Source organism: Rhinolophus ferrumequinum, chromosome 14 (genome assembly GCF_004115265.2).
Source record: "Rhinolophus ferrumequinum isolate MPI-CBG mRhiFer1 chromosome 14, mRhiFer1_v1.p, whole genome shotgun sequence".
Taxonomy (NCBI): domain Eukaryota; kingdom Metazoa; phylum Chordata; class Mammalia; order Chiroptera; family Rhinolophidae; genus Rhinolophus; species Rhinolophus ferrumequinum.
The window spans coordinates 7695727-7839905 of NC_046297.1; the positions used below are offsets into that span (position 1 = coordinate 7695727).

General features: G+C 35.9%; 1 protein-coding gene across 2 annotated transcripts; it reads right to left on the minus strand.

Moving 5' to 3' along the window:
* Window positions 1-48294: 48294 nt before the first annotated feature.
* On the minus strand, window positions 48295-93937 carry HNF4G (hepatocyte nuclear factor 4 gamma). Of its 2 annotated transcripts, none has more exons than XM_033126836.1 (10): window positions 93812-93937; window positions 68469-68640; window positions 64687-64781; window positions 61898-62004; window positions 60197-60352; window positions 57161-57248; window positions 54774-54926; window positions 54405-54641; window positions 53364-53486; window positions 48295-49942 (listed from the first exon to the last, which is right to left on the minus strand). In XM_033126836.1, the coding sequence occupies exons 2-10, from the start codon at window positions 68612-68614 to the stop codon at window positions 49821-49823; spliced, it is 1227 nt and encodes a 408-aa protein (XP_032982727.1). In that variant the 5' UTR covers window positions 68615-68640; window positions 93812-93937; the 3' UTR covers window positions 48295-49820. The 2 variants fall into 2 exon arrangements, with proteins under 2 accessions (XP_032982727.1, XP_032982726.1); XM_033126835.1 differs by lacking the exon at window positions 93812-93937 and adding an exon at window positions 71556-71742 and having other exon boundaries at window positions 68469-68643.
* Between the last annotated feature and the right edge of the window lie 50242 nt (window positions 93938-144179).

The following is a 144179-nucleotide window of genomic DNA, read 5'->3' on the forward strand; positions in this document are numbered from 1 at the left end:
CTATTCACTTAGCAGAGGCTTTCTTCTTGGTTCTCACTCCCTCGTTCTGGCTGAAACTCCATTAGGCAAAAGTGTCCCTGGTATTAATCTAAGATGATTAACTGTGAAGTGGAACAGAGGGTGAGCCTGGGGTGGAGTCATGTGAGGGTGGGAAGATACTAGAGAGCAAAAGGATCAAGAAGAACATGAGTTTAAGAGGCAAACTTTCCAATAATACTCGGCACAGGAAATAATGTTAGCAGCAGCTGCAAACCAAATGGGGAAATATATTCACCAGCATAGAGCTCTGCATTAGCTGTGCGGACAGCCCAGCGAGCAATGTCAGTGTAGTTCAGCTGTTTTCTTCTTTCTCTTTCTCTGCTCTTTTTACAATTTTTATCACCAGACTTCTTTTCTCCTGCACAACCTCCACATCTTATCCCTCTAACTTGCCTAACTGGACATTAATGTTCCGATCACCCAATATATCGTGTGCACCCCTAAATAATTCAGCCTCTCGTGCAATTATATTTGGCCATGAGGCTAATTCCAGACAATACCAATTTATCACAGGTGACTTGTTTCACTTCTAAGTCCAACATTTAGAGCTAGTGTGCCCCCTCCCTGGGGAGAAGGTACCATCACAACGTGTAGAGAACCTGGATGCCTGAGTCACCTGATGGAAAAGCAGCTCCACTGACTGGTATCGGACTTCCCATGCATAATCATTAAATAATTACTATCCTATTATTAAATAATTATCATCTTATCATTACATAATTATTAATTATTATCCTATAGCATAATTTAGTTTATACATCAAATGACATTTTAAACTAATATATACATTAGTAATATATATTATTACTAATATACCAATGAAGGGGAAAGAATACACAAGCCATGCAGCAGGAACTAGGATTTTACTGCTATCTGTCCTATATTCCCTCAAATAATATGTTTAGAGTTTCTACAGTATTTGAATCATTGTTTCAGATAGAAATAGTGTAAGACAGATAAGATCCCTGTTTTCAAAAAAGGGGGTCAGACAAAAATTAAGTACACAAATTAATTAGGTACATTCAGAGATGAATAAGCACTGTTAAAGACAAAACCAGTATCGGGTGAGAGGGGTGGGTGACTGGGGAGCCTGTTCAACTGAATAGTTAGGGAAGACGTGTTTGCCTTGCAGTTAGGACATGAATGGAATAACGGAGCTGGTTCAGATATTCCCGAGAGATGTCCTTGGGTACAAATGACCTTAATGCATTAAGGAAAAAGAAGGACATGTAAGGTGACTGAAGCATCAGAGCACAGTGAACCTGGAGAGACTGGATGAGGACACAGAACCATATTCAACCCATTGAGCCCATGGTAAGAATTTGCAATTTCTTTCTAAATCCTATGAGACTACACTGGAGAAATTTAAGTAGGCAAATATTTGAATCGTGTTTTCACAGGTTCATTCTGGGCATGGCGCAGGGAATGGATATATTTTTTTAATGCAGAGCTGACCAGACTCCCTAATAAATTAGATGTTCAAGGTGAAGAAAAAAAGGAAACCATGGCTCCTGGGATCTAGACTTGTGCAACTGGCCGCGTAGTCATACCTTTTGCTGGGATGAAGGATGCTGGGAGAAGAACTTGCTATGAGATGGGATTTATGATGCCTATTACACATCCAAAAGAGCTGCTTAATCGGAAATTAAATATAAAATACTAGATAGAGCACAGTGGAAAAGTTAGTGTGAGATAACATTTGGAAATATTTTTTATGCAAATTTCATTTAATGGCACTGAATTGGTTAAGATCACTTTAGGGAAAGAGTTAGAGAAGAGGAGTCATCTGAGGGTACAGTCCTGATGATTTCAGCATTTGGTAATTCAGAGTCTTAATTTCTCAATCTCTTACTCCCCTTCAAAGCAGACGACTCTAACTTGCTAAAAGCTTTGTCTTCAGGAGATCCCTAAGCACTGATTCTAGTGAAAATTTCCAGTATGGTGGTAAGCCACTGGGGGAAATAAAGTCAGTAAGGGAGCACTTTTGAAAAATCTATAAATCACACTGTTTAGGTGGTTGCTTACTCTATCTGCAGCCCTAACTTAATTATGAAAGTCACCTAACTCAGAGAATCCTCGTCATAAGGCTCTACATAGGAAAAATAAGGGCAAACTACTTCCTTTAATATATACTGGGAATACCATCATAAATTTGAAATAAATTATCACCCTGCCACAAATCATGATTGGGTCTCCATGAAAAGCCCACTAGTGAAATATTCACTTGGCTGGTGAAGGAAATGAGAAGGGGACCACAGAAATGAGTAATGGGTCTGAGAGTGATCTGACCTAATTTGTGATGTGGCCCAGGGACATCACTCAAAATTTCTGTGTATGTGTTTGGAAGCAAATGTTTTCAAATGACCAGCAACAGAAGTTCCATTTTCCATCTCTGTGGCCTCTTTTCACAAGCAAACCCCAACCACTGCTCACCAGGTAGCAGAAATACAGTTTTTATGGGTAACAAAAGAGACATCAAGGACAGCGGCAAAAGATGTCTCAATAATGATGCACAGGCCTTGACACACCACTGATGACTGTCACAATGCCAGTGACATGCCTTTTCTGCTGTAAACACTGTATCCGGGCAAACCAGAGGATGACGTTACATAATATGCCTGCATCACAGTCTTAATTAGCAATCTCATGAAAGATCTTAACAAGAAGGAATTGTTTGGGGAGGAGAACACTTGTTCACTCCACCTGTTTTGGTAACTCTCTGGGTATAACTATTAAAACTCTTAGTGACAGTAGAACAACAGAAGGGGCATGAACTGATTGGATTTAGTGTGAGCTGCCTTAGTGCCACAGACGAAGCATCGCTTGCCTTGGATTGCTATGTAATATGTATTAATAGCTGCTGTTATAAATGTGAGGAGGAATAAAATCAAAGAGAGAAGGGAAAAATGGAAGGTTACCAAGGGAGAGATGAATCTCAGCCTTACATGAAGCTTTGGCCCTCGTGACCCAGCAGTCCTCAGGTCCATATAAAACCTAGGATCTCAGTATGCACTGTCCCTTCTTCACCACTCTTCCCATCCCAACACAAGCCAGATTTACTTAATGATTAACTTTCCATGAGATCTACCGTGTTGCATCTTCATTTTCCAGTTATACATGTATCCCCTGGAAGTCTTCACCCCCCTCTGCTTTTCCAGCATGAATTAAACTGCTTAAGAATTGGGTGATTTTGAGTACACCAAAGTTTATACCTGCTACCAGTGGAACTTTTGAGAAGCCAAGAGAATACCTCGATGTAACTTGATGAATATGGTATATCCAGTCATCTTATCCTGCATTTACATGTTTTTTTTACTTACCCTGAAAATTCATATATTAAGCATCTTCAGAGAGTCATCCAATTAACTTATTAATTTATTCAATATTTAGTGAGCATTCATGCTATGCCAGGGGTCCCCTTATGATAGACTAGATACAAAGCAGTGAGCAAGACGGACAAGTTCTGTGCCCTCAGACAACATGTGGTCGGTCTTAAGCAGAAGCAGGCATTATATAAAGGAACGACCATGAAATTTGATAACTGCGATGTACAGAATGATTCTGAAGATCATTATAACTATCATCAGGAGTATCAAACAAATCCTGCCCTGTTTAGAGGTGTGGAACCTGTGAGAGAACTAACCCCAGACGCTCTCCTGAATTCCGAGTCTCACGGGGCTCTTTCCTTACATTCAGATACGTCAGCATGATCCAACACTTTGTCTTCAAGGCAATCTACTATGGCATTGTCCTACCATATCTAACAGGTGCAGTCTTTGCTCCCATCCCCCAAATCCTTAATACCTAACCTTGGGCATGGTAGAAATATCACAGAATGAGGACCATTCACTGAATCAGAGACAGAGAAGTAGTTTCAACTCAAATAGCTAATCTGGACTTTGTGGAGAAAGATTCTGGAGTCACATCTAAGATCAGCGAGACAAGGGGCCAGTGAAAATATCGGTGACATGAATATACAATGAGGAAGGACTCCTCTCTACCACCCTGTGCTAGGTTGAGCATAACCTCTTTGACAGGATGGTGGGGACAGCATCTCTAAGACGCAATTCCTCTCTAAGACGCAATTCCCTGAAGACTAGACAGTGTCTATCCATTTCTGTACCTACTTAGGAGCTTAGTCATCTTAAATGAGAGTGCACCTTTCTATAGCCTCCCTCCACTGAGAACAATCACCAGGGGATTTCACTGTCATTTAACTGTACCCCACATTTCTGAAACAAGTGGAAGGGAATTTGTTGAAACTTTTTGGAAAATGACCTATCACTTCACTGGTCATTACCATATGATCAAACTCCGCTTTACTAATTCATATGATGTTTTTCACATTCATATGTTGATCTATTATTTTCTAAATTCATACCCCACCCAGAAAAGATGGAACTGATCGTTGCAAGAAAATTAAGTTATATTAAGTTGGCAAGATACGGCACACATGCAATAAAAACGGGACTTTTTTCCAGTATTTTTCTCTGTTTTTCAAAAATCAAAGTATATGTAGTATAAAAATTCAGCATAGAGAGAAAGAAGAAAAAATATGCATTTGTACACTAATACACCATGTGCAACTCCTTATAAAACCCCCAAATTGTGATATTTTTCTCACTAGTAAAAACATTTTATTGGTATAAATGTATAATAATTGAATTTTTCATCTGAACAAAATGGCAAATTGTTGTGATGACTGTTCTAATAAGATTTTTCTTGGTATCTTAAGGAAAAGGTGTTTCTACAATTTTCTTTTTACCATTACATTTCTTTGGTCTCTCTCCCCCAGCGCACTGCTTGTTTTGAGCAACTTGTCATTTCACTTGCTTATTTTGCACTTCCTAAGTGCTTATAAAAAGGCTTTCAAATAATCATTCAACCAGATTAAAATTTTAGAAGAGAATGCAATTGGTACTTTCGTCAGGGAGAGGGTGGGCAACATTAAAAGAAAATTGTTGATGCTGTCTATACCACTTACATTGATTCATGGTGAAAAATGTTTCTTAGTTTATTGCCTCTATCTGAACAGCAAATCTATGTAGAAAATCTGATCAAAGCATACTCTTTAATAATGCATCATGTCTCACTATTGACATTCGTAAGTTGTGTTGACTTTTACAACACTGGTAATGGTAAGAGAAGCCAAACATTAATAGGTGAACTGATATTTAAAATATATATGCTTCACCTGAGCATTTGGAAAGTCATGGAATGCTGTCTGAGGTCAAACATACTGTAAAGAGAGAAAAAAAAAAAAATCTCTCTCCCAATGGCTGGTAGAACCAGGTACACCAGTGTTTGCCTCTGTGCGTTTTCTTCTCGTCTAGTAGCAACACGCTGCTGTGTATCAAGGTTGTACTTTAGCTACTGGGTACTCAGCGGATTGTTCATGAAGTAGCTGATTTGTTAGTGGTGAGTTTTCTGATTTCAACGCTTGCAAAGGTGTTCCAAGAGTGTTGTCTCCTCAGTTGCTATTCTAATGACCTTTCAGCACTGAATTGAGATAAAGCAATGGACGCTGCTAATAGAATTTGCTGCAGGGAGGCCTATGGTGAATTGCTGACTTCACCACAAACTCTAGTGCTACAGGACACTAAAACAAAGGCATAGTGAAGGAAAGGAAAGTGAATAGAACATACAGAGGAAACACATTTTTAAAAAAAATTGATCTGAATATTCGGAGGGTGTGTAAAACATTATGTGATTTAACATACAACAATTGTGTTCATTAAATCTGAAACCAGGCCGGTGTCACCCTAGGTTAAAAAAGCACTATGGCGATAGACGTGGTTTCACGCTGCTTTGCAGGACTTAGGATGGCATTATACATTATAATAAACAAAATGCAGGAATGTCACAGCTGGCTAAATTCCTATCAATTATGAACTTAATTTTTACACACATTTAATATGTATCTCATTTCAGACTTTGCTATACTGAGGAATTTTCTTTTAAGAAAAATGGTTTATACAGTTCACTTCCTGCCATAATCAAGGTCTTTCTAACCTGATATCTGAAGGTTATGCTTCAGTGAATAATTCAGTAGGTTAGTGAAACTCTGGCAGCAAAGAAAGTGCTAATCTTAGATGGAAGCTGTGAGGGATATTAAGAAACAATTGCAAAAAGTGACATATTTAATAGAGAAAGATTACGCTGTGCTACATCCATTTAATTTGAATTGAATAAATTTTGCCAGTATTTTATGAGATGCAGACTGGAAATTATGTGAAACTCCAGTGTCACTTTAGCCTAGGAAAGAGAGTCAAGTCCTTAAAAATATTTTATTGTGATTTGGAAAACTTCTCTGTCATTGAAGAGAACCGTGAAGAAATTGAAGAAGATTCACTGTCGGTCTTTATTAATTTGAATTAAAAAATAAAGGCGAGTGGGAGATGATTTATCAAAAGATACATAAAGTGTAGAACTGAAAGGAACTAGTGTCATGTGTGAGTCCCTGGAGTCAGGGAATGCCTCCTGGATTGTGACGGAGTGAGACTGTTTTCCTTCTCCATTTGTCAAGGGAAAGTTAGTTGATCTGGCTGAGACAAGCCTGAAATTATGAATAATGGCAAGTGTGAAAATGATGGGGGAAGGGGGTGGCTTTAATCACCGCACAGATCTTCATACGAACTCATCTCTGACATTTGTCATTAACTTTTGCAACGTGCTCACCTGACACAAGTTCTAAGATGAAAACATAAATACTTCTGATGCTTAACCTAGCACGACTTAATTGTGGATCTTTAACATGGCACACTGATTAACAAAACAGTATTTATCTGTGGGGAAGATATCTGGTACAAAATATCTCAGAATCTAGTCTCTCTAACCGGAATGTGTCCCAAGGAAAGGAAGAGTCCACATCAAATAATCTTGGGGAAAATATTTACTTTACCTTCTTGGTGACCCACAATAGAATTGAACATATTAAAAAGCATAAAAATGTCCTGCAGATAAAAAAAAAAAAAAAAAACAATTAAAATTTTAAAACTACGTATATGTCAACCAAAATAGCACTGCTGAATCTCACAGTTCCGTGATGGATCTGACTTCCATAGTCGAGCCTCTTCCATAGAATACCTATGAACATTCTGTAAAATATGTTTTTTGGAAAGTGCTCTTTATATTGCTGTTATGGTCTCATGGTTGTGTCCTTCCAAAATCCATATGCTGAAGCCCTTCCCCATGGTGTGATGGTGTTTAGAAGTGAGACCCCTGGGAGGTGATTAGGTTTAAATGAGATCCTGAGAGTGGGGCCCCCATGATGTGATAAGTGCCCTAATGAGAAGAGACCCCAGAGCTGTCTCTCTACAGCTACACGCATCCAGGAAAAGCCACATGAGCCCACAGTGAGAAGGTGGCCACCTGAAAGCCAGGAACAGTGACCTCACCAGAACCCAAACACGCTGGCACCCTGTTCTTGGACTTCCAGCCTCCAAAACTGCGAGAAAATAAATGTTTCTTGTTTAAGCCATCGAGTCTATGTTATGTTGTTACAGTAGCCCAAACAGACTAAGATGATTGCCTTACCATTTCTCATTTTGCATCATATTTTACCCATAGCCAGAGACTTTGGATCACCAAAGTGTTTTCTGTCCTTTACCCACATAGGGACATGCATCTCAATTGTTTAAAAGGTCATTGCCTTTGAAAAAGTGGAAAAAACAAAGACCTGGCCAGATCTGTCTTCAAACCCAGGTTTTGCTACTATGAATCCTGGAGTAATTTCCATACTGAGCATTAGTCTTCTCACCTAAAACTGGGTATAGTAATAGGACATTGCTAAAGTGATGTAAAAATTAAATAAGTCACCTTACGCAAGAATTTAGAATAGCTCCTATACTTGGCAGACATTACTGTATGGCAGGATATTATTATGATCATTATTAAAGAAAGTGTAAAAACCAAATAAACTAGACTATTATTAGTATGTGCATACGCACATACTAATTATTAGTATACTACAGCGATACCACAAAAACTTCGCAGCCCTGTGTTAGAGTAAGCAGCCTTAGGAAAGAAGAATACTGGGTTTTTCATCCCTTTTCTCCTTAGCCCTCCAGCAGACGGAGAGACAAAACCTTGTCTGTTTAGTTACTGTGGCAGATGTTGCCAGTTCCTTTGCCCATACCCTGTGGACCTCACTCTTTCAGTTATACCCTGTGGACCTCACTCTTTCAGTATACTCTTGTCAACTTCTTCCGGTGCCAGCCTCCTGCCTGGCGTCTCTGTATGCCTGAGAGGACTCTAAACCTGGCCACTGGGCACACATGAAGCAGGGTGGACGTACTGGGGAAATAGACATCACTCGCCTCCCCCAATCCATCCTTCAAGAAATGACTCTTGAGAGTTGGGTGTAAACCCCCAGCTCATTGAGTGGGATAATTCTGAGATGACAGCATTTCTCAAAGTTTCCTTGAGGGATTAAACTCACTTCCTGACTTTCCTTGTGATGTCTCCCGCACATTCCAAATAAACCACATGCACTTGATGCTTTGTCCCACTTCTAGGAGAACCCAACCGAAGACAACCGTGACCTCTTAAGAGTGGCTAGGACGACATTCATGAGGTCGCGATACACCCACACACAAACAGCTACTTCGAGAATGCTAAGTTTTCGGCCAACCTACTCTGAGATCTAGGCTTCTGACTGCAATGGTTATGAGGTCCAGTTAATTCCATTGCCTTTTCCTAAAAACCTCAAAGATATATTTTCTGGGAACATTACAAAAACTAACAAAAACAAAAGTGAACTAGCTGAGAACTGGATCCACACTTATGTAACAGAAGCACACTAACTGTAATAAGATTGACCCTGGAGTCTGAAATGCTCCCACATTCTGAATTCCACACTGAGAGTCCTAAGCTCTACTCAAATTACCTGAAATTCCCAAGGGTAATGCAAATTCTCATGATCACCTTTGCCTCAGGGACCACGCTTCCAGGCCAACCTCTTCAGTGTACAAAATTCCCACTCACGCCAATGAGCAGTAAGTATTGCGACTTTACTCAAAACTGGGGAGGGTGGGAAGTAGAAATAGCTTGTCCTGTAACGCTGAGGACAGCTCCTGTGTTCCCAAAGAGCATCAGGCAACCCACTGTGAAAATAATATATAGACCATAGTCTCTGCACTATTCAAATAGATTCTACCTGAAGCCATCCTGGAAGCACACTGATTTTTAGGCCCCAATCCATCTTCCTTTCTCCTCTTTTTACCTCTCCACTTTGAGATCCAAATTGTTTGTTGCCTCGACCCTCAGAGTTTCACAATCTCCCCTAAAGTCACTGGAGGTATTTTCTTCTCTAAGAATTCTGTTTCTACTTCTCTACATATATATGAGGTGTGATCAAAAACTACAGTGAATGTTTAAACTAAAAAAAAAAAAAATTATTACAGTAAAAGACACATTGCTATTAATCCCCCTCAAAAGACTGCCTCTCACTTCAAACACACTTATCCCATGGTTCTTGCCACTTTCTGAAGCAGTTCTGGAAGTCATCTCTTTCGTGAGTGTCTTTAGTTGCGCTGTCGTGGCTGCCTCGATGTCCTGAATTGAGTCAAAACATTTACCTTTCATGGTCATTTTGACTTTGGGGAAGATCCAGAAGTCGCACGGTGCCAGATCCAGTGAATAAGGTGGATGAGGACACACTGTAATGTTTTTATTTGACAGAAATTGCCGTGTACCAGAAGCAATGGGTGACACGTAGTGTTGTCATGACGGAGGATGATTTACGGCACACTTTAAAACAGACCTTGTCTCAAGGTAGCTCACACCCAACTGATTGCCCCAAACAAGTTGGAACTTGTCACACACTGTTACTAAAGGTGCGACGTGCCACTTCCCATATTAAAAAATCCTTGCCTTTCCATTGGATGGCACTTGGCAGTAGCATTCACCATATGTTTTGATCTCACTTCATACTGTTTACATATATAATGTTTATTGTTTATCTTAATAGATTATTAACAGCCAAAGTAATTTTTTTGTTGTAATTGCTTGTCCTTGTTCACCATGCCAGAGTTAATGAATGTGGTTAAATTATAGTGTTGAGTACAATTTTAGGAGATAAATGGGTGAATGTTGTTTATTAGTTATACATTTATTTTACCTGTATTAGGAGCAACATAACTATAATACCAAACTCAGCGTTTCACAGAAATGGTTGTGTAGAAAGAGACTACTCTCAAAAATTCTAATTCAAATCAAAGTTGATATAAATAAAAAATATCATACAGAAGTCAGTAATACTTCTGAAATGGCCAACCAACATGACAAGAATTATGAGGGTGGTACTTGACTGACTGAATAAAAAATTTTGAAATATTTCCCTGGAGTAATGGTAAAGTATTTAATCAAAAATGTTTGGGAGAATGTTTTGTCATGACTCAGGTTCTGTTTTATTTGTCTCGACTTTTTATACTATATTTCTTGAAAATACATGCTCTCAACTGTACTGTAAAATTTATTTTCTCAGAGCTGATATACTAATTTCAATTAGTTGTGACTCTCCGCTTAATCAATTATACAAGGTTTAAAACTGATATGTGGGATATGAAACTGAAAACAACAAAGGAACAAGACAAACAAATAAAGAAACAAAAACTCATAGACACAGACAACAGTTTAGTGCTTATCAGAGGGTGAGGGGGTCGGGGGGTGGGAGACGAGGGTAAAAGGAATCAAATATATGGTGATGGAAGGAGAACTGACTCTGGGTGGTAAACACACAATGTGATATATAGATGATGTGTTACAGAATTGTATATCTGAAATCTATGTAACTTCACTAACCATTGTCACCCCAATAAACTTTTTAATTAAAAAAAAATAAAAACAAAACTGACCCTACTAGGCAAAGTTATATTGCTCTAGTTATTTTTCTTATTCAATAGCTCATATACACATACACACGTGCCTAGATAGATGAAAAATACATTGATAGTTAGATGATAGATACTAGATAGATCGAAGACAGAAGTAGAGATAGTGGTATCTTCAATTATGCTTCTCTTTCAATGCATTTTCTTCAATACTCCCACTTTCAAAATGTTGTCTTCTATGATCTTTAATCCAAGATTCGTATTCCCTGCTCCGCCTCCCCCGCCCCCAAATTTCAAAAACCGTGACTAAAAGTGCACTTCATGCCACTGTACTGGGATTTCATTATTTTAACAGTTTTTGGATACCATTTCAGTTACATTTAGGTTGATCCCAAAATTTGGGGACAGGAGAGAGAGGGTGAAAATCATAGCAACCATGAGAATGGCTCTGATCGTCAGCTATCATTCCTTCACCAAATACGTACCAAACAATATGCTATGATTAATGTAAATTAACACAAAGTGGATTCTGACATACAGAGAAATTATCTTTTATTTTTTACTTGCCCATCTTCAGAGTGAGTGCAGTAAAGTACCCACATTTATACTAAATATTAAACTATCTTATATTAACCAAATAGGCCACGGCCTAATTTCAAACTTTGCCATCTGTATAACTTATTTCAAAGAAGAGACTAAAATAATTAACCAAAATAGTCTTCATCTGTATTCCGTTTTTACCTTGTCTTTGAGTAATATTTTACACTCTTTTCCAAGATGTTGTCTACATACTAGCTAATTTTATCCTCACAACAAACAAATCAACTGGATAGGTTATGTTGTTGTCGCAATTCATCAATGAGGTAATAGAGAGATGAGAAAAACCTGTGGCCCTTACCAATAGCAAACATGCTTAGTTCTAAGCCTCCATCCCAATCCTTCTAGCTTTGATTATGTCCCCCATCTCCTGCTTGGCCATGGACAAGTGGTTCTAGAAAAAAAAAATAGTGGCTAGGGAAGCAGTTACTCAATTACAGAGCTCAATCAGCGAAGCATTACCTTATAGCAACTGTTCCTTTACCTTTGCACCAGGTAAAGCACTCAGCCCACACAGTTTTCCAATCACTGCTATTGATACAAAAACAAACAAAAAGAATAACCCCTCAGCTTTTGTCCAAAAGATGTGATTCAGTGTCTCTGTTTAGACATCTCATAGAAAGGACATTTGTCTTCTAAGCTACCAGCGTTTCCACTTCTGCCCTAAATCCTATAATTTTCACTTACTTTCTATTTCATTTCCTTCCCATCCATCCATCTCCTCACTTCTGCCTTGGAGCACACCCCGGACGTTTACTATTAAAAGGAGGAAAAAAAAAATAAAACAACACTGTAGCTTCCAACTAGTTTGTATTTTATTTTTACCTCCTAATGTGTTTTCAAAAACATAACTTTCCCAATCTGTCTCTAGGTAAACTTTAAACCATATGTTATAAATACTTGAATATCTATAAAAATTGAAATGTATTAAACGGTGCTCAGTGAAAAATACCTCTTCCTTCCCAGCTGCCAGGAGCAGCCCTGCTCCTTTTCCCACAGGCAATCATGTTGATCACTGTGTACTCTTCCAGAGGTAGTCTTAATATCTCTAACCACATATGTTTATATCCTGCTTGTTGTTCACGCAATTGGTTACATGCCATTCACGTTGCTCCGTGTGATGGGTTTTTTCTCACCTGATACTAATATATCTTGGCGTCTGCTGCTAGCACTACATATGAAAAGGCCTAGGTTTATATTTTTTGTTTCTTTGGTTTGCGTGCTTGTTTTCATAGCTGCTCGGTCGCCACGACATGGCAGGACCATGATGTGTTTGCCTGTTGACGAGCACTTGGGTGTCGCAAACAATTGATACTTCAATAAGCTTGCAATGGATACCCTCTACATAGGTCACTGTGCACATGGGAGAGTATAAGCCAAACTTCCACACCTTACCTTGCTCAATTAAAAAAAAAAAAAAAAAAAAAAAAAAATTACAAAACATACTTTCTCATCTTTCCTCTCAATGTATGAATTACTCTATGCTCCAGTCAAAATAAACGAGTCTAATACTCACCATCCACTCGCTGACCTGATGACTTTCTGCTGTTCTTTTTGTGCCTTTCTCTTCAGATGCCCACACCACCTCCAAAACTCAAGCTACCTTCTCTTCAGTTAACCAAAAGCCTCCTTCATGAACCATTCCCTGATGTGTCCTTCTGCGAGGACACATCGTGTTTCTTACGACCTTTGTTAAATCTACTTTACAAAGGATTCTCAAGACACTTACCTCTCTCAACTGTGTGAGTCCAATGAGCCTTGAGCAACACGGCTTTGAACTGCGCAGGTCAACTTATACCCGGAAGCTTCAACACCGTTGGCCCTTCCTATGCGTGGGTTTCGCATCTGCAGATTCAACACACTGCAGATTGAAAACAGTATCTTCGCATCCCCAATAGCAGTTTCCCCACCGCATCAAAAATATTGTTTTGGGGTCCGCGGTGGGTTGAATCCACAGATTCCATGGGCCTACTGTGGTTAAGGTTTGGGGGAGTCAAAGGTTATAAGCGGATTTTCAACTGTGCAGGGGTCAGCGTCCCTAACCCCTGTGTTGTTCAAGGTTCAACTGTATTTGTATTAATATTTTAGTTCCTGCCTAATTTCTTAGAGAACAGAGTATACCTTTTTTGTGTGTGCTCATTGGTTGCTCATTAGTATATTGAGTAGACTCAATAAACGTTTGTTGCATGAATAAATTGTTAATTGGAAGAATGAAAATGAATGAATGAGCAAATGAGAGAAATCTAAGGTTTGCAGAGAACCACAGTTATTTCAGTCTCTGAGGTCTATGTGCATCCTCTGGACTTTTCTGTTTGTATCTACTTGATAATTTTTATCTTCAAGACCTTTGTTAAATGAATAAAGTCTTAGGGTGCTTCACGTGCCGAAAATTGAGATAAATTGTAATCCCTTTAAGTTCAGTGTTCTCCATATCCATTTGACAACAAAATGAAGATGCTGTTATAATAGAAAAATGTGATTCTACTCTCATCACATATACAGACATTAATCCCTGTGGAATAATTGAGAACAATGCATGGTTCATGGAGAAGCGTCATCTGTCCTGTTCATCGCTGCTTGAGGAAGTTTGGCCTTCTCTGCATTCCCTATATTGTTTTCTTTTCAATTCTATGGGGTTTGGCAACAAACCCGGGTGCTATATAAAGTAAACTCCAGTTCTGTGAGAGACACACAATTGAGAGAACTGCTCTCATGAAGCACTGCTAACCACATTTGCTACGCCCACTATGCAAATAACAGAATTTGGGACCTTAGGTGATAAGCTCTGTCCTTCTTATGAAGGCAGACGATGCAAAATATTTCCTTGTCTCTGAATCAGAGATTGGGTCAATTGTGTAATAATTATAAGTCTTAAAAGAACTATATAAAAATCATAGGATATTGTATAGAAAGAAAACACCAATAGATTAGAAATTATCATTAAGGGATCTTATCTTAACTCTGCCTCTCTGTCACATTGTCCAGGTCTTTTTTCTCTCTGTTCTCCATCTTCTCATTGAATAAATAACGATTTAGACTAGAAAATTTGAAGGTCCATTTAAGTCCTAATGATCTATTTAGGAGTGGGAGCCCTGGAGATAGAAAACCTGCCTCCCAGATACAGTTCCACTATTTTGTGCTAACTGAGTCTTGCCAAGTTATTTAAGTCTCTGAGCCTCCATTGTCTTGTTTTTCTTTTTTTTTTTTTTGGTTGTTTGTTTTTTATTTGAAACTAATGACACCTTGTTTACACAGTTATCGTAGGATTCAAATAAAACAAAGTAAGGAAAAATAATTGTAAATTCAAGGCCACTCCGTATAAATAGTAGATATAACAGTATTCTTGTTTCTTTCTTAATTATGAATAGAGACAGTTCTCATTCTCGTTTTAGGTGACAGTGTTTTAGGTGACACATGTGGTGAATAAGGGTGGTGTAGCATACACTGATCTCCACAACCTAAAATCTATTTTATGTATAAATTTCAAAACTTTTGGAAACTCACATTATGTCTTTTAGCTGCAAGCTTTCAATACCGCTAAGAAACAAACAAATCTTTGTTTTTTAGAGAAAAGAAATACCACTAAAAAAAAAAAAATAAATGCCAAAGACCATTCAGGAATATTAGAAAATAAGTCAATAGCAAGAAATGTTTAAACATATCTAGACTACATATATTGCTAAAAAAATAGTAGGTAACATTTTATATTTGAGTCTCAGACATTTTTCTAAGGCCTTTGCATGCATTCACTCAATTAGTATTAAAATCAGGTATATATCATTTTCATTTTACAGGTGAGATTTAGAAATAGTTTAAACAATTTGATCAAAGTCAGATTAGTAAGTAATGTAGTCATCATTTCCATTCACACTTTCCAGTTCATAATCAGAGATTATGAATGTAAAGTACCTAGCTCATAAAAGGTGTTTAATAACAAAAAAAAATGTAACTTAATAGAAAGAATTATTCCTGGCTCAGGTTTCCTAAAGAGTTACAGAAATAAATTTAGCATTGAAACTTTTTCATTACTCCCGTGTTTTTAAATACAATATGGAAGAAAAAAAAAAATGGAGAGTCCATATGAGATGAGAGGTCGGCATGCAGCAGAAGTAAGAGTTGGGAAAAAATTATTTGAAAGTTCATGATGACTTTTGTAAGTTGGGGGCTATTATCACTAACAGCACTAGTGGCCTCAGTGTTAAAAAAGTAGTTAGTATTAGCATATTAAAGGTACTTTGAAGCATCAAAAGTGTAAACAAACATGCACTATTCAGTTATTCTTTGTGCTTTTTTTATTTTTTTTTTCCTTTTATAATTTGCATGTCTTAAAAAGATTGCCAAAAACTAGAGGGGAGAAATGGTAAAGAAATGCTTATTATCAAATCCATGTGCCAGCCCTTTGAAACAGCATTAGTATGTTGTTATTGGTTTTTTATTTCTTTACACAAGTGTTAATATATTGACTCTCTGTGTCTTTTTGATTATTTATTTTGTTAGGTTATAGAATGCAGCATTTTCATAATCAGTAACATTTGTCTCTATTGCAATTAAGAACTAAATGGAAAGTCTAAAACCATCAAATGTTATCATTGCAATAACGCTACCAACTGGAAATTTTGAGACAAACTTGCCTTAAACACTTTAGGCTCAAAAAGCTTTCAGAATCTAAGGGCAATTAAATTACTGATTTTAACAACATAGATTGGTCAGACACGCCAATTGGAAAGGTTGTGTTTCACTGAGCATGATGTATTTACTTTCTGTATACAAAATGCTATTTTATTTTAAAAATAACAGGCTGCTTGAAATATGGCTGGCTAAAGTTACTCTGAGCATAGCGACACAGAATTCAAGGGCCACACTCACAGACAACCACAGAGAATGACAGGAGAATAATGTTTCCTGAGACCTTAAACATCACGTGCATTTTCATAGAATGACTAAATGTAGTTAAGGGGCTTAAACAATGTACCAAAGCAAAGCAATCCAAAGCAAAGCAATCCAGAATTTCCTTTCCGTGTGTGTGTGTGTGTGTGTGTGTGTGTGTGTGTGTGTGTGTGTGTGTTTAAACACACTTTTGGTGCAGTTGCTGGTTCACCTTCAAATGTACCTTTGTGTTCATGTGTTGCAGCTGATGGGACATGGTATTGTCAAAAGATCCTTGAACGTTTGGATTGTATTTCTTGGGAAGAGAGTGAGAGATGCTGTCCTCCAAGCTTTAGTCTCCATGCCTGGTAACTCAAAACTTCGCACTAAAACTAGCACTTGAAATTTTGCCACTCCTAGGTGTTAAGACAGTCACTATAGGTCCTTTGTTTTCAGTCTAGTTTGCCCTTAAGTAAGGTAGACCATCCTTTGCCTTCCGCCTGAAGAGTTTAAAGTCCCTGATTTCCAGGAAGGCACTTAGGCAAGGAAACATTTTGTCTCCTTGCACAGCAAGAAAGAGGAGGAAATATAATGCTTAAATTGCTAGTAATATGTAATTAGCAAGTAGGTTTCCATAAAACAAGCATCCCTAGGAAATACAGAAACAAATGGAGTCCTCTTAAAAGTGAATACTTTTATTTCTTGCTTTTTGAAATAAAGTCCTTAAATGTGTGTTTATAGTGTATGCGACATCAATTGCATTTTATATATATATATGTATATATACACACACATATATGTCTATACACACATGTCTATACACACATATATATGTATACATATGTATATATATGTATATATATATGTCTATATAGACACACACATATATATAGACACGTATATATTAATGTCTATCCCTCTGGATGGATATAGATTAAAGAAAGAGAGCGAGAGAGAAAAGAGAAAGAAAGAGAGAAGAAAGAGGGGATAAAAAGTGAAGAAAGAGGCAGATTTTTAAGAAGAGGGGATCTTGCATGGCCTGGGAACCACTTCCTTTGCTTTCACACCCTCTGCTTCCTGTCAGCTATAGAGCTGAGTGGAGTGTTCCTACCTACCTGGCTTAGAGAAAAAGGAAAATCTCTTTACCTCTTCCTCTCTAACCCTTCCAATGAAATCCCTTCCAACAACTTGAACTTAGTCTCCAAGCATCGCTACATAATGCTGAGGATTACATTTAACTATACTCTGGAATGGAGACTACTCGTTCAATTGTATGTCCGCATATATAGAAGGAAATTATAAAAATGAAACTAATCAATAGTCTGTATTTTAGAATCTATAATAAAACACAGAAACAAAAACGGAAATGTAGACTGATAAAAAGCAACATGCAGACAAAATATAGACTCAAATTAGAGTATTTATCAAACATCAATTAAAAAGCTGTATGTTCAAATTGTCAAGATGAATATCCCTTTCATACAGCATCAAAAATGTTCAGTTGTCCTAAACCTTAGAAAAATATTATTATATCTCCACCTAGTGGACACTTGTGGCAAAGCAGGTGTAAGAAGTAAAATCTAAGAAATTCCCACCATCTAATAAAAAGCAGTAAAGCAGGCTTGCCATAGAAATCTTGGAAATAAATGCCAAATTGGTTTATGATGTCTTGAGGGTTTCTAAGGAATTCTAGTGTACTCCTGTTTTCAATTTTTTTTTTTAAATCTGAGACCAGATTATTCTCTCTCTAGATGTTAGAAAATGGTCCCTGCCCCTTCTTTGTGGCCGAGGTAGCTTCACTGTCGAACAGTATTTATCCAACTTTATATTTATACCTTTGAACTGTGCATTGCAGAGGGTCTTGAAGAAAAAAACGTGAATTTTAAATGAAATTGGGGAATTGACTTATTTGATTTGGTGGACATTTGGATAGATATTCACTCTTAAATTTTTGTTTAAAAAAAATAGCAGGCTTGATGATTATCACTGGAGGCCAAAGGGAATGCCAGATAAAAGAGAAATAAAAGCTATAAAGAGATCTTTGTAGTGTATTAAGGACCTGCCTCAATATCAATTATTTTGATGCTACTGAGGGAAAAGCTAGACATCCAGGTAATTTAATTTCTTAAAGCAAACTAGTTTTTGTTTTCTTTTCTTTTTTTTTTAAATCAGTACAACTGTTTTCACTCTATGAGCAAATGAAACATTTTATTTTGGCTTTCTCCTTTAAGTGTTCAAGGGAATGCTATAAATATTTAAAAGCTGTGATTTACGGCTATAAGATCTAGAAGCAGTGGACTGAGGTAATCTGCAGCATGTAATATATTTAGCACAATAGTGTTCATCACAAAGACGTCTATCTGGGGTGTGTGTTGGGGGAAGGGTGAAAACGCACTTCCTGGAAAGCCAAAGAATATATGGCCTTAAAATACCACGATTTCTCAAAACCAAAAAAAAAGTACGTTCAAATAAATCCTTGCTAGAAAAACAAGATCATTGATATATATATTTTTTCTTTAATTGTTAGACACAAACTTAGGGTGACTAAAAAATCATAAATTTGGTTTTTTTCAACAATTTAATTTTTTTAGACTACATTTATTGGGGTGACAATGGTTCATAAAATTATATAGGTTTCAAGTTAATTCTATAATATATCAGCTGTATAGTATATTGTGTGTTCACCACCCAAAGTAAATTTGTTTTTAAAAAGGAATATAGAAAAAAGAATAAAAAAGAAATTGTAGAATTAAACAATGAAAAGTAGTAGAATCTATAATGTCTCCATGGTAGACAGGTGAAAATTTACAATTTATGAACTAAATAGTTACCTATCTAGAAAGGTATATTAATACTGGTCAAAAAAAAATCATTCAAATAAGAAAATTATACCACTAATAATTGTAGTAGCAAGTAAAAAGTAAAATAAAAGAGCAGCAGAAAAATAAAATTCCAAAATAGTCCATCGATTTTGTTTAGATTTGTTTTCTTTATGCTTTTGTTGTTTGTTTCTCTGCATTTCTCTTTTGTTTTTGTTTTTCATTCCTTGGATTTCAAAAATATGACAGTTTCCCAATCTTTCCATATAGAAATTTTGTGATATATTAGTTATTTTACAGATCAAGTTTTCTAAATCACAATTTAAATTGATAGTTTCAAATACAATTTAAATAAAATGCCCCATCCAATGTTATTTTCTCTTAGAAATTTGAAAGTGAATTTATAGCTCTACTGTCCACCATCCTGTTTATTTTTTATTATTTCTCACAATTCTTACCAGCCTTATACTTGGAAAAGGTTTTGGATGATAATTTCATAATGTTAGCATATTTACTTTCCTATCTAATTCTATCTAATTCTACCATTTTTAAAATTAGCATTTAAAACAATATTCTGCTTTAGTAACTTGCTTTTAAAAAAACACAAACTTGTAAAAACGTTCATAAAGATTTCTCTTTTAAAACATTGTGATTAACAAATCCAAACATCAAAAAATTGAATTTTGCCTATCAGTATTTAGTATAAGTTTTCAGGCCTGTGTCACATAACAGAGAAAGCTAATTTAGTCACATAGTTGCTTCTAATATTTAAAACAGCAATGAAACTCTTTTCTACAGATCCTTGCAAGTGTTTTTAAATTTTTTTTCCCCTAGGCCTTCTTCTCATTTCTTGTGAAACTAAACACAAATACTCTGCCTGCTGTTGTCCTTCTCCTAAAGATTTAAATTTAAGAAATAATAGATGCCTGTCTAGACAACCCTAAAATTGTTTTAGTTACTGATGTATGGATGACTGATAAATGTCATCTTTTCTGCCTGCAGTGCATTTGGAATCTAGTCTACTGACATTTGTCTATAGCTGACCTGTGTCTGCATTTTAGATTTACATGAAACACTTAGGTTTTACAACTATAAACCTTTCGATTTCATTGTTCTTACTCTACATCCAATACAATAAAACAATTAGATCCTCTACCATGTTTCTTCTTCCTCACATGGATGTTTTTAATTAAACCAGCAGGGAAGATTGTAATCAAAGGAAAGGCAATGGAATTTACTTCATCCCTTACCTAGTGAAACAATTATTAAATTCCCAAGCTTCATATTTCTCATACCGATAAAATTAAATCTGCAGCTCTGCTAGGAAGGGTGAAAAAAAGCAGTCCCAAGTTATCAAAGCCTATAGGTTTTCAGAACAATAATGCAAAATATATAACTCTGTTGTCTGGAAAATTGTTAGCTTATTCGCGTAGATTTCATATCAGTTTCCCTCATTTTCACTTTATTGGGAAGTGTTCCTATATTTTACACATAATAACAGAACAGTAGCCCTTAGAAATGTGGTTATAAGACCTAATTAGGTTATTTCGAACAATGTTTTATAGAATAATGGCTTACCTTGAGTTGACCCAGGATTCTACTGAAAGAATAGTTTTCTTCGCTTATGTTATATTATAAATGTGAAATTATCAAGAACATGAATACGAAGAAGTGCTTTTCAGACCGTATTTCCGTGAGTCTTTGTTAGACATCTCATTACCCTGATACGCTGTGACATGTGACATTCTCACTTTTCACCTTTTACACTATTTACAATGCTTGGACAAGTTTAAAAATGTATATAAAAATAATCATCCTCACATTTTAAACATATGGAGAAAACAATTTACATAACTCCTAGCCAATAAAGAAACAAAGAATCTGAGCAGTTATAGAAGCAATAACTTCAGTAATATGAACAATGATTCCTGACAGCCCCTCATCTGATTTCGGTTTGCTCTGGACGTTTAACGGGCAATGGGCAGGGAAGACGTTCTTCCTGTGTACATACTTCGTTTACAGCACTTTTTTCAAAGATATCAGTATTTGTTGCCATCACTTCACTGTGAGATGAAGAGCAGAAAACTTAGCATTTGTCACCATCAAACACTTGACTCATGGTAGGCAGTCAGTGAATATTTAATGAGTTAATATTAAAAGAATGAATAAATATGGTCACAGTTGAAATGTTGATATTACGTTATCAACTCCAGATTCCATCCTCTTTGACATCAAAATATCAAACACACTTGTTAACTTTCTGCGGGATTCCATAAAAGAAACCTGCAAGTCACAAGTGAAATGGAGCCGCAGATAAAGGCCAAAAGACTGTGAAAAGAAAAGTAGAAACAGCTTCTGAGTGAACAGTATATTTGGATAAGATGGGAGGAAGAAAAAAATAAAACAATTGAGATCTACATAATTTTACAATATTTCGATGAAGCAGTTGAAGCTTTAAACTACATGAATTGAAGGAACTTACTGAAAATTAGACTGCAATCGTAACTTCATGACTCTTCTTTATGATTTATTTTGTCTGGATTCTAAAATAAATCCATGTTCTGCATGGAATGCAGACTCTAACTTCTGAAGTGATTTATATGGGCAGATGCAGACGACTTGGGCTGAAACGGGTGTTTGCTCAGGGATCCAGGAAATGGAGTTATATCTGTGCTAAATGTAACCATAGTCAATGCAAATTTTGCAGACAATACAATTAGTAAAATGATAATGATTTTTGAAAGCAATTTACAAAGATAAATTATGCTATCTGCACTGTTGTGGACATGGGTATGGATATAGGAAATCAAGAATAGAGTACAGGAAAAGTAAAAGGAAATTCTCTCAGGAAAAAAAAAAAAAGATAATTCCCCAAAGGGGAGATAATGAATGAAATGAAACAAAAGATAGGTGAATCCATTATTACTCTCCTTAAAAGGATTATTATCTTCGTTCATTTCCTTAGTTTATCATATTTCATCAATTTCTTATTTATTCTCAACTAGTTAACATAAATGGAAAGTGGAAAAAAAAAATCCCTTTAACTTGCGACCAGAATAGATCATTAATAAATGAGAAGATGGATTCAGTAAATTTACCCAGCATGCACTACAGAGAGAAAAAAAACAAGAAACATGAACAGGACTTTGAGATCAAGGCTAGACTGCGAAGATACTAATATATCTAATAGATGTTATAAGTTTCATTTTTAATCTGGTAGAATAAGTTTTCAGTGGACTAACCATCCCACAGGTATTTATTGTTATAAATTCTGGGCAAAAAGACCATAGCACAGCTACCTTGTGGATTGGAAGGGTGAACAAAAGTGAGTAGATTTGGGAGGAGACCAGAAGTCTGTAGATATAAACTGTCATGGGGCGACTGCTCTGTCTTTGTGGCTTTGGCTGAGGTTGCCACATGGCACAAGTTGACCCAAACTCCTACAGAAAACCTCCTATTTTTCTGGCCTAAGAAAATGGAAGTCAGGACAACCAGAGAAGCCATAAAGTGAGGGAAGAATTTGCACAAGATGCAGATAGGGGGAGGTATGGTCGATGTGTAAAACCTGTCTGGGTCCTGGGCACTGGACCCCACATGGGAGAAGCTTCCTATAAACAACCCAGCTCATGAAAACCCTCCCACTGAGCTGCCCGCAGCAGGCCAGACAGAGTTCGTCGTGTGATTCTAACTATATTAATTCGGCGCTGGATCAAAAGCATCCCAATTTTGGGAGAAAGCTAACAGAATCCAGAGACTCCGCAACCTCATAGTCAAAATGCAAAGAATACAATCGAAAATTGTTCACTATACAAAGAATTCAGAATACGTCACCCATTCCCAAGGGAAAAGATGATAAACATTGGTGCCTGTGAAATGCTACAGCTGATGGTATGACACAAGGATTTCAAAGCAGCTTTATGACTATGCTCGGTGGTAAAAGAAAAAAACACGTTGGTCATGAGAGAAAAGGGAGTAACCTTTCAGGCCCAGATAGAAAATATGAAAAGGAACTGCCGATGGCATTGTGTCTCCCCACAAGTGTATGGAAGTCCTGGCTGCCAGTACCTGTGAATGCGATCGCCTTTGGAAATAGGACATTGCAGATGTAGTCAGTTAAGATGAAGCCATACTAGATTAGGGTGAGTGCCACATCCAATAATTCGTGTCTTTATAAGAAAAGACTGGGACTCAGAAAAGACAGAGGGAAGAACGCCATCAGCAGGTGGAGGCAGAGTACAGGAATGTTAAGGATTGCCCAAACCACTGGAAGCTATTAGGTTGGTGCAAAAGTAATTGCGGGTTTAAAAGGTTAAAAATAAATGCAAAAACCGCAATTACTTTTGCACCAACCTAATAGAAGTAGCAAGGAAGCATTCTTCCCCAGGGTCTTCAGACAGAGCGTGGGCCTGCTGACGCCTTGATTTCCTTCGGACTTCCGGTGTCTAGAACCAGGAGAGAAGAAATTTCTGTTGTTTTAGGTCACCCAGTGCGTGACAATTCGTTACAGCAGCCCTAGGACGCTACTACAACAATCAAGCAGAAATTTTAAAACTGCAAAATACAACACAGAAAGTTTTAAAAATTCACTGTATGAGCGTAATAGTGGAATGGAGATGACAGAGGAGAAAGAAAGTCAGGAAATTTGAAACAAATCGATAGAAAGTATCCAACTTGAAGAGTACATACGGACTTGCAAGAAAAGTGTAACTATTGTGAAAATAAAAGTTTTGAGTCATAAGACACTGTAATCAAAATGAATAAATTTTATTCCACCAACATTTGTTGCTTTTAAAGAGATGGCAACGATTATAAATTAAGGGAAAATATGAGAACTTCCTTATAAACTTTTTTATTGGGACCAAGCAATCAATGATCAAAAGATGAATGAGAAATTATATGTATATATGCTCACACACACACACACACACACACACACGCACACGAGGTCAGGCAATTAAGTTTGCAAGCTAATCCTTGAAAAAGTGCTACATACCTCATTGCTGAATATCACTGCGGTCACCTTCGAAGTATTCCCTTTGGGAAGCTATGACCGACACCAGCGCCTAGTCCACCCTTCAAAGCAATTTTGGAACTCTTTTTCTGGAATGGCCATCAGAGCTGTCGTCATATTACCCTTGATGTCCTGAATGCCATCAAAATGTCTTCCTCTCAATATTTCCTGTATCTTTGGATAAAGAAAGAAGTCATTGAGGGCCAGATCAGGTGAATAGGAAGGGTGTTCCAATACATTTATTTGTTTACTGGCTAAAAACTCCCTCACAGACAGTGCCGTGTGAGCTGGTGCATTGTCGTGATGCAAGAGCCATGAATTGTTGGCAAAAAGTTCAGGTCGTCTAACTTTTTCATGCAGCCTTTTCAGCACTTCCAAATAGTAAACTTGGTTAACTGTTTGTCCAGTTGGTACAAACTCATAATGAATAATTCCTCTAATATCAAAAAAAGATTAGCAACATCGTTGCAACAAGTTTGCAAAGTTAATTGTCAGACCGTGTGTGTGTGTGTGTGTGTGTGTGTGTGTGTGTGTGTGTGTGTGTGTGATGTGGGAAAAGTAACAGTAAAAGTTATGTAGGAGATGACCCATTCTGAATGATAAGGTTTCGGTTCTATCTGTACTAGGTACCCATTGGGTACAATACTGCAAAAATAAACAGGTGATCTCTTTCACAAAGTACCAATGACATAGTAGGAAGTTGAGAGAGGGTCTGAGGTTTTAAGAGTAACTGGCTATGAGTATATGTGTTAAACCGATGGCACAAGTGTCAACAGTTAAGTTGTTGCCACGTGGTACAGCCGAAGGTGTGAAAGTGGGGAGTGACATGTGTTCTCCTTCTGACCCTGAGGATTGGGGGAGTGAGGGGAAATACTGAAGAAGGACGAAGAATTGCAAATTAACAATAAGGGATAAAAAAGATGGCAGAATCACATAATCACATAATTTCAGAGGAATCAAGCGAGATTGACAGCAGTCTGTTAAAGAACCCAGAGGGTAGAAGAAAAAATGGTTGTAAGGAGTAGTTTACAGGTAGATTTAGTAAAAGACAAGATTGAGATGAATAGAGACAGAGAGAAGTAGAAAGAGATTTTTTTCAAATGGTGAGTGAATTACCCAATGGGGTGTAAATGTGGACAAGCTGATGAAAGGGGTTTTATTGTAGGTGAGTGTGCTTGTGACTGTGCACCTGTGTATATTGTGTGTGTGTGTCCATCATGTATGTGCAAGAGTGTATGATGAGAAAAAGTGAGGTGAAGAACTATAAAGACTGGAGAGTTAGTGTGGACAGTAAGGATATTTTGCTTCTAAAAACTGCTTGGATTAATTTAATAAAATCTGGTTAGAGTAGAGTGAGGTCTATTTCCTAAAAACTAAAAATGGCTTCATGTTGATATATGAGCGCAGGTAGTCTTAAAAGCAATTTAATTTTAGGAAGTTTTTATTTTCAACAATCAGCCAATTGTGTCATCTAGTTATTTAGAGTCAATGCTTGAACCAACATAACACTGCATTCTTTTTTTTATAAACACAATATCTGACTTAGATAAATTATTGTCTCCATCTTTGGCAAGTGCAAATTTACAGGCTCCTGAGACTTGAAAGTGGATGCCCATGAAGCAGGATGTAGGAGGAAAGGATAAAGGGAATTTTATAATTTAGCAAGCAATCACTATCAGCATCAATTTTGTTCTGTGACCATAGAACAAAAGCACATTGCATTGAAATATAACAAAACTCGTTGCTCTTACTGTCTTTGTAGTTTTGAAACTGAAGACTAAGTACACCCAACATGAAACACGCCTTTTTGTCACCTTTCTGCCAATGGTGGTGCTGTTGACCTGGCTTACCACCTGTCACTGGAATGGGGACAGTTGTTTGTAACACTCACTTTTAATAACGTAATATCTAAACTGGTTCCTCAAGGAAATGGAAACTTTTAAAAAGTTTTAAATAATGCATATGCATCTAAAACCTGAAAAACGTAATGAAATTACTTATAACCTCGTTCCAAAATAAGCAGCACTACAAAATCTTCTTATGTTTTAGACGTATTTAACAATTTCTACCTTTCCACATAGAGGATATGCATGCAACCCAATTCTTTTTCACTTCAAATTATATTGAAAAGCATTTCCTATGTTTATACAATAATTTTAAATAATTGTTTTAAATGTCTAAATATTCCATCGCTTATTTGCATAAAGTTTTTTTGTTTTTTTCAATTCAGGTCCTTAATGAAAAAGTTATTACAACACACAACACTCTTAATATATTACTCAACTGGAGTACAAGTATAGGAAATAATTGGGATGTACGCAACACACACACACACACACACACACACACACACACACACACACACTGTTATATGTGATCTGTGGAATGGATCTGGTGCTCTGGTATTAACTGCTAACTCTTTCTGTGAAAATTGCTAAGATCGTCAGTCAGTTGTGGCTGGGTGATGTCTCTGTTCTGAGACACCTACTGCCTGGAAACTTACCTTTTGATTGCCACGTCCTCATCGTCTGTGACTCTGGCTTTGTGTCACCTACTGTGTGAGTCTGTCTGCCTCAGCTGTAACAGTGCCAGTAAAACACATTTTCAGAGGATTATTTTCTAAGTTTATAAATGTTTAAAGATAATATCGTTTAAAGTGAAACATTTATTATAAGCAGTGTTTTCAAAGCGTTCGCTGTTTCTGTTTCTACTTGTCTCTGTACACATCTGAGAGGTTCAAAGCCCCAGTGTGGGTATTGCAGGTGAAGAGGAATTCTGGGGACAGCCTTCCAGGAGGTGCTGTTACTGGGACAGGATTTTACAGTCCTCCAATGCCACTTGGTATTTTGTAAACAACTTCTACTGCTGTCAGTTAGAAAAACCTTTTTTTCAAATTTTCGAAATTTTATAGTTACATTTTTTTATTGTATCACCAGCATTCCTTTTGGTGACTATAATGGTTCTTAAAAGTAGTCCAACTATTATTTGGGGGTTTGTGTTCTACCGATTTAACACTGAATACATAAATTAAACCAATCTTTATAATGCATAGCACAAATATAAATACAATTTTCCCCAGAGTGCACAAATATCCCCCACCATCATCCAGACAGAACTGGAAGTAGTCCTATATGAATGGAACAGCATTATTCTTTCAGTTCACTATATTTAGTTCACTATGAAAAGATGACCAACTTTTTTATAGATTTAGCCTGCAGCGTCAAAGTTATGGCTTATTTAGAGACTACATATCCGATACGGAAGGATGGAAGGGATGAGGCGTATATAGAGACAAGGAGAAATATGGCATTAACGTTTCTTGCTGATTTCTTATTGTTGGTTTCATCATTTGCTTGGTTATAACTAATTATCTAAAGCAGTGGCATAATCTTTCAAAGTCTCCAGCTCTTCAGTAATCAGGGCTGGTCTCAGACACATGGCACCCCAAGAAGGGTCATCTTATGATACATCTGCAAACAAATATTGTCAAACTACTGTTGACCATTTTTGTAGAGGAGATGCTGGGATCTACAAAAGGGAGAAGGGGAAAAAAAAGTTGCTGGTGGTAATAGTATATTGTCTTGAGGAATTCACCTCCAAACCCCAAGCTCCCGACTTGCATTTTCCATTTAGCAGAAGACTGGAATTTCCTGAGATAAGCGTTTAACGTGACAGCTAAGGTTGCAGAACCAAAGCTTACCGCGAGGATTCTGTCTTCCAACTATTCAGAATTCTTTTCCTGGTTTTATTTCCACAAGCTGGTTCTTTCAGCTAAAATTTGTCACAGCCTCACCTACTGCCTGGAAACTTACCTTTTGATTGCCACGTGCCTTCAGAATAATAACCTTGGATCTGATGAATCACGACATAATAGCATGCAGGTGAGTTCCTCGGTAATTTGTATTATTGAATTAATCAATATAAATGTTAGAGAAGGCCAGCAGTGACTTTTCTAATGGGTTGGCCATTTCAAATCCCTTAAATAACATAAGGTAGAAAACTTACAAATGCTTTTTTTAGGTAATTATTTAGGTAATGAAATTAAGCACCCGCCCAAACATCTCCATGTAAAACCAGGTAGACCATGATTCAGAATCCTTATCATTACCATTTACTGACTGTACTCTGGGAAAATAATGAAGCATCTCTAAGCTTCAATCTCCTCACTGTAAAATGGAGATATTAATCGTACCTACTTCACATAGGGTTTGAGAGTCAAATGAAAAGAAATGTACGTACTTAGTACAATGTGTGGGAAATAGAAGGCATGTACTAAATATTGCCTATTATTGTTGGTGTTATTTGTCCCAGATAACCATTAAAACAATTTGCATCCTGTTGGTTTAATGGTTTGATGTAACATATTCTGTATTTAATATTACAGAACACAGAAAGAGTGGAATTTAAAATTACATATTCTTTAAAGTGTCTTCAAGCTTTGGAGTGTCATGACTCGATGATTCATGCAACTATGAATTATACCTTGGAATAGGTGCCCAGTCAAATATAATCCGAAATAATACAATATTATGGTTGTATTTTCCAGTGTTCCCTTTTTTGAGTAGATTTTTAATAGCAACCTGGTGGAACTCAAAAGCAATGAGATTCCAGTGTCAATTTCCTTAGTTTCACTTGAGTATCCAATAACATAAATGTGGGGAGGGTGACTGTTTTATTGATGTTGAGAAAGTGAAACTAAAATCACCATTGAAACAAATGGAGGTTGATGATTCCCCCATCACTTCAGATGACATAATTGGGAAAATCATTTCTTTGGGGATGTGTTTGCTGTCCAGTCTTATTGACATCAGTGAGGACGCCTTCATTACCGGTTGCCCTGACTGGATGTTCATGCAGTGAAACTTAGAAAATACTCCTGCCAGAACACAACAATTTGATGACTTTAATGTTTTTGCTCTTTCAAAACTCAGATTTTTCTCTGTTTTGCTTTTTTTTTTTTCCTCCCTAAATGGCCAAAGGCAGCAATGCCAGCCAGGCTGTCTGATTATTTGGTTTAAAAATCAAACTAAACTCTTAAGTCCAGTTATCATCTTTTTGACAGATTTTGAAACAGACCACCAGAGCTATACTACAAACTGTCAAAAAAAAAAAAAAAAGTTGTGTTTCAATTCTATAGCTTCCCCAAGGCCTGGTTACCATTTGGTATTCTTAACTTACTTATTGAATTTTCACTCAAGTAGTCTGGGTTTCTGAGATTGCCAAGCTCTTCTATTAGAAAAAAAAAAAAGCTCGTGTGTAGAATGGCAATATGTATAAAAATGGGCCAACCAGAATTATGTCAATCCACTAATTTTCACCTCTCCCATGAACATATGCCATGTTTGAACACGATTGTCACTTGCTCAGAATGGTCAATTTCTGGAGAGTTCTTGGTGCAATGGGCACAGATAAAAGAGGGCTGGGGTTTAACTTTATGTCAAATTTAAATATTTTGTTTCAAATCAACATGTATATTGCAAAGTGTTTTTACAGATTACATTAATAGAATGTGGTCATTTTCTAAACAGAGGAACTTTCTGGAATGAATCTTTTTCTTAAAGGAAATGAATGACAGCAGTAATTTTATTTCACCCATTCTTAACATAGTTCATTTTCAGGGCATTATTTGTACTTTCTTATATTCCTTTCAAAAGAGAAACATTACGGAACTACGAATTATTAATGGTCCTAGAAATTCAAGCTATTTATCGATTGTGAAAAATCTAGATATAAAAGAAAGAAAGGAAGCCAAGCTTCCATGTACGTGGTTAAATCTTTGTTTGAAAACGAATAAGGTTTAAAAAAACGCAGGGAATCGGGTAGATTTTTAGCAGTGCATTTTAGCGAATATATAGAGTAATTCTTCCATTTTACAGATAAGAGGAAACTGCACCAAAGAAGCTGATTAACTTACTCATAGCCATATCTTAGCATTAAAGCTACAGCTCTCCTGACCCCTACTTCTGTTTGATTGTCATGGGCTCATGCTACCAGCATATAGTCATTTATTAATTCTAACTTTGCTCACCCACGCTGATGTGTGCAACAATGTTCTGATAGCCATTCACCAATCGCAACTTTTCCAAGACGCTCCCTTTTGAAATTTCTTACCAAAAAAATGGAAAGGCAAGGTAAAACAGATCTACATTCTGAAACTTTGCTTCCAATGAGATGGAAAGATTGCTGTAGAAACAAGCTAATGCTCAAGGATGCTTTTCTTTGGTTTGAAGTAAACTTGGTGATAAATGAGGTGAGCAAGACAAAACTGGAAAGGGAAATATTTTGCACTTTATGAAGGGGAAGGTGGATTTCTGTAGACATAACTTACTCTTCCTCTTTACCTCAAATACACATCCCACCGGCAGCAGCTTCGTAGCATTACGGTTTTAGTATGTTTGCCTCTGTGGAGCTACACATAGAGGTACATCTACAAAAATAAGTTTGAAAAAAAATTGAAAGGAGAAAAAGATTGATCATAGGAAGTTTCATCTTTGTTCTGTATGTAATTTATTTCCTCATAGCACTTCTTTGTTAATTCTGGACTTTAGAGTTGTTTTTTTAAAAAATCATGAGCTCAATACCTATATTACACTCTCCTTCTTTAAGTAGACTGTGGCCCCTGGCAATAAATGCAGTGATAGAAAAAACCAATTATCTGGAGTGCTGTGTGGTTAGGATATTAATATTCCCTGTCATTTTTATTCAGGTGCATGAATGATGTACTATGTAGCTTGTTTGATATTCAATGATAATCTTGACTATTTGAATTAAAATGTGGCAGTCCAAACAAACATCATGGAACATATAGTAATTTTAAATGCAAATGCAATAAGATGATTTGCTTTTATACCATTTGCTGAGATATATTTTATTATTTGGAGTTAGAAAAAAAAAGCTTCTGCTATATTATGATGATCTGGCTGAATTAGTTATAGCAGGAGCCCTTTGAAGAAATTCCCCAGAACCTTTTTGACTAGGCTTGACCATTCTATCAGAAAAGGAATGGAAAAGACAGATCAGGGGAAGAATATTTGCTTGATATTTTATTCCATGTCCCACAGGCTAATTTGAAATTTTCAGTCTGTAGCTCAACATTTACTCTCTGACACATACTAATAGAAATATGGTATATAATGCATATATTCTAATTCCTGAAATTCGGGAGTAAAATGAATTTTCTTTAACTGGTCTTTCTTAAAAGATGGCAATAAAGTATATCAATACCACAGTGTCATGCATTTTTTTAACTTATAACAAAAATCTGTTTTTATCAGCTTCCCCTCATTTGTCTTGATTTCCCCAGTCAGATTATTGGAGGATGTCACGACATCATTAAGGCATTTAATTTTGTTTGCCACAGAAAACAAATATGCATAATAGCCAGGAACTCAAACACCGATGATATGCATTGGTTTCAAAGAGCTTTACTAGTTTTTTTTAATTTATTGGGGTGACAATTGTCAGTAAAATTACATAGATTTCAGGGGTACAATTCTGTATTACATCATCTATAAATCCCATTGTGTGTTCACCACCCAGAGTCAGTTCTCCTTCCATCACCATATATTTGATCCCCCTTACCCTCATCTCCCACCCCCCACCCCCTTACCCTCTGGTAACCACTAAACTATTGTCTGTGTCTATGAGTTTTTGTTTCTCATTTGTTTGTCTTGGTCTTTTGTTGTTTTTGGTTTATATACCACATGTCAGAGCTTTACTATTTAAAATGTGCTTTCTCCTTTCAGAGGCGCTCAGCCTGGCTCTCTCTGTCTTCTCCCTTCTCTTTTTGGATCAGCAGCATGGACGCTGTCTTAAAAAGTAAACTATTGAGTTTTTATTTGTCTTGTGTGGTTGTTCTTTCACTCATAGACACAGACAACAGTTTAGGAAGGGGGGAGGTAGAAAAGGGTAAAGGAAGCCTAATATATAATAACAAGCATAAATGACCCTGGGTGGTGAACACACAATGCAATACGCAGGTGATGGATTATAGAAACGTACACTTGAAACCTATGTAATTTTACTAACCAGTGTCACCCCAATAAATTTAATAAAAATTGAAAACAGTAAAATACTCTATGTTTTTCAAAGAGTGTTCTGCAAATAAAGTTCTAAATACTTATAACATTTCTTTGGTGAGTGTTGACCAGGCATGACGTATTATGCTGGTGCAAAAGTAATCGCGGTTTTTGCAATTATTATTAACCTTTTAAACCGCCATTACTTTTGCACCAACCTAAAGGGTCTTCAAGGCTGTTTAAAGATCTAAAGATCATGAACAGACACAGATCCTTGCAATGGAAAATTAGAATCAGATACCGTAACATTCACCCACTCAGATTTAAGACAGTTAACACCTGAGATGTTTTTTCTCTCCTATTCTTAGGTTTGAATTGTTGCCATACTTAATTGTTTTCATTGATATGCTCATTAATTTACCTAATTGCTTTTGAAGACTCTGTAACAATGTGAGGAAGTCATTGACTCCTGCTGATAGACTATTTAAAGAGGTGATTCATATCTCATCAAGTACCCAAACAAATAATGTATGAAGTAGAATTGAAAATAATTTTCTTCTAATTTGTAATTTTCTATTGTCTGTCTTCTTATTAGGCCTTTTAATACGACTCTCTCTTGCTTCCCTTCCCTCTGTTAAGGTCTGCTCTCTCTCCCTCCCCGTCTCCTCTCCTTCTCCCTCACCCTCTCTCTTGCCAAATAATCACAATTACCATGTATACATTGACAAAACTTAATGCATTTTCAAATATTAGCCTGTTATTATACCAGATCCCTTTTGAATCCTCATACTTTTTTCTGTGCCAGGATTAATTGTCGTGCTTAAGGTATTTTCTCTTCGCATTTTGATGGAAATAAACTTTCAACTCTACCTTTCATTCTATTGTTATCCTTCCATCTAGTGACTTAGTACTTTATAGTTTAAATCAAGGGTTTTGCAAATGTCCTTATATCACCTAAATGACATACACAATTCTGGGTTATGGTCATATGTATATCTATGGGTCCCTCAATTTCATAGGATTTTCAGAGTTTTTAGTTGCTTGATCGTTTAGGAATATCTGACATGACAATCACGGACAGCTAACAAGATTATTAACCATTTGATCACATACTGAATCTAACAATTTTTATCATATACACATTCCCCAAAACCCAAATTGTTATTCTAACATGCAAATTGTCATGTTTCTTCCTATTGGCATTTTTTGGTTTGTTTTAAAAAGTTGAAAACCACAGGTTAATACTCAGTGCACCTAATATTACTAAAAATGATATTGAGTATATTAGAAATAACAGGGTATGAATAATGAAGACAATAAACAAAAGGCAACAGAAATATTTCTCTACTTGATTTTGCTGCAAACTTTTTAATGATTTATATACCACCATATACACTTTTTCGGGGGACCATGTATGAACTATTAATGTAGCCACATTTTTTAAAAATACAACAATCTCATGGAGAATTTTTTTTCCATTAGAACTCAAGCCATTAAATCCATTATCCATTTTTGTTTCCTTGTCGATGCAATCTGTCTCTTGGTTTTGCCCCTATTAACGCCACATTGAAAAATGGAATCTGTTCCCTAAGTTAGTCTCTAACCTCTTTTATTATTTGAAAGAGAGTTTAGTGCTTGGAAACATGCTCAGGGAAATAGAATTCCCTTCCTAAAATTTTCCACAGCACAAACATCAGGATTGCGAGCGTGTTCACCCATGAGCCCCTGGTCTGCTTTTGAAGAATGGCTGAACAAAGTGGCTAAGGTCAATAAGAGGTCTCTCAGATGGTCTGCTAATTCATATGTTACAGATGATGTTGATCCCTTCAGACGAAAAGAAAAAGCCACCACTTTCTAAGGCCCCCTGAATGGAGGGGTACGCGAGTTGGAAGGTTGTTTGTCTGGTCTACCTGCTTTCTGGACCTAAAGAGAAAAACCTTAATAAACTCAATGCCGGTTTCAGACACCATAAAACACATTCCTTTTTCAGTCCAAGATGGATTCTATGTTCCCATAGTAAGTTATTTTGTTTATTGCTTGACAAAACTATTGATCATGACTATACATAATGTTCAGATGTCTGATAAACTAGAATAATTTGAGTGCTGAATATTGAACAGGTATTGTGGATGAGGTAATCTAAAAAACAAATCAAGTTCTTTTTCTCAGCTGGATGGGAAAACAGGACAGACTAATTAGCAGATTTCAACCACCTCCGCCCCCCTGAACTCTGAGCTATCTCCTGAACTCCATCCATCCCAGGGGCTACTCCGCTTGCCTTGGAGTCCTCAGACCCCGTCACTGTCTACTAAATTAGACTGTTCCTCCAGGGAGAGAGTGGAGGTGATCGTAGGACGCACATCAATAAGTCCAGTCTCACTGACCCCTTCATGACAAGATGCAGAAAGCCCGACATTCATTTTCAAATTACAGCAGGTCCTCAAATAAAGTTGTTTCACTGTCATGTCAATGAGATGCCTAGGAACTGAACTCTTACTTATATAAATTAGCTACGGTGAGATGGGTTTTGTCATTTCGCTGAAACGTGCGGAACCTATCAACGACATTAAGTGAGGACATTTAGTATAAACTTTTTAATTGACGTGTAGCCCACATACAGAAAAGTGCACAAATCATAAACACAAAACTAATTTTCATATATATATATATATATATATATATATATATATATATATATATATGACCTGGTATTATATTATATTATATTATATAGACCTGGTCTTATACTGTATCATATAAGACCAGGTCTTATATTATATTAAAATAAGACCAGGTCTTATATTAATTTTTGCTCCAAAAGATGCATTAGAGCTGATGGTATGGCTAGGTCTTATTTTCAGGGAAATACGTATTCTTGTTAGGTATCTACCAAGAAATTAAATTATTAGGTCATAAGGTATAGGTTTATTTAATACAAGTATATAAGGAAAACTAATTTTACAAAGTATACTGTTTACAAATTCAATAACAGTGTATAGTATGTATTTCCATTTGGTCCTCATCCTCAAGAATACAAGGTATTTTCAGTCTGTTTCATTTAGGTACTTGGGTCAGCGCATTCCTGTATTGTATGGTTTGAAATTCCATTTTCCGGATGACTATTCAATTTGAGCACCTTTTCACATTTCACTGCCCATGTGGGTAGCCCACTTTGGTGAGTACCTGTATAAGTCTTTTGCATGTTTCATATTGGCTTGATTCTTTTTTTTCTTTTATAATTGATTTGTTGGAATTCCTTATATATTCTGCTATGAATCATTTGTCAGGTATGTGAATTGCAAACATGTTCTATTCTATGGCATGTTTTTGCACTATTTTAATGTTCTTCTGAAGAAAATAATTCTTTAAATTTTAATTCAGCATATGTTGCTATTTTCCCCCACCCCCACCCCCACTCCCACGGGTTGAATTTTGTAACTTTTTTTTAAACCTTTGCTTAAACCAAGTCAATGTTGAAACTCTCTCTTTTTTTTTTTCTAACAAAAAGTTTTGTTGCTTTACCTTGCACATTCTGAATTTGATTTTCCATATGGGTGAAGCAAGTTTCTGATTCATTTTGTTCATATGAATATCCAATTATTCAACACAATTTGTTGAAAAGATCATCTTTTCCCACCATCCTGAAGTGTCACCTTGTGATAATATAGTTGTTAATCTGTTTGTGGACTCTTGTTTACCGTTGTTATGTTTTCTGTCTTTTCGGCCATTTCTGCACTCTTTTTTTTTTTTTTTTTTTACCTTTAATATGGGTTGGTTATATGTTGGTATGAGTCCTCAAAAGTCAGAAGCTAAGCTCTACCAAATTCAAACAAATTAAACTTGAAGACAATGAGCGTTAATGGAGGTAAAAGATTTAGACAAAAAATTTGCAGGCATTCAGCAAGTTCTCTCATTTTGCACTTTATGATTGTCTTGCTTATTCCTTATTGTTTGCATTTTTATATACATTTCAGATTCATTTTATCCACTGTCACAAAAATATTATACAGGGATTTTGATTGAAATTGAATTGAGTCTAAAAATATTTAGGGGGAAATTAATTTCAATGATTTACAATACTGTATCTTCTAATCTGTGAATTCAGTATATTTAGATCTTTCCATCAATGTTTTATACTTTTCTATATGTGAGTACAAATTAACTCCTGTGTGGGAAAGCACTTTGAAATCTTGAATAATACTATAACATAATTGATAGTTTTACAATGACTTGCTTCAACAAGTCAACTGTTAATTTGAAAAAAAAATGGATTGTGTTTGGAAAGTTTCATCTTCTGTGAACTTGGAGACAGTTTTAAGTTTTGAAATTTATAATACAACATGAAACTCCATTTATTCATTTGTGTGGTTTCAAGCTGACGGCTTAACTTCTACCAACCCTTGCATGAAGGATGCAGAATTAAAAGCTTGTTGAAGTTCATTGTTCGGAGGCCAGGAACAGGGCAGGTAGGTTAGCGTGAGAATGAAGAATCTCACGAAGTTGTAAAAGCGTATCTTGACACGCAAAAATAAAAAAAAGGTTTTATCACACAGTGATTTGGAAGGTGTGATTAACATACAGCTGTTTTTGCATATGCTGCTTTCAGTCATCGTCTCCCTTACCTAACTCAAGGGCACAGAAGTATGCAGGGAACTGGTACAGAGCTTAAAGATTAACTACACTGCAGGACTTTTGTAGTGGATCTAAATGCCTAACATGGGTTATGGAAGAAAATGTTCAGAAAGTTGCATTTGATAAATTCAGGTCTGTACTTGGAGACCACTTCTACTCCTTAAACTCTTTTCTTTGTTCCATACTATCCAATACCTGGCTAGAATTCTCTCTTTTACTTTACATTTTGTGTATACGTCTTACCTCAGTGTTTGCGTCTTACCATAGTGTTTACGTCTTACCATAGTGTTTCCCATCTATGCAGTTATTATGCAAACAATACTATATGGCTAGAGAAATAATTATATTTATAACATTATATAAATAAAAATCATATAAATATAAAGTTATGCACATAACCATATATGGCTTATAGATAGCTCTGATATTATGTGTCATAAATAAAACCTTAACTTAATTGAACACTATCTAACACAAAGGTTCCTGATTGCATGCTCCCAAGCTCAAAGTCCCCTGTGACAACTGACTCGAGAATAACTACCAAGTAATATTCTTGGAAGGTTCTATACAAACAAATTAGTGCCCCTATTTTTATTCTAAAACAGCAATTTCACCACTAAAGATGATTATGTCTATACATTAAATAAGCTAAGGCAAATACCTGATTGATAAAGGAAAAAAATACTTTTCATTTATGTGTGTAAGTATTTTCAATAAAGTCATTTACGAGGTTGAATTGCTACCATGCTTATCTAGGTTGTCTAGTTGGTTTACCTAATTAGTATTCAGGTCCTGCTCTGGGGCGCCTCTCACCATCTCCAATCACTTGCCATCCCGTTCTTGGTTCCTAATATACTTAAATTTTTACTCCTCAGCTTGGGAAATCTCCTCTTAGGAATTAGATTCTAATGGGAATTCTTTCAGCATGATGTATTATAAGAACAAACACCAATAACTCTCTTGATCAGACTATTGCTCTGAAAGGTTTTGCCTCAAGCACAAATAAATAGATGATTAAAAGTACGTGTACCTTGAAGTTACAAGAAGGTTCTCATTTAAGAGTTTGAAAACATTTCATTGCGGCTATGGACGATCTAGATTGTAGGTTAACAGTCAGGAAGATCCCATGTAAGACTCCACCTCATTCATGGAAGAAAATACGAAATGGACCTGAAAGCGAAACATCCATAAAAGAGAGAAAATTGTAGATTTTAAAAACAGCATAGGGAATAGAGTCAATTGAATTGTAACAGCTATATAAGATGTCAGATGGGTAGTAGATTGGGGAAAGGGGTTATCACTTTGTGAGGGATGTAAAATGCTTATTACATTGTTTTGTAAACCTGAAACTAATTAAAAAAATAGTCATGAAAAAAACAAAAGAACAATGTTAAGCAAATTCTTAATTAGCTGAAGAAACCTACTGGCTAATAATTGCAGGAATTATAGAGTAGAGTTTTAAGAATAAATTATTTCTAATTTTCTTTTTTCTTTTTTTTTTTTAAATATAAGTAGAGTTGGTATACAATCTTCTATTAGTTATATTAGTTTCAGGTGTACAATATAGTGATTTGACATTTTTATACCTTACAATGTGATCACCCCACTAATTCTACTAACTGTCATCATGTGAACTTACCACAGTATTAGTGACACTATATTCCCTTTCACCTTTTTCACCCATCCCCAGAGTCCCTCCCTTCTGTGAACCATCGCTTTCATCTCCGTTTCTATGAGACTGTTTTTGTTTTGTTTGTTCGTTTTGTTTTTTTCTTTATTTTCCACAAAACGTGAAACCACTTATTTGTCTGTCTCTGCCTGACTTATTTCATTAGTATAACACACTCTAGGTCTATCCATGTTGTTGCACATGCAAGATTTCATTCTTTTTTATGGTTGAATAGTATTCCATTATATATATATGTCTCACACGTCTTCTTCATCCATCCATCGATGGACACTTAGGTTGCTTTCGTATCTGAGCTATTGTAAATAATGTTGCAGTGAACATTGGGGTGCGTATATCTTTTTGAATTATTGTTTTGGATTTCTTCGGATAAATACCCAGAAGTGGAATTGCTGGGTCGTATGGTAGATCTATTTTTAGTTTATTGAGGAACCTCCATAGTGTTTTCTGTAGTGGCTGCACCAATTTGCAGTCCACCAACTGTGCACAAAAATCAAATGAATACCATCCTTTCACTGGGAGAAATGTTAGACAATTTGTGATTATGTTTTAAAACTATCACATGGATTGCCATTTTAAACACACTGCATGTATTAAATATATATTTTAGTATAGTGCTTTTATATTTTCCAATAGACTCAATCAGTCTGAGACATATTTCCCTAGTTATAATCACAATTTATTTTTATGTCACTAATATTCCACAACTATATTATTACTATAAATAAATAAATAATAAATATAACCCTGATTGTCTCACCACAATACATCATTTTGAGGGGTGCTTTCTTGATCTGAATCACAAGCATACTTATATTTACATAAGAAAAAATCAGGTTAGATAGAATTTTTTTCCTTTTTTATTTACATATCAGAAACCATTAGCATATGAAAAACCATTTCTACATAGCTACATTGTCCATAGTCAAAACTTTCTTGGCTTCATTTTTGTTCTTTGATTTGCTTTGCCATACCTATATTTTTCTTGATTGCAATTTTCATGAATGATACACATCTTTGTCTTTACCACTATTGTCTTCTCTTCCTCCTCCTCCCCCAAGCTTCTTCTCTCTCCTCCTTCTCCTCCTTCTTGTCTTTCTCCTCTTTCTCGTCCTTTCACTTTTGATTCGTACTAAATTAAATCTATATAAGTTCTATGGGGAGAATTAAAATACTAACAACACCTTTGGGTCTTTCAATCTTCAACTTGGTGTGTCTTTCAACTCTACTTTTTCTCAGAAATATTTTGTAGGACTCATTATAGAGGTCTTGCGTGTTTTTTGTTTAATTTATGTTTAAGTTTTGATGCTGTTGTAATGACATTTTTATTGTATTTCCCGATTGTTACTTGATATTATAGAGAAATATTTTTTGTTTATACGTTTTGTACACTGGTATTTTGCTAAATTCACTTATTAGTTCTAGTAGTTTCAGTAATTTCTATGTATATAATCAAGGCGTCTGTAAATAATGACAGTTGTTTTCTTTCTTTAAAATATTTATGTTGTTTATTTTTTTTGCTTACTTTAATGCACTGGATTTAACTTTCAGTACAATTGTAAACAGAAGTGGTGAGAGTGGATATTTTTGACTAGATCCTCATTTTAAGAGGAAAGTGGCTGACATTTTACCATGGTTTTCAGATTGAAGTTTACTCTAGTTCTAATTTTCTGAGAACTTTTAATAATAAATTATATCAGTTTTTTTCTGCATCTATTAAGATTATCAGAGGAATTCCTCCTTTATTTTGTTAATGTGCTGAATTACATTTATTGAATGTCGAAACAACGTTACATTCCTTGGATAAATTCCTCTTCATCATGATATATTAATATATCATGCTGCTTAACTTTAAATATTTGTGATTTCCTAGAGATGTTAATTGCATTGATTTCTAATGTAATTCTGTTGCAGTCACAAATCATATTCTATATGATTTCAGAAATTTGAAAATTATCAAGACGTGTTTATGGTACCATATATTGTTTATCTTTCTAATCATCCTTCTGTTTTCGAAAAGAGTGTCTATTCCACAGTTATTAGCTCTACTATGCCTTAATTTGATAAAATTACATGATGATTTTGTTTAGATCTATATGCTGACTGATTTTTGCCTAAATCTCAAGAGATTTTTGTCTCTATCTCTAGCTCTGATTGTGAATTTGTCTATTTTCCCTTTTAGTTATCAATTTATTTCTTATAGTTTTTAGAGTGATTATTAATACACACATCATTATGTGTTCTTGACTGAGTCTCTAATATTATGAAATGGCCCTTATATTAATATAGCCACTAATATTTTGTTACCAAATGTTTTCTAGTCTTTACTTTTAGCACATTTATGGTTTTGTTTTTAAAGTATAAACAACATGTAGTTGGATCTTGCTTTACATACAGACTGAGTATCTCTGATTTTAAATGTTTGGTTAACTTATATTGATGCTATTAACAATAGTTTTGTGTGTAAATTTACTAACTTGTGTTTTTCTCTATATATCCCACATGTTCTCTGCCCTGTTTTTCTCATTTCTACTTTCTTATAGATTAGTTTAATATTTTTAAGTATTACAATTTATCTTTATTATCAATTTTATAGCTCTTCATGATTTGTGTGTGTGTGTGTGTTTGCCTAGGGATAAGCAAGTACTGGCTGTGTAGGATACCTCTGTTGAATGTCTCTCTTTTAATCAATTAATTTAACAAATATTTGTTTATGTAAGCAACAATCTATGTAACTCTACAAAGAGTACTTTAATGAACAAATAAAGCCATGGTTTCTTGTCCCAGATAGCTTAAATTCTAAACAGAGGGGATGGGGGAGAAAGAAGAGATGCAAGTGAACAAATAAAATAATAATTGCTGGTTGAGATACCTTTTTGAAGGCACTCATTACAGTGATGAGAGAAAAAATAACTCAAAGAACAGAGTCAAGGAAAGTCTCTCAGAGGAGATGACATAAGAACTGAATTGTGAGCTATTAACAGCGTGTGAATCACATGAAGAGTATTCTAAACAGAGAAAACCGCATGGTCAAGAGCTCTAAGTTCCATGAACCAAAATGATGATGATGATGACGATGACGACGACGACAGTAGGCCACCACAGTAAGTGAAAAGGGTCTAATGGTAAATGATTAAGTTGGAGATAGGATGTATATACTACATCGGGCTTGGTTGGCATGACAAGGGCTATATATTTTACTCAAAGAGTAATGGTAGGCCATTAAAGAGCTTTAAAAGAGTGGGTGGGTGTGTGGGTGTGCCATGATTATTTATGTTTAATTATGACATACAAATCCAAATTTTCAACAGAACTCCTTTTCTCATTCTACCTTAACATTGTAGTCCAGTTTTAGAGTTTATCAACGCATCTTTCTGTGCCAAAAGAGCAAAGGAAAAAAAAAACAACTACCTCTTCCAAAGATATTCTAAACAAGCCAAAATATTTTCATTTGCATGAATAAATGAAATAATTTCATTTATTAAAATGTAAATTTAAGTAAATAGCTTCCTTTTAATACTTACTGCTACTAAAAGTTCATGACTTTTTTAGCTGGTAAAATGGCGTAAGTTGGAGAATCATTTGCATTTTTTCCAGTGGTTTCCTAGAAAAGGCTATTCTGTGCATCTGGTTTTTATCTGAATCCACTTGGGAGTCAGGAGACCGTCATGGCCCCTGAACGCATTGCTGTAAATACTTGGCCAGATCTCAAAAGCTATGTGTGACTAGCACTTTGACCTTTCTGTAATTATAGAAATTTCTCAACCTATAGGAATTAAGTTAGAGTGATTCTCATTTACAGCACTCTTGCAATTGCACCTGTGTAATGATTTACGGGACACAGAGCGGCAAGAGCACAGACTGTCATTTAGACAGTCTGGATCTTAAGACTCGCCATATAAAACTTGAATCCCTGAGCTGTGTCCTCAGGGTTTTTCTAGCTACCTGCCTGTTTCAGGTGTGTTATCCATTCTGGGACAAGAATGAACCATTTCCTTGTATGGCTACCATTCCCTTTTCAGCCAGACATTTCTTATATATCAATAGTAATAAAAATATGTATTAAAGCAGATGTTGCATGTCCATTTAAAATTACTATTTATAAATTCAAAAAGCTTTCTGCTACACATTATACAGATATTTATTTGTCATTTTATAATTCAATAATTATGTTTCTAGTTATGTTTATAAAATGTCGGTCAGTAGGTTTTTGGGTAGTATATGCAGCTCTCCATTGTAATGTTTCAAAAAGAATATAAATATAGCAGCGTCATATTAGAGTCTCATATAATAGAAGTAATAAGAATTCTGTTTAAGAATTCCTTGTATATATTCAAGTTATGATCAATACCAGATTATGTCCATCAGTCATTAAAGGAGGACATAACCTGATAACTTATTTAAGTGGTTAAAAAATATATATTCATTTAAGCTCTGAAAATTCACTTCACCACATTAAGATGATTTATTATAAAGAGCCTGAAAAAGAACCTCATTATTTTTCAAAATGATATTTTTAAAGAGAAATTCCTCCAAAATATGTTCTAAGAAATTAAGGGAAGGGAAACATATATAAATGCTTAACCACTGTGCTACACCTGAAACTAATATAAAATAATATTGAACGTCTACTACAATTTTATATATATATATATGTGAATATATATATATATATATAATCACGATGTAAAGTACAACATAGGGGATATAATCAATGGTATTTGTAATAGTTACGTATAATGTCAGAGGGGCCGTGGACTTGGGGGGGGTTATCACTTTGTGAGGGGTGTAAATGTCTAATCATTATGTTGTTTTGTACACCTGAAACTAACATGCAGAAAAAAGAAGTTTAACAATAAAAAGAGGCTGAAAATATAAGAGCGACAGCAGAATCAAAGTATGGATTTCTTAAAAATTGGGGCAATCCTTCTCTTCTTAAAAGAAGCAATGAAATCCATGCACAAAGAGCCAGAGAATGTATTTAAAAGAATATGAGATCCTTTAGAGCCAGGAAGATATTGAACCTGAGTACAAGTGAATAACTGGTTCTAGAGAAGAGGAAATACCTCTTCTTCAAATCAGAGAGTGAGACAGAAATCGCTATGAAGACAGAAATGTAATTTTGATGGATGTCCTTGTTTTGCTAAGTAAATGAGGTCATCTTCTTAGAGACCTTGAAAAGGGTATTCTGGGAGAAAATGGACAATTAATAAATGTAATTCATTTTGGAACTAGTGAATAAACTTTTAATATCTTGAAAAAATAGATATATTCATTTAAGCTGTTAAAATTCACTTGACAACATTAACGTGATTTATTATAAATAGCTTGGAAAAGAACCTCATTATTTTCAAAATGATAGTTTAAAGAGAAATTCTTCCAAAATATGTTCTAAGAAATTAAGGGAAGGGAAACATATGTGTTAAATTAAAATATACATAAGACAAAGATCTACTATCTGCATTGTTTATTCCTTTAATAATAGCTGCTAATTTTTTGTAATGTTTACTAAGCCTCAGATTCCAATATAAGTATGTTTTATCAACTTTCCCAATTCCCTCTTATAATAGCCTCCCTGATTTTACTCCTATAATTATTATTTTGTTAGGGAATTTTTTTGTTTGTTTGTTTTGATCAAAGACAGGGAAATTGATACTAAAAAAGAACGTGCAAATAATTGTACAGCTATTATAAACATGCTTATATTAGAATCCCCCTTAATTTTGTTTTCATTCTAGAATTGCCAAGATATTTTTATTATAAAAACCTTTTCGGTATATTGGTAAAGAAATGATGAGGTGATTCCATGGTACTTCCATAGCGTAACACTTTAATTATGCTGCTGAAATACAGTCAAGTTGTATGTCTTGTGATGACATTAGAGTTCATTTCAGATTTTTTCTTCTTTAGATAAAGCAGTCCAATTCTAGATGAAGATCATTGTATTTCTACAACAAACACCACTACATGTTTTGATTTGTGCTTCTGATCTTATTTATCTGTCAGATAACTGCTCATTAGATCTGTACAATTATATTTAAATTGAATTATTATACAGTGCAAGGGCACCAATGATTTATAAACAAAAAAATCAATAATAAAACATAATTTTATTTCTGTGTTTTGCTGTCATTATCTTAGGGTGAATGGGCTTTACTCTTCTGTCTATCAGTGTATTAAATCCATGTTATTCTGTAGCTTAAAAAAATAATAAACAGGCAATATTGTAACTGTATCTACTAACCTGACTCTGACCTTAATGTTTAATATATGGAGAATGACTTGTGTGAATTACATTCAGATTAAATGAACACAAAAGGCCTAATACAAGAAACAAACCTTTATGTTTTGACGCTGTTTTTGCCATATAAAAATATAATCCATTTTGTGCTGCAAAATATCTGTTGAACAAAGTTTATATTTTAAAATATGAAAAATAAGTTGATGAAATCTGTCTTAAAAGCATCTATGAGAAAAAAATTATGTTAATAAGAGAGAACAGGATTAAATGATAATATTTCACTTACTAAAAATAAGTTATTTTTCTTTACTATTATTATTTTTTAAATTACGATTAACTGATTTTCTTGTTAAAATAGTTACGATTATCTAAAAATTATCTATTGAATAATAAGTAAATATATTATTTTTATCTTCAGCACATTTCTTTCTTGAGCTTTATTAACAGAAAAACAATTCATAGCTGTGACCAGTCTCTTGTCTAATTTAGAAATGACAACTGATCACCTATTAATTGCTAAGAATTCTTTGAATCCTGTACCCAACATGGTACCTGCTCTCCCGTGGTTCACTCTCATTGGCAGTAAGCAATAATAAAATAATAGAAGTAAATTCTATAAATAGCAGTATATACAACCAACAGTGAGACACATGGGGAAGTCTTTAATTTTACCTGAGAAGGTTGTAAAAGTGTTCACGGAAGAGTGAGGTGATATGTTAACTCCAGCAGGAGCACGCTAGGAGACTGAAGAAAAGAAGAAAACGCCCACCAGGAGAAATAGCCTGTGAAAAAGGGGAAGCTAGAAATTTGTCAACTGGTCTCTTACTTCACAAAATCCTTAATTACAATACCATTTTTCTAACTAAAAATCAGATCTGGCCAGCTTTGCCATTTAATTACTTGTTTCCATGCATCTGCAATTCAACCCATCCACATACTTAATGCCTTTTTCTCCTAATCCATCAGGCTTTAATGCCTTCATTTACCTGAATATGAATTAAACTCTCAGAAACGTTTCACATTTTCAGTGTAAACATTTTTCATTCGATTTAACAAATTTGACTTCTGATGATATTGTAATTCAATACGTGATCTGATTTTTACAAATTTTATTTTTATTGATATTGTAATCTATGGCGCCAGTTAACTTTATTTTACAGTTGCCTATGACAGTATATAAATATAAGTGATTTTTGTGTGTGTTGTTTCGGGCTGGTATACCTAGAAATCAGACTCTGAGATGACCATGTGAGACATTTATTACGGGACGCTCGAAGGATCCCCACCCTAAAGAGAAGATGGAGGCAGACCTTGGTAGAGGAAGAAGCTGGATGCAGACTCAGCCCATCCCATCCTGAGCTCTGCAAGCGGGAAGGCTCTTGAGGGCCGTCCTGAGTTGGGGGAAGAGGGCCAGACCTCTCTATGCTCCTGCGTCAACCAATCCTTGGACGCAGGCTGCATCCAGGAAGGGGCATGGCGATGGATGAGGTGGCTTTCGAATGAAGGTCATTCCCAGAGGTATCTACCAGCTGAAGGCTCGTAGCCAGCTGCATTCCAGTAAGTCCTTCAGCCTAGATCGTTAACTACAATATAAGCCTTGTGCCTCTCGGATGCACATCTTCCCGTCATTTTAGGTAGCAGCCTCTTCACGAGTCTGGGGAGCCCCTTTTCTGGGAGAAAATTAAAAGAGGAAGAAGGCAAGTGGAACAGACTAGAGGGCCCGGCAACAAAGCTGTTCCTAAGGCTGGAACGGATAATTACCTCATTCTTCTAGTGTCTAACCCAAAGTCTCCTCACCTTCTGCTGAACCCTCCGCGTCTCGGTGGCGTACACGATGGGTGGCGTATCCAGAACTTCATCCCAAGCTCTGAGCCTTTAATCATCACACTCTTTGCGGTTATGTAAATAATAACTACTAAGTAAACATATCGATTAATTAAGAAATTGGGAGACTGTGGTGGGAGTTGAGTGTTTGTATACAGGCAAGGTCTAAAACTGAAAAAAAAATTTTTTTTTTAAATGTGATGTAAACATATACGTTCAAACTACGGAGAAAAATACCAGATAAAACAGCTTCAGAATCTGAGTGTTGTTGCTGGAGAGCAGAAGTTGGGGGAGAAGGGAACGGTGGGATGGAGGAACGCGGGTTTTCACTATCAATGTGAAGCACAATTATGTTTTTAATTGATATAGATATATTATCCTGGTAAAGGTAAAAATAAAATAAAAATCAGTAGAATTCTACAAAAGTAAGACGTAGTAGTCCTTATAATTTAAAAAGTTTTACAAAGAGGCTTCAAATATGAACAGATACCAGCAATTAAAACGTCTAGGTTAAAAATTTATGTGCCAAGTGTATCTACACAATGTTGAAGCCAGCTGGGGTCATAGAATTTCATCAATGTGACAAAACCCAAAAGCAAGCAAAACTACATAATTAAAGTACAAATGTGAGGATTCTCCCTTCAGTAAGTGTCCAACTCTATGATGATGTGAAGGTGTGCTAATTAATTTTGCTCTGGCCTCTACAAACCAAAGTACCAAACTCTACGTAAATTTTACTAAATGATCATACAAAAGATACTATCAATATCTGTAAAATTATAAAATCATTTTGGACAATAATGAAGCACCCCGTTTCAGTTTTTTTCCTTCAATTTTTATTTAGAAAGTTCAGTGAAACAACAAGTTATCACAGTTTAGAAATATTTTAATCTCACTATAATTTAACATTTAAAAAAATCTAGTAATTTTTGATTTTCAACAATAAAATTTATAAAAATAATTTTACATTTATAAAATGAATCATTATTTCACAATAAATTATTCATTTTTATTACCTGAAAAAAGTTTTGTGCTATATAAAAGCAATAACTTTCTGTATCAAAATTTTTAAAATATCAGTTCCTCTCATCCAGCATTTTTGGCAGTAAAGTATACAAAAATATTATATTACAAATTCCCTGACCACAGTTATTAAAATAAAATCGTTAGTATAAATTTCTAAACCATAACTGTTTAGTAAATATATGCAGATAAGTTAAAGGGCTAACTAATAATGATTTGTTTCGTGTTGTAAAGTTTTTTTTTTTATGATCATCTAAGAGGACACAAAAAAGTAAGCAGGAATCTACAAATGACATTTGTATTTATAAAAATCAAAAACATTCTTATTCAGAAACAGAGACACCAAATTTTCAACAACAAAAAAAAAGTTTTAAAAACTTTCCTTTTTTCTCTCTCAAAGACATATTTTCTGGTTGCACAAAGGTACCAGCTCTTGAAAGAATTTATTGATTCTATTAAATCAATGATAGCTTCTAACTAAGTAATCATTTTCCACTTTAAGGGTTCAATTTCACTTTAAGAGCCAATAAGCTAGTTAACATTTACTGAACCTTTTTATTTGTGTGGTAAGTGGGGATTATGAAATCATGATCTTAGAAATTTTGAAAGGTCTTTAAAAAATCAAGTAAATCAGTCTCCTTATGGCTTGCGATATTTTTTATATCATTGGTAATTAATTACTCAACGAATTGTTCCCTGCTTCAGCTAATAAATGACATGTGTAAGGGGTGGGGGGGTGTGTGTCACTGGTTCATGAAGCAACCCATCATTAATTGTTTTTAAATAAGCTCCAGCTTTAGAGGATATCGAATACTTTGAAGGTCCAATGAACTGTACTCCTCAGTCTGGAATTAGACATTCCGCATACCCCTGGGTTGCTGGATTTTTAAAAATCTGATTAATTAGTGATTCGCATTTGTTTTTGTTTTCATCATAATCTAGCTGGTGTATTTATTTTCTTAATATATTTAAAATATACTTTTTAGGGGTAAGACTCTTCTTAAAAGTAAAAAATGGTTTCAAATCATGCTGCAACCCTATGACGTTCCCTGCTTACATGTAAACATGTGTGATATAGGTAAATGACAGCTAGTGTTCAATCAGCCCTCAACTGCATATATTTAAAAACCACAGTCAGAAACTCCCATTTTTCATCCTACACCAAAGCTTTAATGATCCTCATAAAAGTCAGCCAGACCTGGGCTTAAATGTGGTTCTCCTACACTTCAGGTTTATAAACTTTGGTTATGTTACTTAAACACTCTAAGGAAGGTTTCTTTATTTATAAAAGAAAGATACTAACACCCCTCTTACATGGTTGTTGTGAAGATTAAATGAAGCAACACATGGGGGACACATGGCTGATGTGTCTCCCAATATTCGTCTCCTACATGCCCAGCTTCAGTGGGCACAGGCTTTCCGCCCACTCTCCCAGCCTCCCTGGGCAGGTGCCAAGTTCTAGTCAATGGATGATAACTTCTCGGTTGTTTTTGGAGAGAGAAATTAACTTCTCTCTTGGTTGAGCCACTGTTTTAGGGGGTTCAATTTACAGTTTAGCCTGGAACCTATCTGCTGAAACTAACATCTTTTATCTTAACATACATCTTCAAATACAGTCAGATTTGAAAGAATATTCAGTCACCTTTGGAATGGCTGTGGAGATTTTTCTAAACTTAAAACAAGCAGATTTAACTGTAGGCCAAAAAGGTCCTTTTTAGCCACAGGATATCCATAAGTGATTCTTCTTCACAGATCTATGCCCTATTCTACAGAAACTTATTTTTCTAATTCGCAAATTTAAAATCTGTTAAAAACTTGGTTCATTTTCTATTAATCTGGGATTTCTGATCTACTGTTCTCAGTCAAAAGAGAAGAGTTAGTTCTACATCACATCACGAGAAAGCAGCTATTTACAGATTTAAATTAATATTAAGGCAACAAATGAAGGTCGTACAGAAGATTCAACTGCTTTAGGCACAGTGCCAGGGAAGCGGGCAAAACACATACGATATAAACACACCAAAACTCACATGTACAGTGGTTGCCACTGAAGGTTTTAAACAATAGCAACAACAAACAAATGAGCATATAAACAAGAAAATAGGTTACCATCTTATAACAGCACCATGGAGAATTCTTGGCTAAGAGTTTGCCAGAAGCACTATCCTGAGATATGCCACGACCAGTAATTTTTCACATTTATGCAGTGCCGTTCAGAAGTAAACGCGTCCTCACAATGGCTTTTGTTTGGAGAGAGGCTGGTGTGAAATGACGGAGGCTTGGTTTGCAGCTGTTTTGTACTGTTCCTGACCAGAGCCTTGCGGCGGGGAAGGGAGTGGGGTTTCAGGAGTTGCTAAAAAAGAATCAGAGAGTCGTATGTGATGTGACCGTCACCCTGACCCATCCATAAAATCTCACATGGGAGGCGTTGCTTCATTTTGGAGGTTTTTAAACGATCATATGTAAAGTAGTGATTTATATAATGCACTGCCAGTTCACGGACACACTGTTTCAGATGCACCCCCAGCCTATCTCTCCAAATAGATTTAACCTGAACTAGATCATGCTTAAAAATCTTACGAGTGTCTTGAAGGTGTTTCCTGCCTTTCTTAATAGTGTGTATGAGCAGCTGCTTCTCTCACACACTCGGCAGAAAAAAAAGGTAATGAAAAGAATTAACAGGATGCCAGTGTTTTTTGAAATCTTAGGAAACACATGGTGCAATTTTGCAATAAAAATGTGCATAAAATAAAATGTATTTGGTTTAGATTCCATGAACTCAAATGTATTTGAGGACATAAAAAATGAAGGCAAGGTGTTTTTCAAGCGCTTTAAAATCTATGTTGTAGTTAAACACATCTGAAAACTACTGGCTTTGTCACTGCAAAATTATTCTGTTATAACAGCGTGTCTGTCCTTTTCCCATCAATGCAAAGAGCAAGCCTAAGTAATTGAAAAAAAGTTACAGTTTGAATATTTCATTGTCTAGCATACTAGTTCTTCCTATTGCAAACTTTTACCATATTATAAAATCATATAAGAGCTATTCTATAATTATTTTAAAACTGGAAATATTTCAGTACTCACATTTATTACTATTCCATATAGTTAACAGAACAAGTAGAAAATGATTGATAATCAGACTGAAGCATTGCAAACTTCATAGATATTTTTCCTCCAAAACAATTTTTTTTTTTTAATTCGAGAAAAAAATTCTGTACAAAGATGAGAACAGTCCCTTTTTGCCCGGTTTTCTTTACTAGAATAACTTTAGTATTATTAAGTACGGATTAGCAATTGCTTCGAAACTTAACAGTTTTAGATAGTTGAATTGGCAAAAGAATAAACATATTGCTTTAAAAATTATTTCTGGGGTTTTAGGATGGATCTGAAACTGCAGAGGCCAGCTCTAAAAGACCAAGAAAGTGATGCAGGAACTTACATTTTTATGTGCGTATGTGTCTAATGTTTTGTTTCGGATAAAATGTAAACATTCTACATGAGCACGAGCAAAGCAAATGATTTTTGCTTTACAAATGACTCTTATAAATATTATGTTACAAGAGGAAAATAACAATGAAAAGTGTGATGATATGATGCTAACAACATGCTTTTTAAACTACCAGAAAACTAGCATTTAAAAAGTAAAGGGCTCAACCACCAGCAGAATTGTAAAACTTTCTTGCCAGTTGGCGCCTACAATGCTTAATGTGTTGTTAATGTGTTTTATTGTCTGAGTTTATGAACAACTGATCTCTAAGAGACACAGCGCCATGGCTTTTAGTATCGGCTTTTAGTATCTATTGGGCTTGCATCTCTCTGCTCTGGTCCACCTATTAAATGAAAATGGTAACATCTGCTTTGCAAGGATGGTCCCCAAACAATGTCTTTCAAGTACGCTGGGACCCACAGGTTAAATGTGTCACACTGTTTCCACAATTTGAACTTTTTTTCTAACAACTTCATTTCTGCCTCTGTCATATGCTCAAAGAATTTTGTGTTTTGGACAAAATGTACACATAGGTCTACCAATGCTTGTAACTAAAGTATAGATGTGAGAAAATGTATTTTTGTGGCCTCTGCTTTCCCCACCAGGAGGTAGTAGTCAGGTGGTACTCAGGAAATTGTTACATTACATTGGACATTTGGGTAAAACAACATTGTAACTAGTTATTAAGGGCTATTGTCAATTCAGTAGGTAATACCTGTATGCATACTAATTATGTCCTGATGACTGAAGGTATCTCAGTGAGGTTGCTTGGGATTAATTAATATAAATTCAGAGGCAATTAATTCTAGGTGTTTGGTCAAATAGAGATTTTTATCTCCAGGAGAGAGCATATAGAAATAGAGTTTGTGTGAACTCTGTAATCATTTCAGATTAACTTAACTGCTAACAACCCCTAATATTTATATAATCATTTTAGTTCCAAAGAGTTTTCCCAAGTAGCCATCGCTGGCCACAATTCTGATATGCATGGGTTTCATTTATCAGGTAATAATAGCATCAGTCCTGCAAAAACACGTTCTGAGTTTCAGTTAGCGTGGTAACTCCCAATTAGCTGTGAGCTCTGCATAAACACAGACTGTACTGTTAACTCTTCAGCCTACAAATAATTCCCTAAATGACGGATGTCTTGTGATCGGTGATCAATCACATCTCATCTGTCAGTCTGTCCATGACTGGTCCTGAACATATTTTATTCCACTCACGAAGTGTGTAGCTGTGTTATCTCCTGCCTCCTAGTGATAAATCCATGTGACATTTTTCAAAAATGGACAACTGAAAGGGAATTGGCTTTACAAAAAAGAGATTAAAGTGCGGCAAAGAAACAAAAAATGATAATGCTGGAAGTGTAATTCCAATCAAACAAAGTGGAGTTATAGAAGGAAGAGCTGACCATGGGACTGGGGACACTGCTGTTGTTTGAGTTTCTAAATATGCCTCCAGGAGCTTGGGGAAGGAACCCTTGTCAGCGTACGTGAGAAAATGGGCTGTTTTGTAAAGGACAGAGATGCCACAGAGGACATGAAACTGGCAGAGAACTTCACAGGAAATGGGTTCTCGGAGATATTTCAGGGCACTGAAAATGCAGAGGATAAAATGTTGGTAGCTGATCCAAACTTCCAAAAACGTAAGTCATCAAGGCAAAGAAAAGATATTCATTACCTCTTACAGGCATAGGAAGGGGAGATGGAAGCGCTATTCAAACTACTTCTCTTCATATTTTTACAAAGAAATAAAACTTCACTTCTCAGCGTTTTTCTAATGTTTTTAAATTACAGTGTGAAAAATAAATATTGGGATTATGATATTTTTCAATGTATGGTTAAGGGAGTTCTTCATGTTTTGGCAAACATCTTCATTTTTGAGTGAGGTATAACTGACATACAACACTACATGATAAACATTTCTAAAGGTCACATGCAACCATAATTTCCCCATGGATTATTAAGATTTCTTTGCATGGTTTCAGCATGCATAACCATGTCCAGGGTCCTCCATTACCAGGCAAAGCTAGAACTGCCTTGTATTTTATTTTGTGCTCCAAACCTATGAAGTAGAAAGGTTTAGGTGTTCACATCTCTCTTTTAGGGAGCAAATTCGTGTCTTACTGAATATCACAGTCTCCCACAGTTGAGTCCTGGAGAGAAAAACGTATCCAAATTTTGCAGTTTCTGAGTACTAGTAGATTATGTCCTTCTAATCCCCCTTTTTCTCAGGTAATGAAGTTTTAGACATATTACGGTTAAAAAGTAGCCCAGATACTTACAGATCTGGTCTGTATGAACCAGGGTCGACATGGGACCTAGAAGTATAGTTTGTCCAGTTAATGGATCTTGAGACAAATGTGGATGCATTGGATGATGGAGATGGCTAACGTCATTGGAAGCACCTACAGAAGATAAAAAGATGCTTGCATTAGTGACATGTAATCAGGAACGGCAATTTTACCTTGGAACAAATGTTTTGATTGACAGCTTGAATATTGCTATTTTTGCAAAGTGCTTTTTGGGAATTCAAAAATAAATTAATAGAACCGCTGCCATATTAAGGACAATGTCAGCTTTCACTGCACATTGGCTAGATAAATGTTGCCTCATATTATGCTGTATATTAATAATGGACCTTGTGTGCTGTTTCCTGGAATCATTAGGTTTGCTGCCTGTTGTTAAGGCAATTCCAAGAATCACTTACCTCAAGTTTATAGTATTTGGGATCACCCTAACAGCATAAACAACTTTTATTTCAGGAAGATATCATTAGGAACACATTAAGCACCAGAAAACTAAAAAGAAAATAAAGTGATTTCATAAGGAAATTTAATCTAGATCAGAACACAGAATAAATGCTTTCTTAACTTATCCCCGACATTTATTGCAGTAATGAAATCTCATTTTTCCCCTCTCATTGTGTTGTGTCCATTAATTATTTCAGGAGCAAAGTGTTCACTTTTAAGATATTTTATATATATTTTTAGGTTATGTTGCAATTCTGATATCCTTGAGCTTTTAAAGGAGTAAAGGCATAGGAAACTATAGTTCAAGGAGTACTAAAAATAGGAAATAGATTTCTATTTATCATATTTGAAGAGCCTGAAAATTGAGGTTAGACGGACCAGGTGGAACTGGTGGCGATGGTGGAGGCTAGTAAGGATGGGGATTTGAATATGTTCATGGTATTTTGTCCCCATCCAATGGGCTTTGCAGACTTTCTCCATGTAAACGACTGAGTTCACTGTAAGGGTCAAACTTATTCTAAAGCACGCAGTGTGGCTCTCATGAATATAACAGAGATTCCCAAGCACACTTACCACCCAGTAACATCTCCTGAAGCAAGTTGTCGATTTTCACCATCCCGAAAAGCTTGACGAACTGTATCTGCTCGATCATTTGCCAGGTGATGCTTTGCAGCGTGGGCAGGAGCAGAAGCAGCTCCCCAAACCGCCCGCGAGAGTCGTACTGCCGGTCGTTGATGTAGTCCTCCAGGCTGAGCTGCACTTGGAACCGCATGTTCTTAATCTTGACCGGGTCACTTAGCCCTTTCGCATCTAATAAAGGAGCGAAAAGGGCAGTCTCAACATTTATGCTTGCGAGAGTGTGACAGTAAGTATTCTCAGGTTAACACAACAACAGTTCGATGTTCATTCAAACTATTGTTCCGTGGGACTGCGGACACCAACCTGGATCAAAAAATACAATGGCCTTCAAGCAGGCATATTCATTGTCATCGATCTGGATTTCCTGAAATGGTCGGACCAGCTCGTCTAGCACCCGGTTGGCCACACGGCTGATCTCAACTTCACAGCTGTTGCGGTGAATAATGTAGTTGTTTCCTAGGGAGAAAGAAAATAAAAATAATCACACCACACCCCCCCCCCCCCAAGAAAGTGTCAGACAGTATTTAAGTTTTGACAAAGCAATGCTTTGAATGGCCTTCCCTTGCAGAAATAAGAATAGCACTTCCTCTCTTGGTGGTGTTAAGTTAGAAAAACTCCAGCACACTTAAAGGATCAACAGTGATAGCACGATCGCATGCATTTTAACAGCCTCAGTCACCGGCGATAACACTGAAGTACAGGCTAATAACAAGCTAATATTGACAAGGGAGAAACAAAGTGTAATGATTAGCTTTCTGCTGCCAGTTATCTTTTCGTGTCTTACTCATTAATGAGCACAATATAGAAACCCAAGGAATCTTTCTGTTTTACAGTGGATTAAAAACAGCCCTCTTTTAGTGTCCAGGTACATGCAGGTTTACAACTACCGAGATAATTTCAATAAGCCCAAGTAGACCAGGCTGACTTTTTGAAAATGAACATGTGTATTCTCACAAGTTGCCTCATTAAATAGTAAATTCTCTCTTCCTGGCTTCAAGTACAGATGGCATGATCACTTTACAGGGAAGGATTTAAGGGATTTCAGAAATTGGATAGAGAGTGGACCACCTCATCCCGAAAGACCATTCTAAATTAAAAAGTCTCTGGATAGTATATGACCAGTATTTATTAGAGCTTCTAAAATATTAGAAAATTAGAAACTTATCGTACTCCTAAAATAGCATCTAAATTGTTATTTTATGGTTTCATAAAAAGCAGAATATTCTGGGAGCGGCCGATGGCTTAGTTGGTTAGAGTGTGAGGTCTCAGCAACAAGGTTGCTGGTTCAATTGAAAACGGCAACTGGACTTGGAGCTGAGCTGCGCCCTCCACAACTAGATTGAAGAACAATGACTTGGAGCTGATGGGCTCCGGAGAAACACACTGTTCCCCAATTTAAAAAAAAAAAAAAACAGAATATTCTGATTTCGTTCATTGCAGGCAAAGACACTGATTAGTGTAACAATATGTGCAAAAGTATTAAAAAAATGTATCATTGCTCATCTTAGTTTACCTAATTTTTTCACGATAAAACAATCTAGAACTAATAGTAAAACCATTTTGTTTGCTAGGTGTCTTGTATTCACATTTGTAATGAGAAGGGGTTTCTCTAAAGGCAAGAGAATGTTTAATAGAATCTGAGAGAATAGTCTCTGGAGTCACATTATGTGGTTTAGAATTCTGGCTCTGGCCTTTGTGGCCTTACTAGCTTTGTGACCTTAGGTAAACTTTCTCTGCCTCCATTTCTTCACCTGAAAAATGGGCCGGAAATAATAGTACCTATCCCTTAGGGTTATTGTGAGGATTGATTATACGAGAGAGTGTTGATATATGTGTAAAGCACTTTGAGCAATGCCGGTTACATAGCATGTCCTCAATAAACATCCGCTCTCACTACATTGTGCTCAATTTATTTATATTTGAGCATGAAATATCTATCACATAAAGAGAATCAACAATTTAGTGCATGATTTCGCACACGCCATGGAGAGGTGGAGCTAATAAGCATCGGGGAATCTTAACTCTTTCAACAGGAAACCTAATTTTGTAAGTTAAGTAGGGTGGGGGGATTGGAAACTGCCTTAGTGAAGACAAAAGCTTTTCCTTTGTCTCTCCCCCACCTTCCGTTCCACCTGCCATCCTACTTTTGCCTCTTCTAGCACTGTTATTTCACTATTAGAATTTTCTAGACACTGTCACCATTTTGTGTTTTTTTAAGTCTTGGGATTTTGTAGCGTATCATGGGCAATGAGATCATGGGAGATACAGGTGTTCCTTAAAAAAGTATAAAACAACATACTGCAATTATTAAGTAGGCACAGAGGGAGTATGAAACAACATTGGGACCTCATAGGACAGTCACAGAAATCATGAATTCTCTGTCCTGTGATTTAAATATACCTCACAGTTATGTTTACTGAGCAACATCTTCCTTTTATTTTTAAATCTTAATTCACCCTGAATATCCAATGCACTCTGCATTCCGTTGCAATCAAAGCAAAGCAAAAAAAACAAACAACAAACAAACCAAAACAAAAAAAAAACCTGGGGCCTGAGTGAGGACATGATCAGTTAAATCCAATCTGTGAAGCGAGAGCACCATTTGACAGTGTCTGTGAATGGTTGGTACATTGGCATCTGTGTCAGAAGGAAGCGTGCATAATTTCTTCATAAATTAAGACAAAACTTACCCAAAAGCAAAATATCTTTATACAGCATGGATCTCTTTGTGGCTCCTAGCAGCAAATGTTCCCCGGCATGAGCTCTCAACAGTGCCACCTTAATGAAAAAGTCCAGGTTCAACAATTAATTATAAAACTGGGTGATTAGAAGATGGTATGAGTCTGATGAACTTAGTGTTCTTTAAGCCTGGGACATTTTTTATGTTTAACCAACTATAATATTCATAAGTAGTTGCCATCAATAAGCTTTCTATTTTGGAATGTCAATAGAGTTTCATTTTTTTCAAAATTTCTGAAACTAACAAGTCAATACAACGTCAGCAAAAATAAACAAAACAAACAACAGAACAATTAAATGAAATGAATGAAATGAAATACTCTGGAATGAAATGAAATGAAACAAAGCAGAGTTCAATTCCACTTACTACCTGTTTAATTTTGGGTGAACCATTCATGTTTGAGACTCATTTGTTTTCAAGTGGAGATGGAGGGAAACATTTCAAAGAGCAGACCAAAGGATTAAATGAGAAAATATATGTAAAACACAATGTCTTCCACATAATAAACTGAATAAACAAAAGCAAAGTGAGGACTCGTGACAGTGAAAGGAGGATGGGGGGATCTGGATTCTAATACATTCTGGATCGATCTTCTGACTCTGCACAAGTTCTCAACTGAGCTCGGTGCATACACTCAGGTGCCTGCTGAACATCACCACTAGAAATAATAGGAAGCATTTCAAATTTAGCACATCAAAGGAATGCTCCTCCACGTCTTCAGCATCTTAGTAAACGGCACCACCATGCGAAATGCTTGTTCATTTCACAAACGAGACTCCATTTTGATTCTTCTCTAATCGTCCAGCCTTTGTCCTTCATCCCCTGGGTTCCACAATATACTCTGACAAGTATTCCCACTCCCTTCCTGGTTCCTCGATCCTCAATCTTTCTTGATAGAGCTTCCAAGATAATATTCATAAAATAATCACTTACTACCACTTCTCTGCTGAAAACTCTTCACTGGCTTCCTATTGACCTGAGCATAAAATCCAAACTCCTTAACCAAGGATGGCTCAGTGCTTTGCCCCCTCCCGCGCCTCTGGCTTCACCTTGCAAACTCCTTTGCTGACTCTTCTGCAGGTACATGTTTCTGCTTGCCTCAGGGCCTTTGAATATGCTGGTTGTGAACTCAGAAGCTTTCTCCTCACATCTTGGTATGCTTAGTCCCTTGTCATTCAGGTTTCAGGAAAAAATCTTCTCTGACCCCCAATTTAAAGTATCTGTTACCACTCCAACCCCTGTCATTCTCCAACAACTCATCCCATTTTATTTTATAGAACTTATCCCCACCTCGCAGCAACTTACTCATAATCTGTATATTTTTTATGGTCCGTCTCTCCCAAATAGAATGCAAACTTTATGAGAATAGTGGTGTAATCTATATTTTTACTGCTGAATACTTACAGCTCCTAAAACTGAACAGTAGTTCTAATAAATGTTTGTTTGATGGATTTACTGAGTGAATTTAACTGATCTAGAGTTTAGTTTTAAAAAATTATTAAGTGGAGATTATAAAACATATGCCTCAGAGTTCCTGAGAGCATTAAATAAAATAATCTAATATATAAGACAACTGAAAGCTAATTTCCCAGTGCCTTACCCAAAATAGACAGTTGTCAATCCATTGCTGTTAATGCTATATTGTTCATATTAAAATCTGATTAGTAAATAAAAAACCATTTTTGACAGGTCACTGGATTTCAGGTTTCCAATTTTTAAATTATTGTCTTCATTCATAAGTCAGCAGCTTTTAAAGAGGAGTGACAATAAAAATATAAAACTGATAAATAGCATAACCTTACTTATATGGCTTGGGGTGAGACAAGTATGTTTTAGCAATTTAGCATTATTCACTCTGAAATAACCTTCTGAGCCAAGTTATCTTTATGATACGTCAATAACCATGACTCATACCAGGAAGGCAGTTACAGAACATTTTAAGAATGATTTCAGATTTCACAGATTTTTTTTTTTCACCAAGTGAAATACTCCCCTAGAAATGTAACTCACTTATGATCACTTTTTTTTCTGGTTGTGTAAATAGTTTGTCCTTCTTTGATTTTCAAACAATCTTGCACCTTTCCCTTTGACAGTTTGTTTGTGTCTATCCATGATAACACTGGTCAAAGAAGGTAACGATGGACACTGGGTGTAATACGTAGAGAGCATGGTTTATTCAATGTGGGGGGAATAGGAAAATATCAAAATATTTGCATCTACAAAATATTGTATACTGCTTAGATGGAAGAGTTTGAAACAAATTTAAAACTAATGATCTAACCTTCATAGACTAATTAGAAATTAAAGTTCTTAACTATTAATTAAAATGTCTTAATGTATATATGACAAAGTATGAAAATATATTTATTAGGAAAGATCATTATTCATGAATTCTCTTTTTCTCTCCATAGATCTCAAAGCATGATTCTACAGTCTTTTATTGCCAGACCTATAATTTTCATACAGTAATGCTAGAATAAAATTGACAATAGGAGGAGCAAAATTTTATATGTTAATTGCACAAAGTGCTCAAAAGACCGACGCCACCTGTGTGGTTTCTGTTGAGAAGGGGCCCGGCATTTGTGAGGAATTTTACACGGCACCTTCAGTTAATACCAAGACAAAACAGTGTACCATTTGCCTCCCAGACTTTTGCCCTGACAATCCTTTATTTCACAGTGGCAGTTACTTATCTGTCTTTCACCATCAGTTACTCTTTTCAAACTCCAAGAGGGAAGAACAGTGTCTTGCTCAACTTCACCCAATCAATAAATTTTCAAGACCCCTAAAATAGAAGTTAAACGCCTGTGCCTCTTGATAGAACAAGAAGGCGAATGAGCAAGAAAATCAATCTTTTTCTCGCATAAGATCATTTAACCTTTGTCAAATATAGTGAATCTATTGTAAACATAATTAAAAGAACACAAAAACTTGGCAAAGTTGAAAAAACGTTTTCGAAAGCATTCATCACTTCTTTAAGTTATACCTGATCGTCCAGTGGTAACTCACAGAAGGCAGGGATATATTTCGCCCATTCCACCAAGACTAAGAGTTGCTGTTTCATAGATTCACAGACATCACCGATACTCGCAATTTTCTTAACATTTATGTCAGTGCTTGCACCAGGGCTGGAGGCTGAGATCTGGCGTGAAAAACATTCTATTAATTCATCATTCAACAGAAGACATAACAATATTCTTTTTTCTATGACTGCAATAAACACCACTAAAGCAGTGGTGAAACATCACAATATCTTGAAATACACTAAATATTTTTAGATTGAGAAATAAAATACTCATCAGTTCTAATTAAATTGAAAACATTCACTGCATAGCACGTGCTCTGGGAGCAGTTTCTTATTTTACTGGCTAAATCTGTAAAATAAGTTACCCAACTTTTGGGGTGTTTCATAATTCAAAATGACTCTACCAAGAGACAATGGAGTATTTACATGAAACATGCTCTGTGATTTTATTTTTAATTAAAAAATGACATTTTCATTATGAAAACCCATCTTTAATTTGCTGACAATGTTTCCAGTGGATGAAGTTTACCAAACTAGGGAGAAAAGATTTAGACAAGAAGCCGGAATGATTTCTGTTATGCACTGAATGGAAGCCCCTCAAAATAAAATGAAGATGCTAACTTTTGACTCAGCCACATAGAAAAGCCTAACATATAATGATGCTTTCAAAAATGATATACAATTCTGAACTATGTAAAAATAGAAATGGTGTTAAAATGTCTTTCTGCCAAAGAAATCACTTTCCAAACATTCTTACAAACTTTGTTTTTGAAATTTTTGAACATGCGTGTGTACGTGTCATTCTTGGGTAGTGAATATGTACTTCCTCACAGCTCCCCTTTAAGTCATGCTCTAAATGCTTTATAGGACCATCAAGTAATCTCCAGGTAACAATGATGATAACGGTGACGTTAACCTCCTCATATGACCCTTGTGTTATCAAAAGCGAAAGTTGTACTCCCTCATTATAGGATCGGATTAATAGTTAGCTATTTCATAATTTGCCTTATAATAGAAAAATACCATTAACATTTCTAATAGGAGCAATGCTAAAATAAACTGTCTTTAAAGAGTTTATTTTATTCCTGATTTATTTTTTTTATGCATCAACATGACCTACATTTTTAAACTCGAGAACTCATATTCTCATTCTAGAAACTTAAACTATTTTTCCTGTGTGTGTGTTTTTTGTTTTGTTTTAAATTCTGCCTCTTCCCTTAAAGACCGGCTTCCAAAGCAGGTGCCAAGGTCAGTTCTTGAGTCCAGACATCATGTTCAGGGAAGCTCTGATGATAGGTTTCAACCAAACTCCCCAGAAGTTGTGGTAACTGATTTTACAGATTCAGTCAAGAAAACAAGATAGTGCCCCCAGAGAGCGGTGCTATGCATCAAGCATATTTTAAACCAATTTTGTAAACAAACGGCTTCTTTTTATAATCTTCGATTGAAATGCGCTTCATTTTCCCATTTAATAAATAGGAACGTGTCCAAGAAAAGTCAAAATTAAGTCTAAAGTCCAACTAATATTTTTCAAAGTAAAGCTCAAATGACACGCACACACATTCGAGAGTTTGACTTTGAAAATATTAGATTATGTCAGCATTCCGCCTAAATAGACACTGGATTCTCTTAGGCGGGCAGGAGGCTGGGGGTGGCAGGTACCTGGCGAGACCGATGTTCTGCCTGAGCCAGTGTGTTAATGGAAGGGATGTTGCTGCCATCAAATGTGCTTCTTCTGGTGCTTATTCTATCGCGCTCGTTTTGCACAGCTAGGGGAGAAAAAGGCACAGTTTTTAATTGGTCGGTTCCCTTTCGTCGATATCAAGATACACACTTTGGATTAAAAAAAAAAACGAGTATAAAAAGTGAGAAGGGATATGTCTTAAAAACCCGGGGTTGGGAGGAGTATGACTGAAGATGTTTATCATTCTCTAGCACTTTTAAAAGTAGAAGGAGCCAGGCTTGTCGCTTGAGCTCATAAAATCTTGCCATTTGGGACTTGGTGATAGCATACATGTTAGAAAGTGTTGGGTCAGCCAGTTCAGCCATGCTGTATTTTAATAAGATGGTTTTCCAGTTTCTTAAAGTTAATAAATCCGTACGATAACTAGAGGGAGAGTATCGCTTCTGAGATTGACCAGGTCAAAGATAAGAGAGTAGTCACTGTCAGAAGATGTGAGTCATAGATTCTTGGAACTTCCATTTTCTTTTCCTTCTAAAACACTAGCAAAAATGGAAAGTTAATTTATTTTAGTTATGGCGATTTTAACATTGCAATCTGATGAAACAATGTCTTGGGAGAGTACAACATTAATAAAGCAAAAGTTGCAGTAGGTAGGAAGTGTCTCCTGAGAAGCCTGACGTTTGACTATCAGCATTTGGGAAAGGTGAAGAAATCTCACGGATGATATAAAAAGCTTCTAAGGGAACTACAACTACTTGTTTCAGAAAGAAAAGAAAGAATACCATGTCTCCCCAAATTCCTGATTAAAAACTAAGTATTAAAGATAAGGAAGAGTGAAGGGGCCGGGTATTAACCTATGTTTGTCACACGAAGAATAATATAAATCAGATGTCAAAGTTGGATTTCAAAACTTAGAAGATAAAATTAACTGTTTCCCAAAAATAATAAAAACAAGGCCTATGACATTTAAATTAATTAACTTAAGGCCGTACTCTGTTCTGCTGGAAAGCTAAATCATTAAACTATCAGATTATTTTTAATGCATTTCTTTTTTTTATTGTAAAAATCCACTAATTTCTATGCCAAAATCGACAGTATGCCCCAAAGTTATTATTAACTATCAATTCATTAATTTGGAAGAGAAAATACTGAACTTTTTGACTTTAAGAGTGAGTGTAGTCTTTAAGTTGGAATGAATCATTAATATTTTATTTTAAAATTATATTTACTGGTAGCTTGCTCTCCCCCTCTTTTTTTTTTTTTTTTTTTTACAGAAATTGTCATTGATTTTCAGCCTAAACTGATGAAATACATTTGTGGAGATAAAAAATTAAAATGTAAGCCATGGTTTTATAAATTTAATTTACATGATCAATCTCTAGAAAAATGATAAAAGATATTGTGAACATTTGTAACCTTCTTGCTGTCATAGGTTTTGACATAAAACTATGCTTATATACGTTTCCATCTTAAACTAACCTTGACATTATGCTATTATTGTAAATAAGAAATACATCACTACTCTTAAACCCAAAAGTTACTTCCTACTCTATTTAGAAAAACTAATGTATTATTCTATGAATAGTAGAAGACACATTTTCACTATTTTTGAAAACAATTCTTTATTTCTCAAACTGTAAAACTCTTAAAGGAAATATAGGATGGTGATTTGCTTATACTTTTGTAGGAGTAAAGCTGAAGCTCAATTAGAAATGAATGAAGGTGATTGACAAAGTACACAATTAATCCCATAAACTACCCAATATGTCATTGCAAATAAGTCATTTTAAAATAGGAAAGGTGCTTCTCCTCTAATTTTGTGAACTTACACTTGCCTTCTTTTTTGAGACTAGCAACCTGAATGAAACTAATGGAATATTTGTCTATTAAAAATAGTGAGTGACAAAGAAAAAAACTAGTTATCTCCAAGACAGGTTTGAAACACCTCACATTTCTGTAGTACAGTGATTTAACTTAAGTTTTGGATAGTCTGTGAAATAGTTCTGAAAAGTATCTCTTTGTATATGACAGGCATAAACATGTGGCAAAAGTGATAAGTGTAAGTCTTGTCGTGGCTATTCTTGTAGTGTCAAGCATGTAAATGTGTTCAGCACATTTGTTTCTAAGTTAAGCATATTCAGAATGTAGGGTAATATAATCAGATTACTTAATATGTTCAAAATGAAAGTCGAGTATCTAGTCTATGTCTCTGTCCCTTAACAGAATATAAGCTCCCTAAGAGGATTATTCTAGTACATTAACTACTGAAAACTGAGCACCCAGAACCGTGTTTGGAGAGTAGCAGTGCTCAATGAATATTTGTTAAATAAATAAATGAAATCATGAAATGTCAATGTTCTGTTAATGTTTATCAAATAAATAAAGACATTCAATTGTTATTGACAATAAAAATGTGTTTCAAAATGCATTCACAATTTCAACCTATTAATAGAGTCTGCCATTTATCATTTGAACAGGATATTGGAATGTTATTTAGACAACAATTTTGTTGCCAGGTGTAACACAGTAGTGGAAAGAATGGTGTCTGGATTCAAACAGTCATTAGATAAAGACTGGTTGCACCGCTTACGAGCTGGGTGTCAGTGTCTTTGAATAAATTTTTAAGCTCAAAAAACCATAGATGCTTCATTGAGAAAAATTGAGGAAAATCAGAACTCATGTGAAAATGTTTTGATCAAATGAGAATGTGTATATAACATTTTTAATCAGTAATGTTAAGTATCACTATTGCGTTATATATTATTACCTTCTTTTTTCATTCCTGCTCTAAAACACTTTCTTAATCGACAATATCTACATTGATTCCTTTTGTCTTTGTCAACAACACATTGCCGACTGAACCTATAACATAAAAAGAATAAAAGATGTATTAGTTTGCAGAAAGTTATTTATGAAATAAAGCAAATAAAGAGACAAATCGACTTTAAATAAGTATGGTCAAATTTGGCCCAATAGAAAGAATGTATAAGAACAATTATGACTATTCCAGTCTCACAATCAGCATGTACATGGAAATACCAGCCTCACCTCTCATGCAGTCTTTATAATGAAATAAAACTGAATGATATGTCACTTTTGGCCAGTGAGCATGGTCATTTCTTTCATGAGTCACGAAAGCCAAACCTAGTTTTAAACCTTTGGCACATACATTTTAACTGTATCAGAACTCCATTCTGCTGTACGTCCATGCTTTGCTCATTCTAAATATTCTTTGATTAATTTTAAATGTCCCTCACATCCAATTAAAGTTTAACGCCAAACTACTTATCGAGAGGCAGCTGAGAACAGCATTGAGTGTACAGTCTCTGAACAATTAGGTACCACCTCAAACCAACTGAAACGGCTATAATCAAAAAAAAAAAAAAACAACACAAAAAACAGACAATAACAAGTATTGATAGGATGCAGAAAAACTGGAACTGTCACACATTGCTGGTTGTAATACACAATGCTGCAGCTGCTTAGGAAAAAAGTTGGGCAGTTTTGTAAAAAGTTAAACATAGCATTACCATATGAGCCAGCAATTCCGCTCCCAGCTATGTACCCAAGAGGAATGAAAACATAAGTTCACACAAATACTTGTTCACAAATGTCCAGAGCAGCATTATTCATACTAGCTGAAAGGTGGGGACAACCCAAATGTCTATTAGCTGATGAATAAACAAACAGTAGTACACCCACATGATGGATATTATTTTGGGGCAATTAACAAGAATGGAGCACTGATACATGCTACAACATGGATGAACCTTGAAAACACTATTCCAAGTGAAAGAAGTCAGACACAAAAGGCTGCGTATTGTATAATTTAATTTATATCAAATGTCCAGAAGAGGCAGATCTATAGAAACAAAATGTTGCCTCACACCGGTAGGGAGGATACCTGCTAAAGGATAACAGGTTTCTTTATAGGGTGGTGAAAATGTTCTAAGTTGATCGTAGTTATGGTTGCACAATACTGTGGACATACTAAAAAACTGAATTGTACACGTAAAGAAAAAGAGTACAGTCTCTGCAATTAGATCTGAGCTTGATGCCTAGGTCCACCATTCACTCTCCATAGAACTCGAGAATGCTATTTAAGACCCCCAGTTAATTTACAATTGTACGATAAGGAGGACCTACCATAAAAGGTTGTTATGTTAATGTACTTCAAAAACTTTGGGGCAAATGTTAATCATATAGGAAGCAATAACATTTTTTCACAACTCTGGTCTAAAATTACCCATGTGTATTGATGTATCCCTGTTTACTTGTAGTTGATTATTAATGACGAGAATAAAAGAAAATATTTTGTGATCTCTAAAAGAAGATATTTCTTCAAAAAATATGGGTGGCCACGTAAAATTGAATGAATATATAACCTGTGGTAAATGAACTGAGCTAGAAGAGAGATATACTTTCAGGATGAGGAAAAAAGCATTGTTCATTCGGGAATGCATGGCTGAGGTGACTCAGGAGAGGGGACCAAATCAATAAAAACAACAGGAGGGCACACCCTGTTAACATTAAATTAACGCAAAACTGGAATAAACATACTATTAAGCAACTACTGGGTCTAAGATGCAGGTACAGGGGTTAAACAGAGGAATATAACCTACCTCCTCCATTCAAGGAAACTACCATTTAATAGAGTACACATATGGGTTTACAAATAGCCATAATAAATAACATAATGTCAGAAGTAGTGAGACAGTAACTTCAAGTGCTTTGGGAGGGACAGCCCAACTTCAGTGTGATGGAACAGTTAGTATGGACATGGCATTTGTAAATCTAAAGAAATGGATAAATGTGAGACCAGGAACACGTGATCTTAAGAAACCTTTATACCTCTGAACTTGCATCACTATAGCAACTATTTTCCAAATGGAACATCATAACATTTGCTTAATAGCAAAATATGTAAAGAAGGCGAAGGTGGCAGCAATACTCGTGATGGGAAGGTTTGAGGAGTTCAACTGTATACGCTGTTGGAATATTCTTTAAACTTCCAAAAGTGGCTATGGGAACACTCTTTTCCCTCTTTTCCCAGACAGGAAGGGGGGAATCTTGATTTCACAATGCTTTGTGCTGATATGCTATTGATTCTTAAACTTTTTTGGTGGATTTAGTTGTTCGGATCAGCATTTTTCATATATATGTATTTCTCTTTTTACAGAACACAAGGGTCAAGGGTTGTTTACATGTTACTTTATATATATTTTAGTTGATAATTTTGGAAATATACTTGGTCTACTTTTTACCTTTAGAGTTTTGATATATAGAGAGGGTGACAACAAAAATGTATACACATTTTCAGAAAGGAAAAAAACTGCATTAAAATTGTAATAATATATACCAATAACAAAAGATGACTACAAATCATATTTGACTTCTGCAATTACAAGAGGTGCTCATCAGCAGAGGTTACCATCAGCATAATTTTAATACAGATTTTTCTTTTCTTAAAACGTGCATACATTTTTTTGGCACCCTCTGTATAAATGCAAGACCCATCTAAATATTATTTTTCATTTACCAAATAGGTTTCAAAATGAATGATTTACATTTTTTTGACCTACTAAGCTGCCCAGTAAAAATTATTACAGAACACTAGTTATATATTTGAGAAGTTATATATTAACTTTTTCATACTCCTAGAAATCAAATGACATCATATTGTGAAAGAATTAACTTCTTTCCAAATATCCAACTTTTTCCTAAAACAACATAACATTGATAGAAAAAACGCAGATATTTTTCTCTTATAATCAGTCATTATTAATAGCCCATATTTAGCATAGATATAATCTGCATTTGAGAACTTTCATTCTGAACACTCAGTGTGGAAGTATCTAACCCTAAATTGTGCTATAGTGTTGACTAGATAATTTTAAAAAATACAAAAGAACATCCTACTAGAAATAAGTTAAATAAGTTTTACATAAAACATTAAATTCAAAGGCAAAAGAATGGTGGCATGCAAATACATATAAAATTTCAGGACTGAAAATTTACTTTCATTCATTATCAGGAACAAGCTACCAAAATCATCTACACTTTTATAATTTCAGGATGTAACAATGCTAAAAATATAAAATCAATATGCAGAAAAATAAACACATTGTGAAACCATTTAAATACAGATTTAAATATGTCTATTGGTATATGAACATGTGGTAAAACAATAAAAAAACACAAGGAAAAGACTGTAATAGTAATTGCCTCTGGGAAAGAGGGGAGAAAGAAAGCGACAAGGGAGGTGTCCAGTAGGCTCCAACTATATTGGTCTAAGTTGGGGTGGTGAGAATGTGGATTTCTTTATATACGTTTTATAAGTCTGAATGTTTCATAAAATAAAAAAGAAGAACCACCGGTGTGAATGCACCCTGCACACACACCCACACATCCTCACTCTTACTGTAGCTCGTAGATTGTGTGCTTAGAGTTACAGAAACACAGAAGCTCTGAATTTCATTCCCTGACTTCTGGCACGCCATTCTGGAACACCTCTAAAGAGCACTTTCCCAAGAGGAGCGTTTCAGGTACCTGCAGGAATAGACGTGACTCTTGCGGATACTGCGCCGGAAGAAGCCCTTGCAGCCATCACAGCTGGAGGCTCCATAGTGTTTTCCCGTCGCTCTGTCCCCACAGATAGCACACAGACAGTTGAGACCGTTGTCTGTGGTATTCATACTTGTTGTCTCTGGGGCAGAACTATCTCCTAAAGTTAAGGGAAAAAAAAAAAAGAAAAAGAAGAAGAAGGAAGAGTAGAGTTTGAGTTACTACTGAATCTTTCTAGTTGAAATCGCCCTATTAAATATTCATAGGCTTGAGATAGTCCATTCCTTGGCTTCTTGGAGGCTCCACGCCACTGCTCTCCTTTTAACCCCCAGCTGCTTCTGCCAGTCTCCATTCCAATTCCCCCTCTCCTATTTCTGACGATTAAACTTTGGGACACTGTAGGGATCCATCCTCCAACTACACTCTTTCCCAAGGGAAGCTCATCCAGTCCCATTGCAGTAAATGGTAACTGTATGGTGAAAATCCCCCAGTTTTATCTGTAACTCTGATGTCTCCCACGGGTATCAGTCTGAAATGCCCAAACACATATTTAACAACTTCACTTTGAAGTTTAATAGGAATTGCAAATTCATGTATAAAAATAGAACTCTGATTTTTCCCCTGGAACATTTTTCCTTCAGTCTTCCTTACATCAGTCAGTGGTACCATCTAATTCTGAGGGCCAGTAACCTGCGAGCATTCACTAAATACATCCCATCGCTCATATGCAACCCAACAGTGAATATGTTTTAAATATATATCAAATCCGTAACTTTTCACCCTTTCACTACGACCACCCTTATCTAACTGCCCATCTTTCCATTGGATCATTACAGTAGCCTCATATCTAATCTCTCTCCTTTCACCCTCGGTCTCCTATAGCTTATGAGCCCAAAGCCCCCAAAGTGCTCCTGGTATAAGAAAGTCACATCTGTCAGCCTTCTGCATCCAACCCTTAGGTGCAGATCCGTCTTACCTTGGCCACTGAAGCTGTGCATGATAAATGCCCCCCTCTCACCTCTCTGATCCCATTACCTGGTACCGTTTTTCACCCTGTTCATTATTCTCCAGCAATGTTGTTCCCCACCCGCCCTTAAAATTTGTTCCCATCTCAGAATCTCAAGAAAGTCTTCAAGAATTTCTTCCAGCTGGCTCTCTAGCTTCTGTTCACATCTGACATTTTCTATGAGACCTTCTCTGAACACACTTCTAAAAGAGTCACTTCCATCTGCCCTACAAATAGAACCTAGAACCCTGCTTACATGTTTTTAAATAACTGCTTCATTGTCTAAAATTATATTCTGTATCGGTCTGCTCATGTAGCCATCTATGTCCATGAATACAAACTTCATGACGTAAGAGAAGTTATTTGTCTCCTGCACCCCTCTCTGCCTTCTCGCTCTTAGAACTAAAGTGGGCATCTAATACATCGTTTTGAAGGAAGAGGCTTAAAAGAATCCACAAAAATATTTTAACTTCAATATTTCTTAAATGAGTCACTGTGGTTGATTACACCTTTAAAAATCTGTATGTACTCAAAAGACATTGACTATATAAGGTAATGTATTTTTCAATTTTAATTTATCACAAATTGTCTAATATAGTAACAATTCATTATTATATCTTCAATATGACAAAAACTAAAATTAAAGATTGCCAAGTCTCAATTATATTCTGTGACAGCACATGTATTCTACTTACTAATACTTCTGAGTAGACAAATGTTATCACGTATAATTTCATAAGGTAAAAAAAAAAAACTTAATGAGAATATGTTTAAGGTTAACCATGTGACATAAAATTTAAAGCTGGGGATTTCTCTTTTGGTACATAAACAAAATAGATATTAGAAATACAGTAGTTACAAGTGCTAAGTATTGACTGCATTCTGGAGATTATACGGAAATAGGAAAAAAATGAATTCTTGCTTTAAGTTAATGTCATGCTTATATATTATTAACAACATTATTACAAGAAAACTAGTTAAACATCACTTTGAAAAGTCAGCTGCTTTAGTGAATATTTATGATAAACCTGTCGCTACTATTGAACAATCTACAGTCTTTAAGATAATCATGATTCTATTGAGATAAATATTCTATGAAATATCTCTAATCAAACCTAAATACAAAGAATCAAGAGTGACTTGCTATAATTTGCACTATTGGTTGATTTTAACTGTCTCTGTGCTCAATTTCCGAATTCATCTTCTGACAATTAAAAAACAAATCATCCCATTAATAATATAGCAGAGTACAACATTAAGATATTCTGTGTACAAGATACATTTTCAAGCCTGAATTAAACACACACACACACACACAATCCTCCAATGTATACATAATTAGTAGATTTTAGGAGTTCTCTCAACTACAACTAATCTTGGGCGATATTTTTACCTAAAGAAGAAATTTAAAGTCAATAGTAAACTGTGTTATATAAAGACATGAACCCTAAACAATTCATGTCTTATTCAAAGTTAAAATGTTACAGTAGATAAATACCAAGAGCTTTGTGAGGCTAAACATTAGCTTGTCAAGTGGGGTTACAATATAAACCTTTTATTTCCTTTCATATTTGTGTTCAGTGGAAAAACTTGATCGTAATTTTTAATGCAGTTTCTCATCAGCAGCAATTGAAAGTCGAAGTAATTGAAAGGAGGAGGCAACCAGTAAAACTCTCCAGTGTTCTATGAAAACTTCGTTCCATATGTCATTTTAAATACTACATAGAAAACATACTTTATAGTCATTCTGTCGATATCACTTATTACCATGATTTACAGTAAATAAAATAACTGCTGAAACTATTCTTTTTACCTAACTGGCCCATGACAGAATTCTGAGGTTACTTTATTAGACGTAACGAGGCTTTTTCTATCTCTAACATAAAATAGGTATAGCATGATTCATTCAAATTTTGTGACAAAGTACAAAAGCTCAGATTTGTGGCCTTAAAAAGCAAGCCCTGAAGTTTCCAGCAATGAAACCCGGGGCTACCACCTGGAAAGCTCAGTTTTTCTTCTCCCACTATACTTAATTTATATATCTTTACAAGCAGATGAGAACTCACCATTTGAATTATATAGAATCTGCATAGTTTCAAACTCCAAAGTTGTATACGTTGGGTCCAAAACTTCACTGTAATTCGCCATATCCATGTCCAGGACCGGTTCCGATACCCTCATCATTGATTGAGAAACACACATACAAGTGCCAGCACAGGCCCAGCGTGTGTGATGGCTGTTGGGCTTTCAATCTGTGAGTGATAACCCAAAGTTAACTGTAACTGAGTGACTTATGTGCTGCAGTGGGAGGAGCTACAAAACTGGAACGCCTTCAGCAGGCCATATTCTGCTTCTTATTCTTTTATGGCATAGAAAGCAATTCCTTATGATAATATTGGAATGCTTCGTGGAAACACCTTATCTGAAATGCTTACTGGACTAACGTGATTTCCTAAATTGATTGCCACGAGGCAATAAATGATGTCATTCAGAGGCTTAAAAATAGAAAAGAGAATCTCTCAGGTTTTAAACTGTAATTATTACTTGATTTAGCCCACGCAAACCACTGAAATCACACACCACATGTTCTGAAAGATGGGACTTTACAGTTATAAATTTGATAAGTCAAGACTGTAAGGTAACCCTTAACACTTAACATAAGCCCTTCACAATTTCAAGGTTTTTTTTTTTTTTTACCTGTATAGTAAAACTAACTTTGTTTATGTTGGAATGAAACGAATTTGTAATTTGAAATGACAGGGATTTATGACATATTCCAGTCGCAGCCTGGGCATAACCTAATAAGGTCTTTAACATATTATCTTTAACTATCAATTTATGAGCCTGTGTCCCTTGCATATGTACAAACTTCCCAAGGGCAGAAGTATAATTGATAGTCTACTGCAGGCATTCAATAAATAATTGTGACATGAATAAAGTTTCATTTCTTTTGACTCCTGATGCTTTATTACATCCTAGGCATGAACCTGAAATAAAATGATCCCTAACGTGTGACTCTACACAATCCCATCACCAACTTTCTCACACCTAACATCCATACAGCCCATGATATCTTTTACGTCTACATGTAACAAAGAGCATTGAGAAAATAATACTCAATGGTTATATTTTACTTCTGAGAATATGCTTATTGATTTTATCTTCCAAGAAAGAACTCCACTCACATTTACATTATAATGTCAATTTCATTTTCCACATTTGTTAAAGATTAGTACAAAGAAATATTTCTTATTCCATTTCTTAAAACCATAAAAATGTAGTATCGAAATTATTTTATTTTTCATCTGGCCAGGCTGGTCTCTTAAAATAAACTCAAAACCACGTGAAGAATGGGGAAGAAATTAGCAGAGTCAAGTGAGTAGTCAGACTCACTCAATGAGTGATCCCTGGAACCCCTACCGTTGCCCTCACATTCTGTAGCACTCGTAATTGTGACGATAGTATTTGGGGGATAAATTTTAGGGACTGATTTTTCTTTAGTGAAGCCTAATTAGAATCTGACTAAGGGAGACGCTGGGCACAGAGATAGTGCAGAAAGGCAGATTTCATCACGCTACTCAAAATGGCGTGATTTAAAATATAAACTTTTTTATTTCAGGAATTTTCTATTTAGTATTTTTGGACCATGTCTAACTGAAACTGTAGAAAGCAAAACCAGGGATTGGGGAGTGAGGGGCTACTTGTTAGCTCAGGAGAACAGCAGTGTCACAGTTTTATTGTTCTACTCCCATCCCTTGCACGGGGGTGGCATTCTCTGGGGTTAGGGCATCCTATTCCAAGGTGGAAGGGGCTAGATTCGTCTCAGCACACATCCCAATGTTGCCACCAGCAATTCATCAGAGCTAGCTTTCAAGATGAAACCTGTTTCCCATCCATGATACTGTCAATTATTTTCTCCATTTTATAGAGTAAAAGCTTGAGAATTTCCAGAAGATATAGCAGATCCAAATAGCAGGCCTATCTCCTCAAGTGGGCAGTTTGTCTTTCTAATGATATTTGCTGTGGAAGCACACAGAGAATGCAGTCAGCCTCAGTCTAGTAAATGGAAGATTCTCTTTAGTTTTTTGTTTTTATATTTTTTCTCAAAGAAATTGCAAAGTAGAGTAGAAGTCCTCTTTACTTAAATTCTTGGATTGATAATTTACTGAACTGGTTAAGTAAATAAAATAATTAAAATAGAGAAACATAAATATGGCATATTCATACTTAATAGTGCATGTGACATAAATATGTATAATTGTCACTCTTTTATTGGAAAACAAAGACCTTTTTTGAATAAGAATCCACTGCTTGAGATTATTAATTTTTAAAAATAAATCCCATACACTGCCTTTGATTTCTCGTATGTTTTTAATGGAGAACAAAGTAAAAGCTCTCTGTAAAGCCACTTGAATGCAGACGCCTACTAGAATTGTACACTTTTTTCAAAATATTTTAATGAACTTGCTTTTATCGACTTCCAAAGTATTTCCCTTCGTTTTTATAGGGAAAAAAATATCTTTTAACACTCATATTTCATCAGATTATGCAATGTTTAACTAAATTATGACATGAACGAACACGAACAAATGGCATGAACGTCATAGGTAACAAATACAAGTGACCCTTGATAACTATGTAAAGTTGGTGAGAGGCTCAGGGGACATGGCAGCACTATTCTCAATAGCGAAGATGGAAACAATATAAATGTCCATCAATGGATGAATGAACAAGAAAATTCCGGTATACAATGGAATACTATGCAGCCTTAAAAAGGAGTGAACTGCTGAAACATATCTGGGTGTGGGTGAACCTTAAAAAAATTCTGCGACGGAAACTAAGCCACTCACAGGAAGTCAGAACTGCATTAAGTCTACAGTAGTCAAACTCATGAATTCAGAGAGGAATAAAGGTTGCCAGGCTACAGGGGGAGGGAGAAATGGGAGTTACTAATCAAAGGGTAGAAAATTTCAGTTAAGCAAGATGACTAAGCTCTAGAGACTTGCTGTATGACATTGTACCAGTCAAAAAGAATGTATTGGACACTTAAAAATTTGTTAAAAGGGCAGATCTCATGTAAAATGCTCTTACTAAAATAAAATATAAAATAAATAAAATAAAATGAAATAGAAAGATTTATGAAGAACCAAACTGCATCATGGGAAATGTCATCAGAGAAATGTAACATAAAACAATTAATACTCTTAATAAAAAATGGTGACTGCTACTGAAGGAAGTTAGTCTATCCTGGAAACTAATTATTATGTTCCACAAAGGAAGTTGAGAGCCTGAATTAAACGGGGAACTTGGCTAAGTGGAGAGTGTGAGCTTCTCATGTATTGATTTTAAATGAGATAACTGTATTCATAAATTAATTTATATTCCTCCTTAGGACCAAACACTGCTCCCTACCTCTAAAATTAATCAAGCTAAATTCAGGATATTTTTATTATATTTGCTTAAAGAGGAGTAGGAAGGTCAACGAGGAGGATGAGAATGATAAGAAAGAAGGACCAAAAGAAGAAAATGTCGCAGAGAAACAATTTTAGTCATGGTGACTTTTGAATTTTTAATTATGCATCATAACACAAACAAGTGTGACACACTAGTATTTTTGGTGTTTTCCATTCAATAGTGATTGTGGAATTTTCATAAGCAAATTTGATTTTTGGAAACATGTTCATGGTACAATAATTGAACAAAATAAAATTACACAATTTAATTGTATAAATCTTAGATATATGAAATAGTGAAGGTACTTTTTTATATATTTTTCACATTAAAATTTAGTTATTTTAAGGAAAGGAACAAAGGGATACTACTCAGTAGTTTTTCATTATTACTTCATCAGGTACTTCTTATGAGTAAATTCATTAAGGCAACATTAGATCAGAAAATTAAGTAGTTACAAGAAAAACTTTATTAATTTTCTTAGGTGATATACAACCAATTATCCTTAAATAAATGCAACCTAATATTACTACACCCTACATTCAACATAAATTTATGAGTACTTTCAAGTTTACTTCTAAAGGTTTAATTGGGAAAAACATCAAATATCCATGCTAATTATTAAGACAGTCATTTAAAATAATAAGTAGCAAAAAATATCCTAAAATGAAATACATAAACTTAATTTATGTCCAAAAATATAAAAATACAGAGGGTGCCAACAAAAAATGTAAACATATTTTAAGAAAGGACAAAACTGTTTTAAAATTACACTGATGGTAACCACTTTGAGCACCTTTCGTAATTGCAGAAGTCAAATGTGACTTGTGTTCATCTTTTGTTATCGGTATATATTGAGTATTATAATTTTAATACAGCTTTTCCTCTCTTAAAATGTGTGTATATTTTTTTGGCATCCCTCTGTACATGATAAACTCTACTGAAAATCTCTTGTAATGGAGGTCACTTTGCAGTATCTGTTCTGTAAGCTTACCAAAATATTACTGTTCTTAGTGTGATCTTGTGGTTTGCAGGCTAAGATGGACCTTCTTAGTGCTCGTCACGTCAAATACCCCAGAAAGACAGTATTATTTACAGATAAAAGGTTGATTTTAAATAGTATAGCTAACGTTCCTGAAAAAATGTTTCTCTCAGAGCAATGGTTCTCTAAACTGGTTAGTGAAATATGATATTTAAATTCCTTTAGAGCAACATAACAAAAAATGAAAACAACAGTGTTTTTAAAAAAAACAACTCATTCACTATTGACTATTCTAGATAATAGCAGAAACATTTCTATCTTATCTGCAAGACTATTAAGTCTGTTAAATTGTTCTATACTTTATATTTGATTTAATCATTCCTACATAGCGTGATTTAAAATAGAAAACAGGCTAATAAAAATCAAGGTTATTTTCATAAAAGATTTTTCATGAAAATAATTTGGAATGTTAATATCAATATTAAAAGATTTTATTTTAAAGTGACAGTTAATAAAGTTTGTTCTGTAAACTTATCCCTTGAAGATTACTTTTCATCATCCAAAATGTATGTACTAATCCCAAAAGCACATTAGTAGTTTCTCTGGTTTCCATATTTCACTTTTTCAAGTATGAAGATTACACACAAAGTTACACTAAAAGTTAGATGAAGAAAAATGACAATCCAAATCTACCCAGTGTATTTATCAGTGTAAACAGGAAACCAGTAAGTGGAAAACTCTATGCAATAACATGGTTTATTAATTCAAAGCAAAACCACCTTTCATTTCTTAAAAAAAAAAAACAACCGAAAACACCTCAATTAAAAACAAAAACACATTATTTCCTTGCTGTCACTGCCTTAATCTAACCATTATTCCTCTTTTGAAATAGAAATCTTGTCTTTCCTCCATCGTACTTTTGATGAGGGAAAATAAGCATATTAAAAAATTCAGACAAACAAATATAGGCATTTTAACCTTCAAAGCATGTTGTTATCACTGACAAGCAAAGAAGGAAGTTTGAAATTGGCTGTAATAATGGGATTCTATTTTCTAAGAGCTTCACGGGTCCTTTCTTAAAGTCCAAGTTATATATCATTTTTAGATAAACAAAAACAATTTTTCCTTGTCTTTTTTTTTTCCCCCTCCTTCGATCGAGCCGATTGGTCATGTAGTAACTAGCAAAACCATATAACTCATCCTGTCATTGAAACAAAAGTGATTCCGAAATACCAAAAGATGTCCAGTATTATTTTTGAAACATACTTCTATCCTAGAATTGCTGAAAATTTTTAAAATTTAAACTGAATGTACAAAGATTTTGTTTACATATTTTTATAATTCTCCCTACATGATAATCATTCTATAGCTTATTGTTCATTCCTACCGTTTTTTCATCCACGACTATAGTTCATGAAAACAATTTTATATTCTTATTTTAGATCCATCTTTAATCTGATCGATGCAAACAACTCATACCATTACTAAAAAATGCTGTTTTATAGTAAAATCTAAATAAATTGGAGAGAGATACACAGCATCTTATGAAAGAGCTGAATTAGTTCAGAAATATGTTACTAGTCTTTACAATATTTATGATTTACCTCAACTATTCATATTTTTATTTCCTCACTAAGACATCAGATTATTGCAAAAACTAGATATACAAATAAATGTAAAACCCAAAACTAAAGGGTGGAAACTGTACTATAATTCAATCAGTGGTTCTCAGGATAGACAAAAGGCGGACTGCACGGCAGAGACCTAAATATAACCAAGAAAATACTCTGAAGAAAAGCTTAGAGGTGATATGAGAAATCTGCATTTATTAAATTCACCCCCAAGGTCAGTTGCCTTGTGATTCCAAACAGACTCTCCTTTTCAGAAGATAAGGAGCTGATTAGCACTAAATTATTAACTGGAATATAGATATACTGGTAGGGAAAAGAAAAAAAAAAGTCTGCATATAAGAAACATGTTAGGATTTGACAGTCACCATTTCTGCATTTCCTTTTACAATGGGTATTATCATCGTTGCTGCTGCACAGTCAGCAAGGTTAGAATATTTCAGATTGTGGTGGCATTCTGATACCAAAGTTGCTGCATTATGCAAAATGACGGAAAGGAAATTATCAGGTTGGGCCAGTAGCTATTTCAAATAGGTTCTGAAGAGGGATAATTTTTAATAAAAATAGGGGCTGTTTTACTCTGCTGAGTGCATAGTTAGATTCGAACATTTTGAACAAATGTATTATAGTGACGGTTTAAACTTTAGCATCTAGGAGCCAAATACACACACACTCATACATACATATATTCATAAGAGTTACTATTTCTTCATTTCAAAGATGTAGTAATAGATTATATACAGTCATACACTCAAGAACTGTTCAACATCCCTCTTTAAAGCTTTCTTATATACATAGGGAGAATACATTTTAATGTGTTATTTAGTTTAGTTAAAACTAAATAATATTTGCATTTCCATTTAATAAAGTTAGGTACATGATGACCTCAATTGAAATGTTAAATATTTCACCTCCTCTTAGGTAAATTTTTATTTGAAAAAGCAATATTGATTAGTTTTTCAAATATACCACAATAAAGTGCTTCTTTTGGAAAATATAAGACAAAATTTGAATGATGTTAATAGCAAACAAATGTTAATTTAATTTGAACTAAACATCATAAAGTCAGGGCTTTTGGCAATGTGCTAAATTTCAAAACTAAAGTAACACAAGCTATCATCACTCTCCAGTATTTTGGAATTGCTTAATGTCTAACTTACTCAATCCACACATTCAGCTGCACGTTAGAATTGTCTGGGGGACTTTCAAAGACCCCAAGGCCCAAGTTGCTTCAGATACCAAATAAATTAGAATGTCTGGGGGTGAGAGTCAGGTATAATTGTCTTAAAAACCTTAAAGCAACAAACAAACAAGACACAGAAACAAAAACTCAAAGACATAGATAACAGTCTAGTAGTTACCAGAAAGTAAACGGGGAGAGGGCTGGTAGAAGTGGGTAAACGGGGTCAAATATATAGTGATAGAAGGAGAACTGACTCTGGGTGCGATCACACAATGCGATATACAGATGATGTATTATAGAATTGTATACTTGAAACCCGTATAATTTTATTAACCAATGTTACCCCAATAAATTCAATTTTAAAAATCTTTAGGTGATTCCAGCGTGCAGGCAAGTCTGGAGACCACTGCTTTAAGCTGTAAGTTACGAAGTCAAAGAACTTATCCTCTCTATTCATTATTATCTCTCTAGGGCCCAGAATATTGTCTGCCTCATGGTCAACACTCCACAAATACTTATTGAATGGGTGAGCAAAACACACACGTGAATACTTAAGTTTGACAGAATATAGCATTTATATTGAGCACGTAAGTACATTTTGTGTGTCAAACACTTTCCTCGTCGCAAAGTATTTCTACAAGAACAAATAGAGAAAACCCTGCCCTCGTGAACTTACAATCTAATAATAATAATAACAATAATAATAATAATTTATATTTTTATAAAGAGATGGATAATTGAAACACTGTCTTTCCACTGAATGCACAAAACTGGACTGAGAAATATAATGTGTCTTATATATATTTAGACCTTGAAACAGCAAACTTACTGGTTTGTAGGTAGATAAAAAGAGATATAAACCCTCAGACTCTCTGATTCCTCAATGCTTGTCTTAATTTACATTATTGTTTTTTCTTAGGTATTTCAGTGGGAAGTTGCTGCAAACACTGAATTAGCAAATACTGAACCATTTGTCCTCAGGGGAAATACATAGTTAGGTGCCTGTGAGAGCCTGGGCCCAACATTTTCATCAACCAAAGAATTCATAACCTTGTTTAAAGACCCCTTGTTTAATATACACATTGTTGATTCATTAACATCGAACCCACAGCCAACAGCACAACTCATACCGTGGGAAACTGATGTAACATGAATATTTTCTGCCTTCTTACAATTAAGAATACTTGACAGTACTTCAGTACTGCAGTTGGGGGTTGATTTCAACAGCAAAATCACTAACAAAAAACACAAAAATGAGGAAAATATGGCACTAAATATGTTGTGAAACGACACGTGTCTACAAGGGAAAACAAGAAGGCAGAGTGTTGCCCTGTTTGACCTCAACTCATTGAGCAACCAGAACTTTCCACCAGTCAGCAGGTCCATGAATGACTGCAAATCACCTCGAGTATTGATTCTGGGGTTAGAAGTAAACTGGAGTAGGTGAGCAAATTCGCAACCATGCACACCTGCAGAGCATGAGGATGCACTGCAGATATGAATACATTGCATTCATGTATATTGCATACATTACATATGCGCCATATGCATTACTACTCAATTTCGATATGCAATAAAAAGAAGTGTTCATTGGCTGTGTAACATTCACTGTATTTTGAGGCAAAGGAAACTTCCTGAGAATTCAGGGCCTTTCATAGTCTTTCAAATATATACACACTTTTTAAATCCCTATTTTAGTTTGTTAAGGCACCACCAAATTTTTAAAAAAAACTATGTGAGTATATTTTTGTGACTAGTATTTGGGTTTTAAATATAAAGAAAAAATGATATATATTAATAAATCCATTCCCTTTGAGGCTTGTCCATATTTGTTGAACCATCCTCCAAATGTTTACAAGTCATTTTATTTGACACAGGAAACCAAACAATAACTTTTCAGTTCCAGGCCCCTAAAAGTAAAAACCCTATTTCTAAATCTTCAATTAAAAAACAAAAGAAAACAAAAAAATCTTCAGTGAGTAATTTCACTGTGATATTGGGTTATGATATTAAATGGGATGTTTGTTCAGGCAAACACTGCTACACTCACATAATTAGGACAATTTAATTTTTCAATGATAAATATGTATGATAGAAGATATGTTCTTCCCACTGTTTTCCCTTTCATGGTTATAAAATGAAATGAAATGAAATGAAGTAAAGTGAAATAAATAAAATAAAATGAAATAATGGAGGAGAAGAGAGAAGAGGAGAGAAAGAGAGGAGAGGAGAGGAAAAACGAAAAAAAAAAGAACAAACAACTTAGGTTAGATATATGGACTTCTGAAAAGCTTACGGAAGCCATGAATACAAACATTTAAATAAATTCAATATTTATTTGTAACAAAATGCTAGGGGTAAAAAATTGTTTTCCTTAAGTGTTAAGAGCATATCGGAATAATTTTTACAGTATTACTACTATATCTGAAAATGACGAAAAGTTAATACCAAGTAGAAAAGACTACACAGTAAAACTATACGCTAGCTGATTTATTTTCCATAGAGCTGAAGCTTACACAATTTGGAGAGGCCTCTCGAAGAGGAATGAATTACTAGAAACACATTGCCAAGGCCCCACCTGGGGCGGAGAAGGGTCTCACACAACTGATATGCCATGAACTTTACGTGTCATGAGCTTTAAGTGAAATCTGCCTCTGACTCACCAAATACAATAACTGTTTTGATTTAAAATGATATTATCCTGGTTCTTCCTTTACCTGTGTGGCAACACCCTTTTTTAACTCTTCCTTACCCATCTCATAAATGTTCATTCTTTAACTTGCTGCTTTTCTTTTTTTTTCCCCTTTGGAATCTCATGTGTTTAAAATTACCATCACTATTTAGAAACACAACTCCAAATTTTTATTATTACGGTGATTACTCCACTGCAAAATTTAATTTTATATTCCCAATTTTGATTAATCCTTTTCCCCCTAGAATGCTTTTCTGTCACATCAAGTAAAACTTTTCTGCGGTAATGTAAGTGGGGACCAAAAAATTCAATCTCATTACTGTGAGGTTAATAAAATGACCCAGGTGCGCCTATAGAACTAGTTGGCTTAAAGATGAATTTCTGGGTTTTATACATAAAGTGAAACTCATTTACCCACAGAAAACCAAAAGCTTTCTTTCTGATTTCCCTAAATTTACCTTGGTATAATTATTCTTCTAGGGGAAGGAAATATATGTGTATGAATCATATATATATGAATCAGTATGGCTTTGTCAAATTGATAAAAGTAGATTGGATATAATTGTTAAGAATATATCCATATTCTTACCTATTCATTTTATCCCTACCTGTTCATTCCCACCATTTTCCTAATTCAAGATGAAATCACTTCCTGTGTGGGCTACTGCAACAGCCTCCAAAGCTTTTCACTTCCTCCTTCCTCATCCCCATCCATCTCATCATGTGTACTCTACTCGGCATACAGGCTACTGTTCCTAAAATACTTATTTTCTAATGCTATCATTCTGATAAAGCAATTTAATGACCCCAACTACAGAAAATGCATGTAGCATGTGGACATAAATACATAAAGTAGGTTTTCAAAACTACTCATGGGACAAAATGATCAAAAATGTCTCAAGACAACCATTTTAATCAGAGAGACTAATCTTGTAATTTCTTGAGTCTTTGCTCCCACTGAGGAAGAAGAGGTTGGGCATGGAAGTATATAGCATGTTTTAAATTGTTGACTTAAGTTTCCTTTTACTGTGTCTTCCAAATTCACAGCAGTTCTTTCCAGAGCAATAATTTTACCAAGTTATTCATATTCTTATAGTACCTCGTTTTTTTATGGTGTATTTACCACGCATGCACTATGTACACCATACATTTCTATTTACTAAATATAGTACTACAAAGATAACCCATGTGAAACGTGTGTCCACCATAGGTCTTTAAAAGGTACTCAGATCTCTGTGTTCAAATTGTAATCTGTGGACACATGGGAGTGTATAGTTATGAAACTTTATCAAGCTATACTCTTATGTGTACTTTTCTTTATCTATATTATACTTCAATAAAGAGTCTAAAAAATTAATCTGCTGTAAGATTATATCTTAAGGAAGTATCACTATTTCTAGCAATTCAAAGTAGCCCCTATAAAGTGTCTTCTATTAAATGTTTTCATTATATACACACATCAGTACACTGAGACTATTCTTAGAGAAGTGACAGTTATTGATATTTCTATGAAAAATAGAGAAGAGCAAATGCACAGAATTTTTTTTTTCTGGCCAGTTATAATAAATGTAAGTGTTAATGAAATGTCGTGGTAACCTTTTTACTAAATTTAATAACTCTCTTCAGCATTATGGATTTTGGTGAATTTTTTAAAAAATTCATTGAATCTCTTTACTTACAAAAAGGTTCAATAGTTCACTACTTACATCTGTGTGCTTACATACCACGATGCACATACCAGCTCCCTCATACATTCAACATATTCAAAGAAACACCACATTCATATCCATTTCTTCAGTTCTCATTCATCAGTGGGGTCCAAAAGTTTGGAACCATCAGTTTATTACATATCTAGCAGTGGCATCCATGTGCTTTGTTTATATAATTGAGGAAAGAAGAAAATACAAGAAAGGATTTGAATTTTTTCTGCAAGAAACCATTGCAACAATGGGATTCACGGGCTGCTTTGAGAGCCTATCAGATAATGATAGAAATATAAGTGTTCAAATTCCTTGATTCTAGAGGCTGACCTGGCATCTAGGAAAAGCCTGAGGGAGAAGGAACTGATCATTCTGTGGATTCATGGAGACTACTATTCCTTTCCGTCATTCACAGAGAGCTGGGATTCAAAACAGTTCTTTCTGCTTCCAAAAGTTTTGCGTTGGCTTTCATGCCATCTGTTTTGCGGTATGCTTCAATTCACTTTCTCTAGCTATTTAAAGACAAGTAACCAAACTCGAGTGAAAGCATTTCCATTCTGTAAGCACGGCGTAATTCCAGCTTAATATGAACTTATATGAAATATCATTCTTGGAATGTCACTTCACCAAAGTTAGGTGGCGTATTAGGAAAATCACCCACCGATAGCAGTGGTTCTCAATGAGGGGTGATTTTGCCTCCCGGGGGACATCTGAAAATGTCTGGAGACATTTTTGGTTGTAACAAGAGAGAGAGAAGGCTGCTACTGGTATCAGACCAGGGATACTGCCAACATTTCACAGTGACAGAGCTCTCACTAAGAGCAAGTCATCGAGGTCAGATGTCAATACTGCTGAGGTTGACCTATAGTACAGCAAAGCTAGGTCAGGTGTCATCATTTAAAATTCAACATATTTTAAATGAGAATCAACAGTGATAATGTGTTTAAGTGTTTTGAAAATTATAAGGATCATCTTTGATAATATGCTTGCGCCTTTTGGAAATGATACAGAAGTGTTTAATCATTATGTATTTAAACATGTATTTATTTAAGTTATTATAGAATAAATGTTCATATAAATATATTCTGGTGGACTTTAAGCTATGTAGATACAACACTTATAACCCCAGTATCTCCCCAGGCAGGCAGTAACAGGCACATAAAATTTTGTTTAATTAATAAATTAATGTAGCAACATAATAATTGTAATCCCTGGGAAGACTCTTTTACATAGACATTTAACAAATAGAGCTATTTTTTTTAACTGAAAAGAGCTTTATAAGGCTCCAAATTTAATTTTAATAATTAAGTATTGGCAAGGGAGACATTTGAGTACAACAGCATAAGATGTAGAGTGAACTTGAACTTTACAATAGATATGCAACAGACGTTTTAAAAGACAATATTCATCAAAAAGATAATGACTATTTTTTAATATTATTAAAAATATACTCTTCAAATTTTCTGTTTGTGTGTCTCTTCAACTGGACTTTCAGCCCTATAGTCACTTCTACTCAGTTCTTTTCGGGATCTTTACTGTTTTAGCTGTAAGTTCTTATCCTGTTAAGTTTGGCAATCTCCTCTTCTCTCATGGTTGCAATTATGTATACATAAATAAAATTCATACATATATATAATATATGTATCTATATATATAATATATATACACACATATATACAAAGGTAGATAGATAGATAGATAATAATAGCAATAGGAAAAGAGACAGAGACACAGAGACAGAGACCTGTATATTGAAAACTACAAGACATTTATGAAAGAAATTGAAGAAGACACAAATAAGTGAAAAGATATCCCATTCACATGGATTGGAACTGTTAATATTGTTAAAATGTCCATACTCTCCAATGCAATATGCAGATTCAATGCAATACTTATTATGGCATTTTTTACAGGAATAAAACAAACAATTCTAAAATTTGCATGGAACCATAAAAGACACGAAGCAGCCAAAGCAATCCTCAGAAAGAAGAACAAAGCTGGATACATCATGCTCCCTGATTTCAAACTATATTACAAAGCTGTAGTAATCAGAACAGTATGGTTTGGGCATAAAAACAGTCACATACATAGATCAATGGAACCGAATAGAGAGCTCCAAAATAATCACACACATAAATGTATGGTCAATTAACGTATGACAAAGTAGCCAAGGATATACAATGGAGAAAGAACAGTCTCTTAGTGAGCCAGTTCAATCATGAAATCTCAGCTTTCAATTAGAAAGGAGGTCAAAGGGAATGATAATCTAGTAATCAAGATCCACGCTACCTTGTAGGAATTGTGGAACAAGAAAATGAGGTGGCTTGTTAATTATTCTCTCTGATTAGGTTACCTATTTCTACCCATGTACATTTAAATATTAATCAGAGATTCACTTCAGTGCAGTATTATTCAAAAGGATAAAATTAGAGAAGAGTTCAAGTATAAGATAAACAGCCACTAAAAATGGAAGATAAGAGTTCCCTGCTTACTAAACATAGTATTTAATAATTACCAAAGCTGCTTGTAAATTTTATGATAGATTTTATTCTTGCTAGCTTATAAACTGAACTTTTAAGTTTATGAAATTAGTATCTCTTTGACTGAAGTTTCAAAGTCAGATTCTTATAAAAAGCCTATATTTTCAGACCTATTATTATTTAACCTTTAGACGATGTGGTTTCTAATAGGCCAGAATATTGGTATGCTGTGATAGGGAAAAAAACAAAACAAAACTAGAATTGTCTATATTATATGCCTGATCTTAAATTGCATACGTAATCATTTTTAGAAGCACACCCAGGTTTTCAAAACGCAAAACACTTTCATTTTCATTAAGAGAGAAAAGCCACTACATTAACCAATTTTAGAAAGGCAATTTTACCTCCAAGAATGTTAAACTCTGGGGATGTCTTTTCCTAATTAAAAAAAAATAATTAAAATGCACTGTGTTAGTTATTACAAACAGACTGTCAAGGGTCATTCCACTTAAATCACTGAGTAGTAAGCAGAGTTAATTATTCAGAGTCCATGTATCTACAAAATATTTAAAATGTAACTAGGAGTGAAACCTGGATTCATCATATTCTTCTTGAGACGATTTTTAAACTAGATGAAAAAGTGGCAAGAATCCTCAAATATGTATATTTGCAACTTGTGTATCATTACTTTTCGCAACTCTTGTCTTCTAGAGATTGCAATAGAACTCTCGCTAACATAAGGCACTTTTGTATTTGTTTATAAGAGACAGGACAGTGAAACTTACTCAAACCCACTGCAAGATAAAACGACGTTCTTACATGGTTCCCTTTAACTCTGCACATTTTGGTGAATGAATACAATTTCAAAACACTGTGGTTTGGGGGTTCCAAACCTTTGAGACTTTGTACTGTTGACCTGGGAAAAGGTTAAAGAATGAGATAAAAAAGCCAGTTCATGGTAGACCATGGACAACCCCAAAATCACATGGAAATTCCACAGGTGTATTTGGAAGCAAGAATGTATAGTATAAATCAGAAAGTCACAGCTGGCACGGAGCTTAGCGACATCGCAGGCTAATGCTTCATTTGCGGTTGAAGAAACAAATTGGTTAAGAGACTTGTCAAAAGTTCACCAACAAGTTAGCAGAAGAACGGGGTTTAGAAATCAGTAACCACATGTTATATTTAGCGGTAAAATCGGCACCTGCACTCAGAAACTAAGCTATTTTCAGAAAATATCAGCACAGGAAAATAGAGATCTTCTCTCTAAATCCTAATAAACTATTGATAAAATCCCCTTAAAAGAAAATACCTAAGGGATGGTCATTGTAAGTGTTACGAGTTGAGTATATTCCAGATACGAGCAGAAATTTCTAAAACCACCTATGTTAGTGGGTGGAATCATGAAATATCTACCCTCCTTTCTACTCATGAACTACCAAATATGATCAGCATGATTCAAAATCGCAACATGATAGAAGTCAGAGTCTCAAACTAGCCTCCACCATTCCTAACTTACACATAGTGAGACCATTTTAATTTGTAATAAAAACATCAAAAACATAATAAACAAATCATAATCAGCAGAACATACATACACAATTTAAACAAAGGGAAATATAAAGAAAACTAACATATGGGAAAATGTCCAAATTTGGTAATAATCAAAGGACATTAATCTCAGGATATAATTTTATGCCTAGTTTATTTTGTTTATTTTTTAAATAATGCTATATGTTGTAGTTCATTGATATCATTCAAAGCTGCCCTCCCCCAATGTAGACGTATATGTACATACATGTATGTGCATATGTATATATCAAGAGCTATTAAAATACTTATAATACCAATAAAATGCTAGTAATACCAGTTCTAAGAATATGTCTTTCTTGAGATTTGATAACCCGAACTACACTTGGTATTTTAAACTATTGTTTAATATAAAGGGTAAGGCTATATTTTCCTTTTTCTTTCCTGATCATGCCAAGAATTGTATTGGCTTTTAGGATTATGGAGGCACCTCAGGCTCATGTGTTCTGAAAACAGTCTACAACCATTCTGATGTCCTTACATCATCTGGAACTTTGTGCTTGCTGACTTTAAACTAGTTCCCATCCATCAAAGAGGATTACAGCTGGTGATGGTGTGATTTTCCCCTGTGGGCACACTCCCGGGAGCACACCCAGACTTGTCAGCAATTCCCTGCGCTGTGGTATAAGGAACTCCACCCTTTTCTGTCCCATTGGAGAACTCATTTCATAATTCAAGACAATGTAAGAGTTTCCGCAGGCACAGCACTGACTCAGTTGTAACATAAAAGAAACAATCCTCCCACTGTGGTGACCATACTATAAGAAACAAATTTCAATCCACACAGCAATGATTGTAACACATCAGCTCATGGCACCAGGGATCAGAAGGTCTCATGTAGACCAGCAGCCACTGCAAGAATATCTTGACATCTCTCATTGGAAGCCAAAGACTCTGTACATTACTGTTACTAATAAATGTAATATATATTTATATATTATTAATATTACATATTATTTATATTAATAAATATATATTTATAATATATATTTAACAGATGATTACTCTTTACCAGGCCCTGCTTTCCGTTTCATCATGTTTAATACTTACAATAGCTCTGCAGGGGACCACCATTTTTATCTCTATTTTACAAAGAGAAAACTGACATTTAGAGAGTTTAAGTAATTGATCAAATTGAAATAGGTGACAAAACCAAACACAAATATAGGTCTAGCTAATGTCAAACTCTGTACTCTTAAACAATGCTTTTGTTTATCACAGGGAATTTCTTTGAATAATGAGAATTATTTACCAGATCCTGAATAGCCGTTCCTGGTTGCACTATTAATTTTTGGTATCTGTCCAGAGAAAAAGAAAGTCTATGTGAAAATTGTATAAGTGTGTTTGTGTACTTTTAAAATACAAATAAATCATAATATACTCTCTGTCCTACAAACATCTTTGTTTGTTTTGACAATATATCCAGGATATATTTCCATATTATCATATATTGAGTAACCACGCTCTCCATGGACAGTTAGCTTGTCTCCAGGGGTTGGCTGTTACAATGTTACTATAAATAGCCTACACAGGTCCTTGCTAACTATGTGTGAGTCTTTCTAGAGACAGTATCCCTGAGTCAACAGGTATAGACTATTTCTTTTTTCCCTTTTTGAGAAATAAGGTCAAATTACATCAAAATGATTATAAAAACTTATATATACACCAAGAGTACATGGTAATAAAATACTTGTCTTCCCACAACTTCATCAATGCCAAAGAGTAACAGGCTTTTTTTTTTTTTTAAATTTTTGCTAAACTGAACAGTAGAAATATCACACTGCTGTTTACAATGCATTTTTAAAAATTATTTTATAAACCAGGCATCTTATGTTTAAAAGTTTATTTTTTTCCTTTGAACTACATGTTCACATCCTTTTGCCTATAACATTGGTTGCTACTTTCCTGATTCATAAAAGCGCTTTATGTGTTAAAATTTATATTTATCTCAAATATGTTAAAAATGACTATTTTTGCCATCAGATTTTCTTTAATATCACATAGTCAAATTTCATGATTTGTTGTGTCCAGATATTTTACTGTGTTTATACAGGTATTCTCACTAGGATTAGAGAAAATATATTCTCTCAATTTCTTTCATTCTTTCTTACAACGTCTATAACTATTATTTTATATTTAAAAATTTACTTTATCTAGAATATATTTTGGCACAATATGGATATGATTTTAATTATTTTTCTCTGAATGAATACTGGTCTATTGTCTACCCACATTTATGAATAATTTACCTTTTAGCAGTCGTTTGATATATTCCCCTGTGGGGGGTGGGGGAAATGTGTGTACTTTGGAATACATTTGGACTCTGTTTCATCTTATTGTTCTACCATGTAGCAAATAGTACTAATTTTTGTAATTACTATGGTTTTACAATATGTTTTAAAATCTGATAGTATTTATTATTCTTCCCAGGAGAGAGAGAGAGAGAGAGAGAGAGAGAGAGAGAAGTATTTAAATATATTATTAAAAAAACATATATAAGTATATAGATAAATAGTAAACATGTATTTATTCATAATTCAATGGCTTTAATAATATTCAAACATAGTGCAAACAGCATGACTAATTCCAAAACATTTTCATCACCCACTAAAAAGCCCATACTCATTACCAGCCCTTAAATATCGCCAATCTATGTTTTCCCTCTATTAGAGTTTCCCATTCTGGACATTTCACATGGATGGAACTGTACACTATTGTGTGTGTGTGTTGTCCCTTTGGCTTAGTGTAATGTCTTCATGATTCATCTGCATTGTGGCATGTATCAGTACTTCAATCTTTTTATGGTTGAATAATACTCTATTGTATGGATATACCTTATTTTGTTTATCCATTCATTACTTGACGGAAATTTGGATTGTTTCCACCTTTTGGAAATAATACTGCTATGAGCAGTGCTATAAAATTATTTTGTATAAACCTGTATTTTAAATTCTTTTGGGTACACACCTGAGAGCGGAATTTTTGGATCATATGGTAACTCTAAGTTTAACTTTTTAAGAAATTGCCAACCTTTTTCCCAAAGCAACTGCAACATTTTTCATTCCATCCAGCAATGTGTACAAAGTTCAAACTTTTCCACATCTTTGTCAAAATTGTCACAATAGGTGTGAAGTCTTAACTCACTCATAACCTAAGGCTCTCCTTTTAATAAAAAAATTTCCAAAGAATCCTATGGATAAATTCAAACACAGAGTAACAAAATCTAGGAACACCGAAATATTTGGAGAGATTCTTACCATATTGTAAAGAAAATGAGGATATCTAGGAAAAATCAGGGAGCAACCAGGGTGAAAATAGACCTGATAATAGGAATTAAGATGAAAGAAAGATTTTCTGTCCTGAATTTATAATGATGTATTCCTCTTCCAGAGCTACAGGAAACGATGTTATCTTGTTCTCTGTTGAGCTACTTACTGGATATATCATTTACTGAGAGTTATACCTATTTTAACTTCTCTATCATGTCCAGCAGTTAGGACTTCCTTCTACAAGGAATCAGATGTGATATCCTCTGCTTGATGAAGTTAAATATGTTTTAACAACACCCAAACAGAAACACATTTCCTTCTGCCAATAGGAGAACAGACTTGGTTTTAAAACTTCTCTTCTATTATGTACCTAAGGACCTTTGGAGAGCTTTCCAGTAGATTCAGATACAAATACACAGCTCTGTTTGGTTCTCGGTCATTAAACCCTTCTCATCCACACGGCATTTACATACCCTGTCACATCTAGTGGGAAGCAAGCAAAAAGATGTGGGTGCTCCTTAACCCAGCTATTCCACATCATAAATCATTGGAACTGAAGATGTGTACTTCCTGTAAGAACCAACCACAGCCAACTGGGCTCTAAGTTACAGCCAATCAAATGCATTCCTTTACTGGCTTCTGCACCTTCTGTATACGTCCTCACCCTAGCTCTTGTCCAGTGGGACACTCCCACACCTTCCGTTGAGGCGCCATCCAATTAGAATTGATTTTTGCTCAAATAAACTTAAAATCTTAATATATTTCAGTTTATATTTTAACAGTATAAATCGAGATAGATAGACAGGTTTTCACACATATTTTGTGACATATATATATATATATACACATGTATAGGCACACACATATAATTTAATCATGTTCTGGTCTGTCCCTCATGCATTTCTGGCAGACAGCAAGTCTTCAGGCTGCCACCTGTTTTTCGGTGTCAAACCAATCTTTTTCAGAGACCCACCCCATGCCTTGTTCCAAAAGGAAACAGGCAGAGACCGCTAAGGATAGGTGGTTCTCCTCTTACACTTGCTCAAGAGAGATCAAACTTATTGCTCGTAAATCCAAGCAAAAATTGTCTTGCTGGCCTTCCTCGTGTGGCTCCTGTAAGGACGAGATAAGCCACTGTGTGAGGTCAGGTGGGACTGATAGAAAAGTAATAGACTTCACTGCAACTTGGGACAAATCACGTCAGCTCTCACAGGCTTTCTGTACAAAATGGGGATAAGAAGACTCATGTCATGAGGTTGTTTAGAGAAGTAAATGAGGTCAATTGTGTGAAAGCTTAATGCAATCTATGAAGTCAGGTGGTAAAAGTCGGTTATTGTCAGATGAGAGTGGGACGTACATTAAAATGTTGCACAAACGTTTTGTGACTCTACAGCTCCTATAGGAGCTAGAAGGTGCATTGCCTCTGAAAATACTTTCTGTTTTAGCCAGATTTTCAGCTCTTCTTTTAATCTTTCATTATGTAGCTAGTGAAGGGACAGTAAAAGAACCTTCCATGCCCGACATGTTTCTGGCTGGATATAAGGTTTTAGAGAAAGCAATTATTGAACGAGCAGGATGGTATCTAATTTCCGATGCTAGATAGTGATTCAGATGATCAATGCTGAAACAATTTAGAAAGGGAAGAAACAAGTAGGTGGGAACAATAGTAGATTTGGGGGCAGGACGGGCTTCAGCTAGGCTTTGAAACGTTGGAATGATGTGAAGAAACAGCCACCCAAGCCAGAAGAAGAGTATAAAAACAGGTACAGAAAAACTTATTTTAAAGACGACTGCCTTCAGTATACAGGGAAAGAATGAAAAGAGGTCATAACAATATACTTGTATGTTGGCAGAAAGCAGTGGACAAGAAAAGCAGCAAACCTTGCCTGGAGAGGCGCATTAAAAAGGGCTTAAAACATAATGGCCTTGTTCTCTAAAACTGCTTGCTGGTCCCGGGCCATCTCTTGGCACCAACTTGCTGGCTTCCTCTGCTTATAAATCCTCAAAATGGATCTAAACCTTTGTCTTCTAACAGGTTCGTATTTCCCATCTCATTGAGAATTACAGTGATCTTAGAATATGTTTCGTGCTCTTCAAATTTCTATAATTAGAAAAAACTACGTACGAGATGCTGTGCTTTCCATGTGCAGTTATTACCTGCCTATTTTCTTTATTCTCAACATGTATCTATTTGTATTACATAAAAGTATAATCATAAATCTAAATCCTTAGCAAAAATTGTATATCAGTAAGGTCATAATCATTACACCTATCTAATATCTGTGCTTGTGCTAAGTCTTAATATTATCACACTTATTATTCCAATATGCTTTGGATAGTTATTATTACTGTTTTATTATTGTTGTTTCTTTTTATACTCAAAAAAACTGTTATTTACAAGAACTAAGTTACTTTCCTCAAGTCATATTGCTCATAAATGGAGGTGATGGGATTGAAAATCCATGCTCTTCAATGATAATCAAATGAGTTTTAGGGAACGGATGAAGCGAGTAGCTTCTTGGGTTTCTAAACTATAAGGGCTGCTACAGACACTCCGGGCATTAATCACAAAGGGAATAGCAGTCCTAAGCCTCTCAGTGTAGCAAGCCTGGGGAAGGGGGAGGACTTATTAAGCACAGAGCTCTTTCTGCTGAATACTTTTATAGGTGTGTGTAGTTTCAGTTGCTAAAAGTCGGCTGTCACAGTCTTCAAAGTGTCTTGTCAACTGAACGCAAAGTGCATTTTTATTCTCTAAATTATAAACATTCAAAATGAAAGTACGGTTCACAAAATTGAAGAAAATCTAAGCAAGGAGAACAATTCAGAAAAGAAAGAAAACGTCTGCGATTTTTTTTCAGAACAATTGAACATCAGTACAAGTGAATTAAACATATACATCTGCTCTGATAAATATTTTTTTGTTGTTGTTAATAGAAACTGGTTCCTCCATCATCAAATAAATGTCCTTCAAAAACTTTTTTAGTTTGAAAATGTGCTAATGGATTGCCCAGTGCTGGGCTCCAAATTGCCAACCTGTCTAATACGCAGTCTGGAACCTATGCATATAAACGTTTATGACATTTCGTAAGCAACAGATCACAAATGAGAATGACAAATGGCATAAGCAGAGTATGCGTGGAACAGATCCTATTTGCAAAATGAAACAGGAAGAAAAGGAGTTCCATAAGGTTATGATCAGTATACACATTGAGACTTTTCTATATATATATATATGAGACCTGAGAAATCACAAGCAAGTCAGACAAGAAGAAAAGAGGTCTTTACAAGGTGTCCGAGCAATAAATAATTTACAAAGCAATTTAGAAACCTCAGCAGTCACCACTTACAAGGCTGTGGTGGGGAACGGAGTCTGTATTTGTGGAGAAGAGGAGAATCAATACAAGGAATAAGCTGTCAGTTTTTTCTATAGTGTCAATATCTCAGACAGGCTGCTTTCACTGGTGCTTCTGTGGAAACAATTTCCAAAAGTATACTATTGAGTGACAAGCAGCATGGATTAAATGATTTACTTTAATCCCTTAACTGCACAAAAGGAATACTAGAGAGCCTGAGGATAAAGCAACCTATAACAATAGTGTGATTTTGGAATGGTTTATACTTAAGAAAACCCTAGTGCCACACAGCAAGTTCCATCCAGAACAACCAGCGAAAATGGGAAGTGGTCACGATAGACTTACATTGTCTGGCTACCACCAGGAGGGTCATTCGCAATATTGAGAGATCTGATTAAATAGATTTATTGGTTAACTTTCCCGTTTGTAAGTCATCAGATAAAATGGTAATTTGATCTTGGAAGAGTCATGAGCAGCCTTAACTCCCTTTTCATTTGGAACTGTGTGATAAAGATCTAGGAAGAATTTTTGAAGTGTGTCTTGTAAAACTCAAATGTAGTTTTCACACTAAATAATTAGGCATAAGAAGTACTTACCTCATTAAATCAGAAGGTTATAAAATTAAATTGACTCTAAGCATAGAGCAACGGGCAGGTTCAGAGACAAGTGGAGCAGAAAACCACTCCATCTCTAGCCATGGAGGAAGGTTTAACAAGTTTGGCTCACATAGCAACTTCACTGCTAGGTGAAGTTGATCTTTTAAATGAGAAGATGGGTTCAATTTATTTCTAGTCCCTTACAGCAATTACAAGTCTATCCTTAGAAACTTCAATCATTGTTCAGACCTTACAGTAAATTGATCATTTGTGAGCTATTGAGGTGTGTGGGGACATGTGGCCTTAAATTGAAAAGCCCCGAACTATTGGGATAAAGAACTAAGATGTACACATACATGTAAGAAAAAGTTTCTTTTTCTAGTTCTGATTCTGTCCACTTACTTGCCATATAACTTTGGACAATTTTCTCCCTCTAAGATTTAGTTTATTCATAATAAACAAAAAATGTTCCCTACTTAAGTTTTCTGTGGGTTCTCAATGAGATTACATGAAAAGTTCTCGGCACAGTGTCTTACATTCATTCATTCATTCATTCATTCACTCACTCACTATTGTCTCCAACAAATATTTACTGAGTTCATTTTGTCCGTCTCTGTGCCAGGCACTGAGCAAATAAGGTTGATAGTTATTGCTCAAATGAAGCTCACAGGACAATAAGGAAGACAGACATTCAAAAGATACCATGAGGTGATGAATTGTAATCATTATAAGTAACATGAAGTAAAATTAGAAAGTTATGAGAACATACAACTGGGGGACATAGCTGGTCTGAAGGGACCCTGAGGAACAGCAAATGCTTTCATGAGAAAGTAACATTTAATCTGGAACCTGAAAGAGGCTTGACCAGGCAAAGAGGTAAACCAAGAGAATTCCAGAGAGGGCTCTGAGATGGGTAAAAGCTTTGTCCATTGGAGTGTTCAGGTTCAAAGTTCAGATACCTGTTTCCATAATTGCAATCATACTCATTATACATTTGCATATCCTGTTCTTTTCACTTACCATTAACTTGTGAGCATTTTTCCATGTTGTAAAAAACCATGATTTGTAATGGCTGCTTAATGCTTATCATCAAGATGCACAAAAATATACTTAACCACTCTCCTACTTAATCATTCGATATGTTTCTAATAATTTCTGTTTTAAGAAACATTGAGATAAAAATTCATATTTACTTGAGATTACTTTCTTGTAATGACATACTGGGTCAAAGGAAGAAATACTGCGTCTTTTCTAAAATTTTATTTCATTAAAAAAGCAAAAATTTACATTCTGAAAAGTAGCTATCCACTTGGCTTCCTTAACTTGAATCTTTCTTAACTTTATTTTTGAATCTTCAATATTATATGTAATAACAGTAATAATAATAATACAGTTGTGATAATCCAATGAGATATTTCATATAAAAGTGTCATTTATATAGAAAATTGTACTAAGAGGTTAGTAATTCATCGACGATGTTAATTATTATTGACCAAGTATATTAACACAGGGATAATAGTTCTAAGAAACAATAACTAATAATACCTATTAATACCTACTAATTAGCCTGTTTAATCCTGGATATTGATATGATCAATTTTTAAAGGAAATATCTGATGTGTACTTAGTTTTAAAAATATCACCTCCTTTCTATTTAAAAACGGTCATTTTCCTTAGTTTTAAAGACAGGAGACCTATCCTTAAACAAGCACACTTTTAGATCAATGCTATTGAATGTCAATGAAAAGTTATACAGACTGTATACGTTTTAGGGAGAAAAAAAGATGAGGAACCTGAGCAATTGAGGTTGTGAGGCCACTTGGCGAGAAGCAGGGGGCAGTGTGACAAAGGCTGAGGAAAGAAAGGCCACAACTGCAGGAGTCTGTGTAGGGAGGAGCCAGACGCTGCCCTGGGCAGAATAGATGGATGGTTCTTTTTTAACAAGAGAACAATTCTGCTTACTTTGTTAATAGGACTGTCAAAAGGAAAAGGAGCTGAGCAGTACAGAGAGCTCTGAACCATCAAAAACTACTTTGTGTTCGAAAGAAAGTGAACCTCTAAACTGACCTATTAAGATAAAATTGGGAAATTTTTTTATCTGATCTATTTGAAATAAATGAATAAATATTTTATATCAACAGTATTTTTAGAAACATAATCAATTTTATATTTTTTAAATAAAATGAAACATGATAAACTGTTGATTTCCTCATAATGGAAAAGACATTTTATCATAAACATATCATTTCAAACTTTATTTTAGGATATCTATGCAAGTTCAGTTCCCATGTCATTAGGTTCAGAAATGTTCAATCGTCACTCCTGAACCTTCAGTCACCACTGAATACTCTGTTATTTAGTCATAAACAGAAGGGATTAGATTAAAACTTTAACTAGAATATGCAAAGTTAATGGGGGATTACTTCAAACAGGAAACCATAATAAAATGATGGTGTAAATCTGTTATAAACACTATTCTGTTATATAGAGAGTGAAAGTATGAGTGCTTCAAATTTTGTTTGAATAGTTTAAAAATCAAACATATTTTAGATGGGAATATGGAAGTGTGATCACTGGCAGAGCAATTTTTAAAAGAATATGAACTTGTCAGTATTCTAGTGTATTTAGTGAATACTAACCATCCTCAGGAATAGTAACTAAAAAAAAAAAACAACAAAAACAAACAAACAAAAAACTCTAATACAAATTATCTCTTTCAAGATTAACACAAGAAGGTTGCACTAAAACCCTCCCAAATTTCCAGATGAGACTTTTGATTTCTTCTAGGCAACTGGCCAACCTGTCTTCCTCTTACATAACTAAAGTAGAACTGTGAATGGGTCCTTAATCTCCTCCTTGTTAGGGAAGACGTTTCTATTATGTTGCAAAGCATCAAGTAGGGGACACTGAGCTTAAGAGCAAAAGATTTTCCCTTTGAAGATGATCCACTTACATGTGAACACCTCCAGGACATTGTCCCATTGCTCTTGACAGCCAAGTTTGCATTGAGTTGGTCAATATCATGGTTGTATTCAAGCTTATATAAAATGGCTGCCTGAACATTTCCGATAAGACCTGCTAAATTTTGCTGAACAAAGCTGCAAGTAGGAAGACTGTTTACATTAGGAAATGAAGACACACGGACATGTGCAGTTCAGAGGTGTATACTAGTGGCCATCACACATTTTGTTCTTGTTCTTCTGGCATTATTTGGTTCTTATTTTTGAAGGTCCCCAAAAGTTAAAAATTCCACACAAAAAATTACATGTTCCAATTTTTACGGACAGAAGTTGGTAATGCCGATTGCGAATTTCCTTGTGGACAGTCTCCAGGCACCCCATCGAGGCTGTGTCCCCTGTAGACGAAAAAAGTGCTCTCCAGGGAATACCCGAGGGTCCCACCATTACCTCTTTTCCATCCTCCTATCTCGCCAGCCCCTGTAAGAATTAGAGATGGCAACTCTTCACGTACCTATAACCATGATAGAATGAAGAACAGGTACATAAGGGCCTCGTAAACAATGCTAACATACTGTTGTTGGAAAGAGAGTTTTTCCCTGGCTTAATAAGTCTATTCACCCACACAGATGGCTATAGAATTGGACCTTGAAAAACAAGTAAAATTGGGACTGGTAAAAATGGGCAGATGGGTATTCCATGAAAAGTCAGGAGTGTAAGGCAGTGGTAATTTTTGTGTCTGATTCTAGCATTTAGGAATCCTAGAATTAGGAAAGAAGAAACGTTGAAGGGGGAAGGAACCCCAGATGTCACTTAGTCCAGAAATAGGGCCTGGTTGGGACCCCCACAAAAGAGGCCTCACCTCTCCCTACCCTAGAGCTTAACAATTGATCAACCCCCTCCCTGAGGTTTGAGCTTAGGAGGTCCCCTGTCCCAGTTTCCTGCTTTAGATAATTACCCAGAAACTTATGCTCCCCATGCTTGCCGATTACAATCTCTATGGCCTGGCATTCTTTCCAGGTTACTGTCATCACTGCTCCTGGGTTGGTGACCACATGGGAGAGCCACATCACCAGAGAGAAGGCTGCATGCAGACCCCTGGAACCATCACGTAGCCACTGGAGGAACGTGCAGATTTTCCCTTAAATATCCCAGGCTGGTCTGAGAATGTGAAGGCAGTTTTTGGAGGTGTGAAGCGGCTACCTTCTCAGACCACTGGTGCTCTGATAATAAACGCTTATTCTGTGACCCAACTCCTGTGTCGGTCTAGTGGCCGAGAGGCGCAGGCAGCATGAGTCCCAGACTTGTTTGGCTTCCGGTTTCAGTCCAGAGTTTTTCAATTCTCTACCTTATGGAAGTAGTTTCTAAACAAATTTCAAGCCTGCCACCAATAGGTAAAATGCTAAGTCAGAACTGTGTGGGAGATTAAAGCACTCCCGATTTATAGGATTTGGCAGAGCACTGTTTGAAAGCCAACGACCTAATTCCATCCTCTGATGAGAAAGTGAGCCTCAGAGAAATGAAGTTACTGATTCAAGGTCGTTACTAGGGTTGGAGACCAAGAATCCTCTACTTATTTGCAGTAATATATAGAACACTACCAATTACTTCATCTGTATTTTCTAGCAAAGTTCAGGAGAAATATGGGAAAATAATTCAGATATCAAATGTCCGTATGAAGAAATTAATCGTGGTGGCTGACTTTTGTTTTATTTTAAAGGTTGTCTTTATCATTCACCCTTGGTTTCACTGACGAAAATTATTTTTTAATGTGAAACTGAAAATCTGAAGACCTTTAGCTGCTTATCAAAGCTCAGTCACGCTGCAGGATTTGACACTTTCGACACGCAATATACGAAGTTCTAACATGACTGCACACATGTACAATCAGAGTGTATCCTGCTCAAAGAAGTGAAGATTATTTTCCCCAAATTTGGATTTAATTTCACTGCACATATTAGATGCTTTTCGGTTAACCCATCAAAGCTTTGTACTATTATTAATTCTTGATAATTTTTTTATTACTTAGTAATCAATAAAAAATGTCCTTATATATCACAAAAGCAAGCAAAATATTACCTATTAGGCAGTTAAGCCTGTATTCATTCAATAAGAATTACATTGTTTTTAAATTGCACAGGATTTTTCCAAACACAAAACTTATCTAAACACTCAAAAACACTCAAAAACAATTCCTAAAACTTAGAAATTTAAAAGAATATTATTCTCATTTTTTTCAACTTATTGTAAAATGTTCCTTTATATCCTTGGTAGTTAAACAACTGTAAAACATTTGTCATATTCCCTCTTGTTATCCAGTCTCTAATAAACAAAATGTTCATTCAACAAATAGTCATACACAGCGTATTTCTTTATACAAAACACATACAGACGCACAAAACAAAAAACATTCAAAACAAGTGACAGCCTCATTCATGACGCAGCCCTGATATTATTTCTAGGCTGGGTGTATCTCTGATTATTTACTTTGCTGTGAGTAAGTGTATAGCTCTCCCCAAGTTCAAATCCTGTCACCATCATTTACTGATTATGTGACATCAGGGAAATGTACCTAAATTCTTTCTGGCCCAATTTCCCTATATTTAAAAATGGAATAATAGCTGTATGATCACTGAGAAGTAAATATGTTAACATATGTGAACTGCTTAGTGTCGTGACTGACACTTGTAAAATACTCAATAAATATGATTTTTATTATTCGTCTGAAACTATAAACAAATGAAGGATTCACATATGTTCTTTTTTTCAAAGGTAGAAGAAAATCCAGACATCCCATATGGATTATAAAACTAAAAAGAATTAATTTTTTTTTCTTTTTTTTACCAATCTTAAAGAATTGCTTACATCATCATAAAGTGTTGCTTTTCTCCCTCCTTGCTTTCTTGGGGAGAGAAAAACTGCTGAATTTCTGACACCTCTTGAAATACTATCTTCAGGTTACTATATCCGGAAGAGGAGACTCAAAGTATCAGAGGCTGCCGAGCTGTCTCCACAGTGGAGACTGCTAACACGCAAACCTCTCCAAAGGACCCAGAACTTGATTCCATGCAATTTGCATTTGAAAATCATGTTAGGAGCAAAATATGCAAGACATAAAAGGGTTGACTTGCACCAAATACAGCCCATTTTTTAGGTGCATGAATCTGCTGATTGTGCAAAAACAACCATTTCCAGCCCTTTAGGTAAAACAATCATTTGCCTTCGTTCCTGAGCAAAGCTAGAAGACAGAATCTAAAAGGCCGATCTATCTTTTTTTAACTGAAATTTAATTTTTTAATTAAAGTACAGTTGACATACAATACTGTATTAGTTTCAGGGGTACAACATAGTGATTCTGCATTTATATACCTTACGATGCGATCCCCACTGTAAGTGTAACAACTATCTCAGGGATGATTTAGAGAGTTACATTTGAAAGAAGGAAAGCACTGTGCTTACTAAGCAGGTTCTAAGTGCCAATTCTGTACCTGGCATTTGGCAAGGCCCTTTTCTCATTTAATCCTAACCAGATCTTCTATGCTGATGTGTGACTCTCCCGGTTTTATAAATGAGAAAACTGAGACTTGGAAAGGTACAGTAATTTGAGCAGAGACACACACTACTGACAAGACCAAGATTCTAACCTGAATTTATCTCACACAAATGCATTCTCAGGCCACTACAGCACAACTGGGGACCCCAGAGTCTAACAAGCCGCGTTCTTTAATTTTTAGTCAGGACTCACAGTACTTGTGCTCTCAAATCAACGTGTAGCTTTTACTTTGCTAGAAATTTTACTGTCTTCACTGTAAGAAAAATACTTGTTAAAAAAAAATCCACTGTACAAGACCTGGATTTTGGAATCCATAGAATGACAAGTTTAAGAACTTTACAAGGCCTGTGGAAGTATTAGTAAAGCTCTCATATCCTTCCGTCCCCAGAATCATCTGAATTTCAATATATATACATATATAAGCTCATGAATCATGATAGCTTGTTTTAATAATTTTTAGAATGGTGCAAAGGGTAATACAAAGAAATGCAATGTCTAGGGGAATAATAAACCCTGGATTTTGGTTTCATTTCACTTGGATGTGGATTCCATTTAGAATATTTACATACTCAGAAAATAGGTGTTTCTCTCCTGCTGGGATATCCATTGCCTTTCTACTCCCTGTACTTGTGTTTCCAAATTTGATCACCTAGAAATGAACCGTTCTTCAACTTCTATACATATAAAGAGAGTTGAAGGATTTGATTCTAAATACACAGGACCCAATAGACAATAGTATTTCTTTCTCCCTAGTGTGATTTTAATAAATATTTTAGCACTAATAGTCCGTGGTTCAAAAAAGTAGCCTAAGAATCCTTTCAACATTTAATGGTAGAGTTCGACCTCAGAAAACTCATGCATGCATCAAGTCAAATGGTTTCTTTTTTTTTTTAATTTTAGAATAATATAAAAAATAAACCAAACTATTTAAGATACTTGAAGCTAAACTGGCAAATGCTTCTATGTCTTCTTATCAACTCCAGTAAAGGTGCCAGCAGTAAAACTGTCTAATTAATTCTAAAGCTAAATACTAAGTTTAATTTTATTTTGCAATAGGTAAGTATGCCAAACGATCAACCACCACATTAAATACAACTTCTATGCTTAGTTTTCAAACTAAATCGATTTATGAATATTAGAAATGCTAATACTTTGGGGTGTGGCACTTAATCCTCACTCCTGATATTTCTTTCTGTGAAATGCAGCTGTCCTCTGGCTTAACACTACCCACTTTACCTAGCCCTAAAGGACCGGAAGGGACTTAACTGGTCGGCACATCTGGGAAGACTAAACTGAGATGCACAGCCCCATTCAGGCCTTCTTTCCTTGGGGAGCAAGCTGCCTACAAGTTCCCACTAAAGGTTTCACAGGAAAGAATCCCCACTTTCTGAATTCTCAATACAATATGACATGAATAAATTACAGTATATACAAAAACAAAACAAAAGCAAATTTTCAGAATTGTGCTTCATTACGTTATGGCCTCACAAATGCTAAAACATATAACCATGTTAATTTTGCCAATTAAGTTCAGCTTAACAAGTGTAAAGAAGCAACATAAGCCTGATATGGAAGTTGCTAGTAAGACGTATGCTGAAACTCGGAAGTTCAACAGTTTGCATTAGAAACTGAAAGTAAATTAGAAAGTCACATACTAATTGCCAGTTATATAGACTTAACATATATATTTAGTTCTTTCTCTGTAATAAAAATTGTAGTGTTATGGTTTATTGTAAATGAAAAATAAGACTGGGAACTGGGCATTTTCTTCTCGGCACTTTAATATAAAAACAATAAATGAATAAATGTTAAAAAAAAAAAAAAAACCTCACTGATGCTGTAGGTTTCCAGTGCTTATCAATATAACTGATCCATGAGCCATTAGTGGGTCATAAAATAAGAAAGATCAATAAAATAATCATAACCTCACATGTTTATTTAGTTCTGAGACTTAAATGATGGACCTTTGTACCTCACTATGGCCTAGAGACAGTTGCATTACACACACACACACACACACACACAGGTTTATCTCATACTCTCTTTCTCTTACTCACATACACACATGTTCATGGGAACATCTACAATCCCGTCATAGCTTTCCTTTAATAAACAACAAAGGCAATGACCTTTTAATTTAAATTATAATTATGTATAATTCTTGACCTCTGAATGGCAGATAAACCCAAACCAAAAGGAAAACGCTCAACTTATGGGAACATAGTTCAGCCTTTTTAAATTATATTTCTAGCTTCTGAACTTGTTTCATCATTATCGAGTTCATTTTAAGCAGTTTTAAGGACATTTGGATTTTGGACAAATCCAAAATTCCCAGAAAATATTCATCTTCTTTCTGTCTAACTTACACATGGCGAATGCTCCAAGTTATATAATTACTCAGGTGACATTAGTGTACTAGACGAATTTACCCTTCCAAGGTAATCTGTTTAGAATTTTGGTGTCATCTTTAGATTCATTTCTAACCTATGTCTAGGGGCCTTCTCTTTTGAATCTCCCTAGTTGACCACAAAGATTCATACCTCCTCCCTATCTTATCAAAAGCTTTTTCCTAACTCAATTGTCCTAAAATTGTTTCCTATTTGGGCTCCATTTCATTACCCACTCACTTTGTTTTTTAACCTCATTCTGACCCAGTCTTGGCAAGAAACTTTTTCGCTACCAGTTGTCACCAGTGAAGGCCACGACTTCGTTCCCCTGTGCTGCGTCTTTCGCACGGTCCTCTATCTGGGCTCCCAGTTCCAATCCTATATATCCATTCCTGACAGATTGATCTTTCTGAAGTGTAGTTTGGTTAAATCCTTTCACTGTGAAGGGTGGAGACAGCAGAGGGACAAGAAGGTTCCCCAGTGATCCTTCAAGAGCTGAAGAACTAAATGGAATCCTCTTCCTTTGGAAACACTATCTTGATTTCTCCATTCTTTTTACCTTCATTTAACAAAGCTGTTAAAGTCACTCTTCCACAAAGCATTCACATACATGCCTCAAACTTTAGTATTCCCTTTGTCTAAAAACCATTACTTGCAGTGAGACATACGTAGTTTTAAATTGTGACGAAGTATACACATAAGGCTAATTATACATGTTTTATCACATATATATCTAAACAATCACATATAAATCTAAACAATTTTCATGTGTTAAAGAGAAAAGCCATAGGCCCAGAATGGTGTCACTTGTGCACAGAGTCCTAGATTTAATACCTAATATAATTGCAGTTTCGTCCTGTCCCAAAAACATAACCTGAATCAACCAGTCTGGAATTTTGCACCAATAAAGTAATCTGTTACATGGGTCCTTTCCATCCCCCATAGAAAAACAAAGGCAATCTGCATGATAAAAACCCTCCCAGGTCTCCTGCAAAAAAGACTTCTCAGCCCCAAAATAATCCTTTCTTTTTTTGTTGTTAATAGCTAGCTCCCTTCTTCCCATAAACACCTTCCATTCTACACATCCCCTAGAAGAGCCTTCCTGATTGTTAGATGGGCTTGACAAAGCCAGTTAGATCTTCAAATTTACTCAGTTGAAATTTGTTCATTAACATATGACATAATGACAGTTTGTAACTTTTTATATGTCAATCATGATCCACTAAACTTATGTCACCACCCCATAATGAAGACAAACCTACCCTTGAAACATCTGATCTAGATTATCTAAATCCTTGCTCTTTTTATAAATTTGATTCAATTATATACTTAAGTCATTCATTGATTCATCCATTCATTCATTCATTCATTCATTCATATTATTCAAACAGATGAGTAATAATCCCACTGGAAGCTAGGTATTTTCATATGTACTGGTGATACAATGACAACGAGCAAACAAGTCCCTGTCCTCATGGAATTTACAGTGTCCATCCCCAAATGACAAAGATCATCCCTGCTTCTCTCCTTGTGAAGTATTTACCTATCCTAGCCATTTCAGAGCTCTATCATGCTACCTTACACTTTCTCATCTTTTATATTTCAATTCTATCTCCACCAATAGACTGTAATATCCTTCAAGAGAGGATATTTGCACTCTGTACTTTCACTTAGTAAAGGGAACAAGAGGTAAAGTCAAAAACAAACAAACGAATGAACAAACAAACAAAGTGAGTTCCAGCCTTAGCTCACCACTTACCAGCTTTGCAAGTTTAGGCCAGTCACTGAACTTCTCTCAAATTCAGTTCCCTCATCTGTAAAACGAGAGGGATGGGCTACATCAGTGGTTTTCAAATTCTATGGCACAAAGTTTCCATGATTCAGTGGAGAAACTAAAGCATGACAGTAAGTGGTCTTCACTCAAAAGAGGGGGGCAGGAGTTTGGATCCCCATCTCCTGCCTCAATTGGAGATTACAATTTTGTTTGAAAAAATAAGAGTCTTGATGCTAAAATTTTTTAATTATTAAATCTCAATATTTTGCAATCACATGCTTCATCTTCTCTGCTATACAAGATTGAGGTGGAGGAAGAAGAAAAAGGGAGGAAGAAAAGAGGCAGGAAAGAGGGATAGCAGGACGGAGGATGCAGGAAGGACAAACATACTTTATTAATAGAGTATACACTACTATGTTTCAGGAACTGCGTTAGGCTCAGTATATGCGTTACCTTATTGTTTTCTATTCAACCACTCACAATACAGGGATTATTAGGCCATTACACATGAGGAAAATGAAGTTCAGAAAAGCTAGACAACTTGATCAAGTGCCCAACTGAGAAACGGTGAGGCCCAAATCTGTTCGCTTTCCCTTATTCCAAGCTTCCCTGAAAAGAATCTAACATGAATATTACATTTGTTTTGCTTGGTTTTGTTCTCATTTTCCCCATATTTGACCTGACTTAATCCTCACAACTTAAGAAGTATATTTCAGAATTATTCTTAATTTGCCAATTAGGAAACGAAGGTTCAGAGAAATGAAAGTGATCTGCTCAATGTCAAAGTAATTCAATGTGGCAAAGATTGAATTAAATACCTAAATTCATATTCTGTGCTCTTTCCATGCACCTAATTGCCTTCTTGCAGAGAAAGAGGGAGAAATCGGGAAACAATAAGAGGGAAGGAGGCAGAAAAGATGGGACAGGTGGAGAATTATAACAATCCTACTGCTTACTTAAGAGGGCTAGTGAGTCCAATGATATCATTTAATGGAAAGCACCTTGAAAAATCTGATATACTCTATCACTATAAGTTGTTATTATTAGCTATTCAAACAGTGTGCACAGGAGATGACATTTTATATTTTTGTAAAATTCCAAGTGGTAATTGCAAATATAAAGGCGCTATAGAACAAATTAATTGCTTAATCATACTACAGAAACTCATATAAAAGAAGGACAATCTGACACTCTTGAGATTATAATACAAGAGTCGGTTACATATGCCTGCTTTCTGTTCGTGATATATAGGCCCTACTGTCAGTGAAATAATTCAAATTTTCAATTTTTCTTGGATTTCATCACAAACTCTATCAAAAGCATGAAAGTCAATATTTCAATATCCTTGCACCATGTGGAAGTAATAGCATGTTCTACTACCTGAACTCTTCAAGCATTTTTTATTTTGATTGTCTTCCCGTTACACTGAAAGACTGTCAGGACTTTATCAGGAAGATCATCCAAACAAACTAGAACATTATTAAGGTTCCAGCAGCGCAGTAACTCACCGAATGTATGAGTGATTAAAAGCCATGCAATTGTGACAAGGACCATAAGGAGATCAGACAAGGGAGTTACACGTCTTTAAAAGTAGAAATTTGAAAAAAAAGACTAGACTGGAGCATTATTTCATCGATACTGAAAGCCGTATGTGACTAGATTCCTTATGGCAAATAATTCCCAAAGGACGAGACAGCGGGAAATAGGATTAAGAGAGAATTACAGTATCATTGTTGCCCTGCCACGTGCCAGCATTCCAAAAATTGATATTTAACATAACAAAACGCCCTAACACTAGTAAAATACTCCCACGTTTGGAATGTATCATTGACTATCGGTACACGTTTTTGGTTCATTGAATTATTTGGACTTAGAAATGTATTCCCATTTCATTTAACATTCACAAAACTATTAATTAAATCTTACCTATTTGCCAGACATTACACTGTTCAGTGGAAATAGGGTATAAAGTGAGAACAGATGCTCCTTGAAGGAATGAACAATGTAGGGTAAGACAGAAACAGCTAAATTCATTTTTTACAAAGGAATGGAATTGAAAAACTGCCCACACCTTATCGTTCAATGAAGTAAACTGACGTTTAGAAACCACAGTACCAAAATGTTCACTGCATTCTCTTAAGCTGAGAAGAACAGTGATTACCACCGACTTTATTTTCTTCTTTACACTATATATGGCATTTGTTTTTTATAAATGCTTTTTAAATAATTGTAGAAACAAAGGTAAAGAATCCAAGAATGAAACTCTTTAATGTTCGTTTGGGGAGAATTCTTTGAGAACCCCAGAAGACCACTGAGTATGTCTGAGTATGTAAGTCAGGCAAAGCCTGAGAGCACAGATGAGAAGTGAGATGGCTCTGGAAGGTGACATCTGAGCTGGCTCTGGAAGGTTACTGAGTGGAGAAGACGGTGGATGACGGCCAAAGTAGTGAGAGAATCATCTAGAAGAACAAAACGCTTTGAAATCAGCATTCCACGGTTGGAGTAGTGCATGGGGGCAAGGGGGTGAAAGCTGGATGATCCCCAGTAGAGAAAACACTGAGACCAACCTGTAAAGGGCTTTAGATGCCATCCTCTAGACATCTGGATTTCCTCATGTAGTCCCTGGGGACCCAGGGCCCTAGCAGTGGAGGCCTGCAAACACGGGACACTATCAGATTTGTTTTTTGAAAGACATTACTGGCTCCAAATGTCTGTGAGGTAAAACTCTTGCTTAAACATGAAAACTTCTAATGGAATAAAAATAGTACGAGGGGATTTGAAAGGCACTTTGAGTTGGAACTGACGGTAGCTGTTCACCTATTGGATATAGGGATAAAAAAGAAGAAAAACCTGAGGATAACCCAGAGTGATCTGACGATGGGACATTACAGGGCAGCAAGATAGAGGTAAATCAAGAAATAATGAAATGTCTGGTACACATGGAGAAGATGGTGCTGGAAGAATATTCATTTAATATTTTGAAACACAGATATTATATATACGTGACTGAGGCCTTTTCGGCTCTGATTTGCACCACTGTGACAGTAAAATAACTAATTATATGACATTGATGAGTAAATGAGTAACTTTTTAAATCTTATAAGCGAAACTTTAAAAAAAAATCACTCGAGGGAGTTTCTGATAATGGCAAAGCAAACACACAAAAATTCATGTACATCAAGACTACTCAGACATATATTCATATACTTTCCTTCTGATATAAATTGGATTATTGTCCCAGTTAGTCAGTGTCTTGTTTTAGGATTATGCATCCACACCCTGTGCTATGTAATTGTACCATGCCTCCCACTGTGGGTGGAATACAGTTCCCTACCCCACCGATGTTGTGTTTGGCCATGAAATTGCTTTGACTAGTAGAATGTTAGTGGACATGATGTAATGGAAACTTTAATTGTTTGTATGGCTTGGCTTACTGTCTCATGAACCTATGATCTACCACAAAAAGAAGAGGGCACACTAACTACTGCTCCTTCATCCTGGACCTCAGACCTAAAACCCAATCAGAAACCTGTATTGTGTTCCTAATACAGCAGAGCCTGGCCTAGATCAACCATATGGAAGTATAAAAATATATGAAACATCAGTAAGCCAACTGTGTTGTTTTTGTTGTTGTTGTTGTTATGTACCATTACCACAGCAATAGCTGACTAATACAGCTTTTCCTTTACCTCCAAGTAAAGAATACAGAGGTTTTTGTGTCCTTAACACTATGGTTTTCTATAAAATTATAATCTACTCATTTAATTATATATATATATATATATACATATACTATACACACACACACACACACACACACACACACACACACACACACACAGCACCACCCAGTAAGCCCCAAAGTTGGATATCAATAGAGGGATATATTATATTCATGAATTACATGATTCCATAAATCAAGGTTTTTTTACACTTGGCAAATTAATCAATAAAGTTATAGCATTTCCAATGAAAACCCAAGCATCATTTTTAGTAAATATTAACAAGTTCATTCTAAATGTCTATATGATGTTCAAAAGAGTAAGAATAGCCAAGACAATCTTAAAGACAATATTTTATTTGCTTTTATGCATGTATGGTGTATTTCATAGTTTTTTAAAAAATTAAAATAAGTAAAAATAAATAATTATAGAACTAGAAAGAGATTTAGAGATTAAATATATAATAACCAAAACATAAACTGCACCAAAAGCCTACAAAGCAAGCAATGAAAAGATTTCTCATGTAGAGCAAAAGTAGAACATTATTAAAAATATGAAATAAAAGACAAGAGACAAAAAAAACTAATCCAGGAGGTACAACTAATCAAAATCAGAATGAGAAAATAAAAACAAACAAAACAAAAAAATGGGAAAGAAGATATCATTAAAGAAAAAACTAGAAAATTTCCCCAAACTAAAGCAGGATATAACTTACATAATTGAACAGGCCCTTGGGGAATCCCAAGACAATGAGTGAAAAGTAGCCCACACACACATCCTTTTGCAATTTTGGGATACTATGCATTGTGAGATTTTCAAAAATATATAGAGCTCCCAATGGAAGCTACTGGGGGTGGAGGGGTAGAATCTGAGATACCATAAGACTGAGGGGGAATAAATGAGGGTAAGCTAACAGCTAAGTGAGAAGCAAAAAGAAACACAATTGGAAATTTCAGAATAAAATCAAACCTGTACAAAAATGCCAAGGCCCAGATATAAAATAAAGCCAATGTAAATCTGAAATCATTTCAAGCAATTAAGTAGAAAAACAAACAAAAACAAAGAGAATTCATTAGAACATGGTTAACGTCCCCCATATCCCAAGCATGTCAAAGATTTTGTAGGGTAGACCTATGTTCAAGAATATAGCACACTACATGGCTCAGCATTAGACAATATTGGTGGAGTGCCGATATTGTTTGCACATTTCCAACTTTCAGAAAGTTAATAAATTAAAAAAGGGAAGACTTGGTGGTGGTTACAGAAAGAATGTAAATATAAGCAAGCTTGATAATGCAAAAGTAAAAGTTTAGCAGACCAAAAGCCACAGAAGGAAGAAAATGAGGAAATGAGTACGAGTATTAATTACTTGCCTTAGAAAGTGAAAAGTAAAGACTTTCGAAAAAGAGACATTAACTTTTAACTACATTATTTTTAGTTATGAAACTAATCAATAGACAAACAAAACTAAAAACATCAATGTCAAAAAATTGAGAAGAGGGACAGGGAACGATGGGATAAGTTAAGTGGAACAGACCCTCAACTTTCACAGCAGGCGTCAGTGATATTGTTATAACGTTGATAAGGATGTGACCAAGAATTACAGAGCAGCATCCCATAGGAAATGAATTAAAAACCAACAATTAGGAGTTGCCCCTCCCCCCATGAGAGTGAGGAATTGATGAGGCAGAGATGGTACTTTTTATTATAAATATCCTGTAACATGAGATTGTGAATTATTTGAAAAAATGATTTTTAAAAGACTGACACAGGATCCACTTTGCATAAAACTATTTGTACACTTGTAAGAACAATAAACAATAAAGAAAACTGCATCTTAAAAAAATCTAAGTACTTGACATGGAATGAGAAAGAGCCATCATCAGGCTAATGAATTAATTCAAACGCTCAAATTTAACACTGTAGGAAAAAACAAGCAAAGTAGGTATTAAATAGCAGAGGGGAAAAAAGAAAGAGACTATTGAGCAGCAGGATATCATTTGTGAAATAAAAATAAGGTCTATGGAATGTTTAATATATTTAGAAAATAAACAGGTTTTGCAAGTTTATTATCAGAAGTGTTTGTGACATTTGAGTGCAACATGTACTATTTTATCTGCCCTGCTAGTTTCTAAAAAATGAGGGAGAAGGAAAAAGCATTTGTTGAATACCTAACAGACGTGTTTAAATACATTTCCATTTGTTCTAAATTAAATTTGGTATAATTTACCACCATATCAACACTAAATAAATGGCACTAAGAGATGTGTCTGAGGTTAGTAAATGATGGAGTAGAATTTTCTGGTTTCAAAGCCACTTCTATTATATTTTACTATTATAATCATTTTAGTGATTATTAATCTTTTATATAATTTTGTCTACTAAATTATAGTATCAAAATATCAATTTAAAAATACACAACTGCACTATGTTTACCTATACCTTCTTCAGCATTAGTGGTAGGAAGGAAGTATAATGACCTTTCAAAGAGTATAATGACCTTCCCTAAGCCTTGGAAGCTGTGAATATGCTACCTTTAATGGCAACAGTGACTACAGATATGAATTTAAGGGTCTTACAATTAGGAGATTATCCTGGAGAATCTGGGTGGGCCCAGTGTAATCAAAAGGAGCCTTAAAAGGTGGAACAGGAAGTCAGGAGAGTCAGAAAAGGAGACATCATGACAAAAACGGAGGTCAGAGTGATGGGATTGTTGGCTTTGAAGATGAAAGATGGAAGAAGGGGCCATGAACCAAAAAATGGAGGAAGACTCTAGAAGCTGGAAAAGGCAAGGAAAAGGGTCTCCAGAGGAACGCAGCTCTGCTGACACTTTGAATTTAGCCCAGTGAGACCGTTTTGGGTCTTCTGACCACCAGAGCTATAAAATAACAAGTCTGTGTTATTTCAAGCCACTCAGTTTGTGCTTATTTGTTACAGCAGAAACAGGACTCTAATACAGAAATCGGCTTCAGAATCAGAAAGATCTGGGCTTAAGTTTTGTCTCTGCTATGTGATTTGGGAAAAGGTTCCTTATCTCCATGAGCCTGTGGTTTCTTTACCTGCAAACATGAAATTATAAAAACATCTAGTCAAGAAAGTATGGTGATCATTAGCCTACAGTTAGAGTTCATTAAAGGGTGGATATTATGATTAAGTACTAACTGTAGAAGGAAAATGAAATAAAACTTGAAAGAAAAAATGTTTAAGATTGTGTGTCGCTTCTAAACCCCCAATGTTCACTAGCCAGTGATGCTTCATAACATTCTGGCTACAAGTTGAAATATGAAGGAGGAAAACAGGTCCAATATTGAAACCACTTCATGATTTGAGCTCATTCACTCCACTCCTTTAATATCTCTCCTCTTTGGGGAAGAGGCAATATCCTTGACTGGCTATAAATTTATGAGAGTAGTTGCTTTTATGGCTCTGAATGTAATAGAACGTAAGTAAATACTGATAAGTTTTCTATTCTTCTGAGATGTTTCCACCCACACAATATTGTCCTATCATTGGAAATCCCCACAGTTTTGATAAGAACTAAGGCAAGAACTCTTTCATATATAACACTTGTCAATTAGAATCAGAACAGCATTCATCATTTTACTTGAAAAGGCTGGTTTTTTTGTTTGTTTGTTTGTTTTTTGCTTTTTAAAAAAACCCACTGGAAGTCTATATAATGGAATTTTATCTTTATTGTCTTTTGAGTACCTTCAGCTTGTTTGAGAGGTTAATGATGGCTTTCAAGCTTACTTTTTTCAAACAGCCTTTCACATGGTTTGCATTCACAGATTAAGAGGTAAACTCGTTTTAAGGAAATGAGTATTTTCTGTCACCACAGCCTCCCCACAGAAGTAGACCATATTAGAAAACCAGGTCCATCTTTCAGTATAGAGACAGGTAGAGTCTCGATTAACTAGGCCTGCAGGGAGTGAGATTACCTCTTTCAAACCACTTAGTAACTGGTCATTTTCAGGAATTCTTCATGTACACAATGTATTTAAAGGGATTTTTAACCCCTCAGATGCAATGTACTGATTTAAGCTTTCTGTGTACAGGGTCACAGCATGGCATGAGTTAGTGTCTAAGAGGCCTCAGAATTAGGCGAATTCTCACTGAAAACCATGCTCATTGTAGAGAGTATGAAATGTGACTACGGAACAATGCTTTACTACCTAACTCTCTCTATCCACGGAGTAGGGTTTTTCATTGGTACGTGCATCACTTTAAGACATGACCTATGTTATTTGAAGACGATGCTTTAGGGAAACATTACTGATATCGAGGAAAAGGAGATCTTATAGCTCTTACATGGTTATTTTGCTTTGGCTGAGTAAACTTTTGCTGTGGGTGTTTCTTATCCAGCAGGTGAGGATGAATTTCAAACATCACCTAACAGAAAATCCCTATACCTTGTATGAAGCTAGGTGTTCACTAAATATGCAGAATTTCATATACATATATGACTACTGACATACAGTATGTACACCCGCATGTATAGATGAGTCCAAAGTCCAGAAATGGATAGTTTTCTAGATTGCTAGCATTCTGAACACAAGGGCATGTCCATGCTGACATCATACCATCAGTGTCTGGATCAGTCCAATAGATGGGAAGTGTTATGGACTAAATGTGTGTGTTCCCCTCCAAATCTTAACCCCAATGTGATGGTATTTGGAGGTGAGGCCATTAGGAGGTGAATTAGATCACGAGGGTGGAGCCCTCATGAATGGGATGAGTGCCCTTATAAGAAGAGGCCACAGAACGACTTCCTTCTCTTTCTGCCTTGTGAGAATAAACAAGAGGTCAGCTGTCTGCAACCAAGAAAAGGACTCACAAAAACTTGACCACGCTAGTGCCATGAACCTGGACTTCCAGCCTCCAGAACTGTGAGAAGTAAGTTGTCATGGAAGCCACCCAGTCTATGGTGATTTGCCAGAGCAGCCCGAATGACTAAGACAGAGGTATGAATAAACATGTACATGATTAAATGCATAAAGAACAAACATTTCCTGAATGAACATATATATGAATTAGTTACTTGATTTTACGCAAGGACATAGCAGAGTTTACTTCTCTTTGCTAATATGAAGCCAAAATACACAGTTCATCTATAAACACAACTACACAAGCAACATTATGAAGTCAGGACTAGAATAAATATTTTATTATCTAGAATCTCATCACCCCACAAATCAACTACTTTTTTTATACTCCTATTATAGAGTTTGTTTAGCACAGAGAAATCAGAATATTTTTCTACATAATGAGAAAAATTCAGGCAAAAGTTTAAATTCTGCACATAAATTAGGCTTTTTATTCTTGACAGACCACAATGATCTCTCCTGCCTAAGAACTCGTGACACTTTATGAATTTCATACTAACGAGGGATGCAGCCATATACTGATATAATACACATTTCGTATTACGACTTGGCCTGCATTCTTTTCAATTTTATACATATCATTTACCTACCTATTATGAAGTTCCTTCCTGTTAAGGAATATGAATTAAGTCTCTTTATGTAATCCCACCCTGCCTAGAAGGCTGAAAAAGATAGATAAATGGATGCGTAGACAGATATATGATAGATGATTGATAGACAATTTTTGAATATCAAATGAATATAGTAGTTATAAGTGAATAAAAAAATGAGAAAATAATAAATGTATAATATTTTATATTGTTGTATTTTGAAATATAGAGCTTGTTCAAAACCTTTACTTCCTGAGATAAAAACTATAGTTTTCCCTTAAAAATATACATTTCAAGATAATCATCATTTTTTTTCATTAATCTATCCATTAAATAGTAGTTAAAAATACCAGGAGGTCATTAGAAGAATGAAATAGAGCAAGAAGGATGATCATTAGTCTCTTTAGCTTTTGCGTTTCATTTCAAAACATACGTTAGATAAACATTGTTCTTAACTATGACTCAGTTAAAATGCTGAGGTAACTGAACTCTGCCCCTGAATGCCAGCCAGTAAGTGGAGATTATTGCTTCTTCCCAGGAGGGTGTAAATTCAATAAAATAACTGTACCATATGTACCAGACATTTAGAAAACAAAGACATGAAGACACAATTCCTGCCTTCAGGAAGCTTACAGGATAGCGGGTGTTTGTGTGTGTGTGTGTGTGTAATATTTTTTGAATTGTCAAAGTCACAACAGTTTTTCTTGTTGCTGTTGTTTTTTATTTGTTTGTTTTTCAGTAGAAATTCTGACTAATTGATCCCTGCTTCCTTTGGGAAAATGAAGCGTTTGAAAATCAGTCTGCGTCTCTGTTTTCAGGGTTTCCCTCATTTTGACATCTATTCCTGCTTAATAAATAGATAAATGTTAGCCCATTAAATATAAATAGAGTGGTCTTTTTTCTCCGGATTATTTTCTTCCTTCCTCATCTCCTTAGTTGGGTGTTAAGTTTTCCTCCCACCCTTAATCCAAGACTTGGTCTTTCACCCTATCTTGTTTATCTGTATACACGTTAATTCAGGGATATTACATACTGAGAAGCTGCTACTATTATTACCTCCCAAATCTTTATTTCTAATCTGACCACCTCCCAGTGTGTAAGCTAGTCTTAAAACATAACAGCCCTTTATATTTTCTTTAACATTAAAATCATTCTCTAATAATATCTCTATTGCAAATGGACATCATCTCACCCTTAGCAATATATACATACACATATTTGTAAGTGGGTGTGTGTGTGTGTGTATTTGTATGTGTGTATGTATCTTTTAAAGTATAACTAGTCTCTCATTCTATGTACTGCAGTTATCATGAACCCATTTTGATAATTCCTCAGGAAGGAGAACCTAATTTCTGCAGCAATAATAGCAAGTGTTTATTTTCATAAAAATTTCAATTATCTGTTGAGTGATGCTACCTTACCAGCTATCTTACTACGGTCACTCTACCACCTACTAGTCATCCCACCTTGAGGCTCTTGAACCCAGCCTAGAGATAGTGCTGGGCTCCCCATGAAGCTGCGTGGGGCCCATGACGTCAGGCCCACCTCTTCAGCTCCCATCTCAGCTCACTTCAACGTCCGAGTAAATCAGGCTCTGACGCCATCATATCTTAGATCTCGCCCCCACACCTCCAGAAAGGGCTCCATCCTACACTATGGCACTGCTCGTATGAGGGCATACCCCTCTGCTGAGCAAGACGTGAGCAGCCACCATGCCCTCCAGGCAGATTTCCCACATGCTTTTCCAGAGATATTCTCAGCAGCACACATCTAATGATCGCCAACCATAGTCAATGCCATCTGTCAGGCTCCATGGAGGTTTCAATCTCTTCAAGATGCTACCTTTCTCCTCATATTATCCAAAGAAAAATCCAGGAAAATGGCTTTAGAGTCTCATAGACCCAGGTTTTTATTCTGGCTCTGCTACTTCCTGTCTCATTCTGAACAACTTCAGTTCAGTTCCATTTAAATAATGGTCCTAGAAAGATTTACCTCAGGGGTACAGAGAGGGGGAGGCCCAAGGTGTGTGCTTATGGTGGGTACAAACCTCCCTCCTATCTGAAGGCCAAGACAGGGATTCTATAAAGCTACCTAACAAGTGAAGGCGACCTGTTTGTGCCCAAAAAGGGGTGAGGTGGCAGGGGGTTAATGTACACCCTCACCTTCTTACTTCTTCTTGGGTTAACAGGTAAGAGACATGGTTCCTCATCAGGAAAACGGAGTCCCATGTGTTCTCTTTACAGCTGGTCTGCAGAATAGTCTACGGCTAGAATGTAGAGCTGTGGAATCTGTTCTGAATACTTCAGTTACTTGATAAATGACTAAATTATTTAATTAGGCAATGGATCTGTTCTGGCTATATCAGAGACTTGGTAACTATTTAAACAAATTAACTGGTTAAATTGGCTCTTTATTCTACATGGCTTTTCTATAGAGTGTTAACTTTATCATCTTCAGAATGCAAGGAATAGATTTCAGGTACCATACTGGCAAGAAATACATTTCTTATACTTTCTAAGGAAATACTGGAGTCGATTCTCTCTGTTCCAATTTTTTTTTTTATAAAAGAAATTAGACCTAAAAATGGCCCACATAAGATACAACCTCAAATATAAACTTGAGATGAAAACTAAATTATCCAGTTAAACAAAGAAAGAGTTACATTTTTTAGAGTTCTGTGCTTCCTGGAAAATAAAAAGATTTTTTTTTTTAAATCTCAAGTACACAAATCAGCAAATGCTTATAACATCCCCATAAATCTCTTGTAGAATCATGTTCTATGTCAGGTCTCATATCACCCTCAAACATTTTTAATCGTATTCTTGCTTGGTGTGCGTAATGCATTCAAAATTAACCCTCTACTTTTCAGTTTACTTCCTCAGTAATTATATAAACATTATGGTAAATTTTGAATGATTCAGTTGAGACCTTATACAGAGAGTAAGATCTCAGAAGTGAAGAAAATGAGCCTTTATTTAAATTTGTGAGGCTCTGGAAAGGTTTATGAAATTTTGTATACTTCTGGACAAGGAAGCATAAGGCGTGTATTTTATAGTTCCTATAACCACTTATTCAATTATGTTCATAAGGCAGGAAAGTTCATACAACTCATAGTAACCAGTTATTTAGAACACTTAATTCTGTACAGTTATTACTATTCAATTAGCACTTTTTTTTCCTTTTTGTCTGTTTTTTGAAGGAGATCAGATTAAATCAGTCTTCACACAAAGAATATGCAAACATTGCAACTGCTAATATTTTAAAAGCAGCAAAAGTAACTTAAAGAAGAAACTGTGTTAAGAGAACATTGTGGTTATTTTAAAAAAATCTTTCTAACATTCTTCTGGAAAAATTAGAGGCAATTATCACTCCTATGAGCTTATTCAGTTATTTCACTAATTCAGTGACACTGGATGTGTCTACAAGATCCAACTGAAATAATTGAACTGAAATAATTGAATAGAACTGAAATAATTGAATAGAACTGAATAGAACTGAATAGAACTGAATAGAACTGAATAATTGAAAGAACTGAAATAATTGAATAGAACTGAAATAATTGAATAGAACTGAAATAATTTATCAGATAAATTTTTATCAGAACTGAAATAATTTATCAGAACTGAAATAATTTATCAGAAAAATTTTCTTTCATTATTTGCATATTGTATTTTGCTATACTGTAAACTGAATTTTCCAGAAAATTATAGTTCTCCATGTTCGTGCATAACAGGAAACACTAGGTTGTAACAATTGATGTAATTGTTCCCTGGAGCATAAATTACCTGAACATTACTCATCACATTGATTGTCATTGTTGGATATATGGGTAACTAAAGACACTAACATTTTATGAAACATTTTTAAATTATTAATCATTCCTATCCATCTAGAAGCAATGTGATTACTTATAAAATACCTCTAAATAGAGACAAACGGAAGAGCTTTATGAAATATAACAGGTTAAAAAAGTTCATAAATTTTATGTTCTCAAAAACTGTATTTTGTGATCTCACAAAGAGGATGACAATCTGGTATTCATTCTTAGGAAGTCAATCACCCAAAAAGTAACAGCTAGTCTTTTATTGCTTTGAGGGTTGCTATACCTAGTTTGGAAGGTGAGTTATTTGGTTGGGTTTTGATGGAATAGAAAAATGCATTTAAGGAATGTGTTATTTGCATAAAAGCCGTGGGTATGGGAGCAATAGAGAAGGAGGGCCTCAAGGCCTATATCTCATTTTTCATATGTGATTGACATTCTTATGTGATTCCCTCCAAAATGCTAACATTTATAGTAATACACGCATATTATGAGTTTTCTAAATATCTTGATTCTTCATAGCAGCACTTTCTTATACGATTCCTTTCATTCAGTCAAAAAAATAGGTGTTTAATGATGCCGTAGACCAGGTACCCTTCAAAGCACTGGGGACAGGGCCGTGAATAAAGAGGACAAAGGCCCTGCCCTCATGACCTCATTCTTGTGAGCAAGAGGGGCGCTGTAAAAATATATACCAAAATGTCAGCGATTGCTAAGAACAAGGAAGAGAAATGAAACAAGACGAGACGATAGCATGATTAGGGCTATTTTTGATAGGCTGGTTAGAGAAGACCTCTGTAAGAATCTGCCATTTAGGAAGAGAGCTAAGCAATTAACTGAGGGAGAAAGGGGTTTCTATGGAGAGCACAGCAGCAGCAACAATCTGTGTATTCTGAAAACTTCAGGTCGGTCAATGCGAATGGAGAACAAGAGGGTAGCAGTTAGAGTTCTTAGGATGCACTAGGAAATGTACTAAACATTTTATATCCTCAGCACCATCCTCTATAGTGTGTGTGTGTGTGTGTGCATCTTAAGATGATTAACCATAGAGCTGCTGGGAGGACTATGGGTTGAGCTCGGACCCTTGTTAACTCTTTAGTCCTGACTTCCTGTTCAACTTTGTGGTAACTTCCAGGGGAGGGACGCTATTATAATAAATAGGGAAGCTATCTTGGAATGGGGGCTTTTTGACACATGGGTGGCCAGCTGCAACCCTGGCCAGCAAGTGTGCTTTCACACACTCCTTGGTGCTTTCTCTTTCTTTTGCTGAATAAACCGCTCTTTTGGTGGACTACCTGGAAAATTATTTAGGCAGTCCACTAGATATATTTTTTTGATCATTTTGCAAAATAAAACATAAAAATTGAGAGCAGAAATATGAAATAACTTACCCCCAATAGAGGCAGATCAAGAACCTAATTCCAGGAGGCCCAAATCTATGTTATTAGTTCCCATGCTATTCTGCTTCCAGCAAGAACAACACAGACACAACCTCCTATCCTGGAATAAGGCATCTGGTTGCAGAGAGTAGAACAGCCTGGTGTAGGGATTCCAGAGCTCAGGTTAAAGAGCTCCCCAGCTGGATGATGGTGAGCAATCACCTAATCTCTTAAAATTTAATTTACATAGTCATTCATTTCCTCACTAATTCATTCCAAACCTATTTATTGAAGGCCTAATATAGACCAGGCAATGTGATCAAGAATGAAAATGAATGACAATCAACGAGTCTTCCAGAATTTCTCATTCAGAGACGGCCTGATGGCTTAGTTGGTTAGAGCATGAGCTCTCAACAACAAGGTTGCCGGTTCAATTCCCACATGGGATGGTGGGCTGCGCCCCCTGCAACTAAAGATTGAAAACGATGACTGGACTTGGAGCTGAGCTGCAGCCGACACAATTAGACTGAAGGACAACGACTTGGAGCTGTTGAACCCTGGAGAAGCATACTGTTCCCCAATATTCCCCAATAAAATTAAAAAAAAAAGAGTTCCTCATTCAAGTGGAAAGCAAACCTATGGGCATATCCTTCAAGATAATAAAAATCTAATACATAGGTGGAAAAAATGTGCTATGGGAACACAAAGCCAGGATCAGTAGAGTCCAGCCATCAGTTTTCTGTAAAATTAAGGAAAGATGCTGCATGACAGACAGCACTGGGCCTTCCTCACCTCTAATATTATTTTATTCCAACTGTCAGTCATTGAGTAACATTCTATGCAGCCCGTGAAAAAGCAACATGCAATACTGCATAAATTCCCATATCATAAATTCTAATTTTTTTTTTTCTTGGCAGATACAAGGCTATACTGGGCTCCTCTTCCTCCCGTCTTATAACAATCCCTGCAATTCTAAATTATTTTCTTAATAATAAGTCATATGCTCAGAAATCTTCACAGGTCATGAAATTGTTCGTTGAAAATAACAATAATATGTGGGAAAAAATGTAACCTAAGTATATACGCACTAGCTATTACTCAAAAATGAAATATGTGCATAAGGAAACTTTATGCATATTCCACTTTCCTTTAATATTTTCTAAATATTCAGGTGTTCTCAGTATAATTTTAGAGGAAATAATTTTGAAGAACTCTAACTTCTCTAACTCGTGACATCTTCAGCAACAACTACTATTGATACTTTGCACCCACAAATTTAGCTTTTGAAGGCTTGCAGAGGCCCAGTTATAAGAAAGGAGCTTGACTTCTGGTAAGTCACATGCTGAAGCTCACGTAATGAAACTCTAGATAAGAGAATAAGTTGGAGGAGCAAGTCAATAAACCAGACTGTGAACTAAGCTGAACCCAGCAACTCCATCTTGAAGCAGCTTTGTTTTTCTCTCTAAAGTATGACATCCCTCTTGAGGAATTAAAATCTTATTTCTCTACTACAGTGCTGATAAAACAAAGAGAACATGCAGAATTCTAAGAAATGGACAATGTTGAGCCAGAAAAATAAAAAATTTAGGTAAAAAAATTATAGGCTTGGAAGTTAGAAAGTTGTTTTTAATTATTAACTTTGATATTTGAATGTAGATAAGATGCATATCTATTATCAAAAACTTTGTAAAATAGAAAAAGTATTAAAAAATAACCTCCAATTTTATCATCCAAGTTACCCTTTGTAATATTTTCTTACATTAGATATGCACATTTATCTTTGTGTACATATACATTATATACAAATGCATACATACACATATTATACATCCATACATAAACATCTGTTATATACATATATTTTTCTCTAGGTGGAGTTTTTTGTTTTGAAACATTTTTCTTTTATTTTGACACTATATTATGCTCTGTGCATTGTCCTATATCATTATTATTTGAAAACATTCTTTCAATGGCTGGAGGATGCACTGTAATGACTGACTATAACATTAATTATCTTAAAAGAGAAAAAAATCCTCGAAGTGGAATCATTAAGTCAGATGGTATGAATTTCTTTATAGATGTTGATCCACGGTGTTAATGCACTCTCCACAAAAGTGTTTATTTTCATTATCATCTAGTGAAAAGCACAGGCTTTGGAACAGGAGTGCCAGGAGTGGAATCAGAGCTCAAACACTTACTAATTGCGACCTTTAGTCTAAACATTTTAAAACCTCAGATACTCATTTGGAAAGCGGTGACAACAAATGTACTCATGTTTTGAGTGCTGTTAGGGCTAAAGGATATTGGACACGTATTAAGACTGCAAACATTAGTATTACAAACATTACTGCTACCACCACAAGTGGTGGTATAATTCCAACACTGAGTATTATTTTTATTCTTTGATAATATTTACTTACATCATTCATATAAAATTGTAAAGTAATTTTGAATTTATTTGATGACCAATTTGGCAGAGACAACTAGCAGTGCGGTAAGATAGGTTCCTCCTTCCACAGCAAGATTTGTCACTGGGTACTTTGTAATGGGAGACCACATTTCCCAGCTACCCTTGCAACTGGGTGTAGCCATGCTGCTAAGCTTTCACCAATGAAATGTGATCCCAAGTGATGTTTGCTACTTATGTGTCTAGGCCTTAACACATAAAATTCTGCATGAAATCCTCCAGGCTCTCTCCTTCCTGCGATTGGAAGGCAAATGTGCCTGGGATTTAGTTTTGTCAAACAGGTAGGGCAAGACAATGCCCTAGGGCAAGGGTCAGAAAACTATGGAGCTGCCTGTTTTTGTAAATAAAGTTTTATTGCAACATAGCTACCCATTTGTCTATGTATTTAGTTTTTATGGCCACATTCACCCTACAACTGTAGAACTGAGTTATTACAACATATACCATATGGCCCCAAATCCTACAATATCTGCTATCTGGCCCTTTACAGAAAAAAAATGCCAAATGGTGCCCAAGGAGATGGCAAAGCAACAAAATAGAAACGACTTGAGTCCCCAAACAACGACCACATGAAAAACAAATATTATTCAACCTATACCTGAGACTTTGGGATTGTTATGTGAGAAAGAAATAAACTTCCATCTTATCTAAACAACTCTTTTGGGCCATTTAGTACTAGCAGCGTACTTTTCATACTAACACACCGAGAAAGCTGAGTTTTTACAAAATTACACTATTGAAGTTTGTCAATTTTATTGACATTTGAGATTTTTGTTAAAAAAATTATGAAGTTCTTTGTATGTTAGGTATTTAAACCTAAGTCTGTAGTATTTATGGAAAATAATGTCCATAGGTGTTGTCTGATTTTTATGTTATGATGTTTATAATTTTTACAATATGCATCTTCTATCAAATCTATTACTACTTCCTCTTGCAGTTTCTTACATTGTTTTATATTTATAAAGTTTTCCTTATCCCCAAATCAGATAGATATCGTGTTTCTTATTATCTTTATATTTCACTCATAATTTTTCATTCCAAATGGCATCCATCCAGCAATACCTTTTAAATAACTTCTCCATCGATGTATAAAACAACATATTATAACCATATATCCAGACTTATATCACATAATCGTGTATTATAAATTGATAAGCATTCAGATCTGTTTCACGGCTTTTATATTGTTCCATTGATGTATTCTTTTCTTCTTAAATCAGTGTCATAGTGCTTTATTATTGTTGTAGAATTCAATTAATATTCAGTGTGGAAGTCACCCTTATTCATTCATACTTACAGTTTCTAACTTTGGGGGGAGATGGGGAAGGGGATGTTTTTAAACATTTATTTCATAAAGTAGTAAATATAAAATAAATTACAATTTATTACCACAGAGAAACATTAACAGATGGATGTTCACAACACAGGTGAAACAAAATCATGCTACAACATTACATATACCATATACTCTCATTTTCAAAAGTGAACTTGTAAAAAAAAAATCTTAATTTCATAGAATTCTTCATGATAGTGAGGCTAAGATAAATTTTGTCCACTAATGTATAACATTAGACTTTTAATATGTTTTCTCATAGTTTCTGCAATAATTCTGAGAAGTTTTTCATTCTACTGTTATTTTCATTTTTGAATGGAAATTGGATAGTGCAGTTAAGTGATTTGATTAAAATCATGAGGTCATTAAGTAGCAGAGTCGAGATTTCTCGTGATTTTCAGTTACAGTGATCTGAGCATTTGTTCTACAAGGGGTCTGTCCAACTCAATGCATGCGGACATTTTCTTACATATTTTTTATCCTCAAATACCTTAAGAACAGGGTTTTTATGTTGTCATGATCAAATCCTGATATTGAAACTAAGTATAAAATAATGACCTCCTGTTTCTCACAGGCCTTAGGATATTTATGAGTATTGATTTTCGGATTTCATTTTGTTTATTATTTTTCTGATTGGAACTGGACCAAATATATGTATTCATGTGGACTGAAAGCTTTATAATTTGGAGTCTTTCCGTTCAGGAATGTCTTCCTATTCACAAATTTTTATAGGTCTTTCAGAAAAGTCCTATTTTTAAAAGTCTTGCATATTTATAATTTTAGCAATTTTACTACAAATCCTCTGGTGTGTGTGTGTGTGCACATAAAATTTAATATCTGTTCGGTTTAATAATAATAATGAAACGAAGATCCTGGGTACCTTTCCTTGATTGAATCCCCACTCCTAGAGTAAATCACTATCCTATGCTAGTAATTCCTTACATTTCTTTGAGTTTTACCACATATCTAGGAATGAATAACAATGAAGTACCATTTAGTTGTTTTTGTTTGGGTCTTTATATAAATGGAAATATTACCATAATGTATTCTTTCTTGACTTGATGTTTTTTTTCTGAACATTGTGTTAACGAGATTTATCTGTGTTGCTGGATAGAGGAGTGATTTATTTACTTTCTCTGCTTTATAGTAAATCATCACATTCACATACTACAATGAATTTACCCATTCTACTATTGATAGACATTTGGGGTGTTTCCAATTTTTGCTTTTACAAACAGTGCTGTTATAAATATTCCAGTATATATTTCCAGGTGCACATATCAACCCATGGCTTGTCGGCCCAAGCCAGTTCATGAACTGTTTGTTACAAATCCCTGATGGGATAAGTACAGAAATGGAAGGTAATCATTTAGGAGCTCTAACAGTAATTGGACTTTCCTGCACTATCCAAGCTCAGGGAACTCATCTCATTTACCAGGGCTCCACCAGTTTGATGGTGTTAAACCCAGGTGGTGAGTCACAATATAACAAAAACCATATACTCGTATATGCACGATAGGACCAAATGAGAGTTTTAAGATTACATTGGTGATTGTAATCCCAATATCAGATAAAATGAGTATATACCTACTTTATAAATATAGGTACATGATTTTCACTGATTACATCATATTACCTGTTGCACTGTCTTATGGCACCACATACGTCTCATTCAATCAGCCTAGAGTAATTGCAGTTATTGAATTAATGTGCGCCTTTACTCTAGCTGAAAGCCCCATGAATACAAGGTCATTAGCTAATATACTACTGTCTCTAAGGAACAGTTTATTTTATTTTTAATTGTGAAATATAGCAGAAAAGGAAGTGTGGACAAGTTAAATATTAAGAAGTGAAACACTGAGTAATGTCACCCAGGTGAAAAAAGAGAATACTGACAGTCTGTGAGAGCCCCACTTATGCCCCTCTGCAATCGCATACCCGCCTGCCAGGTATATACCAAAATAATTAAGCATTAACACGACATTTTGATCATTATCCCCATTCTTCCCTTTATAGAACGCAATTAATATCCATGTATTATGAAAAAAAGCATTTAAATATTTTAGTTTTTGAAATTATATCAAAGGACACGCATATTCAATATCCCCTTCTCTGATATGCTTCTTTCGTTCAACTTTATGCCTCTAAGGTTCAACCATGTTGATGGTGTACCTCTAGTTCATTCGTTCCTACTACAACAGGGAATTCCACTGGATGCATATAAAATGATGTTTTGTGTGTTGTGCTGTTGATGACATGGGGTTGTTGTCTTCTGCTACGGGTACTGCTACGTATGACTCCTCGTATCCATGTGTAAAAGCTCATCTGGAGTCTAGAGCTAGGAAAGGAAGTGCTGGCTCAAAGTGCTGCACAAACCTTCAAGTTCATTAACATTAGCAAAGTATGAGTTCTTTTACATGCCCCGCTTTGCATTTCTAGGAGTCTTAATACATTTTATTTATTTTCTATATTTTTTCTCAATATAACCCTGCTATTATCTAAATCAAAGGTTTTAAAAAATATATACCTATTTCCTTAATATGTTCACTCATTCAACAAATATTTATTGAGGCAACCACTGTGTCAGGTGCTATACTAGATGCTAAACTATTCTTAGTTTTTTATATCCTTAGTCCAACAGTGAATTAGAGTTGGAATGTTTCTTAGACATTCAACATCACAGCCTACTCACTGGTCTTCAGAAGATAAGGTTCTGAGAACCAGAGTGAGAGCATGAGTAAAAACAAAAACATATATATACTTGTAAATAGCCTGCATGGGGTATGTGGTAAATTGTTGACAAAAGTGCCCTAAAATAATCACTTATTGCCTCACTTCTCATGGAATAGCAAATATCCTTAAACATTAACTTTAAAACCTTTTTTTTAAAAAAAGTAAAATCACTTAAATAACAATATAAAAAGGAACACAGATTTAAAATGTTTAAATCTGATTTTCATCTTGCTTTAAAAATAATCATGGCATTTCTCTCACACTTCATCATGACCCCCCGGCCTGAAAATGCCTTTACATGATGGAGTCTTAACAAGTGACTATAACATTCCGAAGCATTAAAATGAACACTAACACAGTCTGATCAGTGTCAGGAAGTGCCACAGTCTCAGCCAATCATTACCATGTCCCATCTACTCTTTTCATTGTACACACTTTTATCCTCCAATAAACAAGAACTGCAATAATGGGAACACTGTCTGGTCTGCATCTCAATGATATTATTAAGGTGCAAATCATGGCTATATTTTGGGTGTCCCAGAAAGAAAATATTTATTGCTGACACGCCCTAACAAATAAAAGCTGCTTAATGATTATGCATGAAAGCCTGTGTGGAAAGAAATTTTTTGTGCTCACTTCCTGGTTCAGAGGTATAAAAGAGGATATAAAAGAAGCATCTGAATCATTTAGAGAACATTTAGCCACCAGATGAGCAGAAAACGTAATTTATAAGAAGAGCTTAAGTTCTTCAAAACGTGGTATTCTCATAACCTTACTTAAAAAAAAAGTATGTTTTCGAAATCATGCTCACTAATACACAGTGAAGCTCAGGATGTGTGTGTGTGTGTCGGTGGGGGGAGTATTTGTGGGTGCTGTGCTTCCCTAAACTAGCAGCTTGAACTGCACATTAAACATAGCGCCGGGGTATAGTTTTGTTAGGTTCGTTCCCATAAACAAATACCTACCTGTCAGTTGATAGTGTGTATTCAGTGCTTACTACGTATGGAATGATCACAAAGTACAATGGGAACATACAGAGACTAGTGAAGATGGGACTCTAGGTAGATATAACGACATGGGCAAAATACATGAAGAATGGAAGTAAAAGTGTTTATAGCCAAAATAGGAAGAATAGTTGAACGTCAACTATATCTCAATAAAAAATAATAATAAAAGTCTAACAGTTTAGGAATATGTCTATGTGAACGAATAGTTATATAGTTTCATGTACCTGCACACAGAAAGAAAGGGAATTATCAAAGGCAGATGGAACTTAATAAGTTTTGCCACAAATGAAAGACTGAGTTTCTGGACTCAACTCTGTTACTGCTTTCTGAAATTATTTATTCTCTCCCATTTTGTCTGATCAGTGTAATAGTCTCATCAATTTACAATATAGACATAGTTCTACTCGTATTTTAAATAGATTTTAAACCTTAAAAAGACAAATACTCGCGAAACCCATGTGCGCTATGATCCAATAATTCCTCTCTTGGGAATATACCCATCAGAAATGAGGGTCGAGGTCCAAGCAACAGACAACAAAATATGTTCAAGGTGGATTTATTTGTAAAGCCCCAAACTGAAAGCAACTCCACTGTCCATCAACAGTAGACTTGGTAAATTATTATACAGTCATCCAATGTCACACTACACAACAATGAAAGATAATAAGGTACTAATATACATATACAACAATAGAGTAAAATAGGCAAATTTAATGTATGTCTGAGTAGGAGCCCAGTGGTGCTATTTTTTAGAGAACTGGAAATACTCTATTTTAGGTGGAAACGGTTCCATTTTCCATATGTAAAAATTTGAGTGTATGGTTAAGATTAGCTACAACTTAATAAAAAATCTTTCGGTTAAAAGTAAAAGCAATACAACAATATGAATCAAAAGCTAAAAAAGGCTGATTCATTGATCTACTAAATTAACTTCTAGAAATTAATACTAGAGAAATAAGTCAATTTAAAAAAAAATCTGTGTCCATGCACAGACATTCATTATAAAATTATGACTAGGAAATAATTAAAATCGACCTGTATAATAATAGGAAAATGGTTAAATAGGTTGTGTTATTTCAATGTAATGGAATTTTGATGTGCTATTACAATGATAATTCTAAAGACTCCTCTGAAAAGGAAAAAGTTTTAATTCAATAGTCAGTGAAAAATTCCAAATGCAAATTACTCCTGGTGAATAAATATAAAACATAGGTATGCCCACAAACACACATAGGTGGGACGGAGCAAAAATGTGCAAAAAGGAAATGTGGGTGTGCTGAATAGTGAGTCATTTAATGTTTTTAAAGAAAATTCCTCAAATGTTGTTATAATGCAATAATGCAACAGGAAAATGAAAGCTTGCAGAGAAAATAAAGAGGAAAGATTAATGTTATTTGATTATTTGTTTCTAAATTTAGTCTTTTAAAAGTTTCAAACTCATTGCTTTAGCCAAGTTACACTTAGTTTGATAATGGTTTTCACGTGACTCATAAATTTTATATTAATTTTACCTAATGTTCACGCAGTTGCAGCTTTATGGAAATTCAACACGATACAGTAGCTGTATGAGCGTTACCCTTTCGTACCTTCACGTGAGCGTCAAAGCGAATTTTAAGATTGAGAACTTGGTGGTATTATAATGGCTAGAAAAACAGATGTTTCGCCGTGGTTCAATATTAGATTGTGGGTTTCGTGTTCAACAGAACTACTATTACTGCTTCCGTTAAAGTCTGTCCTCCGGATCTAGACCCTGCTCCCCACCCCTCAAAGCAAAAGAGGTGAAACACAGGAAAGGTCACCAGGAAGCTTGTATTGTATTTAATGATTGCCTGTTCTGAAAATCTGTTATTTGGTTCTCTTTCCTCCCCTCTAGGGATCTTTGGCTCCTCTTTTCTTCAAACGCAATACACTACCATGACGAATGGATAGGTTACCTTTTCCATCCACCCCCTGCACCCCCTCAAAAAAAAAAACACAAATAAATAAAAACAGTGGTGTCTGGGGTTTGCATCACCAGCCCTCACAGGAAATGGAACGTGTTGCCCAGGGCAACCCTGACAAACCTGTGCTTGAGGGTGGACAGTCCAGCTACCCCAGTAACAGCCTCCACCAGCCGCAGCACAACACCTGGAAGCCAGCTGAAAATGCAGTTCCAGCCCTACCCCTGACCTGTTGAATGGAAATCTCTGAGGTGCGGTCCAGTAATCTGCATGATTACTGGCTTTCGGGCAATTCTGTGCCTGCTCAACTGAGAGTCACTCATCCATGCTATATCCGTATCAAGCGCCTCACAACTAAATCTGACAGTAGCAGAAAGTCCAGTAACACCATCCACTCTCCAGTGTCAACTAACCCCTGTTGACACTATTTATTTTCCAAATATAATTATTAGAGAAGGGATAGGTTTTTGGTTCTCATGAATGTGAGAAAATGTGTTTTCCCATAAATGTATTAAAAAGTCTTTGGAAACAGAAAGTTGATGTAGCCAGTCTAGAAACCAAATTCAACATTAGACTGTCACAAAATGAAATAAAAAAAAAATCATTCTAAACCATGAAAAAGTAGTAGATTGCATCTCGTTTGAATAACCTGCAGATCTGCACTGCCAGCAAGATAGTCCCTGAGCACTGGCTCTGTGACCAGTGAGAAACGAGATGTGCTGCCAGCATAAGACACCAGATCAGATTCCGAGGCTTACGATGAAAAACAATGTAAACTAGCGCATCGATCATTTTTGTGTTTATATTGATCACACCTCTATTTCCAATATCAGTGGATATATTGGATTACGTAAATTATTTAAATTACTTAACCCTTGTTTGTGTTTACTTGCAAGATGGCCATGTTAAATCTCTAAACATGTACATGGGAGGGGGGGCAGGGGTGCCTTATATTTCCATCATAGAGTGCCGCTTTCCAGTCCTAAATGAACAGTGAGTGACAATTATAATCCAAACAAAAATGAGGCCATGAAATGCAAGTTTTCAAGTTATATGTAAAGAATTTGCCAGTCTTTCTTTTTTTTTTCTTTATTAAATATTCTGTATCCTGATTTCCTTTCTTCTCTTGCTCCCCTGGCCTTTTGTTTTATCCCTTTTTACAATGTCCACCAAAGCGTCTGCTGCTGAGACCTCCCAGCCAGATGGGCCGAAGTGATTATCTCCAATCACAATAAATACGGAAGAAGGCACATTTACAAATCAGAGGCACCTCCTTGAACCCCTCTCTGTGGAAGTGACATTTAAACTGAGGACTAAAGGACGAAGATTCTCATGTGACGTTGACATATACAGAGGGTGCCAAAAACATGTATACGCATTTTTAAGAAAGGAAAAAACTGTATGAAAATTGTAATACTCAATATATACCAATAGCAAAAGATGAACACAGGTCATATGTATATACTTTTTTGGTTCCCCCAGTGAGTATGTGTGTGTGTGTGGGGGGGGGGATGGTGTTTGAAAGGAGTATCCAATGCAAAGGAGGAAGGCCTTCTGATGAAAAATAATTTGGCTTTTGGGGGAACTGAGAAAATCTGGGTGTGGCTAGCACCTAGGGAGTAAGGGAGAGTTGGTTGCAAGAGGTAAGAGTGGGAGACTCATGAGCCCAGAACATCAAATGCTCAGAGGCCACAATAAAGAGCGTGGACTTTGTTCCTGGGACAGTGGAAAACCAATGGGGGCGGGGGATTCAAGCATGGGGATGACCTGTTCTTATTTATGTTTTGAAAAGATCACCCCTTGAAGGGAACAACATGGAACGCTAGAGAACAGGGGTCCAGGGAGGTAGTCACTGGCTCGTGGGACGACGTAGCAGCAGTACAGGTGAGGATCAATGGGAAACACAAGGCTCCTCTGGAGGGAATATGGGCAGATCTCTAAGTCACTGACAAGTTAGATCGGGTGTGTAAGGAAAAGGCAGACATAAAAGACACCCCCCACTTTTGGCAAAAAAATTAAGCAAAAAATGTACTTTAAGCAAAAAATTAAGAGGGATTTTAAAAACATCTATTTCCAATACCATAAAAAGAAATTTAATATCTTTGAGAAGAAGGAAAGAAAGGACATTTCCACTTATGAAAGAATCACGAAGTACCATAAAATGGTGCTGGGTGGTATCTTATACATGGTGTCCAATTTAAGATTCTCAGGAAGGCTATGAAAGTAGGTGGTATTAATATTATCCTAGATTCGTGATGAGCAAATGAAAGCACAAAGAAGTTAGGTAGCTTGTCAAGTGTCACTCAGTAGCTCAGTCTACTGTATAATTCCCTCCGTCTTAAATGATTACACACAATACGCCATACCAACACTGATAATTTTCTCGATCGGTGAACTACTGTTCCTAAGATAGTTATTGCGAGATGACTAAAGACACAATGCAACCAATCTTTCACAATTTTAAAACACACTCACTGGAGGGAGGGCACAGTCCCCATGATTTACAATCATATTGTTAGTAAAACTGAAGTTTGCAAGAATGAATCAGGGAGCTTTACCGGCAGTCTGAGTTGTTAGGATTCTGCTTGAGAATCTCTGAAACAATCTCTTGGCTGCACTTGAAATGCAGAAACTGCCCTTTGTCTTTGCCCTCAAAAGCCTCCTGTTGTTAGTTTATCTCTCTCCACCAGGGAACGGAGGATGCAGCTCTGGCTAGCATTCCTCAGTCGGAACAGGGCTGACATTTTGGCACTTTTGTTATCAGCATGAATGCTGTATGTCTCTTTCCCATTAATTCAAGAGATACACAGTAAATTTAGCGGTCTCCGAATTACCATGTATATATTCCTGTGTAAATCCAATGTTTCTTACATAAACTCAATGCTGATAAACGAAGGTGAGGCACACACATATGCCTACATGGCGCCCTGAACCCAGCAGAGAGGAGAAACCTGAAAGAAAGAAGTATTTTAAATGTTTCTTCAAAATGCAAACACAATACACGTCCTCCCTTGGCTTAACTTGGCCTTGTTCCTTAACTTCTGATGGTTCAATGACACAAATATACACACCCACAAAACTTCCCTCTACTGCTATTTGATCAAAACACTGCACCATTTACTCAAAGGCCAACATGGGGAAATAGTAGCAGGTATCTATGTACCAGTAGAAATGTATTCTTTTAAATAACAGACTTATCTCTGGATTACTCATGGGAGATTCTTCTTTCTATGTATCATTTAGTGATACCAGATGGTATCCTCAAGCCACATCAATTTCTGCCATTTGTCTGATTGAGGAGATTGGTCAAAACGGAGCATGCACGAAGCCAACAGTGATGGCGGTGAGTATGACCAGAAAGGGAGGCTTTTTAGAGGTCCACATAAATGGTTTTGGTATTGGATTGAGTTGATTTAATGTATAGTTAAAACAAATACAGGCAGCATAAGGAAGATCTGAACATACAAGATTGTAATGAGACTAAATCACTTTCTGGCTACGTTGCTCTTAGGTGATGAATTGTGCCCTCCCCTCTCCTCTGCTCCCAAACGTCCTACGCTTCAGTCCTAACCACAGACAGCTCAGAATATGACTATAGTTGGAGATAGGGCCTTTATCGAGTAACTACCTATGGTAAAATGAGAGCATATGAGTGGACCCTAACCGAATATGACTAATGTCCTTAAAAGAAGAGATTAGTATATGGACACTTACAAAGGGACGACCCTGTGAAGACACAAGGAGAAGATGGCCATTTAGAAGCCAAGGAGAGAGAGCTCAGAAGGAACCAACCCTGCTGACACTTTGAGTTGGATTTCTAGCCTCCAGAAACGTGAGAAAAGAAATTTCTGTTGTGTAAGACACCCAATCTGTGGTATTTTGCTATGTCAGCCCTAGCAAACTAAAAAACCTACTTAAAAAAGTATTTTATACATTCTTTTTCTTCATGTAGAAAACACAGTGCCTTTGAGATAAGTTCTGTGTACTTTCCCTATAGCTGGTATACACTATACCAAAAAGGGGAGCTATGTAATCTGTTTGGTATATACATTTTTATACAAATAGATTTATGTCATTCTATATTTAATTAACTTCCCACATTTTGCATCTCATTTTCTTCTGTTTTCAAATTAGCTTCACTAGTTTTGATAGTTACCCCCTTTGATTTTTGTTGTTGTTGTTGTTTCATAATTCACAAATTGTTCAAGGAATAATATTTAACTATAAGAAAGACACTTAAGACAAATAATAGAAAATACAGCAAATGATTAAGAATGCTTAAGCTCTTTTATGTAGTTCAATTAAACTTGGAATGATGCATCTCATATTTAGAATTTAAATACAAATATGTATTATGTGAGTATATATTCTAGTATATATTATGTGTGTGATATATATACATACATACATATGTATGTATATATATCAGTATCCTGGAATAAGTGATTTGTATATTATAACACTTACCATTAACCAACTAGAATGAGAATTATTTTTGCATTTGTTTCTCCAGCTAGTTTGCTAGTTCCTAAACTCCAGAGATTCTATTTATTCTTTACATCCCTTAAGTCACTATGTATTTTGCAATATAATACTCACTCAAAAATGCTTGCCTAATTGAATTATAACCCTTTCTAATAAAGGATGCGTTTTTGCCATAGTTAGTTCAATTTCACAAAGTAAAATGTCAGGTTTTAGACTCACTTATAAGAAGAAAAAAAGGTGCTTTATATAGGTAGAAACCATAATGTTATTCAAAATTGTTTTAGGCTTAAAGAAAAGAACTACATGCTATGCCTGCATATTGTTCTCCATTACAATTTAAGTGTTTAAGGCAATTTGAAAATGTGTATCAAAAATACTCTCTACATTAATAACTCCTTTGCAAGCTGTATAAGTTTTAACTTTCTAAGAATACATGCACAAATGAAGAAAAATATGAGCATTAAAATTCATAAGCCACCTGATAATGGAAAGTATTTCAATACGTACTATATATGCTAGATATACTCGTATATACTTCCATTTCCTGTTTAACGTATCCATAATGAGAATAACGTCAAATAGCAGGATTCTTTGTCTAGAGAAAAGTTGATCAACTAAACTAAGAAAGGAAAATCATATTTTAAAATACTCCAGGCCTTTCACATTGTAAGCTTTGCTTCCCAAGAAGTTTCATTATTCAATAATCACTAATTAAGCAAGTTTTTCCACTAATACTTCTCCATGACTCCTGAAGAGAAGATAGTAATGTACACACATTTATAATTAACTCAGCATTCAAAATGTTTCAATTCATTGTAGAAAACTAGGTATAAAGTATTTAAGCCTATACCATAAGCAGCAGGCTTTATTTCATCAAACATGTGACTATTATGATTTTTATTACTGATTTAATAAATTAGTTTCAATTAAAAGCTCCAATTCAGTGTTTTATAGCCTATTATAACCTGTCTCAGAAGTCAATCTACCATATTGTTTGTTTATACATGAGAGAGAGAGAGAGAGAGAGAGAGGAAGGGAGGGAAGAAGGAAGGAAGAATGGAAGGAAGGAAGGAAGGAAGGAAGGAAGGAAGGAAGGAAGGAAGGAAGGAAGGAAAGAAAGAAGGAAGGAAGGGAGGAGTCCTAAATTGTGAGTCTGTTCAGCAGGTAATTCTTTCATCGTCTGGAAGTCACCCTGAGCAGTACCTGTCGGCGGTAGGGGGAAAGCAGTCAGGACTCAGAGAGAAAATGGAAACAGAATATATTGAACCAATGTCCCCTTAACTTTGAAAGTCTCACAAGAAACAAACAAACAAAAAAATTTAAAAATAACTTGGTCATACTGTTTTCCCCTTAGGAAATTAATAAATACATATAATTTTACTTTATTCATCTAGAATCCATTTACAAATAAAGGACAACAAAAAGAAAAATTCATCTTAGAAAATTCTCTGAGATTTCAGAATGTGTGTGAAACATTCAGTGTTAACAGAACATTGTCATTTTCAAAGTGCAACTGTATTTCCCAAAATTATCAAAGTCTATTGTACCATCTCCCAGAGCTCAGCAAGACACTGTCCCCTGCCCTACTGGAAAAGTGCCTCCTGAGTGCTTGCACACCAACCCAGCTGCCACTCTTTCCTCACATATTAAACACACACACACACACACACACACACAAGCTAAAAAGACATTGGCTCAAAACCCAAAAACCTGTATTTCATATTGACACAACCCATACCTCCAGGTCTCAGTGTCTTCCTATGGTTGTCCCAGGACTTAAATAAAATAATGAAGGGGGAAACAATACAAATTGTGCACATGAAAGAATTCTATAAAATATAGAGCTCAATTATTAGAATCAATATTGTAATTGTACTGATATTTATTAATGCTACTACTCACAAAATGGAGTTTAAATTCCACGGGGTGACACAAAAAGGTCTCTATTTTCAGGCTCTTTCCTGTTTTTCTAAACTCACTTTCCACCACCTTTTCCTATTTTATCACACATGAGGGCCTCATAAGACCATAAAGCCAACTTAATTTTTTTTCATGTGCAGATGCCATTCCTATTTATGACACATATTCTTTACTGTCTTCTTCTCTTGGTCAAATCCTACCCCTTACACAAGAATAAATTCATATTGGGAGAGAATATTTTAAAAACTGTATCTGAGAAAGGACTTGTATCTGTAATACACACAGAACTCTTACAACTCGATAATAAGAAGACAACTCCATTTTTAAAAGATGGAGGACGATGCAAAACTTCATCAAAGTAAATACACGTATGGTGCATAAGCTCAGGAAAAGATTTTTCAGGCTCACTGGTCATTAGACAAATGCACATTAAAACCACAATGAGAGCTCATTACATACCTTTTGGAATGTCTAAGATTAAAAGAGTGGCCATACCAAGTGCTGGGTAGGATATGAAGAAACTAGAATTCTGAAATACTACTAGTGAGAAACAAAATAGTACAATTACTCTGGAAACCAGACTGACAATTTCTTCACATGATCCAGCCATTATACTCCTAGGTAATCATATAAAACAAACGCAAGCATATGTCCACACAAAGGCTTTGTACAACAATGTTCACAGCAGCTTTATTTGTAAAAGCCAAAAACTGGAGACAGTCCAAATGCTCATCAACAGGTCAGTGAATAAACAGAACATGGCATATGCGTACAATGTCATGCTATTCCGCAAAAAAAAAAAAAAAAAAAAAAAAAAGGATGAGAGATGCAACAAAACAAATGAGTCTTGAAATAATTCACAATAGAATACTGTATGATCCCATGGGCATAAAATTCTAGAAAAAGCAAACGAATTTGCAGGGGGCAGAACGTACCTCAGTGGTTGTCTCAGGAAGAGCAGGAGCGGGGCCTTACCAAGGAGCTTGAAGAAACCTACAGCCTCGGCTACATCAGTCCCCTCCCTGTGGCGCGTTTCACCAGTACATACATATGTCAAAATTTTTCCAATTGTGCACTTTGAACACGTACACTTTATTGTATGTCAATTGTACCTCCTAAATTTTCTCTTTTTAAGGAATGTAACCTACTGATGCATACAACAGGATGGTTGAATTTCAAAAGTATTATGCTAAATGAAAAAAAGTAAAGCACAAAAGGCTACACGCGATATGACTCTATTTACATGTGATTCTAGAAAAGGCAATGCTGGGGACAGAAATCACATCAGTGGTGGCCTGGGGAGACATGGAAGGGGCTGACTGCTAGAGGGCCTGAGGGAATAGGGAGAGGTGGGGGATCAACAGTGTTCTATGATAAAAGTAAACCTTATTTGATCTTCATTGTGGTCGAGGTTACACAACCACATACATTCGTCACACTCACTGAAGTGCATGCTTAAAAAGAATGGATTGTACTCAATGTAAATTATATCTCAATATAATGATCTCAATGTAATTATACCTCAATATCAATATATTATATCCCTCCTGAGTTAAAAATAAAGAATTCACGTGTCATCTCTTGTAGAACCTACTCCAGGGAAAATCAGTGGGTCGGTCTTCTGATAGGTTTCTATAAATCTTTGTCCAGGACTCAACATTCACGCTTAGCACGGTGAGTAATAATTCTTTCATTCATATCCCAACCAGACACGAAAACCTCAAGAGAGAATTATTTCTAGCCATCCCCTATTTAGAATGTAGTGCTTGAAAATTAAGTTTTCAACAAACTTTTTTTTTCTCATTACTAGTATTTGATCAGCCTTCTCCTTTACAATTATTCATTCAGTGAGCACACCATTATCAAGCTTCAACTAAATGCCCAACTAAAGAATAATAAAGTTCCTACCCTCAGCGGTCTGACAGTCAAACCCGGGAGAATGCTCATCAAACATGGAACAACCTCAGTGTGTGACAAAGCCGGTAAGTATCATGACAGGGAGAGAACCAGATACAATTAAACTGTTATGCTGGCTCAGGAGATAAGGGAAGATTTCAAAGGTGGTATGTGAGCAAAGACCTGCCAGAGAAGTGGACGTTGGCTAAAACGATGGGGGAAAAAGGATGGAGATGGTGCCGGAGAGTGTTTCAAATGATAGAAAGTGCACTTTGGAAGGCACAGCGCAGGGTGCATCTGAGGACCTAAAGGAGATTTACTGCAGCTGAAGATTGAAGTGGGGGGTGTCAAGAAGAGAGAGCTGAGGCTTGGAGTGGACATCACGGACCACGTCACGGGGGTCTAGTGATGTGAAGACACTTGGACTTCATGCTAAGGGGTTAAGAAGTGATCAAATTGTTTTAAATGGAGGAAAAAAGAAAATGATCAGAATTGCTTTCTCTAAATCTAACTGCTGACCGGGGACCTGATTGGAGGCCAGTAAGACCAGAGAGGGAGAACCGTTGGTCTTTGCAAAAATTCAGGTTAGAAACAACCATTATTTTACTGAAAATCAGCCCAAATGAGAGAAACAATAGTCTTCCTAAGTACCTAACAGCTTTCCCTCAGTGACCACATAAGGTTTACTTTTGTCATACAAACTAAGTTTTCAAACATGAACCCCTTTTAGGAATATGATAGTTAAAAAACTATAAATCCAGAATAACCATGACCAAGGCAAAGCTTCTTGTACAATCCTAAAGATATGAATTTAAGGCCACCTTCTATCCCTTGCTCTCATCTTCCATAGTCTATAGTTCTCAAATTCATTGTAAAGACCTTTAAACATCTCTAGATTCTATGCTGTTTTCTTCACATCTTTATTGTCACTGGACTATTGTGAAACTTCCTACGATTGCCCTGTCTCTCGTCTCTCCCTCTTTAATCCATCCTCAAAATACTGCCAATTAATCCTAAGGAAACAAGAGACAGTGCTTTCATAATCCGATCTATTTACAGACTTTTGGTGGCCTCCCACTGCCTAGATGACATAGCCCAACTCTTTGTTGCCCACATTCAAGATTGTCAGAATCTGGCCCATTGTTCCTTCTCCACTTTATCTCTGGCCATTCCACCTATTCCACAGGTAATATCCTCTGCCCCAAACACCTTTCTGATTCTTCTCTACTCAGCAAGTTCTAGTCAGGAAATCATTAACTCCTCTAGGAAATCTCTCTAAGCTATTCAAACCGAGTGCATCCTTTGTGCTCCCCTTTTCCAAGGTTTTTCTATCTATTGTCCTAATGCAATAGTTATCACCTTATGGTATCACCTATATGGTGATATGTGTTTGTCTTCCAAGTAGATTATTTGTGTTTGAGGGTGGGGGCACTGCTTATTTATATTTATATTCCAAGCATCTAGTACAGTGCATAAAACTAAATTCCTGCTAAATTAATATACATCAACTTTATTTGCAACCTAAAGCCATGACATCGGAAACAAAAAATGCAAAGAAAAAATAAAAATCTGTGGGACAGATTTCGTAATCTTTGGGAAGCCAAGAACACAAGCAAAGCAAATCCAGCATGCACGCATACAGGAGCAACACTCAAAGACTCAGAATATTAAAAATAATTCAGTTACCAGGCCCAGCTGATATCATCAGTGACACTTTTAAGTGATGGGCACACACTGCCTGGAGGTCTTATGTCAACACTTTGCCATTATAAATAAATGCGATTCTTCTGTACGGAATCAGAGTGGAGAGAAAATGTCAAACATTCAACAATTGAAATGCGTGGTTTAAATAATGCAAAGATTAATCCACATGTACTTTGAGGGTAAGGACTATGTTCTCGTTTTACAGCTTTGTAAACTGAGGCATAGAAACTTGAAGCAACTTGCTGAGGACACACAGCTGGTAGAGGGCAGAGCTGACAGCCCCATACAGGCTGAATGACTACAAAGCCATGGTCAAACCACTAAACTGTATGCAGGGTTTGCGTCTACACTGCTGAGCTCAAAGCTCCAGGAAGGGAGTCTTATTCTGCAGTGTATCTCCAACACCTGTTAGAAGGCTTAGCCAGCTCTCAAGGGGTCCATAAACTCTTGAAGTCGTATGCAATTTGCCTGTGTATGTAAATACAATTTCTCTAGAGAGGGTCGATGAAAACAGGGGACACTTATTAAGAACTTACAACAAATCAAGCGGTATCTAAGATGCTTTATCTCATTCTGTCACAACTAACTACAACAGCAGCAGCACAGGACACATACCAGGTCCTTGATAAACACCAGGAAATGTTGAAAAACTTTACATGTGTTAACAAAAGTCATCGTCATACCAACTTTATGAGATAGGAATTATCATCACATACTCTTCAAAAATGAGGAATTTGGGCCTCAAAGAGGTTAACTTGCTCAAACCCCTCCATCCTCTGCCCCTTTAGTAAGCAGCTGAGCAGGGATATAAACCTCCCTATGTGACCACAAAGCCTGCTCTCTTGGCTTATACGCCATACATGGGTCACCCTCAAAGGCCTCATGTCCCCCAAAATATTAAGAGAATCACGAAAAGATAAAAATGAAAAATGAACTCCTTATCCATTTTCTAGAAAACCATCTTTATCAAAAACAGAGGTTTTCGCATCCACATGACACCAGAGGCTCTGAGCTACTCCTCCCACGTAGAGAGCACCCTGTGTCATCCTGTATTAAATACAAAGTAGGTAGGAAGGACAGGCTGTAAGGCACCATGTTCTTTCAGGTGTACCCATGATGAATGGGCAAGACAGTACTGAGTGCCCAAGGTACTTAATCAGCATCCAAATATGTACACCTGTAGCTCCTGACAGCAAGAGCTAGGTGCTGCTGGCACCTACAGACACGTTGTGACCTGGGAACTTGCCCTGCCCAGGGAATACCCAGCAAAGAGCAGGGTGACGCGGCATGGCCTGTGGGGTTGGCTTAAGGTTTTGGTCCTCACTTCTCCTTCCTTGAGCACCCCTGTGCAGGGAGCAACCAATGACCATGGGAAGTCGGCATGTTCTAGAGCCACAGAGCCTGGATTTGAATCTCCAGTTTTATCCTTTGTAGAGATGTGTGACCTTAGGCAAGTTTTTACATTTCTTTCTGCTGCATTTTTCCCATCTGAAAATGAGGCAAATATTAGGATGAACTGCACAGATTCATTTAAAGAATCTTTAAAAAATGTACATAAATGGCTTAGAGCGGTATGTGGCACATATTAAAGAGTCAGTAAATATTAGCATATGTGGGGACAGAGCCCCAAAAAGCAGTTTCCAGGCTCTCGGCCTCACGTGGAAAGGTGCTGGCTCAGGTAGTAAATGGCCGTCGACTGTGATCAAATGGCCGTCAGCTGTGGCTAGTTGGCCGTCAGCTGTAACCAGTGAGCCATCGGGCACTAATATAACTGCTGTGGCTATGCTAGCAGCAAATGGGGGCTAGAAAGAAGATGGTGGCTGAGCCTGCAAGCGGTGCAGTGAGGGTTGAGAATTGTGTTGCTCCTGGTTCCTGTGTCTCCAACCCAGCCGCCAGCGAGAGTATAGTGGTGTGACTCCCCTACCTATGGCTCCGTGGGTGTTCCTTTTTGGCCTCACCATGTCCTGCGTTCTTATGTGGGGAGTGGGAGCTGAGACCCTGCAGGCCGCCCTGCGTGACAGCATATATATACAGAGGGTGCCAAAAACAACATACATACTTTTTAAGAAAGGAAAAAAGTTGTATTAAAATTATACTGATGGTAACCAGTTGAACACCTCTTGCAATTGCAGAAGTCAAATGTGACTTTTATTCATCTTTTGCTATCAGTATATATTGAGAATCATAATTTTAATGCAGGTTTTTTTTTCCTTTCTTAAAATGTGTATACATTTTTGGCACCGTGTGTGTGTGTGTGTGTGTGTGTGTGTGTGTGTGTATTTGGAATATTCCTAAATAGCTTGTTCAGCTATAAGAGTAAACCATATCCGAAGCCTCCTTGTATCTGCGTGTTAGCCGATTGATACCAACAGGTGAAAGTTCCCATGGGGAAGGCAGAGTGAAGTGACCCTACAAGGATGTATCACTGTATGCTCAGTTGGCTTTATTTTGCATCTACAGCTTCTTAAGGATCCAGAGCTATGATATCTCATTTAAAATCATGCTTTCATTCCTAGGAAGTGAATCCTTTTTTATAAACGTGGCAAACACGTAAGTCAAGAACCACAAAATCACAACTGCAGCTAGAAGGTACCCCATAGTCACATGTTTGTGACACAGATATTCTCACTCTTCAAGCACCACTATGTTCAGCAATTCAGTAAATGGACAGGTAATAACTAATGCACTGGCATCTTTTACAAGCTCGAGATACAATGGTATTTTAAGATGCAGCTAACTCCTTTTCCCCTTGATTACATTTTTAAAGCAAAATTCTCAAACTCTCCAAGTCAGACGTTCCAGGACTGGTTTATATAATTTCCAAATATTAAACACCAACAATGAGAAAACAATTTTTCAACATTCAGATGGGCAACATTTTAATCACATCATTATTATCCAGCGTTGGCAAAAGCATGGCCAATATAGAGTGGGCACTTAGGAAGGATCTTGGCAATCTTTATCAAATTTACAGTGAACAATTCTTCCTCTGAGAATAAATATCTGGCAGTACCCTTGCAAAGATAATGGACACAGATATCCAAGGCATCTGTTTGTAAGAGTAAGAAACTGGAAAATTCACGGGCATATTCTGGGGGATATTGGTGGCTGGCTACATTGGGTTGATACACTAAAAAAACAACAAAAAAAAAGAATCTTCATATATTGACAGAAATATTTGAAAACGATTACATAAAAATAAATTTCAGAATGCTGGTCTATGAACCATTGTCCAATTTGTGGACACAATGAAAGAAACAATCCTGTACTTACACACAGGGAGGGACACAAAGCCAACCAGTAAGGGCGGCTACACGCACGGAGCGGAAGAGGGAAGGCGTTCGCCGTATATTTTACTATAATTTTCATGTTGCTGTATAAGCAAGTAGCACTTTTAGAATTCATAGAACTAAGAAGAATTTTCCAAAGAAACAGGGAACTCTAAAATAAATAGTTATTATTTGTACGCTGGCATTAACGAAAAATCTTTGCAAGCCCTAGAGTTCATTTGTGCTGCCCAAATGCTTACAGTCACAACTGCAGAATAAAATGCTTTATGAGATGTTAATAGACACACTTTAGACTACCTTCATAAAGCATGTTGGGGAAAATTCGCTATTTGTAGGCCTATAAATGGAGCTAGGAGAAATGGGAAGAGAACCAGAGGCTCCATTTCCACACCACTTAGAAAAGTAAAAAATGAGTAGTTACCAGCACTCCCCACCTCCCTCTCTGCCCCCCCAACAGTGCCAGGAGGACCCCAACCCTGCACTTGACGACTGACCTCAAGTGCGCAATAAAAAGACTTGTACATTAGATGAAAATAGAGGGCGGTGTGGTGAGAGGGTGGGGACAGCAGGACAATTATGGGAAAAAATGGTGAGAGCCGGAGAGGAAGAATATTTTAATGATGAATAAATGCTTGCAAAGAGAAAAAACGATACAATGTTACAATGAATGGAAAAGCTGGAGAAAGTAACAAAACCAAAACAGGAAATCGTGCCCTCAGTGAGGCGTTTAGTGTTCAGGACCTCCCATTAAGTGAGAACTTCTGTGCTCCGTAGTGGATAGCCCCTGGGGGCAACGGAAAGCTGGGCGGGGACTGCCGGTGGGGCGGGGCCTCGGATGGTCCCGAGGGAGCCTTAGACCCAGCGCGTCAGGTCCGAGGCGCCCCTTACCTTCAAGTCAAAGACCTCATCACGTGCTGGCTTATTCCGTTAGACCGGGAATGATGATTGCTTACTAGCACAGTGTTTAAACAAGCTTCCAAAGGCCATTTCTTCCCAAAGGAAGCTAAATGGTTTAGATATACATATTTATGTACAAATAAGTACGTGTGTGTGTATATATACACATATATACACACATAATCATCTCAGCACCGTCACCATAAGATGCCCACTCCCCAGATACGTCTGTGGGAGAACCGACAGAAGCTGAAACCGGAGCGAAGCTCTTGGGGTGATGCTCCAGGACCGAGACCCTCCCCACAAACTCCACGGTCCACAGACCTCCAGACGCCCCGGCCTCGCCGCAGGCCACAAAAACTGCCCTAAAGCCCCAGACGCCTGGCAACCACGTGACCGGCCGACAGACACCAAAGCTTTCCCTCCCAAACAAATCCAACTTTTATTTTACTCGCCCTGGGTGAGCGGCTCGCGCATGCCCCCCGCTGCCTGTCCTGCAGCCCTTTCTTCTTCCCTCTCCGGAGGCTGCAGGAGGCCTCGGGGTATCTGCTTTCAACCTGCCTGGCCTCGGGGTCCTCGGGCTCGGCCCCTGCGGGGCGGCCGCCCCTCCCTCCGCCGCCGGAGGGGACGGAGACTTGCCCTGCGGGACTCAGCCGGGAGCGGAGGACTCGGGCGCGGGGCGCGGGGCGCGGGGCGCGGGGCGCGGCGGGGAAACTCACCTGCGCGGAGCCGCTCCCGGAGCTCCCGCGTCGCAGTCAGCTGCGCGGCGGCCGCCCCATCTCCCGGCCGCAGGTCCCCCACCCGCCCCCGCAGCCGCGTCCCGGGCCGCACTTTTCCGAGCCTGGGAAGTTGGCTGCAGGCGCCGAGGTGGGACGTGGGGGTGGGGCCGGCTGAGCGGGGAGAGGACGCTCGAGGATTTGGTGGTGGTTTGATTGTTTGTTTGTTTGTTGTGCCCAATCTCGCGCAAAGACTTTAGACCATATGCTGGGAGAATATTAGCTTTGCTCAATGGCGACAAGACAGCGGCCT

Excerpts from the sequence above, each read along its gene's own strand:
- HNF4G (XM_033126835.1), bottom strand. The coding sequence starts at position 71,691 with ATGTGTGTTTCTCAATCAATGATGAGGGTATCGGAACCGGTCCTGGAC. Across the intron at positions 54,642-54,773 it reads CATTGTATTTTTTGATCCAG|ATGCGAAAGGGCTAAGTGAC; the intron begins GTTGGTGTCCGC and ends CTCCTTTATTAG. Across the intron at positions 53,487-54,404 it reads TCAGGAGATGTTACTGGGTG|GTGCTTCCAATGACGTTAGC; the intron begins GTAAGTGTGCTT and ends TATCTTCTGTAG.